Source organism: Rana temporaria, chromosome 7 (assembly GCF_905171775.1).
Source record: "Rana temporaria chromosome 7, aRanTem1.1, whole genome shotgun sequence".
Lineage (NCBI taxonomy): Eukaryota > Metazoa > Chordata > Amphibia > Anura > Ranidae > Rana > Rana temporaria.
Genome location: NC_053495.1, coordinates 197,243,922 through 197,388,100, shown reverse-complemented (window position 1 = coordinate 197,388,100; position 144,179 = coordinate 197,243,922). Strand labels below are relative to the sequence as shown.

The window sequence follows — 144,179 nt, the reverse complement described above, 5'->3', positions numbered from 1 at the left end:
TAAAGTCTGATTGCACCTCTTATAATTAAAGATAAGAAGAGCTCTTTTCTCCTTTCAGTGATATCTGGCTTTTAGCTTGCTTAGGATAAGTGCATTTCCCCTTGTTCACCCCCCACCAGCTAAACTTTCCTCCTCGCTCCCCAGATGCCCAATTACATCATCCTGTGGTCTCCTGCAATGCTTGCGGAAAACTTTCTCTGTGCTGGCCGCCAGGCCGCGCCTACCCAATAAATCCCCATAGATTTCTATGGGACCATCTCCTGAGTGTCTCCTGCCCTCAAGGGATGGCATCATACAATTCTAAAGTTGGCCATAAGGTGACCACATTTTTAAAATGAAATCCGGGGACATATTTTTTCTTTACTAGTAATGGCGGCAATCAGCGACTCTCTGCCCGTCGCCGCTCGCCTCACAGCCTCTCAAGTCTCACTCTCCGGGCTACTACTGGATGGGGAGCCGAGGAAGATCACTCCGCCAGGGAAGGCAAGGAGATAGGCAGGTGGCTGGCCAGGATTTGAGCCAAGGCAGAAGAACATGCGAGCGGAGCTGAATGGGCATGCGCCCGAAAAAGGGTTGCCACCTTTTCTTCAAGCCAAACCCGAACACTTGAGAGTCGCACAGCAATTTTTTTTCATAGTATGCATAAACTATGCATAGATGTTGCTATTAAATAAAATCTCTAATCATATGAAGTTAATCACACAAGCCATCTGAGTCCGCAGAGGTTCCCCCTTTACATCTGAGTCCGCAGAGGTTCCCCCTTTACATCTGAGTCCGCAGAGTTCCCCCCTTTACATCTGAGTCCGCAGAGTTCCCCCCTTTACATCTGAGTCCGCAGAGTTCCCCCCTTACATCTGAGTCCGCAGAGTTCCCCCTTTACATCTGAGTCCGCAGAGTTCATCTCTTTACATCTGAGTCCGCAGAGTTCCCCCTTTACATCTGAGTCCGCAGAGTTCCCCCTTTACATCTGAGTCCGCAGAGTTCCCCCTTTACATCTGAGTCCGCAGAGTTCCCCCTTTACATCTGAGTCCGCAGAGTTCCCCCTTTACATCTGAGTCCGCAGAGTTCCCCCTTTACATCCGAGTCCGCAGAGTTCCCCCTTTACATCTGAGTCCGCAGGGTTCCCTTTTATTGTAAGGGGGGACTCTGATGTAAGGGAGAACTCTGGGGACTCTGATGTAAGGGATGCTCAGGTGTATGACGAGGACTCTGATGTAAGTGGGAACACTGTGGCCTCTGGTGTAAAGGGGAGCTCTGATGTAATGAGTGCTCTGAGAACCCTGATTTACCTTAGCATACTTACTTAGAGGCAGGAGAGAGAAGGGGGAGGGGGGAGACTTAGTCCAGTCTGAATAATGTGTCCGGGTCTCAGACAGTCTGAAACCCGGACGCATGAGTCCAATCCCGAACTGTCCGGGTGAATCCCGAACAGGTGGCAACCCTAACCCGAAACTGAAGAGATATTCCCTCCGCTCCGACCAGCACATGATCATCAGAAAGGGGCACAGATATTAGGAAAAATACAACCCCCCTATGCTAGTAGGCACGGCGGAGCGGGGGGGTGTAATTCTAATTTTTTTATTTTAATTCTGTGCTGACTGTCTTTGAAATTGCCCCTGCCCCCTATTATATCCAATCTGGGGACAAAACCAGGGACAGACTTGGTCCGGGGACAGTGTCCTCAATCAGGGGACTGTCCCCTGAAACTAGGGATGTCTGGTCACCCTAACATACATTGAACAAATGTTACTTTGTTGGTGGTCCTGTCGGCGGCGTCCTGCCTATCATCCTTTAAAAAATCGAATGTCAGGCGAAAATTGTCTGCTGAATTTGAAGTAGAACTGAAGTTACAATCCTGCCCTGAAGAGGGCAGGATTGTGACTTCAGTTCTGCTTTAAGTTATAACAGACTAGAAGATCATGAGAACTATATATATATATATATAGGCAAACTTGAAGAAGGAAGCTTGTTCAGCAGGACCCACTAACACTCCAGTGATCTGGTGGTAGGAGAGAGGGGTGTGCTGTGCGTTTCGGCACATTAAACAGTTTCCATAATTGTTTTAATTAAAGTGCATAAAGTGACTCTTCATTGATGTCACAGCACAGCAGTGTGCGGTGCGTTTCGCTGCTGTGCGATGACATGAAGTGCCATTCTGTGTGCTGTGATAAAGTGTCTGCATTTAATCGCAACTCGCTGCACCAAACCCCCGGGCTGCACTGTAGTGTGAACAAGACACAAAAAGACACATAGAAGTAAAAATTTGTTCAATGTACAGTCATGTTCTCCAGTGCGGAAAAATTGCAGGCACCGTACTATGTATTTGACACCATCGGGAGTGTCGGATTCCAGAGTCCCAAGCTTGGGGGGGGGGGCATCTTTAATATTGATTGGACCCTAGGCAAACATTCCCCCCCCCCCAATCAATACCCAGGGCCCCTCCTCCATCATCCCATCATTGCACAAGAACCCCTCCCCCAACTACCCCCATCAATACCCAGGGCCCCTCCCCATACTACCCCCATCATCCCATCATTGCACAAGAACCCCTCCCCCAACTACCCCTATCATTACCCAGGGCCCATCCCCCATACTACCCCCATCATTGCACAAGAACCCCTCCCCCAACTACCCTTATCAATACCCAGGGCCCCTCCCCATACTACCCTCATCATCCCATCATTGCACAGGAACCCCTCTCCCAACTACCCCCATCAATACCCAGGGCCCCTCCCCATACTACCCCCATCATCCCATCATTGCACAAGAACCCCTCCCCCAACTACCCCCATCAATACCCAGGGCCCATCCCCCATACTACCCCCATCATCCCATCATCGCACAAGAACCCCTCCCCCAACTACCCCCATCATTACGCAGGACCCCTCCCCCAATACTACACCCCATTATTACACAGGACCCCCACCCCCATATTACTCCAATCATTACACAGGACCCCTCCCCCAATACTACACCCCATTATTACACAGGACCCCCACCCCCATATTACTCCCATCATTACACAGGACCCCTCCCCCCATACTACATACCATTATTACACAGGACCCCCACCCCCATATTACTCCCATCATTACACAGGACCCCTCCCCCCATACTACATACTATTATTACACAGGACCCCTCCCCCCATATTACTCCCATCATTACACAGGACCCCTCCCCCATACTACCCCCATCATTGCAAAGAAGGCCCTCCCCCATACTGTACCCATCATTGCAAACAATGCCATTCCCCCATACTACCCCCAGCATTACACAGGAGCCCTCCCCTATCCTATCCCCATCATTGCAAAGGACACCCTCCCCTGTACTACCCCCATCATTACACCCTTTGCTTGCCTTAATCGAGCCATAGGGGCCCTATCCCTCCAATTCATATAAGCCATTGGTTCTCAGGGCCCACTAACAGGCCAGGTTTGCAAGATGACTGAAATACATCACAGGTGATATAATTTATCAAGGTAATACATAAAATCTGGCCTGTTCGTGGGTCCTGAGGACAGGAGTTGAGAACCACTGATATAAGGACTTATTCCTCTCACCAACGCACTATTCCTCCCACTGATGCCCAATGATGGGGCACTATTCCTCCCACTGATGCAAATGATGGGGCACTATTCCTCCCAATGACGGGGCACTATTATTCCCACTGATACCAATGATGGGGCACTATTCTTCCCACTGATACCAATGATGGGGAACTATTCCTCCCACTGATGCCAATGATGTAGCACCATGGAACAGAGACATTTATGGATTGTTTTTAAATCCTGATTATCTGGTTACTAGACATTTTAATCTAAGTTACTGGACTATATAATCTCTGTGCGCCAGAATCCTTCCTTTTATTACCCCTGTATTGTAGTGTCATAGTTATATATCTGCAGTATGCAATCATGTAGGGAACTGCAGCCTCTGACTTCTAGTCTCACCATTCCTCCCAACATTTTGGGATGGGAATGAGGGGCACCTACTAGCAAAAGTATGTAGACATAAGACACACCTCTTGTCACGCCCCCTTTAACCAGTTGCTCACCGCCCTATAGACGAAATACGTCTACAAGGCGGTTGCGGTAAATCGCCGCTGATAGCGGCGGTTTACCACGTGATCGCTCCGTCCAATGACGGAGCGATCACTTGTAAACAAACCGGCGTCATGTGATGACGCCGGTTCCTCCCTCCCCTCTATGTACCGAACGGTACAGTGTGAGAGGAGAGGAGAGGGGAGGGAGAGAGCGGATGTGAGTGCTGTGGGCTGGATCTGTGACAAATGCAGTCACAGATCCAGCCATCCATCCCTGCCCCATACTAAGACTACTCTGCAATACCCCACAATACTCTGCAATACCCCACAATACTCTGCAATAACCCACAATACCCTGCAACGTCGCCTATGGGGATTTTTAAGTAACGAAGTTTGGCGCCATTCCACGAGCGTGTGCAATTTTGAAGGGTGACATGTTGGGTATCTATTTACTTTGCGTAACTTCATTTTTCACATTTATGCAAAAGAATGAAGAAAAAATACTAAATTTGCTAAATTTTATAACAGAAACAAAGAAAAACATTTTTTTTTTTACAGAATTTTCAGTCTTTTTTCTCTAATAGCGCAAAAAATAAAAAACCCAACGGTGATTAAATACCACCAAAAGAAAGCTCTATTTGTGTGAAAAAAAGGACGAAAATTTCATTTGGGTACAGTGTTGTATGACTGAGTAATTGTCATTCAAATTGTGAGAGCACCAAAAGCTGAAAGTTTGTCTGGTTATTAAGTGGGTTTACGTGCCTGGTGGTCAAATGGTTAAGGAGAATTAAGCAAAAAAAAAAAGATTAATTAAATCCACAAGGGCTTTTTTTTACCAAAACTATTTCTTTATATTGGCTTTTAATTTACAAATGCTGCAAATTTAGGATTTGGATGAAAGTTTTAGCTTTGGAAAACACCTTTTGAAAGATAAAAAGTGCATTTTATATACAAATATATAGATCAGACCAAAATGAGGGACAAATGAGGAAGATAGAGGGACAGAGGGACATTGCTCCAAATCGGGGACATTCCCTTGAAATCAGGGACAGTTGGGAGCTATGGTCTCAACAATGTGAGACTGGTGAGATTTAGTGATGTCACCACTGAGTTGCTCACTGTTCCCCTTGCTGGAGAGGAAGCTGTACTTAGGGACCTGTAGTGCAAGGATCTCTCTGCTTCTTCTTCATCCATTCTGTGGATTGGTGTTTCCTCCATCTCTCTGTCTGCATGATGATCATTATCTACATAGGCAATACTGGTAACTAGGCCTCTGATGACCTTTTTTTGGACACGGCTTTTACAGTACAGGCCCTCTTTAAAAAGAAAACATGCTTGAGGCCTCGTACACACGACAGAGATTCTCGGCAGAATTCGCCGAGAAACTCGGTCAAAACCCGGATTCTGCCGAGAATCTCTGTCGTCTGTACAGTTTTGGCTCGATGGAGCCGCCGAGGAGCTCGACGAGAAAATAGAGAACATGTTCTCTATTTTCTCGTTGGCCGCGTTGTTCTATAGGAGAAGGCGGCCCGCCGAGCTCTTCGGCGGCTTCATCCCAAAACGAGACGAGGAACTCGACGTGCCAAGCACGTCGAGTTTCTCTGTCGTGTGTACGAGGCCTGAGTCATGTGTTGACTGAACAGAGCCAGCTTGTACATAGGACTAACTCAAACACACCTAGAGCAGTTGTATGTAGTTGGTGTTGACATACGCATGATTAAACACATGTTACACGGGCAGGATGATGTGTTCCAGGAAGTTGTCGGTTGCCGTGTTGACTTCTCTCACAGACTTTCAGCGAGCAGAGACGGCAAATAAAAGAAAAAGAGAACAGAACTCATATTTACACCTATGAATTAGGATATTAGGAAAAGGCTTTTAAACACCTTACAAGATTTTCATAGAAATAACTTCAAAGGGTATAAACAAGTTAACCCCTTTACCTTTAATTGGAAATTAAACGTGGCCCCCAACCCAGTGGCGGCTGGTGCTCAAAATTTTTGGGGGGGCACAAACGAAAAAAAAGAAAAAGAAAAAAATTGCAGCCTCACTGTGCCCATCAAATGCAGCCACTGTGCCATCAATTGTCACCACTGTGCCATGCCATCAAACGCAGCCACTGTGCCATCAATTGTCACCACTGTGCCATGCCATCAAACGCAGCCACTGTGCCATCAATTGTCACCACTGTGCCATGCCATCAAACGCAGCCACTGTGCCATGCCATCAAACGCAGCCACTGTGCCATGCCATCAAACGCAGCCACTGTGCCATCAATTGTCACCACTGTGCATGCCATCAAACGCAGCCACTGTGCCATCAATTGTCACCACTGTGCCATGCCATCAAACACAGCCACTGTGCCATCAATTGTCACCACTGTGCCATGCCATCAAATGCAGTCACTATGCCATCAATTCGCACCACTGTGCCATGCCATCAAACGCAGCCACTGTGCCATGCCATCAAACGCAGCCGCTGTGCCATGCCTTAAAACGCAGCCGCTGTGCCATGCCTTAAAACGCAGCCACTGTGCCATGCCATCAAACGCAGCCACTGTGCCATCAATTGTCACCACTGTGCCATGCCATCAAACGCAGCCACTGTGCCCCTCAATTGTCACCACTGTGCCCTTTAATTGTCGCCACTGTGCCCATTGTTGCCACTGTGCATGTCACTGTGCCCTTTAATTATTGCCACTGTACCCATTGTCACCACTGTGCCTTTTGTCACCACTGTGCCCATTGATGCCAGTGTGCCCTTTGTCGCCACTGTGCCCATTGATGCCACTGTGCCCTTTGTCGCCTCTGTGCCCATTGTCGCCGCTGTGCCCTGTAAAATGCACTTACCTTACTCCTTCCACGTCACTCGATGTCCTCTTCTCCTGCCTTGGTGACGCTACAGCCAATCGGGTTACCGATAAGAATCGGGGAACCTGATTGGCTGGCTCTGATAGGCACTTCCACACAGCCAACCAGCTGCCATTATTCAGGTGGCCGGCACTCAATTTCCGGCCATCTGACTAGACCAGCGGCAGCTGGCAACAATAACATACATTCATGCAATGCATGAATGTATGTTATTAGACTCAGTGGCTGGCGAGAGCCAGAGTGGGCGGCGCTCCAGCGCCCTCTATGGACGAACCGCCACTGCCCCAACCTAAGCCAACCCTTAAAGGAGTTGTAAAGGTACTAAGACACCGCTCCTTTCTCTATCTGCAACGTAGAGAGCGTCCTGACTCTCCTGTAGTACAAGGGAGGGGGGCGAGCACGACACTCCACACCAGGGAGAAAGCCAAGTCCTATTTCGGCTATTTTCGGGAAGCGTGACGCGCCATAGCTGGCCGTCAATCATGTTCCCCTCTGCATAGGAATGCCTACTCCCCGCGGGGAGTCTCAAACTTAACTAAGGGATTAAACTGTGAGTATGGCGCAAAAAAATAAAATAAAGGCATACTGTAGCTCGCGCTAGTATGCTGGATGGCATGGTAGAAAAAAATATATTTTTTTTAGGGTGAACCCCCACTTTAAATACCACCAAAAGAAAGCTCTATTTGTGGGGAAAAAAGGAGGCAGATTTTGTTTGGGTACAGCATCGCACGACCGTGCAATTGTCAGTTAAAATGACCCAGTGACAAATTGTAAAAAGTACTCAGGAAGGGGGTAAAATCTTCCGGGGCTGAAGCGGTTAAAATTGTCCGCCAACAAATGTGTGTTGTCGGATTATCCGATGGTGTGTACACAAGTCCTTCAGTCAAAACTCCAAAGTACAAACACGCATGCTCGGAAGCAATGCTCACCATAACACAACATTAGCAGAAGTTGCCCAAAGGAAAGAGCTAAAGAGCTGAAAAAAAAACACGTAGTTTAGCGTTTGTTGGCCGACAATTCTTTGCCGTTTGTATGGAATACAAGTTCCTGGCCAACGCCCTTCGGACAAAAGTCCTGCGCTTTGTCCGATGAAAATCCGATTGTGTGTATGAGGCTTAACTGCCTCACCCAGGCCCCATTATTGACAATACATACAGTAGAAATAATAACTTGTTTACTTATGAATTTGGGACACATTTCTGCAAAAGGGCACTTCCGCTGCAGCTAAGCGAGCTGTATTTCTCTAAATAGGGCAGATTTCCATACAAATGTCATATGCCCTGAGGTAAACACATCTTTATATTTCCATCTATGGAATCTATTGAAATATACATGCTGAGGTGATATTTGGAACAGATCTCTATAGGATTGTCATGTGTAAGGGTGTAAAAAAATTCCCTCATATTTCTCTGTAACGGAGAGGTATACATTGACGTAAAAGATCTGAGGTAAAAATGACCTTAATCTTTCAATGTGGGTCAAATGTGTATGGAAGTATTGAATGCACTGAGGTGAAATTACATGTATTTCTCTTTATACAATGGATGTACATAGAAATCTAGGTAAATATGAGGTAAATAATTTTTGTTTGGTTATATGGGATAGGTATACATTGAAGTATCTTCATGGATGATTTATTTCTATCTTTCAGTATGGTACCAATATGCAAAAAAAGTATCATATTCTTCTTAACATTATTATAATACAGTACAGTGGAACCTCGGATTGCGAGTAACGCGGTTAACGAGCGTTTCACAATACGAGCACGGTATTTTTAAAAATCCTAACTCGGTTTGCGAGTGTTGTCTCACAAAACGAGCAGGATTCAAGCCAAAGCGGTGTGCAGTACCATGTTTGGCCTGAGGTGGGGGGTGCCGGAGCCGAGCAGAGCTGATCGACGCCGTTCAGAAATGCTCAGGTTTGCCAATGTCAGCCGAGCTGTCCACAGGCCTTTCTGTGTGTTTCTGAGGCTCTCCGACGCCCTCCCACCTCTGGCCACATGCGGTATTGCATGCCATTGCAGTCAAAGCGGAACAAATTATTTTAGTTTTCATTGACTTCAATGGGGAAACTCGCTTTGATATGCGAGCGCTTTGGATTACGAGCATTCTCCTGGAATGGATTATGCTCATAATCCGAGGTTCCACTGTATTTATATCACGCTACCCGTTTGCTCAGCTCTTTCGGAGTTGTCAATCTGGGAGAACAGTTATCATTGTGTGATAAGAAGCCCTTGGTGCAATGAATGGATGTTTATTTCTATAGATAACGTACAGATGCATTGGGAAAATACAGGCCTTGATGCGTTTTGCACTTCTGGAAGAATGGTCAAGGTTTAGGAGTGTGTCTATGGGAATGTTTGACCATTCTTCCAGAAGCGCATTTGTGAGGTCAGGCACTGATCCCAAAGGTGTTCTATTGGATTGCAGGCCAGTCAAGTTCCCCCACCCCAAACTCGCTCATTCATGTCTTTATGGACCTTGCTTTGTGCAATGGTCCAAATCCTTTGGTGGAGGGGGGATTATGGTGTAGGTTTTTTTTTCCAGGTGTTGGTGCTTGGCCCCTTAGTTCCAGTGAAGGGAACTCTTAAGGCGTCAGCATACCAAGACATTTTGGACAATTTCATGCTCCCAACTTTGTGGAAACAGTTTGGGGGTGGCCCCTTCCTGTTCCAGCATGACTGCACACCAGAGCACAAAGCAAGGTCCATAAAGACATGGATGAGCGAGTTTGGGGTGGAGAAACTTGACTGGCCTCCACAGAGTCCTGATCTCAACCCGATAGAACACCTTTGGGATGAATTAGAGAGGAGACTGTAAGCCAGGTCTTCTTGTCCACATCAGTGCCTGACCTCACACACACTCCTAAACCTTGTGGACGGCCTTCCCAGAAGAGTTGAAGCTGTTATAGCTGCAAAGGGTGGACCAACTCAATATTAAACCCTACAGACTAAGACTGGGATGTTATTAAAGTTCATGTGCGTATCAATCTTATCAAGATGATCCTGATGCCACGGTTGGTGTGTGTATTGCATAATACCTTGGTAGTCTTCCTTCTAAAAAAAGTTTCATATAATTAATTGTATTTTTAGATCCCTCACCTGGCACTCTAAGCCAGCAATAAAAAAATTGGAGCAGCTACAGCGACCGAAAGACGCTGGAGGGTTGGCACTCCCCAATCCATGGCTTTACTACCTGGCTTCACAACTACAGCATATAGCGAGGGCTATAAACCCACAACAAGAACGGGAGATGCATCTCTTAAGCCTCGTACACACATCAGACAATTGTTGTCAGATTTTCACCACATATAAGGGGTTTATAACGTAGCAGTTACGCGATGCTGCTGAACATCTTCCTACCTAAGACGTCTCTTAGAGCAGTGGCCCAATGGGAGGGGGATGTTGGAACTTTTGAGGTGGAACAATGGGAAAGAGTTATTGCAAGTGGTTACACAATGTACCCTAAACGTGGCTCAACGTCTCTCACAATTATATGTAGCACCTTTTACCATAGGTAGGTGCTAGGTAAGGGTTTTTGGTGATAGCTGCCAGGCAGGTAAATTTAGTCAGGCCTATGCTGCATCATGCTAGGCCCGCTTGTTTTGATCTGGGGGGCAGGGAGTGGTTAGTGTAGCAGTGGGTGTGACCACCTGTCTTTCAGTTCTTGGGTGCCTCCCTTGCTTCCAGGGAGAATGTTCTGGAAGAGGGGCAGGGCTGGGAATTGGAGTGACAGGGAGCTCATGTGAGGAGCCCTGACCAATCCCCAATTGAAATTGGCAGGGGGCAGGCCTCCTACTTAAGCTCAGGTCCAGCTCACTGGAGGGAAGCTGTCAGTTTGGTGAAGTTAAGAATGGAGTCTTAGACTGCAGCAGGAAGCCCACCCCCATCTGGAGGGTGCGCTTCTCGGCGGAGGAGCTCGGGAGCTGGGAGGGAGCCTCGTCCTTATACGGTCATGGAGAAGGTGTCCTGGAAGAGAGGAGCTGGAGAAACAGTCGGGACATAGAGCCGGGTAAATTCTTCATCAAGGACTCAGGGCAGGAGAAGTTCGGTGAGTGAGGCAAGGTGGATATCTGGAGTAGGCATGCCAGGGGAGCTGGGTGGAAGGCCAGATGAGAGACTGTGGGGTTTTGTGTCAAATCGCTGAGGCCTGAGAGCACAGGGTTTGAAAGAAGGACTGGTTGGGATCAGTAGTCCACCAACCATTTTGTGCTGCTAACTAAGTAGGCCATCAAGAAGGGGTACTGCAGGCCTTACGCTGATGTAAAAACCGGCTGCATGAGTCACGCGACGATCAAAATCACGCGAGATTTGCTCAATATGCAGTCTGAACTGTCTCCTGGGAAGCATGACGCTGAGCTCCCAGGAGACAATGCTAAATCGTCCCAAGAAGCACTGCGGCGCCAGTGTTGCCAACCGTCCATATTTTTACGGACAGTTCGTAAAAACTGACACTTTTCCCCCCATTCGTAAATGTCCGTGGTTGCTGGAATGTGCCAGTAAAAATAGCCGAAATCGGTTCGGCTTGCAACTGTGCATGGACATTGGAGGCAGGAGTAGATTGGAGGCAGGGGGTGTTAGTGGCACGGGGTGATTGAAGGCAGGAGGTGTTGGTGGCACGGCAGAGGGGGATGGTGGCACCGCAGAGGGTGAGGGATGGAGACAGGGGTTGTTGGTGGCACGGCAGAGGGGGATGGAGGCAGGGGGATGATTGGAGGCAGGGGGCCTGGGGGAGATTGGAGGCAGGGAGAGACTGTGGCACCGCAGAGGTGGGTGAAGGCAGGTGGTGTTGGTGGCAGAGGGGGGGTGGCGACAGGGGGTGATGTGACTAAATAATTTGCCCTCATTATATTGAAAATAACAAAAATATGTTTTTTTTTACCTTAATATCTACCTTAAATCACATTACTATTTGCCTAGTGTAATTGTTTGTAGCCTAAATACTGAACTTTGCTTTGCACCTAAAAATGTCATTTAGTAACTTTTGTGAAATGCCAGTAAAAACATGGCTGCGCCAGTAAATTTCGGGTGTCGTGCCAGTAAATTTCAATCTGGTAGGTTGGCAACACTGTGCGACGCAGGGAGATCGTGCGACGCAGTGAGATCAAGCAACACGCCCTCTCCCGCGGGAGGAGAACCAGGAAGTAAGAGCTAGACACTGCAGATATAAGGTATTGAATTTATATGGCAATGAATGGATAGAGATTTGTTGATATACACATGAAGATAGTCCGATTAATAGACATTAGATAAGATTTAGGGTGAACCTCCTCTTTAAAGCGGGAGTTCACCCGAAAAAATTTTTTTAACATTAGATTCATGCTCATTTTGTGAAGGGGGAAGCGGGTAGTTTTTTAAAAACGAAGCAGTACTTACCGTTTTAGAGAGTGATCTTCTCCGCCGCTTCCGGGTATGGTCTTCGGGACTGGGCGTTCCTATTTGATTGACAGGCTTCCGACAGGCTTCTGACGGTCGCATACATCGTGTCACGAGTAGCCGAAAGAAGCCGAACGTCGGTGCGGCTCTATACGGCGCCTGCGCACCGACGTTCGGCTACTTTCGGAAAATCGTGACGCGATGTATGCGACCGTCGGATGCCTGTCAATCAAGTAGGAACGCCCAGTCCCGCAGCCCATACCCGGAAGCGGTGGAGAAGATCGCTCTCTAAAACGGTAAGTACTGCTTCGATTGTAAAAAAAAACACCCGATTCCCCTTCACAAAACGAGCCTCAATCTAATGTTAAAAAAAAAGGTTTTTGGGTGAACCTCCACTTTGAGGTGAAACATTTTTTTTCATTTACAACTCCTTTAATCTCAAACCAAGGTTTTACTGTAATCTTTTTGTATGGACTATAAACGGAAAGACCTATGAATAAATGGTTGTGGGACGAATCATTTGAGTTTCCATTATTTCTTATGGTGACATTTGCTTTGATTTACAAGTGCTTTGGATTACAAGCATGTTTCTGGAACGAGATATGCTCACAATCCAAGGTTTTACTGTGTGTGTGTGTGTATATATATATATATATATATATATATATATATATATATATATGGAGAAGTACAGAAGTGATGTGAGGAAGCAAATGACTTTATTTCCTCATGTTAGGCCTCATTCACATGGGTGCTGCTGAGGCTTGTAGTCCATGAATGGAGTTTTCTCTCTCTCTATGGGATGTATAGAGGGTATTATACACATATAGTAATATGAGCCTCAGTTGTCTTCTTCTATTTATATTTCCTTCTGAAAAGTGACATATGAAGGGATTATTATGACTTTATTATGGAGTGAATGGTAGGAGTGTGTGGCCCTCACAGGACTCATGAAGCAGCTGCTGCTGTGTACATAGTGACATCACACAGGGGAGGAGTCTTGTCAGACCTCAGCTGAGGCGGGAAGCCGGCTGAGGGGGGAGGAGCCAGTTAGGGGATCCCAGGTGAGGGGGAGCCTGGTACATGGTGACAGAGAGGGGGAGGGAGGAGGAAAGATAGGGGAGGGCGACATGGGCGTGGCCTCCCTCTGCTCACACACACGCACCGCACTCACACCGAGCCAGCCGCAGCAAAATGGCGGCGCTGGTTACCGGGCTCCCCCTCCCCTCTCCCGGGGGGCTGGGGGACTATGGACCCCCCGGGGTTCCGGCCTTGGACCCCGGAGAGATGAGGAGGAGGTTGGAGGAGACGCGCTGGGAACTGGAGAACCGGAGGAAGATCCTCGTCAGGAACCTGCCGGCCGACTGCTGCAGCCAGGTGATTGGAGGAGAGAGGAGTGTGCGCCCGGGGGGGAGGGAATTATCCTATTACTGAGGGGGGCTGAGACAGGGGGACACACAGAGGAAAGTTCTGGAAGAGGGGCCAAAGACGGGTGACAGTGCCCTAAATGTGCCCCCGCCCCCCCAAATGGGGGGGGGGGTGTCCCCTAGTGGGGTCCCATTGAGGGGATGTGTGGGAGATATGGTGATTGTCCTTTAAGTGGGGGTCCCGTGGAGGTGATGGTGGTCCCGGGGGGGATATGGTGGGGGTCCCACTGAGGATATGTGGCTGTCCCCTAAGTGAGGGCCCTGGGGGGATGGTGGGGATACTTGGGGAGTGGTGGCTGGACGGGGGTCCTCCGAGTGGGGGTCCCTTGGAGGTGATGGCGGTATTCTGAGTGGCGGTCCCGTGGATGTGATATCAGTCCACTAAGTGGGAGTCCCGTGGAGGTGATGGCGGTGGCTGTCCCCTAAGTGAGGGCCCTGGGGGGGATGGTGGGTATACTGGGGGGGTAGCGGTTGGACGGGGGGTCCTCCGTGTGGAATTCCTGGGGGGTATATAATGGAGGTCCTGTGGAGGTGATGGCGGTCCTCTGTGTGGGGGTCCCATGGAGGTGATGGCCGTCCTCTGAGTGGCGGTCCCGTGGAGGTTCTCCAAATCGGGGTCTGGGGAAGGTGGAGGCTTTTCCCGAGTTAGGGGTTCCATTAAGGGTATGTGGCTGTCCCCTAAGAGGGGGAGTCCTGTGGAGGTGATGGTCTCCCAAGTGGGGATCCCAGGGTGGGGATGGTGGCTGTCCCCTAAGTGAGGGCCCTGGGGGGATGGTGGGGATACTTGGGGAGTGATGGCTGGACGGGGGATCCTCTGAGTGGGGGTCCCGTGGAGGTGATATCGATCCTCTAAGTGGGAGTCCCGTGGAGGTGATGGCGGTGGCTGTCCCCTAAGTGAGAGCCCTGTGGGGGATGGTGGGTATACTGGGGGGGTAGCGGTTGGACGGGGGGTCCTCCGTGTGGGATTCCTGTGGAGGTGATGGCGGTCCTGGGGGGGTATATAATGGAGGTGCCGTGGAGGTGATGGCGGTCCTCTGTGTGGGGGTCCCATTGAGGTGATGGCCGTCCTCTGAGTGGTGGTCCTGTGGAGGTTCTCCAAATCGGTGTCCGGGGAGGATGGAGGTTTTTCCCAAGTTAGGGGTCCCTTAAGGGTATGTGGCTGTCTCCTAAGAGGGGGGGTCCTGTGGAGGTGATGGTTTCCCAGGTGGGGATGGTGTCTGTCCCCTAAGTGGGGCCCTGGGGGGATGGTAGGGATACTTGGGGAGTGGTGGCTGGACGGGGGATCCTTCGAGTGGGGGCCCGTGGAGGTGATGGCGGTGACTGTCCCCTAAGTGAGGACCCTGGGAGGGATGGTGGGCATACTGGGGGAGTGGCGGTTGGACTGGGGGTCCTCCGAGTGGGAGTCCAGTGGTGGTGATGGCGGTCCTCTGTGTGGGTGTCCCATGAAGGTGGTGGCGGTCCTGGGGGGGGTATATGGTGGGGGTCCCGTGGAGGTGATGGCGGTCCTATAAGTGGGGGTCCGAGGAGGGTGGAGGCTTTTCCCAAGTGGGGGGTCCCATTAAGGGTATGTATCTGTCTCCTAAGGGGGGGGGGGGGGTCCTGTGGAGGTGATGGTCCCCCAAGTGGGGATGGTGGCTGTCCCCTAAGTGAGGGCCCTGGGGGGATGGTGGGAATTCTTGGGGAAGTGGCGGCTGGACGGGGGTCCTTTTGAGTGCTGGTCTCGTGTTGGTGATGACGGTCCTTTTGAGTGGGGGTCCCGTGTTGGTTATGACGGTCCTTTTGAGTGGGGGTCCCGTGTTGGTGATGACGGTCCTTTTGAGTGGGGGTCCCGTGTTGGTGATGACGGTCCTTTTGAGTGGGGGTCCCGTGTTGGTGATGGGGGTACTTTGCAGTGAGGGTCCCGTGGAGGTGATGGCTGTCTGAGTGGGGGTCCCGTGAGGGTGGAGGCTTTTCCCGAGTGGGGGTCCCATTGAGGGTATGTGGCTGTCCCCTAAGGGGGGGGGGGTGTCCTGTGGAGGTGATGGTCTCCTAAGTGGTGGCTGTCCCCTAAAGTGAGGGCCCTGGGGGCATGTTGGGTATACTGGGGGAGTGGCGGCTGGACGGGGATCCTAGACGATTGTCCCTTAAGTCAACATCTCAGGGTACCAAAGTGACAGGTTTCCCCAGTGTTGAGGTTTCGGCAGGACATCTGTCCTCTCACTGAGGGGTCCAAATGGGGTGACGGGGTGTCCCCTGAACAGGGATGTGAGAGTTGTAGATTTCCTTTGTGTCCCTAATACATCTCCCCGACTGAGGACCCCAGAGACTGGACTGTCCCCTCACCGGGGTGGTCCGATGACTGACTCTCTTAATGAAGGATATTCTGTTATGTGAATGAAGTTTCTAGAGAAATGTCTGTGTCCTGAATGAGAGTCCTCAGTGTGGGGGGGCCCACCAAAGAGGCGGTGGTCCTTTGAGGGTACATTTACATTACAGTAGGGTGTAGTATTCTAAGATTTTTTTTTTTTTTATATATTTGCACACATTTACAAAACTTGCAAAAAAACTGCGTATCGTTAAGGGAGGGGAAGGGTTTTGGTGAACTTCTGGAAGGGGGACGGGTTTTTGGTGGACTTGTGGAGGGGGACGGGTTTTTGGTGGACTTGTGGAGGGGGACGGGTTTTTGGTGGACATCTGGAAGGGGATGGGTTTTTGGTGGACATCTGGAAGGGGATGGGTTTTTGGTGGACATCTGGAAGGGGATGGGTTTTTGGTGGACATCTGGAAGGGGGATGGGATTTTGGTGGACATCTGGAAGGGGGATGGGTTTTTGGTGGACATCTGGAAGGGGGATGGGTTTTTGGTGGACATCTGGAAGGGGGAAGGGTGTTTGGTGGACATCTGGAAGGGGGAAGGGTGTTTGGTGGACATCTGGAAGGGGGAAGGGTGTTTGGTGGACATCTGGAAGGGGGAAGGGTGTTTGGGCATCTGGAAGGGGGAAGGGTGTTTGGTGGACATCTGGAAGGGTTTTTTGGTGGGCATCTGGAAGGGGGAAGGGTTTTTTGGTGGGCACCTGGAAGGGGGAAGGGTTTTTTGGTGGGCACCTGGAAGGGGGAAGGGTTTTTTGGTGGGCACCTGGAAGGGGGAAGGGTTTTTTGGTGGACACCTGGAAGGGAGAAGGGTTTTTTGGTGGACACCTTTTGAAGAGACATCCTGGAAAACTTCTTCTGATCTGTGTATTGTGACAAGAGTCTTGCTATCGGAGTGCAATGTCCTGGAGGGGGGATTCCTCCTCCAATCACCTCACTTGTGTGGATAGAGGAATGTGTTGTGTCTCTGGCCAGCCGTGGTCTCCTGTCTGTAATAATATTCACCAGATGTAGAGATCACGGCTGGAACAACTTCCCTGTTGTGCTCTTGCCTGTCGCTAATGTTCTTCCTAATATAACGGGAGGAGAAGTCCCTAATATAACGGGAGGAGAAGTCCCTAATATAACGGGAGGAGAAGTCCCTAATATAACGGGAGGAGAAGTCCCTAATATAACGGGAGGAGAAGTCCCTAATAGAACGGGGGGAGAAGTCCCTAATAGAACGGGGGGAGAAGTCCCTAATTGGATTTCACTCTTTGGGTTCTCCAGCCAATGCAGATAAATCTGGTGAGGAACATTTTGGCTGCTGACTTTCCTATCTCCAGGATCTGTGAGCCAGGCGGAGGAGTAGATGATTTCTGCTAGGACTGAGCTCTCTCATTGACATAGAAGGGAGTAAACACTGCAGTGGAAATTCCTCCGCTTTCCTGGCTCTGTTGCCTTTTATTTACCAGGACATTCAATAAATCTGGAGCTGTCGGAATCCTAGAAGTGTTTGATATTTGTAGAGTAGTTCTGGGAAGGTTGAAGAGAGGCCAATCCCATCGTTTTTCTTTATTCACTTTGTGTGAGAAAGTGTTTTGTATCGGCAGAATAAATACTTCCCATGAATGCTCTACGTCGATGACCGGTCTGCGGGACACTAATTCACCTATCCATTCATTTCCTTATTATTGTATATTCATTGGTCGGAGACAAGTGAGAAATAAACGCCAGGTAGTGATACTTATCTGAAAAAGTCATTTTTTTTTTTTATAACTGACAGGACTGGGAGCACCGTGTAGTTTAACCACTTAAGCCCCAGACCATTATGCAGCTTAAAGAGCAGGACACTTTTTGCTATTCGGCACTGTCGCTTTAACTGACAATTGCGCAGTCGTGCGACGTGGCTCCCAAACAAAATTGGCGTCATTTTCCCCCCCCACAAATGGAGCTTTCTTTTGGTGGTATTTGATCACCTCTGCGGTTTTTATTTTTTGCTCTATAAACAAAATTTTGGAAAAAAAAAAGCTAAAAAAATTTGAAAAAATTCAATATTTTTAACTTTTTGCTATAAATATCCCCCAAAAAATATATAAAATAAAATATTATTTTTTTCCCTCAGTTTAGGCCGATACGTATTCTTCTACATATTTTCTGTAAAAAAAAAAACGCAATAAGCTATTGATTTGCGCAAAATTTATAGCGCCTACTAAATAGGGGATACTTTTATTGCATTTTTATTGATACATTTTTTTTCTAGTAATGGCGGCTATCAGCGATTTTTAATGTGACTGCGACATTACGGCGGACACTTTTGACACTATTTTGGGACCATTGTAATTTTTACAGTGAACAGGGCTATACAAATGCACTGGTTACTGTAAAAATGACACTGGCAGTGAAGGGGTTAACCAGGAGGGGGCCCCGAAGGGGTTAAGTGTGCCCTAATGTTTGATTTTTACTGTGGGGGGGATGTGGCTTGGCTTGTGACGTCCCTATGACTGGGAACAGACGATCAGTGACAGTCTGACTAGGAAGCTCGGGCAAAGGTTTGTTTACACTTGCCTCTCCCCGTTCTTCAGCTCTGTGACCCGATCGCGGGACACCGGCGGCGATCGGGTCCGCTGTTCCCACGGTGACGGTCATGGAGAAGAGGACCGGGTCACGGGCACGCTTGCGACCCACGGCTGGGATCTTAAAGGGGACGTACATGTACGCCCTTGTGCCCAGCCCTGCCATTTTGACGACGTATATCGTAGTGCGGCGGTCCTCAATCGGTTAAAGTGGTTCTAAAGCCAAAATGTTTAGAAGGGGGGTGTACTTTGTAATGATGGGCAGTGCTGTCACGAAACTCAATCGCATCTCCTAAACAAATATATCTCTGCTATTCTTTCTATACGTGTTAAGAGCAACACATGTAGGAAGAATAGCAGAGATATTTGTTTGAGTTTCGTGACCGCAATGCCCATCATTACAAAGTACAGTACACCCCCTTCTGTTGCCATCCACCTCTCACACGCGCCCATCATGAACAAGTCCGCCCCCTGCAGACTTGTTCAAGCATCGGGAGCGCGTGGCACTATGTCGGGTATTGTGCGCAGGTGGCGTGTACAGCTTATTGTCAATTTGTATGTTTGGCGGCTTGGTACTGCGCAAGCGCTGGCCGTGCGCAACACCGATCGGGCATTATTCGATAGGGGGCATTTATCGACAAGACACCGGCGGCTGCGGGAGGAGGATGGAACCCCCTGCTGACGTCACAGGCTGCGACCCGGACTCACGTATGTGGGAAAGGTTATCCTAATCCCCCCCCCCCCCCGAATGGTGCCAATTGTGCCACCGGAGGGGGGGGGGAGGATTCCATAAATCAGTAGTTAAATTTTTGGGTGGAACTCCGCTTTAAGCACAGGTTCACACTGAGCTGCGGGAATGAAGCCGTGTGAGTTCAGCTGAACTTGCACAGAAACTACTTTTTGAAATCGGTGCGGTGTCACACCATTTAGGACGGTGCCGATTCGACATGTCAAAACGCACCATTGTGAATCGGGGCTAAGGGCACAAGCTTGGCACACCTAATTTTGGCTGGTTTCTACCATTTCTTTTTTGCAGAACCTCTCAAGCACCATCAGGTTGGATGGGGAGCGTCGGTGCTCAGCCATTTTCAGATCTCTCCAGAGATGTTTAAGTCTGGGCTTTGGCTGGGCCACTCGAGGACATTCACAGAGTTGTCCCGTAGCCACTCCTTTGTTATCTTGGCTGTGTGCTTGGAGTTGTTGTTTTGGAAGATGAACCTTCACCCCAGTCTGAGGTCCAGAGCGCTGTGGAGCAGGTTTTCATCAAGGATGTCTCTGTACATTGCTGCATTCATCTTTCCCTCGATCCTGACTTGTCTCCCAGTTCCTGCTGCTGAAAAATATCCTCACAGCATGATGCTGCCACCACCATGCTTCACAGTAGGGATGGTATTGGCCAGGTGATGAGCGGTGCCTGGTTTCCTCCAGATATGAAGCTTGCCATTCAGGCCAAAGAGTTCAATATTTGTTTCATCAGACCAGAGAATTTTGTTTCTCTGAGAGTCCTTCAGGTACCTTTTTGGCAAACTCCAGGCGACTGTCATGTGCCTTTTTTTTTTTTTTTTTTTTTTTACTGAGGAGTGGCTTCCGTCTGGCCACTCCCCCATACAAGCCTGATTGGTGGAGTGCTGTAGAGATGGTGGTTCTTCTGGAAGGTTCTCCTCTCTCCACAGAGACGCTGGAGCTCTGTCGGGTTCTCAGTCATCTCCCTGATTAAGGCCCCCAGTGGTCGGGAAGGGGTTAATGCGCTTTCTTTTTTTAGCTTATCCTTTTCAGACTAGGATTACTTTGCGGTAAAGCTCAGCTCGTTTTAGTGGCATTTTATCGCTGTTTAAAGTGGAGGTTCACCCAAAATATCAATTTTTAACATTAGATTTAGGCTAATTAAGGGGAGCAGAAACGGGTATTTTTTTAAAAATCGATGCAGTACTTACCGTTGTAGAGATAGATGTTCTCCCACCGCTTCCGGGTATGAGCTGCGGGACTGGGCGTTCCTATTTGATTGACAGGCTTCCGACGGTCGCATCCAGTGCGTCACGAGTTTCCGAAAGTAGCCGAACGTCGGTGCGCAGGCGCAGTATAGAGCTGCACCGACGTTCGGCACCTGGTGACGCGCTGTATGCGACCGTCAGCTGTCAATCAAATGGGAACGCCCAGTCCCGAAGATCATACCCGGAAGCGGCGGGAGAACATCGATCTCTAAAACGGTAAGTACGGCATTTATTTTAAAAAAAAATACCCGTTTCTGCTCCCCTTAATTAGCCTAAATCTAATTTAAAAAAAAAAATTCGGGTGCTAGCGGGCCTTGTTTTGTTTTTTTCAGACCCGTTTGCGGTGCTTTCATATCGCTGCCCATTTATTTTAATGGGGTGTTTTTGAAGCACTATTTTATAGCGCTCGAAATCTGCCCCAAAGATGCTGCTTGCAGGACTTTTTTTTTTTTCTACCGCAAGTTCACCGCCCCAGTGTGAAAACACATATTGAAGTGCATGGGAGGCAGTTTTCAGGCGCGATTTTCTAGTGGATTGCTCCGACTTTGATTATAACATTAAGGTTTTAGAGTCGCATTAGCCCACCTGATTTCCCCGCCTCCCACGCTGTTATTGTACACTGTAGTCCCAGATGGCGCTTGTTGAGGGATCCAGTGTCATTCTTGTTTGCCTAGCAGATGGACGGCTGAATTTGCATTTTAGTGATAAAATGCAAAGGAGCTTAAAGTAGTTCGTAAGATAAAAGCCTTCCCTTTTAGTTCTGTACTTCTACCCCATGTGTGTGTACTACTACCCCATGTGTGTGTACTACTACCCCATGTGTGTGTGTGTGTGTGTGTGTGTGTGTACTACTACCCCATGTGTGTGTGTGTGTGTGTACTACTACCCCATGTGTGTGTGTGTGTGTGTACTACTACCCTGTGTGTGTGTGTGTGTGTGTGTGTGTGTGTACTACTACCCCATGTGTGTGTGTACTTCTACCCCATGTGTGTGTGTGTACTTCTACCCCATGTGTGTGTGTGTACTACTACCCCATGTGTGTGTGTACTACTACCCCATGTGTGTGTGTACTACTACCCCGTGTGTGTGTGTACTACTACCCCGTGTGTGTGTGTGTACTACTACCCCGTGTGTGTGTGTGTGTACTACTACCCCATGTGTGTGTACTACTACCCCATGTGTGTGTGTGTGTGTGTGTGTGTGTGTACTACTACCCCGTGTGTGTGTGTGTGTGTGTGTGCTACTACCCCATGTGTGTGTGTGTGTGTGTGTACTACTACCCCATGTGTGTGTGTGTGTGTGTGTGTGTACTACTACCCCATGTGTGTGTGTGTGTGTGTACTACTACCCCATGTGTGTGTGTGTGTACTACTACCCCATGTGTGTGTGTGTGTGTGTGTGTGTACTACTACCCCGTGTGTGTGTGTACTTCTACCCCGTGTGTGTGTGTGTGTGTGTGTGTACTACTACCCCGTGTGTGTGTGTGTGTACTACTACCCCATGTGTGTGTGTGTGTGTGTACTACTACCCCGTGTGTGTGTGTACTACTACCCCGCGTGTGTGTGTGTGTGTGTGTGTGTACTACTACCCCGCGTGTGTGTGTGTGTGTACTACTACCCCGTGTGTGTGCGTGTGTGTACTTCTACCCCATGTGTGTGTGTACTACTACCCCATGTGTGTGTACTACTACCCCGTGTGTGTGTGTGTGTGTACTACTACCCCATGTGTGTGTGTGTGTGTACTACTACCCCGTGTGTGTGTGTGTGTGTGTGTGTGTGTGCTACTACCCCATGTGTGTGTGTGTGTACTACTACCCCATGTGTGTGTGTACTACTACCCCATGTGTGTGTGTGTACTACTACCCCATGTGTGTGTGTGTGTGTACTACTACCCCATGTGTGTGTGTGTGTGTGTACTACTACCCCGTGTGTGTGTGTACTTCTACCCCGTGTGTGTGTGTGTACTACTACCCCGTGTGTGTGTGTGTGTACTACTACCCCGTGTGTGTGTGTGTGTACTACTACCCCATGTGTGTGTGTACTACTACCCCGTGTGTGTGTGTACTACTACCCCGCGTGTGTGTGTGTGTACTACTACCCCGCGTGTGTGTGTGTGTACTACTACCCCGCGTGTGTGCGTGTGTGTACTACTACCCCGTGTGTGTGTGTACTTCTACCCCATGTGTGTGTACTACTACCCCGTGTGTGTGTGTGTACTACTACCCCGTGTGTGTGTGTGTGTACTACTACCCCGTGTGTGTGTGTGTACTACTACCCCGTGTGTGTGTACTACTACCCCGCGTGTGTGTGTGTGTGTACTACTACCCCGTGTGTGTACTACTACCCCGTGTGTGTACTACTACCCCGTGTGTGTGCGTGTGTGTACTACTACCCCGTGTGTGTACTACTACCCCGTGTGTGTACTACTACCCCGTGTGTGTGCGTGTGTGTACTACTACCCCGTGTGTGTGCGTGTGTGTACTACTACCCCATGTGTGTGTGTACTTCTACCCCATGTGTGTGTGTGTGTGTGTGTACTTCCACCCCATGTGTGTGTGTGTGTGTGTACTACTACCCCATGTGTGTGTGTTTTGGAATGACTGATCTGGAAAGCCACGCTGTGGCTGCAGGCCGCTCATCGAGTCTCTCGTACAGCATTCTTCTATCAGGAATAGTTAGGGCCCGGGCTTTGTTGGCTAGGAAATTGTTCGCTCTGCTGCATAGCGTTATATTTTATTTATGTAATGTCTGACAGTTCATTCTAGAGAAATAAGAGGAAACGTCAGACCTGGTAATGGAAAAAAATCCATCTCTTTGCTGAAGCTCGGCTTGCATATGTTGCGTCTCATACTCTTCAGGAAGATTTGTACGTCAAGCGTTTTGTTTAATTTTTACCCCTGACTGGCAATCTGAGGGTCGGGTCGCTGATTGTCGGATATAATAGTCGTGTCATAGGTTTTCAGAAGGCTTTAAGAATATCAAAACTGAATTTGTTCTTTGGTAGGTTATGATAGTAGCAAGAAATATACAGCTACATTTTTAAAAGTGTGAGTGTTTGTGTGTGTTTTTTTTTTTTTTTTTTCCCTTTTCTGCTTTCCTTTTTTCTTTCTTCTATTTTGGCACACTATCCCTTTTTAATATTAATAATAATAAAAAAAAATCCGAAGCTACCATTTACCACTAAATGAAATGATTTGTCCTGGGGGGGGGAGAAGTAGTTGTGATGTGTACAGTTTTACTAAGGCTGGCCATACATGGTCAAATTTTGAAACAAATACTGGAGCTGCTGACTTTGAATATCGGGACACTTGCCTGTCCTGGGTGCCCACTATGTCCTCACCCGAAGCAGATCTGGCACCTCCATCCAACCTTGCGGCTTCACAGCCTGGTTCCCTACTCCGCGAGTTGCGTTGCATGCCCCATGCCGGTCCCTGCTGTCTTCTGGCGCCCCATGCCGGTCCCTGCTGTCTTCTGGCGCCCCATGCCGGTCCCTGCTGTCTTCTGGCGCCTGTGTGTCTCCCAGAAGACAGCGGGGACGGAGGAGGTACCGGACTTGGCATAGATCACTGAGGAATCTGTGGGAGCAGATACCTGAATTATGAATTATACACCCTGAAAGGTGCCAAATGTGACACCGGAGGGGGGGGGGGGGGGGACAGGAAAAGTGGAAGTTCCATTTTTTGGGTGGAACTTCGCTTTAAGACCCCTTTCACATTGAGGGGGTTTTGCAGGCGCTATAGCGTTAAAAATAGCGCCTGCAAGCCACCCTTAAACTGCTGCTCTATTCACTCGGTGCGCTGGCAGGGCGTCAGAAAAGGTCCTGCCAGCAGCTTCTTTGGAGCGCATTAGCAGCGGTGAAATCACTGCTGCTAATGCGCTCCTGCCCATTGAAATCAATGGGCAGCGCCGGCAATACGCCGCTGTAGAGGCGCATTGCGGGCGATCTTAACAGTTTCTCGGCCGCTAGCGGGGGTTAAAAGTGCCCCGATAGCGGCCGAAATGCGCGGCAAATCTGACAGTTAAAATAGTGTCGGCAGTAAAATAGCGGCTATGTGCAGTACAGTGTGAAAGGGGTCTATGCATTAGGGCTGCAACTAACGATTATTTTCATAATCGATTAGTCTGCTGATTATTGTTTCGATTAATCGGATAATGGCCTTAAAAAAAAAAAACTATTTTTTTTTTTTTTTTGGGCCAACTTGTTGGGCAGATTACAAAACACAAATTGCCGCAAAAACACATTACACGCTTTTCTGCAGCTTCACAATTGAAGTATATTGAACCAAAAAAAAAAAGCACCGTTTTGCTTTCCAAATACGCAGCAGCTGAAAAAAAAATCATGGATGTGAACGTGTCCCATAGGAAAACATGTAAATGAACTGTAGTGTGTTTCTGCAAAAAGCACCAAAAAACGCAGAGGTGTGACCCCCGGCCTGAGATGTTTAGCAACATAATGGGGGTTAAAAAAACAAATATAAGTACAAAAAGAGCAAATAATCGCTACTGTAAGGGTTTAATTTTTTTACTGTGGGACAGTGAAAGTAACATTTACAGTAGAGATTTACTTTTTTGTACTATAAAAGGCTAATTTTAGTTTTTTTGTTTTTTTTTTAACCCCATTATGTTACTGCCGATTAATCGATTATGAAAATTTTAATCGATTATGAAATTAATCGATTAGTTGTTTCGGCCCTACTATGCATTATTTGTTTTACCCTTCGGTATGGAGGGGTTAAACATTGTCATCGTTCTGAGAGCGGTCCAGTGGCAATGAAGGCCATCAGCCAAAACGTTTGCCACTTTCAAGAAAAAAGAGAAGGGGATGATGATTCGGGGTCTGAGGGGAGACGCTGTGTCGGGGCAAAGGGGAAGAGAAATGGAAGAGAGGCGCCTAGAATCTTCAGTGAGCAGCAAAGGGGAAAGAGAAAAGAGGTACGAAAAGAAGAAATATGCCTGGGAGAGGGAATTGCGTCAGATAGGGTTTCCCGTGTTTTTAAATGAGAGAGAGAGGAAAAAAAAAAATGTTTATCATTCACCAAGGTGGAGCAACATAAATAGTTCAGGCTTCATGCACACTGAGTCAAAAACACAGCTAGTTGTGTGTTTTTTATTTTATTTTTTTCCTCTTTGCTTCTAGAAGCAGGAGGCAGGGAAAAAAAACAAACACTTGTGCGTTTAGAAGATTAGTATTTTTGAGTGGACAAACGCACATTAGCGCTAGATAAGTTTTGGTGCATTAATGCATTCTAATGGGCAGAATAAATTACTATTTTGACCAATAGAATGAACGCCAAATGTATAAATGCCGAAAACACGGCGCATAAATGCCGAAAACTCGGCGCATCTCTACAAGTGTCAAGCGGGGGTTAAAAGAAAAGTATGGACTTTTTTTTTTTTATTGAATTTTATACAATACTGCCAGCTCTAACACTTAAGCCTCGTACACACGATCAAATGATTTGAGGGCTGTTATCGGAAAATCCGACCGTTTTGTATGCTCCATTGGACAATTGTCGTATTTTCCGCCAACAAATCTGTGTTGTCGGATTATCCGATCGCTTGTACACAAGTGTTTTTCAGGCAAAACTCCAAAGTACAAACGCGCATGTTTAGAAGCAGTGCTAACCATAACACATTAGCAGAAGGTGCCCAAAGGGTGGCGCTAAAGACGTGAAAAACCACGTAGTACGTCACTACTTTTGTGTGCGTTGTCCGACAATTGTGTGCTGTTTGTACGCAAGACAAATTCCTGGCCACCGTCCTTTGGACAAAAGTCCTACGCTTTGTCAGTGGAAAATCCGATCGTGTGTACCAGGCTTTAGAATGATCTATGGTTTTGCATACAGTGCTGCATGACTGCGCAATTGCGAGTTAAAGCAGCTCAGTGCAATAGCAAAAAAAATCCTGGTCACAAAGGGGGGTAAAACATTCCAGAGGTCAAGTGGTTAATCCATGCACTAAAATTGGATTTCAGCTGTAACATTGGAAGCCACCTCCGTAAAAAATGCTAATTGCCTGACTCATGCTGATCCTCTGGCTTCGTTACTTAAAGTGATTGTAAAGTCTGTTTATTTTTAACTTAAAAAAAAGTTATACTGTACTTGCCTGCTCTTTTGCAGTGCATTTGCACAGAGCAGCCCAGATCCTCCTCTTCTCGGGTTCCTCTTCTGTGCTCCTGGCCCCTCCCTCCTGTTGAGTGCCCACACAGCAAGCAGATTGCTATGGGGGGCAGCCAAGCCACACCTCCCTGCGTCCATTCAGACAGAACCATGGCCTGACCCACCCCCTTTTCTCTCCTGATTGACTGACTTTGACAGCAGCGGGAGCCAATGGCGCCGCTGTCTCAGCCAATGAGGGGAGTTCCAGGCAGCTGAGACAATCCTACAACATCACTGGATCGAGATGGGGCTGCTGCACACAGAAGGCTTTTTATCTTGCTGCAAAAAAAAAAGAAACCTTTTGACTTTACAATCACTTTAATTTACAGACCTGGAATAAGCAATTGGCTCAGGAGTTCTGACTTTACTTGCTGCATGCTTGTTCTGGGACAGTAGATCAAAAAGTATTAAAGCCGGAGACCATGGGGAAACAAATCCATTTCAAAAGGTCAGCCATGGACAGGTTTATGATGGTCCAAGCTTACCCTCCTGAACTTTCCATTTCCTTTTATTGAGAAGCTCTTCCGATAGCCACATCCTTCTTGCATCGATATGCGTTATTAATAGCAGCATAAAGAGTAGGTAGTGTGGGGTGACCGTCTAATGGATTCTGCAGCTGAAGGCAGAACACCGGATCCTGCCAACATTTTTCGGGGGGTTTTGGGCGGGACTGCCCGTTGGGCACACGATTTAGCAGCTTTCCTGAAGATAAAAACACTTTTGCTTCATTAAGGAACAAAGCAAAATGTTTTATGTGTCTTTTTCCAGTATCTAGCTGAGAAGTATTTGCAGGAGCTGTCTCTGTATAAATACATGACGTTGCAGCAATTTCTTAAGTAAACACCAGCTCCATTCCATATGTTCCATCAGCAGTATCTGTTCTCTATCACAGATGGAGTGGGTTTTTTTTTATTTATTTTTTTATTATTTATTCTAAATGTACTGTTTTCTTTTTTTCCCTTCTCTCCTAGGATATCCAAGATCTATTAAAAGACTATGAGATCAAATATTGCTACGTGGATAAAAATAAAAAGACAGGTACGTTTTGCTTACACTGTTTTTAATATATATACAAGTGGTGCGAGGGTGACAGGACATTGTTTCCTGAAAGGGTTAACCTGTACATTACTGACACGTCTGTCTTTGATGGATCCTGGCAGGTTATTTCACATAAATGGTTATCTCCCTGGAGACTTCTGTAGAGGGCACTTCAGTCCTTAAAGCGGGAGTTCACCCATTTATTTAATTTGTGCCCTTTTCCCCTTAGCTTCCTGCTCGTTTTGTCTAGGGGAATCGGCTATTTGTTTTAAAACATGAGCAGTACTTACCCGTTTTCGAGATGCATCTTCTCCGCCGCTTCCGGGTATGGGTCTTCGGGAGCGGGCGTTCCTTCTTGATTGACAGTCTTCCGAGAGGCTTCCGACGGTCGCATCCATCGCGTCACTCGTAGCCGAAAGAAGCCGAATGTCGGTGCGGCTCTATACTGCGCCTGCGCACCGACGTTCGGCTTCTTTCGGAAAATCGTGACGTGATGGATGCGACCGTCGGAAGCCTCTCGGAAGACTGTCAATCAAGAAGGAACGCCCATTCCCGCAGCCCATACCCGGAAGCGACGGAAAGGATGCATCTCGTAAACGGTAAGTACGGATCATATTTTAAAACAACTAGCCGATTCCCCTAGACAAAACGAGCATTAATCTAAGGGGAAAATGTGCTCTCTAAGGGTGAACCTCCGCTTTAAAGCGGCACTAAAGCTTCATTTTTTTTTTTTTTTTATTATTATTATAACAAACATACTTGCAGTTCGTTTTGCACAGAGTGTCCCCCGATCATCCTCTTCTGGGGTCCCATGGCGGCTCTCGCGGCTCCTCCCCGCAAGAGCTAACCCCCTCTGGGAAGCTCACTCCCGAGGGGGTTGCCTTGCGGGGGCACTCCCGTGCCATACAATCGGCGTCCATAGACGACCGCATCATTGGATTTGATTGACAGTAGCAGGCGCCAATGGCTAGGCTGCTATAAATCAAAGGAAGAGCCGATCAGCCATGGGGAGAACGACATGAGATGTCGCCCTTGAAAATTCGGGGGCTCAGGTAAGTAAAACAGGGGCTTGGGGGGGGGGGGAGTGACTGCAAGGTGTTTTTCCACCTTAATGCATAGGATGTAAAGCCACTCTCATCCTTTCTAAACTACTGCCATAGTGCTTTTCTATGAGGATATAGATGCCTCCTGCATGTATCCTCACCTGTCAAATGTCTCCCCTCTGTCTGTTATAAGAACCGAAAAACTGCAGATTCTGTGGGTTGCTCTGTTGTCTGGAGCTCTGTGTGTGGAGTCGTGATGTCAGGAGACTCCCTGCCCTCCTCTACACTCCCCTTGTCAACATGCATTTTTTTCTATGTATTCCTTACACTAAATTCTGCTATGATCACCAACATCCAGTCAAAAACCAGAAAAGTAACCACATGACTTCAGAAAAGGAGTGGTGGTGGGAATTAAAAAATAAGGCCTGTCTCCAGGCTAGTGCATGAGATATGTAAATAACCTGTCACTCACAGCAAGGGGGTGGAACGGACAACGGTTTTTCTCTGTGAGTCCTTTTTATTTCACTGAACAATAAAAAAGATTGCTCAGAGCTGGATTAACTCTGTGTGGTAAGAATGGGCACAGATGATAGGAAATCTTATACTGTATATTGTGACATAAAAAGAAAAAACATTTTTGGGTTTACGTCCGTGAAAAAAACACGAGGGTTTACAAACCCCTTTAAGCTTGCATGCCATGACCATTATAAGGGGCGCTCTCTCGATATGTTTCAGGGGCCTGCTCACACCTGAGCATTTTTCAAAAACGCCCAACAAGCTAAATCCCATTAATTTCAATGGCCCCTGTTCACATTTGAGCGTTCTGTCGCCTGAAGCAAAACACCTGAAATTTTATAAAAGTACCAGAGCTTCTTTTTGGCAGATTACAGGTGTTTTTTTAGGCCCATAGACTTCAAAGGAAGTTCCTGACTTGAGCAGAAAAACGCTTGTAAAATGCTAAAATAGCAGATCTCCACCCCTAAATTTACTCCTCCTCCCCCTAGTGCTTTCTATTGGCTAAACAAAAAACGCCTTAAGCTGCAAAAACGGTTGTAATACACTACTAAAATGCTTTAGAAAATCTTAAAAAAAATAAATGCCTGAAAAACGCTAGTAAATAGATACTCGGGTGAGAATGGATCCTTAATAGTGGAACGCTGGCTTTCCTCACTCTCAAACTCCCTACTTGAAGCCCACATTGGATTGCTGTGTCTTGGGTATGAGTGCTGCACTTGGATCCATAACACATCTGTTGAGGTGCCTGATTATTATGACATAATCGCGCAACATAGAAAGGAAGTAAATAAATTACAAAAGGATGCAAGGGATTTTGCTAAGACATGGAGCCCATTTGGTGGAGGAGATTTTGGTTTAAAAGGAATCTTCTCTGGGTTAAAATATATTGTGATGATTATTATTATGATATTGATTTGCGCTTTTGTTGTATATCTGATTGCTAAAATAACCCTTTGCGCTATTGGAAAAATGACTAGACCCCATGTGGAAAGGGGTGAGAATGTCAGCATGGCAATGTTGACCATAGAGCAGAAATGGTATAATGAGTGATCCTGTAGGCTAGGGCCTACGCGATAAAAGGAGGGATTGAAAGGCTAGAGTTCCCCCATAATATCAATGCATTATAAGGCTTGCTAGAGTTCCCCCATAGTATTAATGCTTGTATGAAGATGTATCCTTGAGCTTCTAGGATAAGTTACACAAAAGCTAGGAACCTTGCCAGTGTTTGTGTCCTAGGTAAAGAACATAACATTAGATAAGCTGCAGTAGAAACCAGATTCAGACAGGCACCCAGAAGACAGATTGTTATATTTTACACACGATGTATAATTGTGACAAATATTTCTTGTATAACCTAATAACTTGGATATGATTGGCAAGGGCGTTCCTTTCTTGTATAATTTGATTATGAACAAGTACGCATTAGAAATAAAGTCTAGTTTGGACATACCATATCTGCGTGTGGATGTTTTCACTGGCCAATGCATTGGGGAGCCTCCATACATCCAGATTGTCCTTAAAGCCCGCGTCTAGTTGAACCACTTGCCTTACATTGGGTACTTCCTCAGCTTCAGTAGTGGGCATTCCTTTCTGGATCTCGGTGCCACTCATGTAAAAGATATGGTAGTGCTGATTACTGTAGGCCAGGGTTCCCCCAAAGGTTGCTAGGGGTTCCTTGAGTAGTAGGCAATTTCTGCCTCTCAGATAAGTTCTCACTGACACCATTGATCAGTTTAGATATCTGATTTTTTGTTTGTTTTTAAAGGGGAGGTTCACCCTAAAAATGACTTTCTAGTATTACATTGGCCCCCCACATTACAATACAATCATGCCTATTATGTTTTTTTTTTTATGCTGTACATACCTTGGTACAGCTAATTCACCCGTGGCTTCCTGGTTGCGAGTCCCGCGGGAGTGGGTGTTCCTAACATGCTGGTGATTGACGTGATGACAAAAAACGAGCTCCCCCCGTCGCGTAAGCTGCATCACGATTGGCGAAAAGGAGCCGAACGGCGAGTCGGCGCTATACGGTGCCTGCGCACCGCCGTTTGGCTCCTTTCGGCAATCGTGACGCAGCTTACGCGACGGGGGGAGCTAGTTTTTGGTCAATCGCCAGCATGTTAGGAACGCCCACTCCCGCGGGACTCGCAGCCTGGAAGCCACGGGTGAATTAGCTGTACCAAGGTATGTACAGCATAAAAAAAAACATATTAGGCATAATTGTATTGTAATGTGGGGGGCCAATGTAATAATAGTCGTTTTTAGGGTGAACCTCCCCTTTAACTGTTTTGTCTGAAGTTCAGTTTAAAAGAACTATAGTTTTGCCAAGGGTTATGCAGTTAGTTGCAATGTTTGTGGCTCCAGTGCTGCAATCTACACCAGGGTGGTCACGTCTTGATGAGGGACACGGGTGACTCACACAGGTTGTAGGCCCGGTTGACTCTGACCAGCTGATTTGCAGAAATCTTCATTCCATCTCAGATGTTGAAGAATGTGTCTGAAAGCGCCACACCTTAACCTGCACATAGTCAAATCATGTAAATAACCCCATGACGTGTATCTGTATGACACCTGTCGGGTTTTTATCTCTGTCTGGGTCCTTTATTCTTTGTCCTGGTCGCCACAATCACTGGGGCCAAGAGTGTGAGAAGAAAATACCAAATTTTTAGTGGGGACATTTTATGCTGCTGGGGCTTTTCTCCTCACTTTGAAAATATTTTTGCCTCCCTTTCTTGGGTCTACAGGATAGAAATTTTAAAGGAAATCTCCCCAGTTGGATATCGATAGCAAAGGATAGGGGTTGTAACCCCCTCCATTGTATTCAAAATGGGTGGGGGGGCTTTAGATATATTTTAAATGAATAAAACCTGCCATAAGGTCTCATTCACACAGGTTCTCAGCCCCGTTGCATCATGAAGAGAGGTTTATTTTTCTGTACTAGCGCTGAGCTGTGTGCAGGAAGGGGATCTAAGTGAAGTGAAGCAGGGACAGGTGCATTGCCCTGGATGCACAGGCTCTGCTGCAAGGTACCTGTCCTTGTATACTGGTCAGCCTTGGCTGTGCGGTTGAGTACCACAGCCGATACATGTCTATTTGCTTAAATAATCATGTTGCTGTTCCCTTCCTGTGCATCTATCTGATTACAATTCAGACTTAAATTGATATTAATGGCTTGGCTATAAAAGAAAAACAAACAAAAAAAACGTTCTACTTGTTTTTTGCACAGAGCAACCCAGATCCTCCTTCTCAATGCCTCCGCTGGCACTCCTGGCCCCTCCCTCCTGCTGCGTGCCCCTGGATCAAGCGGCTTGCACTGGGGGCACCTGAGCAGACTCGCTCCCGAGTTGCGGCTCTGTGTACATTCACAAAGAGCAGCGGCTCCCTCTCCCTCGGCTGTGATTGACAGCAGTGGGTGCCAATGGTGCCTGCTGCTGTCTCAGCCAATGAGTAGGAAGGGTCCCGGTGAGCTGCGCCTCAAATGCACAGCGTTGGATCGCAATGGGGCTTTTGCACACAGGTATTTTCTTTATCCTAATGCATTAAAGCGGAGTTCCACCCAAAAACGGAACGTCCACTTTAAGGGAAGGTGACCCCCCCCCCTTTTTTTTTATTTTTTTTTTTTATTTAGTGGGTTCCAGCTCCCACTTCCTCACAGGGGGCTCCGTGGCACCGGAAGGAAGTTCCCCTCTCCCCCCTCTCTCTCTCGGCAGTCATCTGGGAAAACGTCACAGGTTCCAGATGATTGCCCGGCCAGTCACAGTGTGCAACACGGCTTGCGCAGTGCATGCCCGGCTGCAAAGCCACAGTTGGGCGCCCACAGTAGTAGAGGAGCTGGGCTTTGTACGCCCGCATCACTGGACCCAGGGACAGGTGAGTGTCCGATTTTATAAGTCAACAGCTTCAGTATGTGTAGCTGCTGACTTTAAGAAGAAAAAGAGATATTAATTTGGAAATCCGCTTTAAGGCAAAAACCTTCTGCCTTTTAGAGCCACTTACAATTGAATGTGGAATAGTTTGCACGTTGCCTTAACAGCTCGGCACAAGGGACAATGCTTACAGTCATTTGTGATGTGTCCCTTCTCCTTCTGGCTGCTGGTTTTAGTTAAAATCTTAAGTCATATGATCTGCCCCCCTGCCTTATGGATAGAGGAGGTGGATCTCTCATTCCCCGGCCTGTCTTTCATTCATACAACACTTTTCATTCATCGACTCTATAGTGCAGCTGCTGTGTATGGAGGAGGGGGGTAATCTGCATTCTTGCTGAGTACACAGGTACAGGTCCTTCTGCTTATATTAACCCTCGTGGCACTGGAAGTTTACTGGTAAGGGGGATGTGTGTTAAGTATTAAAAACAAATAAAAATAAGAAATCTGCAGCACAAGAGTTTCTCTTGTGCTGCAGGTTTTTATTTATAAATACTTTGACACACAAGGGTGTTTACATTGATTTTTTAGACCCCTTTCACACTGGGACGTTTTTCAGGCGCTTTTGGCCTAAAAATAGCGGGCGGTGCGCTTGCAGGACATTAGAAAAAGTCCTGCAAGTAGCATCTTTGGGGGCGGTGGAGGAGTTGTGTATACACCGCTCCTTCACTGCTCATACCCATTAAAATCAATGGGCAGCAGCGTTTTACGGGTGCCTTTAATCCTTGCTTTCGGCCGATTAAAGGGTTAAAAAGTGCCTTGCTAGCAGCCAGATAGCGGCGCTTTACCGCTGACGCGGAGCCGCCTTTGTGTGAAAGGGGCCTTAAAGCGGAGTTATGCCTTGGGGGGGGATTAAGTCAGCCCGCGATGTCTGCACCCCAGCTGATCTTCAGATCGACTGTCTGGTGCAGCCGCTGCCATTCCAGGTAAGGGAACGTGGCAGTAAAGCCTTTCGGCTTCACACCTCATTCCCTACTGCGCATGCGTGAAGCACACTGTGCTTTCTGATTGGCCTGGCGAAGGAGGGAAGGAGGGGTTGAAACTTCCGGGAGATCGGGCCACAGCCCGGTCTCTCAGGAGTGAAGAGGAGGACCTGTCACAAGCAGGTCCCTCCCCCCGAAAGGTGCCAAATGTGACAGCGGAAGGGGGGCGGGGCTTTAAAGCAGGGTTCCACCCGCAATTGTTTTTATATTTGCAGCTACAAACACTGTAGCTGCTGAATTTTAATTGGAACACTTGCCTGTCCTCGGCACCCGCGATGTCCGCCCCCCGAGGCCGATCCCTCGATCGTGGCAGGTCCCAGCACGGCCATCCTCATGAAGGGAAACGGGCAATGGTGCCTTGAGGCTTCACTACCCGTTTCCTACTGCGCATGCATGAGTCTTGTGGCGCTGTATGAATGGGCGGCTGCTCTCAGGGAGATACACACAGTTCCCAGAAGGCAGCGCGCCCCATTCCCCAGAAGACAGCGTGAGGATGAAGATCAGCCGCGGACTAGGAGGAGGAAGATTGGGAAGATCTGCCTAGCAACCGTAATTTCTGGTAAGTAAACATTTTTTATTTATTTTTTTTCTATTTTTTTGCAGCATTTTGGTGTGTGTGTGTGTGTGTGTGTGTGTGTGTGTGTGTGTGTTTTTTTAGGGTGGGCCTCCGCTTTAAGTATGGTCCCTTGTGCTGATTTAAAAAAATAAACATGTTGTGACTAAACTTGGACTTCAAGGCAGGTGCTTGATTATTTTTTTTTCATGGACTGACCATACAAAACAAACAAACCCGCAGCATTTTTAACATGGTGCACCATAACGTGACTTATGTGGCGTGTTCCATTGCTGGTCTTTTGTCACCTTTTTACTCGTGTATCAGTCTGGGATACATGATGGTGAAACACCCTGCACAATGTTGGGAATGTTATTGCCTATTGCAATAACACATTTAAAACGTATTCTTTTTTTTTTTTTTTTTTACTTGTACGGCAATGCATACGTCTGCAGGTAACCAAAGCAACTGTACTGCTCCCATATGTATTTGGTGCATATGGCTGCCCTGTGTACAAATATAATTATCAGCTATACATAGAAACAAGGCATTTACAAAATTAACATAATCAATGAGATGATTTTGTTAAACAGGTGAAGGTGATCAGCATACAATATCTAAAACCCCATAGGTTTCCTTTTTTAAGCTTCCTGTGTGTTTTTAATTTTATTTTATTATCTAGCAATCGCATCATGGTCCCTGTGGATTATGTGCTTGTGGGATATTATTATCCAGGCAGCAGGTTTCTCAGTATTTACTCCTCAGTGGAAGGAAATGCAGGCATATTAAATCTGAGCTTAAAGATTGCTTCCAGTACGCTGTGTAATATAACGCCTCATTCTGCCTGACCCAGCAGTTATTGATCTCCTGCAGGACCCCGATTCTAAGAAATGTGGATTTTCCAGGCCACTGCCTTTGGGAAATTAAATATTTATTCAGTCCTGGTTGCCATATTGTGTCTATATACAGATGACAAAATAAAAGGATGCTGTCGGATTAAATTGGGTTATTTTATATCGCGATCACCATAGACCACTGAGCATAATGGAAAGGGAAAAAAATCCTTCCAGTTCAAATGGGTATATTTTGAAAGTATTTAAAGTGGATGTAAACCCGAATTTTTTTTTTTTTATGTCACAATGTACAGTATAAGATTTCCTATCATTTGTGCCCAGTCTTGCCACACAGAGTTAATCCAGCTCTGAGTAATCCTCTTTTTTTATTCTGTGAAATAAAACGGATTTACAGAGAAAAACCTTAGTCCGTTCCGCCCCCTTGCTGTGAGTGACAGGTTATTTACATATCTCGCACACTAGCCTGGAGACAGGCATTATGTTTTAATTCCCACCCCCACTCCTTTTCTGAAGTCATTTGGTTACTTTTCTGGATTTTTGACTGGATGTTAGTGATCATAGCAGAATTTAGTGTAAGTCAGGGTTTGACAAATTTGCTTGGAATCTAGGAGCAAGCTAAAAAAGTTAGGAGCCAGAAAACGCACCCCGTCCCGACGAGCTTGCGCGCAGAAGCGAACACATATGTGAGCAGCGCCCGCATATGTAAACGGTGTTCAAACCACACATGTGAGGCATCGCCGCTATTGGTAGAGCGAGAGCAATAATTCTAGCTCTAGTCCTCCTCTGTAACTCAAAACATGCAACCTGTAGATTTTTTTTAAATGTCGCCTATGAAGATTTTAAAGGGTAAAAGTTTGTCGGCATTCCACGAGCGGACGCAATTTTGAAGCGTGACATGTTGGGTATGAATTTACTCGGCGTAACATTACCTTTCATAATATAAAAAAAAAATGGGGATAACTTTACTGTTGTCTTATTTTTTTAATTAAAAAAAAAGTGTAATTTTTTCCCAAAAAAGTGCGCTTGTAAGACCGCTGCGCAAATACGGCGTGACAAAGTATTGCAACGATCGCCATTTTATTCTCTAGGGTGTTGGGATAAAAAAATATATATATAATGTTTGGGGGTTCTAATTAGAGGGAAGAAGATGGCAGTGAAAAATGACATTAGAATTGCTGTTTAACTTGTAATGCTTAACTTGTAATACCAACGGCCACCACCAGATGGCGCAGGCACACAGCTGGTGGTAATAACTTTTAATACCAACGGCTCACCACCAGATGGTGCCAGCTCACGGAAATATTTTTTTTTTTATTTTTGCCCACCTTCCAAGCCAAGTCGCCAGGACACCATTTGTAGTCGCCATGGTGCCCGGGATTTGTCGAGCCCTGGTGTAAGCAATACACAGGGGAAAAAAAAATGCATGTTGACAAGGGGAGTGTAGAGGAGGGTGGGGTGTCGACTGACATCACGACTCCACCCACCGAGCGCCAGACAACAGACCCACCCACAGGATCTGCAGTTTTTCAGTTCTTATAACAGACAGAGGGGAGACATTTGATAGGTGAGGATACATGCAGGAGACATCTATATCCTTATAGATCAGCACTATGGCAGTAGTTTAGAAAGGATGAGAAGTGGGTTTACATCCACTTTAAGTCAACTTTATTGCAGATCCTTACCGGCTTCTGTGCCAGAAATACTGTCAGATGAGCTGGAGATCTCAAATACAGAGATGGGGTTGTACCTTTTGTTGAAAGTGATTGCTAACTGGGAAGGGTGTGTCCTTGCCAAAATCGCATTATTCTTGTCGGTGTTGTGAACAAAAGGCAGAGGCATTGACTGAACATATTTTAATAAAGGTTAAATAGTTGTTGACTGTGTAATTTGGCCTTGAGCTGCCTGTTGATTTATAGTGAGCCTTTTAACATTTAGCAAGGTATTGGGAAGTCCTGTATATTGGCATGTATTGTTGCCCTGGTTGACGGCAAGTCACATTTTAGTGCAGCCCTAATTTTGGATTCCAGAGATCTGTACACAGACTCTTGAAGGTTGAATCGGTTGCTATGGGTGACACTTTGGGGGTGATTTATGCCCCGTACCCACAATCCGAAAAATACAGCTTTTGGTACAGAGCTTTCGAGAGCGATCGTGACATTTCGTCCGATATTTTATCGGACATGCTTGAAAAATTTTCTCGTACGATTTCGAGTTTAATCAGTACAGTTGTCACCGGAAAGTACAATACAAATACACTACAACACATCACTTTTTTTTTTTTTTTTTTCTCCTGTCGTACGAGAATTTTCATAACTTTAGTAAACTCTTCAGGTTCGATATACGACTAGCATGCAAAACAAAAAAATGGACTCTCTGTCTGATTTTCGGATCGTGTGTACGGAGCATAAGTCTCAGTTCACACTGGTGCGATGTGGGAACCGGCTACCTTTTTCAAGGTTGATTTTGGTGTGCGGCTGTCTATGCATTCCTTCCATTGATTTCTGCCAGACAACACAGACCCACAAACCAAAAAGAAAACGCAAAAGTATTGCTGAGCAAATACTGGCTCATATTGGGTGCTTCAACTACCATCTATGGGGCGCCAAGAGGCCTTGCAGTAGAATGTAATCAGAAAGCAACCATACAATAAATGCGTGACTGAATGAAATATGACGGAACTCCAAGCTTCCACAAAAGTTGAGGGCGAAAGGCTGTGAAATAAATGATCGGACACGGTCTCTCAAAGAGATGGTCAAGTGTATCGGGCTCAAATCGCGATGGGAAAGGACCGAGGGGGGGGGGGGGGGGGGGTTTGCAGTGCATGTCACACTCACGGGTCCGTAATAGTTTCTGGGTGCCTTAACGGCAGGTTCCAACCGTAACACTTGTATGACTTTGTTTGCCATCCCATTCCAAAGACTTGAGCGTTTATATGGAGTTTGTTCCTCCTTGCTACTAAAACGGCCTCCATTCTTCTGAAAAGGCTTTCCACAAGTGATGTCTGGGAATTTGCACCCATTCAGCCAAATAAGCATTTATGAAGTTGGGTACTGATGTTGAGCAAAAAGACCTGGCTTGCGGTTGGGATGCCAATTATCCCAAAGGTTGATCAGTAGAGTTGAGATCAGAGCTGAAACTGTGTCTTCATGGAGCTGGCTCTGTGCACAGGAGCGCCATCTTGCTGAAATAGGATAGGCTATCCTTCTGTAGACCTTTGCCTGAAGTTTGGAACCCCAAAGTTGAAACGTATTTGTAATGCTGTGGCAATAACACTTTCAATACTTTCCGTTTACTTAACCACTTAAGGACCGCCTAACGCCGATATATGTCGGCAGAATGGCACGGCTGGGCACATCAACGTATATGTACGTTGATCTTTAAGCCCAGCCGTGGGTCGCGGGCACGCTCCGGGACTCGCGGACCCTATCGCCACAGGAGTCCCGTGATCGGTCCCCGGAGCTGAAGAACGGGGAGAGCCGTGTGTAAACACGGCTTCCCCGTTCTTCACTGTGGCGGTGTCATCGATCGTGTGATCTCTTTTATAGGGGGACACAATCGATGACATCGCACCTACAGCCACACCCCCCTACAGTTGTAAACACACATTGGGTGACACATAACCCCTTCAGCGCCCCCTTGTGGTTAACTCCCAAACTGCAATTGTCATTTCCACAGTAAACCATGCATTTTAAATGCATTTTTTGCTGTGAAAATGACAATGGTCCCAAAAATGTGTCAGAAGTGTCCGCCATAATGTCGCAGTCACGAAAAAAATCGCTGATCGCCGCCATTAAAACATAATTAATAAAAATGCAATAAAACTATCCCCTTGAAAATGCAATAAAACTATCCCCTATTTTGTAAACGCTATAAATTTTGCGCAAACCAACCGATAAACGCTTATTGCGATTTTTTTTTTTTTTTTTTTATCGAAAATATGTAGAATACGTATCGGCCTAAACTGACGATTTTTTTTTTTTTTTTTTTATATGTTTTTGGGGGATATTTATTATAGCAAAAAGTAAAAAATATAGAATTTTTTTTCAAAATTGTCGCTTTGATTTATAGCACAACAAATTAAAACCGCAGAGGTGATCAAATACCACCAAAAGAAAGCTCTATTTATGGGAAAAAAAGGACGCCAATTTTGTTTGGGAGCCTCGTCGCACGACCGCGCAATTGTCAAAGCGACAGTGCCGAATCGCAAAAACTGGCCTGGTCCTTTTTAGCTGCATTTTGGTCCGGGTCTTAAGTGGTTAAACCACCTGAGATGAATTTCAAAATGAATTTCAATTTATAAAACTACACCACGCTGATTTAAAAAAAAAAAAAAAATGTGTGGGCTCTTTTTGAAAAAATAAAATAAAAAATCTGAAATTTTTACATATCCAGAGGGTGATACTTAGACAGCATCTCTCTTCAGGTCACATTGACATTGTGGTTCACAAGGGGCTTGTCACATTTGTTGACTTCAGCTAGAAATTTACAGCCACATATGGTGGGCCTGGGTTTAAGCCTCCCCCTCCCCGAGCACATAGAGGTGTGTGTGTGTGTGTGTATATAAAGGTATGTGGTGGCATCTTGAGCTCACTACCATCAGGGAAATTGCGAATGCATCATTTGACTTCATAGTCATAGTTCCCTTTCAACAGTCTCAGAACAGCTGTATGCAGTGAAATGCCTCTATATATCTTTAGCTATGTCTATGCTATAAACGCACAGTTAGCACAGCACAGGGGCATGATTCACGTGTCTTTCTGGGTACACAATTCAGCTCAGGGGCATCCTATGACATTTACATGTCCTTCCTTGCTCTCTTTAGAGGGAAGCTAGGACACTAATCTGTAAGAATAACTTTTACACTAATATGCTGGTTGAGTCCAGAAGAGGACCAGTGCTGGCTTGTAGTGGGGAGTGCTAGGGAATTAACTCTTAGTCCCCATTCACATCTAGGCGTTTTGTCGCCTGTAGTGCGACGCCGCTGCCGCCAGAGGGATGAAAAGACATTGCCCTCTATGGAGATGGTTCACATCTCCACGCCGAACACCTGCCGCCTGCTGCCTTTAAAAAGGTCCCGGACCTTTTTTTCAGGCGGCTTTCGGCGTTCGGGAACCATCTCCATAGAGGGGCACATCTAGGCGGACAATCGCAGTGTTTTGTCGCCGCAAATCGCGGTACAAAACGCCACTATTTGCCGCCGCAATTCGCGGGACAAAACGCAGCGAATTTGTCTGCCTAGATGTGAATGGAGCCTTAATAAGTAGTCACATTTTATAGTAGGTTCAAATGACTAGAGAATAGTTTGAGAAAAGTAAACAAGTAAAGTAACCATTTAAAATACTTTTTTTTTTTTTTTTTTTTTGTGCTTTTAGCTTTAGTCTTTTACATCTCTTTAACCACTTAAGCTCCGGAACCATATTGCTGCCACTTTTTGCGATTCAGCACTGCGTTGCTTTAAAGCGGATATGCCACTAAAAAAAAAATATTAAAAGCCAGCAGCTACAAATACTGCAGCTGCTGACTTTTAATATTAGGACACTTACCTGTCCTGGAGTCCAGCGCCGTCCGCAGCAGAGGAGGAGCGATCACGCGTCTCTCTGCTGCTCCCCCCACCATCCTCGGTGAGGGAACCAGCGCTCCGGCTTCACTACCCGGTTCCCTACGGCGCATGCGCGGGTTGCGCTGCGCCGCTGATTGGCTCCCGCTGTGCTCTGGGAGCCGAGTGTTCCCAGGGCACAACGGGAGGTGACGTCATGCCCGGAGAAACCCCGAAGCTCTGTGGCCGGAAGTGGGTGCAAATACCTGTCTTTAGACAGGTATCCGCACCCCCCTCCCCCCTGAAAGGTGTCAAATGTGACACCGGAGGGGGGGGGGAGGGTTCCGATCAGCTTGAGTTCCACTTCAGGGTGGAGCTCCGCTTTAACTGACAATTGCGCGGTCGTGCGACGTGGCTCCCAAACAAAATTGGCGTCCTTTTTTCCCCACAAATAGAGCTTTCTTTTGGTGGCATTTGATCACCTCTGCGGTTTTTTCGTTTTTGCGCTATAAACAAAAATAGAGCGACAATTTTGAAAAGAATGAATATTTTTAACTTTTTACTGTAATAAATATCCCCCAAAAATATATAAAAAAACTTTTTTTTTATTTTCCTCAGTTTAGGCCGATACGTATTCTTCTACATATTTATCGTAAAAAAAAAATCGCATTAAGCGTTTGGTTGGTTTGCGCAAAAGTTATAGCGTTTACAAAATAGGGGATAGTTTTATGGCATTTTTATTTTATTTTATTTTTTTATTTTTTTACGAGTAATGGCGGCAATCTTTTTTTTTTTTTTTTTTCCGGCACTGCGACATTATGGCGGACACATTTTTGGGACCATTGGCATTTTTATAGCGATCAGTGCTATAAAAATGTATTGATTACTATAAAAATGCCACTGGCAGGGAAGGGGTTAACACTAGGGGCCGGGGAAGGGGTTAAGTATGTTCCCTGGGTGTGTTCTAACTGTAGAGGTGGTGGCTTCACTAGGGGAAATGACTAATCGCTGTTCATACATTGTATGAACAGACGGTCAGGCATTTCTCCCCTGACAGGCCCGGACAGCTCCCGGTCCTCGCTCTGTAACGAGCAATTGCGGGTGCCCGGCGGCGATCGCGACCGCCGGACACGTGCTCGGGAGTCGGGAGCACACGCGCCGCCGGAGGCTCGTTACAGAGCGAGGACCGGGAGCGTGCCCCTATTGGCTGCTGGGCGAGGTGACGTATAGCTACGTGCTCTCGCCCAGCAGAGTCGACCTGCTGCCGTAAAACTGCGGCGGCTGGTCAGCAAGCAGTTAAAGTGATTGTAAACGATCACCTTGTAAAACAACCCATTCAGTTTAAAATAGAAATGAAATGCAAAACTTACTGACATACCATTCCATCAGGGAGGGGTTTGACTGGCCTCAAATGTATTCTGCAGCAGGACAACCACGAACATACAGCCAATGTCATTAGGAATTATCGTCTGTGTAAAAAAACAAAAACAAAGAGTTCTATAAGTGATCTGGTCACCACAGAGCCCTGATCTCAACATCATGGAGTCTGTCTGGGATTACATGAAGAGACGGAAGGGTTTGAGGCACCCGACATCCACAAACCCATCTGCTGCATTCCTTCAAAAACTGTTTACACGTCTACCTAGAAGAATTGATGCTGGTTTAAAGGCAAAGGGTGGTCACATCAAATATAAATGTTTCTTCTGTTCATTTTACTTTCTATTCTGTTAAAGCGGGGGTTCCGCGTTTTTTTTTTTTTTTTTTTTTAGATCCTTCTGTCGCTCTTACCTTTCTTAATCAGCAACTCGTGTGTCCCAATCTTATAGCCGCCAGCATTGGTTTTGTCCCGCAAACGATAGTTTATACAATTCATAGACGTTTCCATCTTGATTGTGGACATTCTGAAGCCCACCAGGATGTCCTTCCCGGGATACGGTGAATGCTGACGTCCCAACATTCACTGCTCTATCCCGCGCATGTGCAGTGTTGACTGCAAGCGTCGCTTCCTGAGTCAAGTGACCCGCGAGATCACAGTACAGCGCGTCTCCTGGGAGTCTCAAACATCACTCCCAGGAGACCCCCCCCCCCCCCAGTTAGAATAACTTCCTAGGACACACTTGACCCCTTCCTCGCCCCCTACCGGTTAACCCCTTCCCTGCCAGTGTCATTTACACAGTAATCGGTGCATTTTTATAGCACTAATCGCTGTCTTAATGACAATTGGTCGCAAAATGGTGTCAAATCTGTCCGCCATAATGACGTAGTCACGATGATAAAAATGGCTGATCACCGCCATTACTAATTTAAAAAATATATATATATGCTTACTGCAATATTTTTGGTAAAATTAAAATGTAGAAGAAATACATATTGGCCTAAACTGAGAAGAAAAAAAAATGTATGTATGTGATTATATATATATATATATATATATATATATATATATATATATATATATATATATATATATATATATATATATACATACATATACATACACACACACACACACACACACACACACACACACACACACACACACACACACACACACACACACACACACACACACACACACACACACACACACACACACACACACACACACACACACACACACACAATCACTCACATACATATAATTTTTATATATATATATATATATGTGAGTGATTATATGTGAGTGATTATATTTGTATGTGTGTGTGTATATATATATATATATATATATATATATATATATATATATTATACACATGTGTGTGTGTGTGTATGTATATATGTGTGTGTATATGTATGTATGTATATATATATATATATATATATATATATATATATATATATTATAGTGACCTGGAGAGGCCCGGACGTGATGTTATGATGTATCACTCGGCCTGGCAGTTGTAAATACTGCTGTGTACCCGGCAGGAAAGGCCGATAATGTGTGTATGGAGGTTTTGAGTAAATGGATAAGCATTTAAATCGATGCGTACGGAGATTATTAAGTACTATAGTTTGCGTGTGCAACTTTAAAGCGTGACATTTGGTATCGATTTACTTGGCATAACATCTATCACATTATACAAAGAAATTGGGGTAACTAGTGTTTGTTTTTTTGTATAATTTTGTATTTTATTTTTAAAATTCAAAACAGATACAAGGTACATTGACGGTGGAACAACATCACTTAACGTAATCCGGGCACATTCAGGCATTGCATCTGGGATGAGGCTCTGGAAAAGCAAGGGGAAGGCGGGCATCCCGCCCACTCCGGACATTCGGTCCAATTGAGCAGCCCCCCCCCCCAACAAGTGGGGAGCGGGATGGCCCCGAACCCCTGCCCCTAAAAAAAATGCTAATTGAGCTCCCAGAATAACATTAATACACTTTGGAACAGGGCGCCAGGCTATTTCACACATTATTTTTATTTTTTTCAGCTTGGGCAAATATGTACACACACACACACACACACTTTTGGGGTTGTTCTAACAAAAAGCTAAATATTGCTTTTTTTATTTTTTTTTTATTTTTTTCAAAATTGTCACTTCTTTCTTCTCTTCTCTCTTTTTTTTTTTTTTTTTTTTTAATGGCATAAAAACCGCAGAGGTGATCAAATACCACCAAAAAAGCTCCATTTGTGGTATAAAAAAAAAAAAAAAAAAGTGCCTAAATTTTGTTTGGGTGCAACGTCACACGACCGCGCAATTTGTCAGTTAAAGCGAAGCAGTGCCAAATCGCAAAAAGTACTGTGGTCAGGAAGGGGGGTAAAAAATGCTTTACACACTTGCCTAGAGTCCTTCAAAAAGCTAGAATTTTTATGGTGGTTTGAAGGTGAAGGATGATCGCACCAAATTTTGACCCGATTTTAAGTTTTTATAGCTTTTTTTTTTTTTTTTTTTTTTTTTTTTTTTTACATCCACCTACAACTTTTGTACTGTATTATATGTATATTTTACACCTAAAAGCTAGGATGTTAAAACTTGACTTGCATGTAATTTGTATATATTTTAAGCTTGCATTGAATTTTCTATCCGAAACTCTTTTTAAAGTTTTTTTTCTTTCAAAGTTGGAATAGGCTATTTATCTCTCCTGGTATTTCGTGAAGTAATTATGAGATTAAGTTTTTATTTTTAGCAGGCAATTTAGTATTAATGGGACAATGGATAGCCTGTGCCTTGTGATAATGACATTTTCTCGGAGACCTTTTTAATGACCACCTGTTTTCCCCTTTCTCATTCCAGCCTTCATCACTCTGTCAAACGGAGAGCAAGCACAAGATGCTATTAACAGATTCCACAGACACCACCTCCGGGACAAGGAGATTCTGGTCCAGCTGCAGCCAACGGACGCTTTGCTGTGCGTGACCAACCTTCCTCCGTTATTTAGCAAGCATGAGTTCGAAGAACTGGTTCGGGCGTACGGCAACATCGAACGATGTCTCCTTGTCTACAGCGAGCTCACTGGGCTCTCCAAGGGCTATGGCTTTGTGGAGTACATGAAGAAAGACTGCGCCTCAAAGGCCCGCCTGGAATTGCTGGGCAAGCAGCTGGAAGAATTTACCCTTTTTGCCCAGTGGGTGGACGTCAACCAGCTGACGGCGGATTTTATTCACTCAAAGTGCCTGTGTGTTGACAAGCTTCCCAAGGACTACAGCAATAGTGATGAGCTGACGCAAATATTTTCCTCTCTTCACGAGCCCTTGTTCTGCCAGGTAGAATTAAACATCTGCTTCATGCTCTCCTATTTAAACGATACCCTACTGTCATGAATAGCTGGAGTGTTGCCGATTATCTGCTTTCTCATAAATCACAATGGGGGAACAAACAAAAGGTGATATATGAGAAGGCCGACGATGGCTTTGGTGCAATTCAATCTGTTTAGCTTTTCAGATGTGGCTGCTTACCCAGTTAAATTGAACCTGTGCTGGAAATATGAAGTACAAAAGGTCAGCGTTTTAGTGGAAAGCAACATGATGTGCCTTAGTATATATTTTAAAGAAAATATATGGTACTACAAGCGCTACTACTTCTATAAATCTAAGAAAAAACTACTCAAACAAAATTACCAAATACAGCTGCAGACACAAAGGTGTACAAAACCAATAGTGACAATTATAGCATTAGGTGTAAGCGCAACACCTAATGCTATAATTATTAGTATATTTTTTCTTTTTTTCCTTCACAAAACCCAAACTTTTGGGTATTGCGAAAATGTGCATGCCACCTTCCACAAAGCGGTGCATGGAGAGTTAACCATAACTAGGCCTTAAAGCGGTTGTATACCCTTAAAAACAAACCTGCAAAGGCATATCAATTACTTACCTTAGATCGAAGCTCCCGCAGCGGTCTTTGGACACGTCGTCCGTCGCCGCCATGATATCGGAGTGACTTCCGGGTATCGCCGCCCTGGCGCTGTGACTGGCCGGAGCGGCGATGACGTCACTCCTGCCTATGCACACTTTTCCGGCAGGCTCACATTCAAAAGCCGCCGTGCTCGGTGCGCCTGCGTCGTTGTCTACTAGACAACGCCGCCCGCTTTTCTGCAAATATCTCCTTAACCATGTAGGTTAAGGAGATATTGCAAGCACCTACAGGTAAGCCTTAATGTAGGCTTACCTGTAGGTGCAAGTATGCCACTAGGGTAGGGGTGCCCAACCTTTTGAAGAGCGGGGGCCACTTAAGCGACTTGGTAACCGGTCGCGGGCCACAATGAGCAGAGCGGGTGGATGGCAGCCCACTGAACTTTTTTTTTTTTAAATGGACACAAGTCCATTTACATCTGCCACTCCTTAGAGGTGAATGGAGGGTCCGATTGGGTCGGACTGACCATGTGAAAGGGGCCTAAGGCTGCTTTCACACTGATGCACGGTTGTTTACCAGCACCTGAGGCTTTGCTGCACTTTGCCATAGACTTCTATCATCTCCTATAGGTGTGGTGCACTTTCAGAAAGCACACCAAACTCGCAGTGCAAGTAAACTGCAGGTGCACTACTCTGCACCTGTGGATCCGTTGAAAGCAGCCCAGTAACCACTGCAGAACAGATATGCCCGTATATACAATGTGATTTTAGTAATAAACTTGCCTTTAACAGTATTCTATTATATTCCAGAGCAGGAGGTCACGGGCCACATCAGAGAGCTCTGCGGGCCACTGGTTGGGCACCCCTGCACTAGGGTATACAACCGCTTTAAAGGGGTTGTAAAGGTTCGTGTTTTTTCACCTTATTGCATCCCATGCATTAAGGTGTAAAAACACCTGGCAATCATGCTCCCCCCCCCCCCCACCTGCTCGGCACGTCCTTTTCTCCACGGAGTCCTGGCGTTGATTGGATAGATTGATAGCCGCGCAGCCTTTGGCTCCCGCTGCTGTCCATTAAATCCAATCGATGCCAGGGGGTTTATAACAACACTTTTTTTACTATCTACAATAAAACAAAAATGCCTATAGTTCTACTTTTTAAATGCTTTTACATGGATCGTGCTGAAGCTTTGTAAACACCCACTTTCAGGAAAAAGAGGCTGCTGAAGCATCCCTTAGCAGGAAAAGACAGCGGGAGCAGTGATGACCAAATAAAGGGAAGCATAACGGCCCGACATCTATTTAACCTTGCTTTCATTTCTAGTTTGTTTCCCCAGTACAGTTTTACTTTACCCACTTGCCACCCACGTTGTAGCCAAATGACGGCTACATTATGGCCGGCCAGTTCTGGGAGGGCGTCGTCCTATGATCGCGCCCGCTGCGGCATGCGTGTGGTATGCTCTGATTGCTGCGTCCTCGGGACACAGCCGATCACAGATCAGGGTAAAGAGCCAATCACCGCTGATTACGTAAATCGCTGATCATGTAAACGCAAGCCGGTCATCAGCATTCCTTTTCTCGCGCTGACAGTATGAGGAGAGAGGAGACCCGATAACTGTCTTGTGTGAAAGGGACATCTACACTGATGAGGGCACTGCTTATCGGTGTCCTGTTGATCAGTGCTGCACAAATTTGCAAAATGTTATAACTGAATTATTTATTTTCCTCAATTTTTTTTTTTTTTTTTTTTTGACCCATGAGGCGGCTATACCAGGGCTCATAACAGGGAAAATACTGCGCTCCAGGTCAGCGGGACTGGGCGGGGTGAGGAGAGAGGGAGTCCTGTGTAAGTTCTCCTTACAGATTTTTATGTAAAGGTGAATTTGCACTTTAAAACAAGTAGACATGATGGGAAAGTATATCTACCTACTAATGCTAGCAGCTGAGGGTTAATAATAACCAATGTTGATTTGAGAGCGAAGGTTAACTGAATGTGTGTTTGTTTTTTTTCTTTTTAGTTGGCAGAGGATGAAGATGGTTATTCTGGTGGCTTTGCGGTGGTAGAATATGAATCTGCAAGGCAGGCAGAAGAGATGAAAGACTGCATGGACGGAATGCATGTGAGAGGAGGTAGAATCCAGGTGTCTTATTGTTCACCAGGTTCTCCAGGCCGGAGCATGCTGGCCACACTCATGGCAGCGCAGGGCATGGTAAGTAATTAACAAGAAAATACTTTTTTTTTTTTTTTTTTGGTGCCCCTTTTTATATCCTCTACTCTACTGTATGCTGTCTTGTTGTGTTTAGCTGCAGAACAATAGGAAAGGGTTGCTCCCAGAGCCCAACCCAATGCAAATCATGCAGAGCCTCAATAATCCAGCAATGCTACAGATGCTGTTTCAGCCACCGCATCGTGGAAGGTCAGGAAAGCATGGTGAGCTTACAAAAAAAAAAATACTTTGGGGTTTGAGCAAGTTAGATTAACATTCCTGAATCATTGTGGTTTTTCTTGCTCTGTTATAGGGTCTTCTGGACGGCCGCACTTCAATGCAACAGTCAACCAAGCCCTGTTACAGCTCCACAAACTTAATCCGGTGAGGCTTTGTGTTTTAAAGTAAATCTTGCAATGACATTCTAAGTCTGTATGAATAAATTCCTGAGGTGTCACGATATTGCAACAATGGCATCATTTAAAAAAAAAAAAAACAATGGTATCATTAAAAGTTGGGTTGTAAAGATTTTTTTTTTTTTTTTTTTTTTTTTTTTTTAAATAACAAACATGTTATACTTGCCTCCACTGTGCAGCTCGTTTTGCACAGAGTGGCCCCGATCCTCGACTTCTGGGGTACCTGGGTGGCTGTCTCTGGTCCTCCCCGCAAGGGCTCCACACAATGCGAGGGAGATCGCATGAATGTGTGGAGTTCTTGTGGGGAGGACCAGAGACAGCCACCCAGGGACCCCAGAAGTCGAGGATCAGGGCCACTCTGTGCAAAACAAGCTGCACAATGGAGGCAAGTATAACATGTTTGTTTTAAAAAAAAAATGTCTTTACAACCCCTTTTAATGATGCCATAGCCGCTCACTGTATCACTCAGCCCCGCCCCTCGGTGCGCCGCGTCATTGGACGTGATTGACGGCAGCGCCAGCCAATCAACGGCCAGGCTGAGTGGCGAAGAGGATGTCGGGGCCGAGCACGGGACTTTCGAGGGGCCAGGTAAGTATAACAGGGGGCCAAGTGTACCAGGTTACAAGGTGAGAGGCTATATGAAGCCATCGTTGACCTGGAGAAGGAATCCATCTTTGCCAGCAGTTTGCCATATAGATTTCCGGTGACCAGACGGTCCCCAGCAGTCGCTATGATCTTTGGAGGCCCGGGCGCGATGTTATGATGTATCACTCGGCCTGGCAGTGGTAAATACTGCCGTGTACTCGGCAGGAAAGGCCAATAACGTGTGTAAATGTGTGTATGGGGGTTCTGAGTAATTTGAGTAAGTGGATAAGCATTTAAATCGATGCCTACGGAGATTTTTAAGTACCATAGTTTGCGCGTGTGCAACTTTAAAGCGTGAAATGTTTGGTATTGATTTACTCGATGTAACATCTGTCACATTATACAAAGAAATTGGGGTAACGTGTGTGTGTGTGTGTGTGTGTGTGTGTGTGTTTTTTTTTTTTTTTTTTTTCAAAAGCGCTGCGCAAATACTATCGCCATTCATTCCTTAGAGTCTCTACTAATAAAAATGTATGTTTGGGGGGTTATAATTACGTTTTTAGCAAAAAAATACTGGTTTAAACTTGTAAACTAAACAAAAAAGGCCCGGCCTTTAAGTGGTAAAAACAAGGCAAATGCAAGCATTTTACTCTTAGGGGAAGACTGCATATACTGTGTTGTATCCAAGGGTCGCAATTATCTTACCCTTTATTGTACTGAAATTTAAGAGAAGAACATGGGCACTGAAAGGTGGCCTCTGAACTTACACTTCTTACTACAAGACGGCTTTGGCACACTGAATTTGCTTTGCACATTATATTGTCACTGGACCAAGGCTCTAGCCATTTCCAGTGTGGCTTTGTTGTACCTTGCCCCTGGCACTCCTCGGCCATAAATCGCAAAGGGTTCTCACCCAATGTTGCAGCCACTGTTATGGGAGGAGTCAGAATTCAGTCTTGTGCCTATTTTTTTAACACGTCTAAAAAAACAAAACAAAAAACAAAGGGGCTGTAAAGGTACAATCCCCCCCCTAAATAGCTTCCTTTACCTTAGTGCAGTCCTCCTTCACTTACCTCATCCTTCCATTTTGCTTTTAAATGTCCTTATTTCTTCTGAGAAATCCTCACTTCCTGTTCTTCTGTCTGTTGCTCCACACAGTAATGCAAGGCTTTCTCCCTGGTGTGGAGTGTCATGCTCGCCCCTACAGGAGAGTCAGGACGCTCTCTACATTGCAGATAAAGGAGCTGTGTGTTAGTGGGTGTCCTGACTCTCCTGTAGTCCAAGGGAGGGGGCGAGCGCAAAACTCCACACCAGGGAGAAAGCCTTGCATTACTGTGGTGAGTTAGACAGAAGAAATAAGGACATTTAAAAGCAAAATGAAAGAAGGATGAGGTAAGTGAAGGAGGACTGCACTAAGGTAAAGGAAGCTATTTAGGGAAAAAAATGGTTACTTTACAACCCCTTTAAGCAATTCTGCAGCATAGAGGGGTGTTTTTTGATTGCTGCGGTTAAAGCGGGTGTCCACTGAAAAAAAGATATTAAAATACTGCAGCTGCTGACTTTTAATATTAGGACACTTACCTGTTCTGGAGTCCAGCGCCGTCCACAGCAGAGGATCGCTCGTCACTCTTGCTTCACTGCCCGGTTCCCTACGGCGCATGCGCGAGTCGCGCTACGCCTGCCGATTGGCTCCCGCTGTGTACTGGGAGCTGAGTGTTCCCCCAGAACACAACGGGGGGGGGGGGGGGGGAGGTGACGTCATGCCCGCAGTCTGCTAGAGACTGTGTGGCCGGAAGTGGGTGCAAATACCTGTCTCTAGACAGGTATCTGCACCCCCCTCCCCCCTGAAAGGTGTCAAATGTGACACCGGAGGGGGGAGGGTTCCGATCAGCGGGAGTTCCACTTTAGGGTGGAGCTCCGCTTTAAAGCTGATCTCTGGGCAAAAATTTTTTATTTTCTGTTTCAATGTATTGAATTTTCAGAGTAAACATAAGCTTAACGTTTGCCCATACCGGGGTGGAGCTAAACAGTCACATTTAAGTAGAAGTACAAATAGGCAATGTATATTTAGCAATAAAATGAGCCAAAACTGAGGAACAGTAGGAAAGTCAAAGCAAACATTGCTGTTATTGCCAAGCTGTCCTCTAAGGGGTGACAATCCCCAATGACAAGTCTCATCTGGTGAAAGGAAGAGAGGAAAGCAAGAAGGGGGGAAAAAGGTATCAGACTCAGGACTTAGTTTTTATTTTAAACAGGGATGTTAATGTCTTTTCATAGACATTCACAGCTTTTTTTTTTTTTTTTTTTTTTCTAGTCCAATTGTCTTTTAGAGCAGAAGTTAACTTTTAAAACACAAATTCGTCAGCAGTTGTTTTTTTTTTTTTTTTTGGATAGAGAATGTATCCGTCTTTTCTGCCATATGTAATTTTCCATTTATCTAGTAGCCATATGTTAATTGCATACTAACTGTAGTGCATGTGTACAGTCCTGGCATCTGTAAGATGGCAGAAATGGGGCTGGGCGCTGAGATAATGTAACGCCAGCTTGCATGCGCGGGAGTTGCATCATCAGTTCCTGCCTAATGGAAGAAGTAAGATGATGTACCCAGAAGGAGAAAAAAAAAATGGCATGGCACCGGCAGGGATTGGAGTGGATGCCAAGAGCTTGGACCTTGCATCACTTGGCAGGAATGCATTCAGAGGGAACTGTCACATTGTGTAAGTGTACGCAGGCTGCCCCACCATGATTTAATTCTGCTTTAAAGGCTGTGTTTACAGTGTTTCAGTGATGTATATTCAGGGTGCCTATAAAAAGTATAAATATAGTGCAACTCCAAAATAATAATAAAAAAAAAATTATACTTGCCTGCTCGGTGAGGTGGTTTTGCATACAGCAGCTCTGATCCCCCCCCCCCCTCTTAAGTCCCCTGCCGGTGCTTGTGGCACCTTCCCAACAGCTTGGTTATGGGCGCACCCAAGCAGGTTTGCTCCCGAGCTGCTGCTCTGCATGTCCATTCACACACAGTCGTGGCTCGGCCCGGCCCCCTTCACTGGCTATAATTGACAGCCGCAGGGGCCAATGGCTCCTGCTGCTGTCTCAGCCAATGAGGAGGGAGAGCCGAGGCTCTCATGCGCATCGCTGTATCGCAATGGGGCTCAGATAAGTATTAAAGGGTCACTAAAGGAAAACATTTTTTTTAGCTAAATAGCTTCCTTTACCTTACTGCAGTCCTGGTTTCATGTCCTCATTGTTCGTTTTTGCTTTGATGTTGCTGTAAATCCTCTCTGTTCTGGACACTTCCTGGTTGTCTGTTTCCTGATAACCACAGTACTGGGAGATTTCTCTCTGTGGTGACTAATCAAGGAGGTGTGATTACTGTGTGTCAGCACCAATCCAGTTTCGTTTTACAAAGCTTCACTGCCCTCTATTGACTCTTTGTCTCTGTACATCAGAGAAGCAGGAAACAGCAAAAACGAAATTAAACTAGAGGTACATTATATGATTGTTTTGTTATCTATTTTTAAACATTTTTAAAAGGAATCCGTTAACTATTATGTCTCTATACCCTGTAAACGGTCATTTCAGCAAAAAAAAAAAAAATCCTTTAGTGACCCTTTTAAGGGGTACTGCTGCACACAGGTTTTTTTTACCTTCATGCATAGAATACATGAAGGCAAAAAAACTTGAGCCTTGTAGAACCACTTTAAGATAAAGTGGAGAAGTCCCAGTATGAGTCTAATCACCAACGTGTAATGGGTGAAATATCTTTGCTCTTCTGTGAATGAAAACTCCATGGTGACGTGTGTACTCCACCACCTGAGATGACTATACGCTCTCCTCCTTGTTTGACATCTTGAGATATGAAGTCACATGGCGCTTTTATTTTTGCCCATCTTTGGACTAGTGCAGGAAACTGGAAAACGGCTCTCCATTTCTCTAGGACCCGCAGGTTAAGTGCAGATTATATGACAGAAAAAATTATTAATATAGTGCTCTTCGTAAAGTTTTAATATTACTAGCAAAGAGTTAAAAACACAAGATAAAATGGCACAAAGTTCTAAAAACGGCCCTTCATGGAACTCCTCAGCAATATCTTTACACACCAGTCTCACCACTCAGCTGTTTAATAAAGATGGCTGCAGGATGATGTCACAAGCTAGGCTCCGCCCCTATACTCGTTACGTCCTGGGGCCTGGACTTCTTCAGCAGGGGGGACCTGTCATTTATTCTGTGCAGCAGGGGGGCCACTCTCCTGAACATCTTTTTATACAGATTAAAAATGGGCCAAAACCATCTTTGCAAATTGATTTGCTGGCACGTTTATTATAATTGGAGAGCTTTCAGCTCCCCCTGTGTCTGCTCGGGTCTTTCCACCATTGCACAGCCCCCCCGGAGCCTCTCTTCCGCACAGCGGCACATGCACATGCACAGATGGATTTCTTCCCACTTCTGTGGGCCCACGGCGGGCATCTGAGGGAAGAAATTATTCTATTGCATCACTCTGCAACATTTGTGGTTGAAGATGAGCTTGAAGCTAGGAATGAGATGCTATTAATGGAAATGAAAAAATATATGCAAATTCGCGTTTACATCTTTTTTTTTTTTTTTTTTTTTTTTTATTGCGCAGGAATCGTCCAAAAAAAAAAACCTACCTGGCACAATATAATTTCCATCAGGAAAATGAGAACTGGGGAGGGGAAAGAAACAGGGAAGTTGGGGGGGGGGGGGGGGGGGGGGGGGAGAGGGAACACAATGATATATTTTGTGTTTTTTTTTTGTAATTTCTCAGCATCGTTCCAGTAACATGTGAGAGGCATTACGTCCAGCTGCCCTTGTGCTGTCAGCGGGTTTCAGAAATGCCTGGCACAAAGTGTCTCTTCTGCTAATGGGTTGATCACAAGTAGTTCAGAGTATAAGAAGTTGAGAGGATAAAAAAAAAGAAAGATAAAACGTTTCATTATGTCTGCGTAAATGAGACCCTGTCAGAGTTCTTGTGTCACTTGGTTGGCGGATTATTTTGTTATCTTCACTGAATGGGACTGACCTGATTATTTGAAGTGCATCTAAAGCCAAAGGGGTTTTTTTGGTAATTTTTTTTTAGGATAGCATTGCAAAGGATTAGACACTTTCCCTATCTTATGTACTTTGTCTGAAAGCATCACACCTTAACAAATAGGACTTTTGTGAATAGAAATAAAGATTATAAAGGTAACCCATTAGAATACGGCAAATCTAAAGTCAGAACTTTTCTTTTTCTTCTTTGTTTGGGTAAAGAGGACAAGTCCCAACATCAATTTATCTGTGTGTCTGCTGAGAAGGTCTTCTATATGTATTGCCTGACGTTTATGACCAGGTTGTCTGGTGTTTTTTTTTTTTTGTATGTTTTTCTGTTTGTTGGTTTGTCTTAAACCTAATAAAAATATCTTTAAAAAAAAAAGAGAAGGTCTTCTATATTTGTCCTGGTAACAATTGTCACCGGGGCACAAAATAAGGCCTCTTTCAGAAAGACTGACTGCCGGTGGATCGATCTACCTGCTCAGCGGTATATCGCTCTGCCGATCCCCACTGAGCAGGCAGATGAAAGGCCCGTGCAATCCTAAACTGCTGTGTGTGTGCGCAGCTCAAGCTTGTTGAAGCGGGTTGTGATACCCAAACATCCGCCGCTGGGTGTGACAAGGGAGGGAGCTCGTCCCAGCTCCCATAATCGGTGGTAATTAAGAAAGGACTCCCTGGAGTCGCACATCCGTGCTGTCCCTATGGTGAGTGTATGAATGGCAACCTCAGCCTAGACTCCAAACTGGCCACGCCCCAACGGGTTTCATTCCCCCCCCCCTCAGAGCTTAGTCCTAGCTAAGCTCCGAGGGGCGCAGTAAAACACATTTAGGTGCATGGCCTGGTTGGAGTCTAGGCTGAGGTTGTCATTTGTACACCCATCATGGGGTCAGCACAGAAAACAGGTCTGTGTCTGCTCCGCTCATGCAGAGTGGACGTGGACACAGCCCGCTGGGATGAAAATGGACCGGGTTCTCCAGGGAGATGTACCCCATGATTCAGGTGGGAGTGCACCAGGGTATGTGATCATGTTTCATGTTACACCCCCAAATAAGGGTGGAATATAAAACCTGGACTTAAAGCAGACCTTTAGTCCATTTTTTTTATTATTTTTTTATTCATCTTTCCATCTATTAAATCTTTTGCCCTTGTTTTAACTTTGGATAGTAAAACATTTTTTTTTCTGCCAGTAAGGCTCCATGCACACTGGGCTTAAAAAAACGTCTGTTCTTTTTGCAATAAACAACTTCCATAAAGAGCATTTTTTGTACAAAGTCTAGATGAGTTTAGGAGAGTTATACATTTTTTCTGCCAGTGAGCTCCAATCGGAAACGCGAATAAGGTTTTTTTTTTCCTGCCTCTAAACGTTGTTCTCAAAAATATGCCTGTAAACGTCCTAATGTGTATGGTTTTTGATATCACATTATTATACCAGCGTAGTACCAAGACCTTTTTAATTTTTTCACCTAAACCTCATAGAAGGTTTATACAGCACTGCAGCAGGTCAATATAGTATTATTTAGAACTTATTTTTGCGCCGGTGACAATCACTTTTCCTAAACGTCCTAATGTGTATGGACACATAGGATAACATTGAGTTGCTTCTACAGGCAGAACACAAAACTCCTGTAGAAGCAACGTTTTTTTATTCCAGTGTGCATGGAGCCTAAATGCCTATACAGCCCACTTCCTCCTTGTCTGCTCATTAGCCTAGGCTTATCACATCATGCACAGCACTCTCTCACTCTTGTGAGAGTTTGCCAGGTAGGGAGGGGGGGTGAGTCACAAGAGGGCCAATGAGAGCTTCAGCGCTAGAGAGGTTTGTGTATGTATGTATCCAGGAAGTGAACAGGCAGCAGCTTCAGCTGCCCACAGTTAAAATGGATGCAGCCAGACTCAGTGGAGGGAGATTTCTACAGCATATTTTCTCAAGTACAGAATCCCAGTACATATAAAATAATCTGCAAAGTGGTTGGAGGGAAGCTTCAGAATGGCAAAGATGTTTTTATTACAAATTATGTGACCAGACTGCAGTTCCTCTTCAAGCTTTTACATGGTTGGATTCTTTGCGTGTACTCTGTGTACGCTGTAGTGTTTCCTTATAACTGTACCATATTTGTTGGGCACACATGGTATAGAGACATTTTCTGTATCTAGTGGGTCTAAAGAAATTTGGAGAGGGTGCGCGGGGAATAGAGATCCTGGTTTATAAATCCATTGTCTTCTCTGCCCACAGAAACCAAGTCTGGCAGGTAACCACCTTCTTCAGAACTACTCCCATTTACAGGCGGCCCATCAGCAGCTTCTCCAGCTCAAGGGTGGACAGTCTAATAACAGTGTAAGTAAATGCATGTGCATGCGCACGTATTTCTTTCCTTCCGGTCAGTAATCACCTGAATTATAACCTGTTCTCATTGGTTCTAGAAACCCGGCCTGCTGGGAGAAGCTCCGGGCTCCATCTTACAGTCTGCCATGGGGACAGCGCAGACGGGATCGGTGGAGGCCCCGCAAAAAAGTAATACTGGTTTTCATAGTTTTTTTTTTTTTAGCAGAGGTAGCTCTACAAGTGTTCAGTAATAATGTATAACTTGTAGTTGCCTGAAGAACTTGATGATTCACTGTGGTCTGTTCATACTTGTATTCTCACGTCCTGCTCTGTACAGATATGGGTTGGGTTTCCATTATGTGTACAGAGCATGAATTTAATATAAACCTAATAGACTGTTGTGACTATAAGCAATTTAAGAATAACTGTGCAGAGATCGCAGTAATTTTGTTATCTGATTGTAGGCACTATCTGTTGCTGTTAAAGGGGTTGTAAAGGTACAATTTTTATTTTTTTCCCCTAAATGGCTTCCTTTACCTTAGTGCAGTCCTCCTTCACTTACCTCATCCTTCCATTTTGCTTTTAAATGTCCTTATTTCTTCTGAGAAATCCTCACTTCCTGTTCTTCTGTCTGTAACTCCACACCGTAATGAATAAAAAATAGTGCTGCGCTGTAGGGATAGGAAATAATAATATAAATCTCATAAATACAGTGCTAGATCCAAAAATGAAATAAGTGCATCTAAACAGTTTAACGGTACATGACTTCAGTGATGCATATTAACAAATCCAAGGTGAACACAATAGTGCTAGGTGAATAAGACCGCAGGCGCTGCTAGAGCCAGAAGGCTACTAAACTATACACATGGTGATGGCAAACATATAAACAGTGAAAACAGCATAAGTGTTCATGCAGGAGCAGCAGGCTAAACACTACTGGAACGCATGTAATAAAGTTCTGGTGCCAAGTGTCCAAACATATAGTGCTTGCCCGGGAAGGGTTCCAATTTCCTTAAAAGTAGTGCAGATGTCCCCTTACCTTACTGCTGTAAGGTAACAGCATAAAACAACTCTATATGCATAAGTGCAGCAACGAAATTTCAGGCCGTTGGAGGTGGCAATGGTTTTCACACAGAAAGATAAAGGAAAGCACCAAGCGTAATAACGTAGGAGAAATGTAATGGTATAAAAACTTATACACTAGGTACTCACAAAGGTAGTTTTAAAATACAGCATATAAAAAACAAGTGGCGGACTCGCTGACATCACATCCGGTACCTCTTTGAACAGGACTCTTGCACGCATTCATCACTCAGAAGTGACTTCTTCAGGTCCTGAAGAAGTCACTTGTGAGTGACGAATGCGTGCAAGAGTCCTGGAGGGGAGGGGGCGAGCACGACACTCCACACCAGGGAGAAAGCCTTGCATTACTGTGTGGAGTTACAGACAGAAGAACAGGAAGTGAGGATTTCTCAGAAGAAATAAGGACATTTAAAAGCAAAATGGAAGGATGAGGTAAGTGAAGGAGGTCTGCACTAAGGTAAAGGAAGCTATTTAGGAGAAAAAAATTGTACCTTTACAACCTCTTTTAAGCTGCATTGGGTGTCTGGGTGAGGTCTCTACTGACCAGATCCAGACCCCCCCCACAAAAATGAAAGTGTTTGAACAAAAATAGATAAAATATACTGTGTGAATATGACATCTGATAATTTGGAATGCTATTTCCATGTACTGTGTAAGTGTCACATGCTTGCAAAAGTGAACGCAACGTCATTCAAAGTTCTAGTCATTGCAAATTTATAAAAAATAAATAAATCGCAGTGACTAAATTGTGCTAATTTTTGCTCTTTTAACCCAACTTAGACCCCTTTCACACTGGGGCATTTTTCTGGCGATTTTGGTGTTTAAAAAAAAAAAGCGCCTGAAAGACGCCTCATCTGCAATTCCAAGTGCTTTCAGAGCCCTTTCACACTGCCAGCGCCCGGAAAGTGCTGGTAAGGCTCCGCCAAGACCCCTTTCACGCTGGGCGTTTTTCAGGCGCTTTGGCAGTAAAAAAAAATCCCCTCAATTGGAAGCGGCGCTTTAAGAGCCGTGTATTTAACGCTCCTAAAGCGCTGCAAGAAGCTGCTTGCAGGACTTTTTTTTTTTTTTTTTTTTTACGCCCTGCAAGTGCAGTGAAAGTACTCAGGCTTTCACATTGGGATTGCAGATGCAGCTACTTTCAGGCCCTTTCTTTAATGCTAAAGCACCTGAAAACCCCCCCAAGTGTGAAAGGGGTCTTGGGGTACGTTGGGGAGAAATATTGCCAGAACCTGCGGCAGAAAAAATGCTCATGATGGCTCATATTAAACAAGAGTTTTCACAAGAATTAATGGGCATTTGCCTTTTTTAGAAGGTTTTTATTATTATTTTAAACATTGCCCTCTGCTCTTAAACGCCAAAAGCTCCTAAATGCCACATTTATGCAAATTAGTTTTTATTTTTTTTTCTCCGAAAGCTCCTTTTAATAAACAGGATTCTGAGGTTTTTTTCTGCTTAAGACTCCTCTGAAAATATGCCTGTAAATGAGCTGCTTCTACAAGCGTTAAAAAAAAAAAAAAAAAAAAAAAAAAGGCAAAATGCCTGTACAAACAGCTTTTTTTATGCCAAGTGTGAATGGACTCCGAATGTTATGCTATTTGCGCAAACTGTTTATTCTCCCCCTGTGTGTTGCAATGTAGCTTTGAAAGGGTAATAAAAGCTTGTATTAAAGTAAAATGCATTTGTTCACTTTCCGCTACAGTACATAAAAATCTTACTAATGTGGTGATGTATTTCTATCATTATTTATTAATGGGTTTCATCACATGCATAAAATGAACAAAGTCTCCTTACTTCTGGACAGATGGAGTCTCTATAATGAACACATGTCACAAGTTTAGTCTTGGACATAACTATGTAACTTGACAGTGTGCCATAATAACCAAAATATACATGTATCGTATAAGGGAGCTAAACCAGTTTTCTGTAGTGATAACCAGATATATTTTTCTAGAATTTGTCTTATAAATAATATGAACGGGGGTGTTAAAAAAAAAAAAAAAAAAAAAAAAAAAAAAAAATCCTGGCAAACCATTTGGAATCTAGGACTATTGGAGGGGGGGGGGGGGGGGGGGGGGGGGGTGGGGGGTGGGAAGCAGAGGTGAAACACGGCTTTCAATCTGGGGGAGTGAGAAGTAGGAAAGAGAAAGGGGGGGAGGAGGATGGGGTGGGCAGCAATTATTATTTTTTTTTCCTTTCTTTCTTTCTTTTTTCTTCCTTTCTTTTTTCTTCCTTTCTTTCTTTTTTTTCTTCCTTTCTTTCTCTTTTTTCTTCCTTTCTTTCTCTTTTTTCTTCCTTTCTTTCTTTTTTTTCTTCCTTTCTTTCTTTTTTTTCTTCCTTTCTTTCTTTTTTTTCTTCCTTTCTTTCTTTTTTTTCTTCCTTTCTTTCTTTTTTTTCTTCCTTTCTTTCTTCCTTTTTTTCTTTCTTTCTTTCTTTCTTTCTTTCCTTCTTCTTCTTTTTTTCTTTTTTTCTTTCTTTCCTTCTTTTTTTCTTTCTTTCTTTCTTTTTCCACTAATTATTCTCAATAATATGTATCTCACCAAATGAAGTCCTATCTGTTTGGGGTAGACTACAATTGCTACATTGTATAATGTGTGTAACCAAGTCACTGCTGAAATAGAGGGGTGTGGGGGGGATGCATTGGGTTAGGTAATTTTTAATTGTTCATAACTCCTTTTCTCTATTCTTGGTCTGGATCAGCGACTGTTCACTCATCTCTGCCCATTTTGCAGCCACGTCTGATGTTAAGTGGTTATAAAACCTAAACATCAAAATTGGTGGTATTTGATCCCCTGTGCATTTTTTTTTTTTTTGCACTCTAAACAAAGACAGACCATCTAAAAAAATATATAAAGTGTGTGTGTGTGTGTGTGTGTGTGTGTGTGTTTTTTGGTAAAAAAACAAAACTCCCAATAAGCCTCTACAAACTATGAGATAGTGTTTCTTTTTTTTTTTGGTTTTTGTTTGCCGCCATTACTAGTAAAAAGGATAATCGGCAATATTGCAGTAGACATTCTGACTCTAGCTGACACTTTTTGGGGACCAGTGACAGGAATATGGTGATCAGTGCTAAAAAAGGGTTTACTGTGTTCCTAGCCAGTGATTTAGTATAGTGTGGGAGATGCTTTCACTAGGGGAAGACATGGATCCATGTCCCTTCTTTGCAGCAACACAGGATCCATGCCTTGTTTACAGACCGCAGTTGCTTGTTTCCCAGTGTTAGGCTGCTTTCAAATTGGGAAGCGGAGGTGCGGTGATGGTATAGCTGCGCTATTTTTAGCGCTGCTATACCGACGTATTTACAGCGTTATTCGGGCGCTAGCGGTGAGGTTTTAACCCCCGCTAGCGGGTGGAAAAGGTTTAATACCGCCTGCATTGCGGGCGGTATTACCGTGGTTTCCCATTGATTTCAATGGGAAGGCGCGGTAAACACCCCGCTCCTATACCGCTCCAAAGATGCGACTAGCAGGACTTTTGGACCGGTCCTGCTACCGCACCGCTTCAGTGTGAAAGCCTTCAGGCTATGATTTTTTCATGCAGTATAGCAGCGCTATTTTTAGCGCTGTACCACATGAAAAACGCCTCAATGTGAAAGGGGCCTTAGAGGACAGATGCAGCATCCCCCTAGGTAAGTATTCATCTTAAACCCCCCCCCCCCCCCCCCCATCTTTTAAGAAAAAATTACAAGGAAAATGTTAATGTAATATCTGGTCATTTGTAATCCATGGTGCTTACTGTATTGTTGTAGTATGTTGGCAAGTAAGTTTATCATAGTTTTAGTTTTCAGACTGGCATTTTATTTGTGTTTGTATTGTATTACTCCCAGCAGACTTGTTGCCGTACCTGCATAATCAGCAATTAAGCGCGTCACTATCCCGGCTAGCCCAAGATAACCAGTCTGCACTGACTCTGAGCGATGGATCTCTTCTGGGTGGACAATCATATGCTGGTACCCTGGACACTTCAAACTTGGTGAGAACTGTGTTTTATGTGTTTTATGAAACTGCAAAATATTTGGCCACGCCTTCCAAAATCCATTTCTGCAAAAGTGTGCCTGAGGTAGAAGAATGGAGCTCATTCATTCCCTTGAATTCCTTTTCATATCCTGAAGGAAGGCCAATGCTAAAGTGTGTGGTATATGATGATTTATGAAACCAGGTACCCTCCATAATGTAATTGCTGAATACAATTTACAAATTTTTATTAATTTGTTTTCTCTTCCTATCGCGCGTTCTCTGGCTGATTTTACAAAACTTGTTGAAAATCAGTGTCTCACTCCCTCTTCTTTTTTTTTTTTTTCTTTTATCCCCCTCTTCCTCTTGCGCTCTTATCCATTTTTGTTCTTTTTCACCCTCCCGCTCTGGCTCCCCCTTGTGCTCCCTCGCCCTTTTCTCTTTGGCACTACCTGTCCCTTTCTCTCTGATGGCCCCCCCTGCTTTCTTTCATACTTGCTCTCTTTCTCGACTCCTTTCTCTCTAGTCCTCCCTTGCCCTATTTGGCACTCTGACACTGCTGCTTCTTCCCTTGTGCACTCTTGCTTTCTTGGTGCTCTTCCCATTGTGCCAGAGAGAGAGCATCATAGGGAGAGTGATTTTCTCTGGTGTGCTCCAGTGTTCATTTTAGTCGTATTTATTAGACTAAATCTCCAGTACATTTTAGTTGACGAAAACGAATTTTAGTAGTCTAAAATCTAATGGGTATAATTAATTTGTAATGCATTATTTAACATTTCTATACAATTTCCAAACTCACTATATACTGCTGGAGTGAAAAAATCTCATTTGTTATTATTTATGGCATTGAGGTATGAACATGCACTACAGACCAATGGTAATTTTGAAGTCAAATTTAAATTTAGTTTTAGTCTTATGCCGCATACACACGACCGTTTTTCGGTTTCTAAAAAATGACGTTTTTAAGGGTCTAGAAAAAACAACGTGTTTTTCAACCTGATCATTAAAACGGTCTTGCCTACACACGATTGTGGGGAAAAAAATGCTCTAGCAAAACGCGGTGACGTACAACGGCAATATAAAGGGGAAGTTCCATGCGGATGGTGCCACCCTTTGGGCTGCTTTCGTGTTAGTAAAAGATGATTTGCGCTTTTTTGTCTGTTACAGCGTGATGAATGTGCTTGCTCCATTACGAACGGTAGTTTTACCATAACGAGCGCTCCCGCCTCATAACCTGCTTTTGAGCATGCACGTTTTTTTCATGTCGTTAAAGCTCACACACGACCATTTTTTACAACCTTAAAAACGACAACGTTAAAAACGACGTGAAAAAATAGAGCATGTTCGAAAAAAAATTAGCCAGTTTTTTAGATCGTGAAAAATGCTCTGGAGCCCACACACAATCGTTTTTAATGACATAAAAAAAGTCATTTTTTAGAACCCGAAAAACGGCCGTATGTCTTTTGCCTAAAATGCCATTTTAGTTTTAGTCCCATTTTAGTCATCTCAATTGTTTTAGTCGACTAAAATAGTATTCATTTAGTCGACGAATGTTTTGCTTGTTTGTCGACTAAATTAACACTGTGCGCTCTCGCTCTTGTACTTACTGTTTTACAGGTGTCACTCTGTAGGGAGAGCATACAAAGCAATACATACTCCAAACACATTAGTATTTATTTTATATACCCCCGCTAGCGGCCGAAAAAGTGTTAAAAGCGATGCTTTGCCAGCGGTTCGGCAGCGCTGCTTATTGATTTCAATGGGCAGGGGCGTTTTTGGAGCGGAGTATACACCGCTCCTAAAGAGCTGCAAAGAAGCTGCTTGCACACTGGGATTGTAGCTAAGGGGTCTTAATTTTATTTTTTTTTAAAAAATATGTGGCTACAATACTACACTGTGTTTCCTCAGTTGTTGGGGTGTCAAGGGTTTGCTCATACTTGCAAAAGATTGTGTAAGGTTCTGTGTTTTTCTGAAGTTTGTCTCTTTTGCAGAACAAGATGAGTAACCAGACATCGCTGTTGGGAGAGCCACCGAGGGACTATCGGCTCAGCACTAATCCTTACTTGAATCTGGCAAGCGTGTTGCCTGGTAAGTTCTGTATTGCTGGTAAATCATAGAACTTGGGTCACGGGTAGGGAGTTCATCACTTGGGCACATAGGAGAAAGCTTGCTAATCGGTATAATATGGCTTGCTTAGATTTATAACATGGAATGGTTAATAAATCTAAACTTTTTTTTATTTTTTTTAATCTCCTAAAACACATTTTAAAAGTCTTTACCATTGCATAACTTTGATCACCTACCTTTTGTTGCACTTGGTGCCTTTTGTTGCTGCTTAGCATGTAGATTTGATGCAATGATTGTAAGCACATAATGATGGCTGTTGGATGGAGGAGCAGCAGCTGTGTGCAATTCAATTCTAAGGCTGGACATACATTGTACATTTTCCTTTTTAGATTTACCAAAATCATATAATATGAGGTAAAACCTAAACTCTTTCAACTATGTAGTTCAAGGGCCTGCCTGATTGCATACAACTTGAAAGTATATTGAATAAGAAAATTGTATAACATACGACCAGCTTAACCACTTGCAGACGACCACCCACCAGTGTTGCCAACCTACCAGATTGAAATTTACTGGCACGACACCCGAAATTTACTGGCGCAGCCACGTTTTTACTGGCATTTCACAAAAGTTGCTAAATTACATTTTTAGGTGCAAATTTCAGTTTTTAGGCTACAAACAAGTACGCTAGGCAAATAGCAATGTGATTTAAGGTAGATATTAAGGTAAAAAAAAAAATATTTGTTATTTTCAATATAATAAGGGCAAATTACATGCCGCCATCCCCCTCTGCCACCAACCCCCTCTGCCACCAACACCCCCTGCGGTGCCACAATCTCCCCATGCCTCCAATATCTCCCTGCCTCCATCGTCCCCTGCCTCCATCCCCCTTTGCGGTGCCACCAAAAACCCGTCTCCATCCCCCACCCTCTGCAGTGCCACCAACACCTCCTGTCTTCAATCACCCCCTGCCACTAACACCCCCTGCCTCCAATCTCCCCCTGCCTCCATCCCCCTCTGCGGTGCCACCGCAGCCACCATCACCCCCTGCCTCCAATCTCCATGCGCAGTTCCGAACCGAACCGATCTCGGCTATTTTTACTGGCACATTCCCGCAACCACAGACATTTACGGACGGGGAAAAAAGTGCCCGTTTTTACGAACTGTCCGTAAAAATACGGACGGTTGGCAACACTGCCACCGACAGTATATATACGTCATACTTTTCTGGCAGCAACTAGCCACACTTTTTCAACATTTTTTACAAATAAATATGTGAAAACATTTATAATTTTTAATTCACAATTATGTGTCACTTTGTGTTGGTCTATCACATAAAATACATTTATATTTTTGGTTGTAACATGACAAAATGTGGAAAATTCCAAGGGATATGGATACCTTTTTAAGGCACTGTATTTACTTGGGGTATTATTATTATTATACAGGATTTATATAGCGCCAACAGTTTGCGCAGCGCTTAGTAACGTCTTTCACATTATACACAAAATGTGGGCTAACTTTGGGGGTGTGTGTTTGTTTTTTTCCCATTAAAGTGTAATATTCCCAAAAAAGAGCCATAAAATATTGCAACGAACGCCATTTTATTCTCTAGGATCTCTGCTAAAAAGTGTGTGTGTGTGATTATTTATATATATATATATATATATATATATATATATGCGCGCGCACACACTTTTTTAGCAGAGATCCTAGAGAATAAAATGGCGTTCGTTGCAATATTTTATGGCACATACGCCTTTTTAAGTAATTTTCGAGCAAAAAATCCTAATTTAAACTTGTAAACAAAGGGCTCCAGGAAAAGTCTTGTCAGCAAGTGGTTAAGCGCTGTTGTAGGACACAGATGTAGTTCCATGGGCAATAATTGCTAGTATGTAACTGCTTATGTAAGGCCTTCTTTACACATGCTATGATGCCCTCTGAAGTGCGATCCGCAAACGGATTGCTCGTCAGACAGCATTTGACAGTTGGTGAGGCGATGTTCTATCTCCTTCTCACCACCTATTTTATACCCCTAAACCCTGCAGCAGTGTACTGCAAGCTGTGTGCATTGAATGGCGCGTTTGGTGAGCTGTAAAGCACCGCAGCGTATTTACATCCCCCCTTCCTCTGCCTTTAATGAGGGGGTGCGGTAAAAACACAACTCAACTGCACATTTTTTTTATGGCTCTCCAACCACAAGTGTAAATGAGGCATAAAAGCCTCTGTTCTACATGGTTTCTTATGGCACTCTGGGCCATCTGTGCTTTTAGGACTCTGGGTGCAATGTTTGTGTCCTTCATGAAATATTTCTAAGGGCCATGTCACACTATGGATTTTGTCACTGACGGCTACTAAAAACACTCTTCGGAGCAAATACTCGCCTGTTTCCAATCCTCGCTTCCTCACTGTCCAGATGAGTGAGCTGTCACTGACCGAAATGCAGTAACAACTCCATCTAGCTGGCAGGGAAGTGGTGCGCATGGTGACGGGTAACGGTTTGCTCTGGGGAGTCGCCTGCAGCTGGATTGCTAGTGTGACATGGCTCCTGAAAGGGTAGCGAGGTGGAGCTTTGTAACAGGTGTCTGAATTGTTTGTTCTATAAATGAAACTTATTTGTCTGTTTTATTTTATGTTCAGGAATGCCTCCTCGAGGTGTCCAGGCTCATGCAATGGATGGCTTATTATCTCAGGACTCCACAGGACAGCCGGGTTTAGAGAACTATTTCTCCTACAGCCAGCAATACGGGGATTACTCTCAGGTAGCTTATTCCACCTCACACTGGCTTTCTCTGTCTGTATCAGTGAGTACACAGAGGCTGATTAAATGTTCTGTTTGTTTCTGTTGCAGGAGGCTATTCAGCAGTGGTATGATCAATATTCAGGATACAGCAGTACCCAGGCAGATGTTCCTGGGGATAGCAGTCAGGTGAGGGGAAAACAGTTCATTATTTTTGTAATGGGACATGCTTTGTCTCTTCTGCAGTTATCCATACTTGCCTGCTTGCAGTTTTCTATTGAATGTACACGGAGCTGCGCATGTGCATAGGTGTATTTCCTCGACTAACCTGATTAAAGTGGTTGTATAGTCCTTTTTTTTGTAACTTTTACCTTCAGGTAAACCTATACTAAGGCTTACCTGTAGGAAAAAAAAAAAAATCGAAACCTTTACAGTTTAGGAGCTATTCCCCTCACAATGAGCCGCTGACTGCAGCGGCGCATACGCACAGGAGATTCTCGGCTGAAGGCCCCCTGCAGACGCCGGACCTTGCCGGAAAAAAGTCTCCTGCGCGGGAGTGACGACATCGTGGCTCCAGCCACTCACAGTGCTTGAGCCGCGATACCCGGAAGACAAACCGAGGCAACATGTTGGCTACCTCGGCGTGGACCAGGTGAGTTACCGACGCCTCTTTCTAAGTGAAGTATTTCCTAATGAGCTAGTATGCAGTGCATACTGGCTCATTTTGCCTTTTGCCTTACAGGTGAGTAAAAAATAAATACAAATTTGGGGCTATACAACCGCTTTAAAGCTGTGAAATGTTGTCGAATGACTGGTGTACAGATGGTAAAACGGCATTGTATGTAGAAGACAAATGATGTCATAGGTCCCGTCCTGCTTCATTTAGTGGCGATATGGAATGGTAATTTTTATACGTGTAACCACTTCCATACAGGGCATTTTCACCCCCTTCCTGCCCAGACCAACTTTTAGTTTTCATCACATTTGAATGACAATTGCGCAGTCGTGCGACGTGGCTCCCAAACAAAATTGTCACCCTTTTTTTCCCCCACAAATAGAGCTTTCTTTTGGTGGTATTTGATCACCTCTGCGGTTGTTATTTTTTGCGCTATAAACAAAAGAAGAGCGTCAATTTTGAAAAAAAAACACTATTTTTTACTTTTTGATTTAATAAATATATATTTTTAAAAGAAAAACATTTTTTTCCCTCAGTTTAGACCGATACTTATTCTACATATTTTTGGTAAAAAAAAAAAAAAAACGCAATAAGCGTATTTGATCGGTTTGCGCAAAAGTTCTAGCGTCTAAAAAATAGAAAATAGAATTATGGCTTTTTTTTTTTTTTTTTTTTGTGACCGTGACATTGCGGCGGACATTTCGGACACATTTTTGGGGCCATTCACATTTACACAGCAATTAGTGCTATAAAACTGCACTGATTACTGTGTAAATGTGACTGGCAGAAAATGGGTTAACACTAGGGGGCGCTGAAGGGGTTAAATATGTTCCCTAAAGTGTGTTCTAACTGTTAGGGGGGACTGACTGGGGGAGGAGATCGATGTGTGTTCCTCTGTACTGGGAACACACATCAGTCTCCTCACCGCTGACAGGACATGGATTTGTGTTTACACACACAGATCCATGGTCCTGCCGTGATTGCGGGTAATCGCGGGTGCCCGGCGGACATCGCGGGCACCGAGGAATGCGGCAGCGCGCGCGCCCCCCTAGCGGCCGGAGAAGACAGGACGTCATATGACTTCCAGTCTGAAGGACGAGAGGTCCCCGCCGACGTCCTTTTACAATGGCTCGGTGGGGAAGTGGTTAAAGTGCCGCATCCAATATTCAAAGAAAAACCCCTATGGTGGACTTTTAAGGCACATAAAGTTAGAGTATATAAAGAGTATTTTAGTAAAGAAAATGGTTTATTTAGCATGTTGAATAAATGTTTTATTCAATATGCTAAATACATTTTCTTTACTAAAATACTCTAACTTTATGTGCCTTAAAAGTCCACCATAGGGGTTTCTCTTTTTGACTGCTCCTGCAGTATGTCGAACTGGAACTACTAAACGAGGTCCTCCTTCTTCTTCTTTTTTTTTTTTTTTTTTTTTTTTTTTTTATAAAAGGACCCTTTCACATGGGCTTGTCCATTTGACGGACTCTACATTGCTCAGCTGGGGATCGATGCACTAAGTAGGTGACAGTTCCATGTCCGCTCACTGTGAAGAGATGGACCTGTCTGAGTCCCGTACTCCCTTGTATGGGGAGATCGAATGAAAACGGACCACCTGTCTGTTTTTCATCTTATCCGATAATAAAACCTCCATCCGTCAGTATTTGGCGGAGAGGATGGGATAGCAGGTGGTGTCAGCGGACATGTCGACATCCTTGGCGGCTGTTGGCTTGTAATTATCTATGAAGTACCACAGCGCTGTGGTAGTCCATTGAGTCTTCCTGTCAGCACCGACAAGCAGATACACTGACAAGTGTGCTGGAGATCTGCATGTAATCGGCAATCTGTTGATCGCTGGTGCAATGCTTTACAGGCTCCTACTACAAAAATTATGAATGCTATTTTTTTTACCTGCAAGTAAATTCTAGTTTAAATTCTACCTTTTATTACAGTAAGGGTCCTTTCACACTAGCGGACCGTTCGTCCGCTCATTACAAGTCCGTTAACGGACTTGTAATGAATCCCTATGGGAACGCGTCCGTTAGCGGATGGAGCATCCGCTAGCGTCCGCGTCAGTCGGGATCCGCTTTTCCGAACGGAAGAAACCCTATTTTTCTTCCGTTCAGCGGAGCGGAACTGTTGCAGACGGACAGACGGTCCGTCTGCATCAGGTTCCCCATAGGGGACAGCGGAGCAGAGACAGGGCGGTCCCTGCACTGTGTGCGGGGACCGCCCTATCCGCCGACAGCTGAGCGGGGATCCCCGCTGAGCCGACGGAGACACACGGAGCGGACCCGGAAACGGTCCGCTCCGTGTGAAAGAGCCCTAAGTGAACTTCTCCTTTAAACCTGGTCAGGTGGAAGTTTTTAGTACAGTGTCATTTCTGACCCCAAGACCAAAGATGTACTAATAGAAGGCCAACCAAAAGTGCATCCGTTTCGCACTTCATTCCTATTTAGCAGGAAGCTGTTTGTATGCTTTTTCGTTCCCTCAAATGTGTTTTGAGCGCTCAGCGTGTATAATTTCTGTGCGCGGTGTGGGTGGACATTTTTGACAATCTATATTTATCTTTACATCTGTTGCTATGTTGGGAGCAGGCAGGGGACTTATACCAGACGGCAGCAGAAAGAGAGATTTTTTTTTTTTATTATGGAGTATAACATCTCATTTCTTTGTCAGAAATGGCAAAGTAACCGTTTTCTAATTTTTCGCACTGTCCACAGCAGTCTTCCACGCTGGGTTACGGAGAATATAGCGCCTATGTACAGGCTCCACCCACATACTACACAAATGCACAAGCCTCGTACCAGGTTGGATCTGCACTGTCTGTAGATAAGGTAGGGTTATGGTACCAGTATAAAGTATACTTGTGTGTTAAAGTAAGATGTTTTCTAAAAAAGCTGGCTGCCTGGCAGTAATGCCAACTCTCTGGCCTCAGTACTTTGAGTCACAGACCCAGAACAAGCAGGCATATCGGGGAAAATTTGGACCTGCTTATCTGTATTCTGAATTGGTCACTTAGTGACTCTGTCACCACAGAATCACTTTTTTCCCCTCAAAAAGGGCTACCTGTAAAAGGAGCATTTACTTGCCTTTGGATGGCCCATGCAAGGAAAAGCCACTGCAAGCATTTGGTTTTGAATCAAATGTTTATTTGCTGGTTGCTGTGGTTCCTCCTGTTGCAAAGGGATGGACCACTTAGTCTTTTTCTGCTGTCACTTTCTATGTTTCTGCTGACTCGTACCTTCTGCAGTGATGTCAGATGTCTGCAGTGGTATGGGTGCAAGGAAGCAACGGCTTTTCTTTACATGGGCCACCAGAAAGGTAAGTAAATATATGAATATTCTCTTTATTATACAGGTGGCTTTTTGGGGGGGGGTGGGCCTGAGAGAAGCAGACCTATACATTCTTTGGCAGGCAGGACAAATCCCCCAATTCGGTATTTAGAAGAGTTGAGATTACATTTTTCACTATAAAATGCAGTTCTTTTGTCGCACACCTGCCTGATTCCGCCAGGAAGCCTACACTGCACACCACTACCTGCCTGATTCTGCCAGGAAGCCAACACTGCACACCACTACCTGCCTGATTCCGCCAGGAAGCCTACACTGCACACCACTACCTGCCTGATTCTGCCAGGAAGCCTACACTGCACACCACTACCTGCCTGATTCTGCCAGGAAGCCAACACTGCACACCACTACCTGCCTGATTCCGCCAGGAAGCCTACACTGCACACCACTACCTGCCTGATTCCGCCAGGAAGCCTACACTGCACACCACTACCTGCTTGATTCTGCCAGGAAGCCAACACTGCACACCACTAATCACAGGCAGTGAGACATTTCCTAGACCTGAAAATGTCTCGCTGCCTGTGATTAGTGGTGTGCAGTGTCAGCTTCCTGGTGGGTTGGGATTAGGATCCCGAACACACCTGAGCCCATTCCTATTTGCCAGTATAGCGTGTGTGTGTGTTTTTTTTTAAATCTTTTTCTTAAATAAAATGTGGAAAAAAAAAAAGCAAATTTATTAATCGTGTGAGAATATACAGATTGAGGGGAACAGCTGTCCTGCCACTTACCCTTGGAACCACCTAATAACAGTAACTGTCAGAATCAGTCCAGAGCCGTCTTTAGTCCAAATTAGTCACGATTATTTATTATACAGGATTTATATAGCACCAACGGTTTGTGCAGCGCTTTACATTGGGCAACGCCACTACTATTGATTTAAATTTATTTAATTTTTTCATTTCAAATTCCTTCATTAAATGTGTGTCTTTTTAGCCTCGTCCACACTATCAGATTTTCCGACAACAAATGCATGATGGATGGATTTTGTCGGAAAATCTGTCCGTCTGTATGCTCCACCAGACAGTTGTTGGATTTTTCCGATCGTGTGTTCATCGGAAAAAAAAATAATCTAAATTACAAACACACATGCTCAGAAGAAATGCTAACCATAGCACAATATTGGCAGAAATTGCCCAAAGGGTGGCGCTAAAGAGCAGAAACAACATAGTTTTGTGAATGTTGGCTGAAAAAGTTCTGCCATCTGTATGCAAAACACGTTCATGGCCAACGCCCTTCAGACGAAAATCCACAGATTTGTCCCATGGAAATCTGATCATGTGTACAAGGCTTAAGACCTTCCTTTGTATCCCACAGTAGCATCTCTTGGGGCTAGGCTGGAGGATCTACTTTGCGCCCCCCCCCCCCCCCCCCCAACTACCGGTCTATATTGCTGCCCAAAGACCAGAGCACCTTTTGCGATTCGGCACTGCATCGCTTTAAATGACAATTGCGTGGTCGTGTGATGTTGCTCCCAAACAAAATTGGCGTTTTTTTCCCCCCACAATTAGAGCTTTCTTTTGGTGGTATTTGATCACCTCTACGGTTCTTCGTTCTTGCGCTATAAACAAAAATAGAACGACAATTTTGAAAAATATGAATATTTTTTACTTTTTGTTGTAATAAATATCCCCCAAAAATATATAAAAAACATATTTTTTTCCCTCAGTTTAGGTCAATACGTATTCTACCTATTTTTCGTCAAAAAAAATCGCAATAAGCGTTTATTGATTGGTTTGCGCAAAAGTTATAGCGTTTACAAAATAGGGGGTATTTTTATGGCATTTTTTATTAATATTTTTTTTTTTTTTTACTACTAATGGCGGCGATCAGCCATTTTTTTTCGGTACTGCGACATTATGGCGGACACTTTTGACACATTTTTGGGACCATTGGCATTTTTATAGCGATCAGTGTTATAAAAATGCATTGGATTACTATAAAAATGGCAGTGAAGGGGTTAACACTAGGGGGCGAGGAAAGGGTTAAGTATGTCCCTGGGTGTGTTCTAACTGTAGGGGGGGGCCCTCACTAGGGGAAATGACCGATCTTCTGTTCATACATTGTATGAACAGAGGATCAGCATTCCCCCCCCCCCCCCCCCCCCCCTGACAGGACCGGGAGCTGTGTGTTTACACACACAGCTCCCGGTCCCCGCTCTGTAACAAGCAATCGCGGGTGCCCGGTGGCGATCACGCGCCCCTAGTGGCCTGCGAGAGAGCCGACGTAAAATGAGGGCGGCAGGTCGGCAAGCAGTTAATGGTGTTTGCTCAGATAGTCCCTTGAAAAATAAATATATTAATTTACGATGTGATATTTTGTCTTCATTTTTCCCAGACGATCAGCACTGAGAAAAGGCCGTACATTCTCTCCAGCCCAGAGGTCGGCACCATCGGATACACACAGCAATACACTCCGACGTCTGGGGACAGCTACGCTGACTCTTATATTAAGAGGAAAAAGGTTTATTAATATTTATCTTTGTTCCAAATCATCACACACACCCAAAGATGCACAACCTGGGTTCTCGTGTCTCTGCAAAGCCATCTTAGTCTGGCGCCGAGTCAGTTGTATTTGCCTAAAACAAAAATCTAAGGTCACTCAGGCTGAATTGATGTATGAAACGGTCACAATCTTCCTGAAGATTTTTAGATATTTTCTACCCTTAGCTGTGTCTTGGTTGAAAGAAATAATTGGTTTCATTTGTTATATTCTTGCTATGGCCTGCACACATTTCAGTTTATTTTGTAAATATCAAGCAATAATAAAAAAATAAATATAGAAGGTCTACTTTTAGAATTGGTCCATGTGGTCTCTGTTCATGTGCACATTTTTTTGTTTTGGCTTTGTACACGATCCTGTTGTGACCACATTTTGGGGGAAGAACCTTTACTGTTCCAAGTTTGGAAATGTATAGTTGCATGCTGTAGAATTCACAGTATCCTCCACTGGAAACAATTGAACCCAATCATTTTGGAGGGATGGGGTCTGGCCATATATTGTAGGTCAGTGGTTCTCAACCTCTCTAGTGCCGTGACCCCTTGAACGGTGAAATTATTTTCGTAGCGTGGGTTGTCAGCACCCAAGGCAAGACTAGTAATTTGCGCCCCTAACCCACGGACTAAAATTTATCCCTTCTTGAGTCACTTCCACTCGTTCAGTATTTAAACCCCTTATAGTACATTTTGGGATGTACCACTCAGTCTCTTCTTGTTCTCCTTTCTTTCCCTTTTATCTCGCTCTATGCTAATTTTATTACATTTTGTTTCCCTCCCATCCCTCTCTCTAGCCGCCTTTCTTGTTCTTTCTCTCCGCTTTTCTTTGTTCCTACCAATCTTTTCCTCTCCCTTACATGTATTCTCTATTTTCCTTCTCTTACTCCTTGGTGGGGGGAATGTGAAGAGTGGCAGTCTGTCCTGGCAGAGAAGGGGGAATGGCAGTCCGTCCTGGCGAGGGAAGGGGAAGTGGCAGGCCGTCCTGGCGGAGAGTGGGGGAAGGGAGAGCGGCCGTCCTGGCAGAGAGTGGGGGAAGGGAGAGCGGCCGTCCTGGCGGGGAAGGGGGAGCGGCAGTCCTGGCCTGCCAACTTGGGTGCACTTGATTAAGGTCATCTGCTGACCTGAGAACTGTAGTGGGGACTTTTAATGACAACTCTAATCAAAGGTAGTTACTCCAACTGTGTGGTTTCTCACAGCAGTGACACCTATGCCGAAATCAGGAGATGGGGTCTTCTCCAGCCCCTCCGACTTCATATTCCTCACCAGTCACCTGACCTCTAGTCTCTGTCCCCCAGCCATGCCGTGAACTGGATGGGCGGCAATGAAAAGGCTGAGTGGATGGCCGCGGGCTCCAGGAACAGCCACGAAAAGGCTGGGAGAGCAATGTGGGCTTCAGGAACAGCCCAGGATTTAGTGACCCCTGGCCAATCATCATATGACCCCCAGGTTGAAAACCACTGTTGTAGGTGCTCTACAAGCTTTTTGGCCTAAATGGTCACTCGAGCGTTATATAATAAAATGCGCTTTTGTGCATAGACAAATCTTTGGGGTGCTTCAACTTGGAGCTTATTGTAAAGCATTATGACCACAGCCAGGCAAAGCTAAATGGTGCCTGCTCAAAGGCAGTGGTATTGGTTTGTTAAAACACTGGAAATAGTAAACGAGGGAGGCTACTATGGCCTTTGTTTTGTAAAACGTTACATGGTCTTGTCTTCACTAGAAAATAACTGACCTAAAAAAAAAAAGCATGCAGATGGTGAGGGGTTGGAATGCCTATGCTGCATGTTTGCTCCACGTTGGTAATAAAAATCATGGCCCTCACTGATCTGAGCAGTGTTAATACTTATTACCTTGTGACCGCAAGTCACTCTGTGAACCTGTCATGAGAGAAACACGCAGGGTGTCACTGCAGACTTTCTTTTGAGGCTTGGCTCGCATCTATGCAGGAACCACAGACAAATTGTATGGCCAAAAGGACCTTGTGGGCCACATTTAAAAAAAGGCGCAAGCAACTTTTTCATGGCAGCCCACACAAATAAATAGCCCACACAGGTGTGAACCTGTCCTTAAAGCGGAGTTCCTCCCTCATTTGGCATATCATGTTTGGGGGAGGTGTATCTACTTTTGACACGATTAGATGTTCTCCTCTCCCCTGAAATCTTCTGGGACATATTACAGGTCCCAGAGTGCCTGGCCATTCGGGAGGCACAGTGTGACTATTTTGCTACCCATGTTTCCCTGAAAATAAGACCGGGTCTTATATTAATTTTTGCTACAATAAACACACCAGGGCTTATTTTCAGGGGCTGTCTTATTTTATTTACGATATATACAATGATGATCTTAAAGTGGTTGTTCCCCGCGCCGAATACTGCAGAGGGAGGGGCCGAGATCCCCACTGACTTCAGCACCGCTCCGAGCATTGCGGAGGAAGGGGTCGCTGACGTCACCCGGGAGGAGATAAGATCCCTGGCGGGTTATTATATAATCTTTTTACAGAACGGATTACATGTGTTTTTTTTTTTTACAAGGACTTATATTGCAGCCACCACCGAAAATCACGCTAGGTCTTATTTTTGGGGTAGGGCTTATTTTCAGGGAAACACGGTAGGTGCCCACGCTTGCAATGCTGGCGGAGAGAAGCGAGCGTTCGGGCTGCTGCCTCACTGGACAGGTGAGTGCATGTTTATTTATAAAAAAAAAAAGCTGACTTTTAATAAACAGAAATGGCAAACCGGTCTCTGAGCCTGTACAATAAATTCCACCACCCAGGTTCTTACCCCTAGACGTGAATGACTGTTACTGCATAAACATGAGTATAGCGTATGGGCATGGTTTTATGTTTTTAATATGCCCATACACTGTATTTGCATGGTCCAAGAAGCCCAACTCATTACGAATTTGCGATATATGCAGCTACCTTCAGGTGATTGGACAGTGGTGAATTAGGCTGCAGGATCCCTACATCCAGGGATAATGCATCCATAAATTATAATGGAGTGTGTCCCCGTTATGTCTATCTTGACACCACATCCAAGTAGGAATTTTAAAAGATAAATATATATATATTTCTACCGTTTCTGTCCCCTATGGGATAAAGTACATATACCCCCCCCCCCCCCCAACTGAGATACAAGGGTTAGGAAGGAGGTTGGCTGCTTCAGAAATACAGCTTGGAACTTTCCACAGATAAGCAGGGGTGAGAGGGAGTGCAAATGGCAGGAAGGGGCATGTCAGTTTCTGCATAAGGCCCCTTTCACATTGGAGCGGTATAGCGCCGCTAAAAATAGCGGCGCTATACCGCCGGGATTGCCGCGGGAATCGGCCAATAGCGGTGCGGTATTAACCCCTGCTAGCGGCTGATAAAGGGTTAATACCGCCCGCAATGCGCCTCTGCAGAGACGTATTGCCGCGGTTTCCCATTGTTTTAAATGGGAAGGAGCGGTATACATGCCGCTCCTCTCACCGCTCCAAAGATGCTGCTGACAGGAGATTTTTTTTCTCTCCCGCCAGCGCATCGCCTCAGTGTGAAAGCCCTTGAGTAGGCAGTGAAGGAGTTTTTCAGGTGGTATAGCAGCGCTATTTTTAGCGCTGTACCGCCTGAAAAACTCCCCAGTGTGAAAGGGGTCTTACTCTGTGTCCCCGCTCAGGCCTGAAGTCGCCCAGGACCCTTTATCAATCTGGACATGTGTGGAGTGGCTCTACTGAGAGCCGGTCACAATCTCCTGTCAGGTGGGGGAAATTCACATATGTGTGAGAACCCAGCCTTAAGGTGTCTGGGAAAAATCATCTGCTACACAGCTGTGCGATTGGCTCTTTTCTCCCACGCTGGGTAAAAGTAATTTCCACCTCGTAACAGAAGGGAGGAGACAGGCATGGTGTTAATTCTAATAACATTTATTTATAGAAATATAACAAAGTGCTTATGTTTACATTATTATAATATCACAAAAATGTAAATGCAAGAAAAAAAAAAAAAAAAAAAAAAAAAATTATCCTCCCGTCGCTCTCGCCATGCAACACCTCCCACCATCACATGTATAAATAACTGGCAGCCATATCCTGAGGAGAAAGTGGAGGCGATTACCCAGAACAACCAATTCTACTGAAGCCGTCATATTTGGAGCCGCTGAAGAAGAATTGAATTGGTCTTTATTGGTAAACCTCCAGTTTTCTTTTTGCTTTACTAAATTATAGAGAATAGTGATGGGATAATTAACTGCTACAAATAACATACAAAATTAGGAGTAAGAAGAATCTTTGGTATCTCTATGGATGCTAAATGATGACCACCCCAAATATTTGAGTTTAGCAGCTTGGAAGTGACCTACCTGTCTAGCTTCCCCCCCAGGGCAGTGATGGAGAACTTTGGCACCCCAGATGTTTTAGAACTAAATTTCCCATGATGCTCATGCACTCTGCAGTGTAGTTGAGCATCATGGGGAAATGTAGTTCCAAAACATCTGGGGTGCCAAGGTTCGCCATCACTGCCCTAGGGGGTCATTTAAAAAAGGAGAGCAGGCATAGTTCTTGCCGTATTAGACGGCCTATTCATGAAGATGTGGTTCTTTCCTTTTTGCAGCAGAGGACGCTGTGATGCGAGGAGAGATAGTCACATGATGCGTACACCTTACTAAGCACACCATAGTGCCCTTTATAAGGTTGGGTTCACATTATGGGGAGTCCGGCGTGTCCCTGGGTTCAGGTGTGAATCGGACTCACCCCCTAAGAGCAGCATTAACCACTTCAGCTCCAGAAGGTTTTACCCGCTTCCTGACCAGGCCATTTTTTTTTTACGCACGCTGTCGTGCGACGTTGTACCCAAATAAAATGTTAGGTCTCCCCCATAAATAGAGCATTCTTCTGGTGGTATTTGACCACCTCTGCTTTTTTTTTTTAATGATATAAACAAACAAAAAAAAAGCCGACAATTTTGAATTAAAAAACACTTTTTTTACTTTCTGCTATAAAACCTTCATAATTAATTTTTTTTTTTTTTTTTTTTCATCAGTTTAGGCCAATATGTATTCTGCTACATATTTTTGGTATTAAAAAAAATCACAATAAGTGTATATTTGCATAAAAGATCTAGCATCCAAAAACTATGGGATATATTTTTACGTTAATTTTTTTACTAGTAATGCCGGTGATTAGCGATTTATAGTGGGATTGCGACGGACAACTGACACTTTTTGGAGATCCTTTCTTTAAAAAAAAAAATACACTGGTGACTGTATAAATGGCACTGGCAGGGAAGGGGTTACGTGTGTGCCTGGGAGGTGCTTTCTAACTGGGGGACTTTTTACACTGGAGGGAAAAGAGAGATTGTGATTTAGCTTAGCTCAGGGGTGTCAAACTGGCGGCCCTCCAGCTGTTGCAAAACTACAAGTCCCATGAGGCATTGCAAGGCTAACAGTTACAAGCATGCCTCTCACAGGCAGAGGCATGATGGGACTTGTAGTTTTGGAACAGCTGGAGGGCCACCAGTTTGACACCCCTGGTGGCTGAAGCACAAAGATCTCTCCTTTGCTCCGACAGGTCAGCAGTTTGCCTTCTTTACATAGCCACACCGCTAATCCGTCTCTCCACAGATGGTGGTGGTGGCGGCGGCCAGACCCACGGATTGGCTACCGCTTTAACCAATCACAGCGGGAGCAGCGCATGTGCATGACAATCGCATACAGGTACGTGATTTACGCAGCCGGGCAGCAGTATATGTACGTGAGGCGGTCCGGAAGCAGTAAAAAAAAAAAAAAAGGGTCCAGTGTACATCAGGCCTCACCCTTCTGCCATGCAGCCAAACCCACAATAACTGGGTAAGAGATAATCATAAACTGCTTCAAGAAACAACTTAAAGCGGGGTTCCAACCACAATTAGCATTTTTAAATGTATGTCCTTTCATCCTGCGTTTTTATAATATAAATCCGGTCACTTACTATTTTACAATCCGACGCCGCTCCGCATAGTTATTCAAAAAAAAAGATAGTTTATAAAACTGTCTACACCGTTGTCATTTTGCTTGTGGGCATTGTGAAGCCCACAAGCACTTACTTCCTGGAAGTCTTGGATGGGGAGTGATAATTGGACAGCGCACTGCATCCTGGGAAATGATAACACACATTTCCCAGGAGCATTAGAGGGAGATGATGTCAGAATCCTAAGTGGTTTCAAAGGCAGATTTCGTGGGACCGCATAGCAACAGGCATTTCCAGATAAGTTTAAAAAAAAACAAAAACATTTTTTTACTTTTTTTTTTAGCACAATAATGAAAAAATAAAATTTGGGATGGAAACTCCACTTTAACTGAAAGCCAAAGAAAGCTGCAGTTTAAACATCTTAACCGTCTGTACATTTGAAAAATAATCATTAAAAAGCACCAGGAGATAAAAGGGGGAAGGTAAAAGCTACAAAGACATAAATGTAACACTCGGAATCCTCCTGGGAAAGTAAAAACATCTGACTGACTGTACAATTGTATACATTGGATGGCGCTGGACTTGATCCTTAAAACTTTCAAAATTTCCCTCTTAAGTGCTTCAAACAGTTTATTATGCAAAATTACTTGCTGTAAACTGCATATTTTTTTTTAGTCTGTTTTAAGAAATCCACAGTAAGATACAAGTCTTCCCAGAATGCTTTTTTGGCTATGAACCAGATCCGGGGGGGAGGGGTGCAGGCAGTAATGTCCTCTCACTGATCCCCGTTCCTTCAGTCATGTTATTACAGCAAGGAAGAACAGCGTTCAGTCTCCTTCCCCCTCCCCCATTGAAGATCCTCCCCAATCTTTGCACTGTGGTCCAGTTGCACTCAGGAAGACCAGTGCCCTGGCAGATGTGGAACATCTTCTAAGTATCTGGAAGCAGCAGAAGAAGAGTTCTGTCCTTTTTAGTTTTTTTTTTTGTTGCAGATTTCCTCTACCGTGTGGTTACATTTTACTGGCAAGATCTGTAAATCCGCGGATCAGTTCCTGGAAGGTCGCTCTGCTTGAAGGGTTCTGGTCCCAACATTTCAACAGCAGCAGATAGACCTGAAAAAAAAGGCACAAAGTCACAGGTCAAATAAAAAGGTATAGATTCACGTAGAATGGCGTATCTTTGTGCGGGCGCAACGTATCCTATTTACGTTACGCCTCCGCAACTTTTACAGGCAAGTGCCCTATTCTCAAAAGAAAGTTGCGGCGTAGCGTAAATAGGCCGGCGTAAGCCCGCCTAATTCAAATTGTGAAGAGGTGGGCGTGTGTTATGTAAATTAACCATGACCCGACGTGATTGACGGTTTTCACAAAAGCCGTCCGTGGAATATCCCAGTGTGCATTGCTCCAAAGTACGTCGCAAGGATGTCATTGGTTTCGACGCGAACGTAAATGACGTCCAGCCCCATTCACGGACGACTTACGCAAAATTTTCAAATTTCGACGCGGGGAACGACGGCCATACTTAACATTGGTACGCCGCATATAGCAGGGGTAACTTTACGCCGGGAAAAGCCTAACGTAAACGGCGTATCTGTACTGCGTCGGCCGGGCGTACGTTCGTGAATTCGCATATCTAGATGATTTACATATTTCTAGGCGTAAATCAGCGTACACGCCCCTAGCGGCCAGCGTAAATATGCGGTTACGATCCGACGGCGTAAGAGACTCACGCCGGTCGGATCTAATAGAAATCTATGTGTAACTGATTCTAAGAATTAGGCGCATAGAAACGACCGCCCAGACTCAGAGATACAACGGCGTATCTCCTCTGAGAATCTGGCCCAAAATAAATAAGAAATAAATATTTTTTTTAAACGCGCCCCGTCCCTGCGTATACGTGAGCAGCACCCACATATGAAAATAGTGTTCAAACCGCACATGTGAGGTATCGCCGCAATCGGTAGAGCGAGAGCAATAATCCTAGCCCTAGACCTCCTCTGTAACTCAAAACTGGCCACTTGTAGAATTTTTTTTAAATGTCGCCTATGGAGGTTTTTAAAAGGGTAGAAAGTTTGTTGCCATTCCACGAGCGGGCGCAATTTTGAAGCGTGACATGTTGGCCATCAATTTACTCGACGTAACATTATCTTTCAATTAGGCCAACTTTCCTTTTCTGCGACTTATTTTTTCATTTAAAAAAGTGATTTAAAAAAAAAAAAAAAGTGCGCTTGTAAGACCGCTGCGCAAATACGGTGTGACAAAAAGTATTGCAACGACCGCCATTTTATTCTCTAGGGTGTTAGAAAAAGAAAATGTATAATTTTTGGGGGCTCTAAGTAATGTTCTAGCAAAAATAAATAAAAAACTTTAACTTGTAAACAACAAATCTCAGATTTCTTTGTGAAGTGAGCAGTGCAGCAAAGCTCTGTACCTCGTTGGGGCAGTTTGTAGGGTTGGGCAGACGCTTTCCTTCCTCCAACACGCGCACAAGTCGGGTCACAGTCATCTGACCTTGTGTGGGTCCGATCATTTTTAGGAACATCTGGAGGGGGGGAAACAGAAATAAATAATTACAAAAAAAAAATGTTGTGGGTTTCTTTTTCCTGCTTTATTCATCACGCCACACAGGAATGTCTGACGGCTTCAAAAGAAAACATGAAATTTATACTAAAATGACAGAATCACAAAGCAATATTCTTATCTAGTAATCTCCTCCATATATCAGAGTCACAGCACTTCAACAACCTGTCCTACTGCAATAAAAACTGCCATTTGTCACCCCCTGAAAATACTAGTTGCCTGGCTAGCTGGCTTGATTGCAACATTTTGAGTCTCCAACTGAAAATCAGAACTTCTGATCTGCAAGCTTGTTCCGGGTCAGCAGCACCTGTCACAATAGAGGTACCGAGGGTGATCTATTAAAATAAAAATAAAAAAACCTAGAATTTATTTCTCGCCCACCAAGGGGCACAGGAGGTCTTTAACCCCTTCCTTACCGGGCCATTCTAAAATGACGCCGGCAGGAACCCTCCCTCCCGTTGGACGTCATAGGACATCTCTTCTTCCCGGCAATCTAGGGCGCGCACCCGCGGCACCGCTCATGACCCGGTGCGGAGGACACGACAGGAGTGTGGATCTGTGTGTGTAATGATGGGGTGTAAACACACACATCCATGTCCTGTCAGAGGTGAGGAGACGGATGTGTGTTCCCAGAACAAAGGAACACAGATCAGTCTCCTCCCCTTGCAAGTCCCCCTACAGTAAGGCCCCTTTCAGACTGGGGCGGGAGCCGCGGTGGCGGTATAACGCCACTAAAAATAGCGGCGCTATACCGCCAGGATTGCCGCAGCAATCGGCCGCTAGCGGTGCGGTATTAACCCCCGCTAGCGGCCGATAAAGGGTTAATACCGCCCGCAATGCGCCTCTATAGAGGCGCATTGCAGGCGGTATTGCCGCGGTTTCCCATTGTTTTCAATGGGAAGGAGCGGTATACATGCCGCTCCTCTCACCGCTCCAAAGATGCTGCTGACAGGAGATTTTTTTTGTCTCCCGCCAGCGCATTTGCCTCAGTGTGAAAGCCCTCGGGCTTTCACATTGAGTCTGCAGTGAAAGAGTTTTTCAGGCGCGATAGCAGCGCTATTTTTAGCGCTGTACCGCCTGAAAAACTCCTCAATGTGAAAGGGGCCTAAGAATCACTCCCAGGGAACATATTTAACCCCTTCAGCGTCCCCTAGTGTTAGCCCCTTACCTGCCAGTCACATTTACACTAATCGCTGTATAGATGTGAATGGTCCCAAAAACGTGCCGATGTGTCCGCCGCTATGTCACGGTCACAATAAAAAATTGCAGATCACCATTACTAGTAAAAAAATAAAAATGCCATAAATCTATCCCCTATTTTGTAGACGCTATAACTTCTGTCGCTCTTCTTTTGTTTATAGCGCAAGAGGTGATCAAATACCACTCAAAAGAAAGCTCGATTTCCTATGGGTGCAGTGTCGCACGACCGCGCAATTGTCATTCAACAGCGCTGAAAACTAAAAATTGGTCTGGGCAGGAGGGGGGGTGAAAATGCCCGGTATGGAAGTGGTTAACCTTCAGGGTATACTGCCACCTACTTGGCTGGTGGATCACTGCAGCGTTCTCGTAATCCAACGCCTGGGGATGCGTTGTGCTTGCAGTGATCGCCGCCTCCCACGTGAAAATATTTAGCACCAGCCACCACTGAGATATATTTATATATATATATTTTTTTTTCTTTCCAAATAAATGTTATACTTACCTACTCTGTGCAAAGGTATTGCACAGAGTGGACCCAAACCTCATTGGCAGCTCCTCCTCCTCCTCTTCTCGGTGTGCCCTCATAGGAAGCCACTTTTTATGGTGGTGCACCTATGGGCTCACTCTCGAGCCAGGCTGTGTGCATCTATTGACACACACAGTGTGGCACAGGCCTGTCTCCTCTTCAAGGCATTTGATTCCCAATTTACAAAGATTTAATTTGCAACAAGTTTAGCCTTAAATTACTGAGATGGTTAAATGATCATAAATAATACAGATTAACATTACCGCCATTGGGCTGTGATCCGAGTTGCAGTAGGTCAGAATTTCGTATAACGTCACTCCAAATGACCAGACGTCCGAGGCAATGTAGAATTTACAGTGCAGCAAACACTCTGGAGCATACCTGGAACACAAGACAACCATATCAATTGTATGTACCTGAAACTCCGCATATACTCACTATAGCCCAAGTGCCCAACCTACAATCCTTTGGCACTTTCTGTGCTGCCTGCAGACACTAATCTGTGTTGCCCTATTGCAATAATTTCCAGCAGTCTTATGTAATGTGTCCTGAGTCATGGAGACCAACAACAACTATAGTATGTCTGCATTTTAAGTTTGCAATGTAAATACAAAATAAAAAACTTCCTTTTCCTTCTCTGACTGAGCCAAATCCCCCTTTGTGTCTCACACGCTCCCCCTCCCAGACACTGCAGATCACAGTGGGAGGGTTTCAACTAGGGTTGTCCCGATACCACTTTTTTTTAGGACGGAGTACAAGTACCGATACTTTTTTTTCAAGTACTCGCCGATACCGAATACCGATACTTTTTTTTAAATGTGTCCCCAAATGCAGCCATGTCCCCCCCACAAATGCAGCCATGTCCCCCCCATATATGCAGCCATGTCCCCCCCCCATATATGCAGCCATGTCCCCCCCCCATATATGCAGCCATGTCCCCCCCATATATGCAGCCATGCCCCCCCCATATATGCAGCCATGTCCCCCCCCCCATATCCAGCCATGTCCCCCCCCATATGCAGCCATGTCCCCCCCCATATGCAGCCATGTCCTCCCCCATATCCAGCCATGTCCTCCCACATATGCAGCCATGTCCCCCCCCATATCCAGCCATGTCCCCCCCCATATGCAGCCATGTCCCCCCCCCATATGCAGCCATGTCCCCCCCCCCATATGCAGCCATGTCCTCCCCATATGCAGCCATGTCCTCCCCATATGCAGCCATGTCCCCCCCATATGCAGCCATGCCCCCCCCCCCCCAAAAAAAAGCAGCCATGTCCCCCTTACCGTACATGCTGCCGCGCCGCATCCCCGCTTGGTTAATACGCGTGGGGAACATTACAGCTTTGAATAGCTGTAGTCTTTCGCGCCGCGCTGCGTATAGACACTCCCCCTTGCTCGGGATTGGACAGTTCACCCGAGCAAGGGGGAGTGTCTATACGCGGCGCAGCGGGAAAGACTACAGCTATTCAAATGAATGCTGTAATGTTCCCCGCCCGTATTAACCAAGCGGGGATGCGGAGGCGGCGGGGGGGGGGGTTGTATTCTATTTTGGTATCGGGGGTATTTGCGGGAGTACGAGTACTCCTGCAAATACTCAGAATCGTTCCCGATACCGATACTAGTATCGGTATCGGGACAACCCTAGTTTCAACAACAGCTTGTAAATCAGCAGCGACAACTCCGATAGCCACACCCCCTCCCAATGTAGTGCAAGCAAGCACAGTCAACACGAGAGTGACAACTCTGCTATGAATTCAGGAGCAGTGCAGCATTGTTGCCACCCCATCAGAGAAAACTGCATTAGGTGGACTTCACTGACAGGAACAGCAGGTTATTTGTGGGACTTTTGCGGGGGGGGTACTAAGCCTTCATTCACACGGGGGGTACATAAGTAAACATGGCCCTTATGTACGTCCCATGTGACTGGGAACGTACATAAGGGCGAACTGTAAAGCTCAGACACACTAAGCGCTGCAGCACATATTTTTTTAATGGGAGGTCATACAAGTGAACATAATGGAACTCTTACCAGAACACTGGACTGTCCAGGTCATCTTTCACCGTGTAATACTCCTTGTCCGTCTCAATGGCTTTGGTTAAACCGAAGTCGCCTATTTTCACCCGGTGCTCATTTTCTACCAGGACATTTCTGGCAGCGAGATCTCGATGGACGTACTGACGTGATCCCAGGTAATCCATTCCCTGCACAGCCACAAGAGGAGAGAAATACTTGTGAAGACACACGCTGACAATACACATGGACCAGCTTCACTACAGAGGGGATCGGGGCGACGTGATTGGAGCTTCACTACAGAGGGGATCGGGGCGACGCGATTGGAGCTTCACTATAAAGAGTAATTAGAGGGGGGGGTAATATTTATGTGTGTGGACACCGCTCTATGTTAGTCTCCCAGCTCCACCAAATGCTGCCCCATTAATCACGGATTCCAATGAGCAAAAAAAAAAATTTCTGGTACTTCATTAACACTAGGTACAGAGTATATGGAAAGTATTAACAGAGCTTCACTTTTTCCACATATTGTTATGTTACGGCCTTTTTCCAAAATGGATTAAAATTCATTATTTTCCCCAAAATTCTACAAACCATCCCCCATAAAGACAAAGTGAAAGATGTTTGTTTGAAATCTTTGCAGATTTATCTAAAATGAAAAACGAAAAAAAAAATTCCATATACATAAGTATCACAGGCTCCTCCCATATACATACGTATCACAAGCTCCTCCCATATACATAAGTATCACAAGCTCCTCCCATATACATACGTATCACAGGCTCCTCCCATATACATACGTATCACAAGCTCCTCCCATATACATACGTATCACAGGCTCCTCCCATATACATACGTATCACAAGCTCCTCCCATATACATAAGTATCACAAGCTCCTCCCATATACATAAGTATCACAGGCTCCTCCCATATACATACGTATCACAAGCTCCTCCCATATACATACGTATCACAAGCTCCTCCCATATACATACGTATCACAAGCTCCTCCCATATACATACGTATCACAAGCTCCTCCCATATACATACGTATCACAAGCTCCTCCCATATACATACGTATCACAAGCTCCTCCCATATACATATGTATCACAAGCTCCTCCCATATACATACGTATCACAAGCTCCTCCCATATACATACGTATCACAAGCTCCTCCCATATACATACGTATCACAAGCTCCTCCCATATACATACGTATCACAAGCTCCTCCCATATACATATGTATCACAAGCTCCTCCCATATGCATAAGTATTCACAGTCTTTGCCATGACACTCAGAATTGGGCTCAGGTGCCTCCTGTTTCCACCGATCATCCTTAACCACTTGACCACCAGGCCTATTCTGGCACTTCTCTCCTTCATGTGAAAATCACAATTTCTCTTATCGTCCATGGACGGACACAGCTCCTTAAATCTTGACAAGTGGGTTATGTTCCCTGTTTACAGGAGAGGACTAGGCAGAAACATGTTAAATAGTTAAATACATGTTACATTAACAGAGTTGAACAGCCCCGCCCAGGGGGCGGTCCCTCCAGACATAACCCTCCTCACTGCAGCTTGCAGCCTCAGTTTCGTTCTGCCTAGCAAAGGAGAAGGACGTATGGCTCCCTTTGGGCCCAGCGCCCTGAGGAGAAGTTTTATTTTATTTTACTTTACTTTTTCTTGAAGAATCTTCTTTCAACTGTTGGCTGAGAGACAGGCTGGATATTATAGATCCTTGTAGTCTACTCAGTCCGACCAGCAAGCGTGGGCACACCTTTGCAAAGAGGCTTGGTCTGCCACGCCATACCTCATGACTCCTGGGGTGGCCGGTGAGCTTTGCTCCGAGGTCCACATATGACTGGGCTGTGGTGTTGTCTCACTCACAGTGGACCGGGCCGACAGCTACCTCCATTGCGGTTGTAGTTCTGTCAGGAATGCGTCAGCGAGTCCTCGCTTGGACGGGTAAGTACAGTCCCTCCTGCTTCGGTGGGTTGGTAAGGCTGGGCATTCCTGGGGTTCGGGGGTCCCTTCCCCTTACTTCCCTGCTCCTTTCCCTTGCTGCATTGCTAACATTGCCGCTGTCAGGGGGGGAGGGGGCCTTCCTGAGGGGACTGTGTTATCTGGCCTGTGTTTTTTCTTTTTTGTATTGGGCTTTCCTGTGAGGTAAAAAGCCCTGTGATGAGCACAGATGTTTATGATTATACTTCAGCAGACGCTGACTGATTGGTGACACCTGTAACGGTTTTGCTTTTTATGCTGTATCTGTGTCTTATCCTTAAATAAAACAGCCCTATGAGGCTTTTCCTGTTTAACCACAGGTCCCTGCAAAAGTTACCTCACGGTTCTTTTCCTCTCACAGACAGCACTGGGCAGTCTCCTCCTGAGGGAGTCCCCTGGTTACCCCTGGTCAGCGCAGCAAGTGGGTGAGAGGCCCTGAATAGGGCTCTAGGAGCTTTTGTCTATTTGTATGGACAGGTGTGCATATTATAATACACACTATATGTAAATATTGGAGTCAGTATCTGGGTCCTTCCCCACATGCTGGTGGTGGCAGCAGGTGTTAGCACCTGGGATTCCCACAGAGTTTTTATTGTTAGTCCTGGACACAGTTTGTGCCAGGGTGGGGGTGGACTGCGGGCGGGCGGTAAAAGAGTGCCCCCTTCCCCCGTTATCCCCTGGGGAATGCTCTGTTATGGAGCCATGGACTAGGTACCTAGTTAAAAAAAAAAAAAAAAAAAAGGCAGAATAAGGCATTTATGGGTGCGCTTTTTACTGCTGCAAGGGACTCTCCTAAGCTGCATAGTGCAGCTGGGTTTCCGCTGAGGGCTCGGTCTTTTTTGGATCACACAAATCAGACCGCTGTGTAGGTTTTTTCCTTCTGTGCCCTTCTTTGATAATTTCTGAGATGCGGAATGAGAAAAGCCACTGAGGGCTTTTGTAGTCCCTCACCGCCTGGCGGGAACCCCCGCTTGTATGGATCTGACTGATAGAAGATCCGAAGTACTGACCCGTTCCATGTTTACCATGCTGGGGTCTGGCTTGCGGCCTATTGTGGCCACTACACTGGGGTCTCAGTGGTCGCTGGCGCTATTTTTTGGGAGATTTTTCAATTACATTGAAAACTCCCATTGGCGCCCATTTTGTCGTAGCCACGCTATGGCGCAGCTTACATTGTGCTGGCCTTTTTCCTGTGGCCGCGTTCTGAACGCTCGGCGGCCATCTTGGAGTAGTCCTGACCCCTAGTGCTGTATACAACTCACAGAGTGAGCATTTTGCACCAGACAGTGGAGGAGCACCGACTCTCTCCTGAGGTTATTAGCCTAGCGGACCAGCTGGTCCAGGGCCTCATATAGGTCTGTGATGCTTCATTGAATGCTGCGCCCTTGTTATCCAGGGCGTCTGTTTCAGAATGGTTTTATGCACACGGTGGTGTAGTGCTTAACTCCATTACTTGGCAGCAAAAGAGTCATTGGTTCGAATCTGCACACTGACGCCAATCTGCACACTGACGCCAATCTGCCTGGAGCTTGCATTGTCGCTCCCTGTGTCTGTGTGGGTTTCCTCCGGGTACTCCGGTTTCCTCCAAAGACATGTGTGCATACACCTACATAATATACATACACACTATGTGTGGGTATTATTTAGGGGCAACCCTCCCAGGCCGTCAAAGGCCCAGCTGGGGGACTAATCTGTCCCTGGGTGCATAAGCCGATCACGCCGGCACCCAAATCCTGCCAATGTATATAGCCTTCCCTCCCTGTCTCTAGGTGGGAGGGGCGGCTTGCAGGTTCACAATTCAGTGAAACCTCCCTGCTCTCCGACTAGTGGGTCTGCGAGGTGGTCTCTTCGGAGTACTAGATAGGGTTTCCTCCTATCCACAGAACAAAGTTCTGTCCTTGTGTCTTCCCCTCCCGGCACGTCGGTCTGCCTTGGGCAGTGTGGGATTTGCTAAGCTGCAAGGTAATTTTACCTTTCCTGCAGGACGAGAGTTTTGGGGTTTTCTATGGGCCTCAGGCCCTAAATACCTTTGTGAACGTCGGGTAGTTCCGCATGGAATCCATTTGTTCGGTGGTAGCTGCGCTTCATCCGGGGGATGTCCTGACGTCCTCGGACATCAGGGACGCATACATGCATGTCCCGTTTTGCACATGTCACAGTGTTTTTTTCTGTGCTTCGTGATGAGAGAAGGGTCTCTGTCAGCCTGTGGCCCTCCCTTTTGATCTGGCGTCAGCACCATGGGTTTTCAGCTAGGAGCTCGCACTTATTTGAATTTTGTTGGGACAGCGAGGCTTTGCCTCATTGGCTACTTTGACGACTTTCTTCTGAGAGCAGCTTCTGTCTCCGACCTAGTGGATGGGTTATTCCCATTCAGACCCTCCGAAGATTCGGGTGGATGTTAAACGTTTAGGCCAGAAAGTGTAGCTCAGTGGCAGCAAGCCTGCCCTACATGTGTGCGACCCAGGGTTCAAATTATGGGCATGCTAGGTTCCGACTCAGCGTTGGAGTATCTAGTGTTGATCCAGACTCCTCAGTGGCAAGGTCCTTCTTCCCCTGGAGAAATTGCAGACTCTTCAGTCTGCGGAGAAGGTATTGGCATCACGCAATCGGTCTTCTCTCCGGGCGCCTGCTGGTTCAGGGTCTGTGGGTAGCCTCCTTCAAGGTGGTACTGTATGCCCAGTTCCACACCCTGGTTTTCCAGTGGAACTACTGTCCAGGTGGTAAAAATCTCTTGTCTCTGAAATCATTAGATTCCTGTGCGCCACCTAGTCAGAGTCTCTCTGAGTTGGTGACAGAGATTCCCGACTCTTCGGTCCGGGAAGTTGTTCCTTCCTTCCAGTGGTCGGTGTTTACGACGAATGCCAGCTCACGGGTTGTGAACCTGGAGGTTCACAAAACTGGGGGGTCCAGTCGGCCCTGAGTCGCTGGACTTGCGTGGACCTATGACCACACCTCCTTGAATGTGTCTGGTCTCGGTAGCTACCCAGGGTCGGGCCTGGCTAGTGCCTGGTGGAAGACCGCCTGGGAATACCAGGTGCTGTCTACTGTTCATTGTCCTACTATTTTAGGCGATCAGGCTATGCTTCTCCTTGTGGTCGACCAATCTGGTTTCAGCCGGACAACGCCACGGCCGTGGCTTCAGTCTACCATCAGGTATGCCGGCAGGCAGACTACTGGAGTCGCCAGATGCTGGACCAGGGCGACTGGTCTTTGTGCTTGGGGTGTTTCGGCTCCCTTGCAGGAGGTGAGCCTCACATGGCATGGATCTCCTGGCAGCTTGTCTCCGCCGCAAGGGTGTCAGTTAGTGGCCAGGTCTAGTGATCTTGTACAGACGCGTCAGTCGCGCTGGTGGCCCTGTGTTGTCTGTATCGGTGATTTTTTGCCATTCCTCCATGGTAGTTGCTTCCTCGGCCGCTCCACAGAGTGGATGCTGAGGAGATCCCGATGATTCTAATCGTTCCAGATTAATCTCGGCGTCCTTGGTACGCTGATATCGGGCGCCTGGTAGCGGAGGCACCCTGGCGATTGCCAGGGCAGGAGGTTCCTGTCTCAAGGTCCCATACTTCCTCCTGTTGTACAGTCACTGACTTGCTTAACATGGTTATTGGAAGCCAGACTTTAGGTGACCAGGGTCTGTCTGACTCGGTCATCTCAACAGGGCACCGTAGTCTTCTTCCGGAGGATCTACCGTCGCACCTCTCTTGGTGCGAAGGGATGGAGTGACGTCCACGGGCGTACTTTCAATGTCCAGGGTCCTGCTGTTTTTAAAGCTTGGATTGGATCTAAAAATTGCTTAAAGCACCGTTTGGGGGCAGATTTCAGCCTTGGCTGTGTTCTTTTAGTGGCCTTTTTGCGGCCCGTTCCCTGGTGGGTCCCCTTTTTTTGTGTGCAAGGGGTTTGTCATATACTTTCCCCTCTTGGCCCATCTCTTCCCCCATGAGTTTTGACTCTGGTGCTCTCGGTTCTTCAGGAACCTTCCTTTTGGAAACATCAGAGAGATTTTCTCTTGACACTATCTCAGAAGGTGGCCCCTTTAGTGGCCTTTACCTCTGTTAGAGGGGTTTCTGAGTTGGCGGTCTTGTCTTGCAAGCCGCCATGCTTGATCCCCCATAAGGATTAGGTGATGGTGCGCCCGCGACCTTCCCTTCTTCCGAAGGAGGTTTCGGCCTTTCATACTTTAGGCGTGGTACGCGCTTTGCGGGTATACCAGCCTACTACGGCTCCATTTCGGAGCTTCTGACTCTCTTTTGTGTCGGTGTCTGGTCCACAAAAGGGCCTGGCGGTCTCGTCGACCACCATTTCTCGGTGGATCGGGCAGGCCGTCATACAGGCCTATGCTCCTAAGGGCGGGCCCCCCTTTCCGGTCACGGCACTTTCGACCAGGGCAATTGGTGCTTCCTGGGTTTTTTTTTTTTCCCGACATCATGCGTCGGTCTCACAGGTGTGCGAGGCGGCGATTTGCTCGTCCGTTCACGCTTTTTCCAGAATTGACATGGTTGCTGTGAGTGCATCTTATGATGTTTTTTTCAGCCGCTAGTTTTTGCCGGCGGCTGTTTAAAGTTGCACCTCCTCCGTTGAGGAGCTCTGCTTGTTTTGGGGTGAAGTTAAAATTGTTTTTACTGATATATTTCCCACCCCTCGTTTTTTGACACTGCTTGGGGACGTCCCACTTGTCAAGATTTAAGGAGCTGTGTCCGTCCATGGACGATAAGAGAAAATAGGATTTTTTGTACTCACCGTAAAATCCTTTTCTCTGAAGTCCATGGACGGACACAGCTCCCACCCCTCCTTTTTAGGTTTGTACTGCTTGTTACGAACTGAGGCTGCAAGCTGCAGTGAGGAGGGTTATGTCTGGAGGGACCGCCCCCTGGGCGGGGCTGTTCAACTCTGTTAATGTAACATGTATTTAACTATTTAACATGTTTCTGCCTAGTCCTCTCCTGTAAACAGGGAACATAACCCACTTGTCAAGATTTAAGGAGCTGTGTCCGTCCATGGACTTCAGAGAAAAGGATTTTACGGTGAGTACAAAAAATCCTATTTTTTTTGCTAGAAAATTAATCAGAACCCCCAAACATTATATATTTTTTTTTAGCAGACATCCTAGGGAATAAAATGGCGGTCATTGCAATACTTTTTGTCACACCGTATTTGCGCAGCGGTCTTACAAGCGCACTTTTTTTGGATAAAAATCACTTTTTTGAATTAAAAAATAAGACAACAATAAATTTTGCCCATTTTTTATATATATTGTGAAAGATAATGTTACGCCAAGTAAAATGATACCCAACATGTCACGCTTAAAAATTGCGCCCGCTTGTGGCATGACGTCAAACTTTTACCCTTAAAAATCTCGATAGGCGACGTTTAAAAAATTCTACAGGTTGCATTTTTTGAGTTACAGAGTAGGTCTAGGGCTAGAATTATTGCTCTCGCTTTAACGATCGCGGCGATACCTCACTTGTGTGGTTTGAACACCGTTTTCATATGCGGGCGCTACTCGCGTATGCGCTCGCTTCTGTGCGCGAGCTCGTCGGGACGGGGCGCTTTAAAAAAAATTTTTTTTTGTTTTCTTATTTATTTTTATTTAGTTAATTTTTTACACTGAAATAAAATAAAAATAAAAAAAATTGATCACTTTTATTCCTATTACAAGGAATGTAAACATCCCTTGTAATAGAAAAAAGCATGACAGGTCCTCCTAAATATGAGATCTGGGATCAAAAAGACCTCACATCTCATATTTAGACTTAAATGCAAAAAAAGAAAAAAAAAATTTAAACTTTTAAAAAATTTTAATTTTTTCAAATGACAAAAAAAAAAATGTTGCTTTAAGACGCTGGGCGGGACTGACGTTTTGACGTCACTTCCGCCCAGCAGAGCTATGGGGACGGGTGAATCCGCCGGAGACCGCCGTTATCGTGTACACCACCGCCCACTGAAGAGATGGATACCTCGGTTGTGGCAGCAGCTGCTGCCATTACAGAGATATCCATCTTTAAAAACAGGATGTCTTTTGGACATGGGGCGGTGGTCAAGAGGTTAACAGAGCTTCACTTTTTCCACATTTTGTTATGTTATAGCCTTTTTCCAAAATGGATTAAAATTCATTATTTTCCCCAAAATTCTACAAACAATCCCCATAAAGACAAAGTGAAAGATGTTTTTTTTTTAAATCTTTTCAGATTTATCTAAAATGAAAAACGAAAAAAAAAAATTCATATACACAAGTATCACAAGCTCCTCCCATATACATAAGTATTCACAGTCTTTGCCATGACACTCAGAATTGAGCTCAGGTGCCTCCTGTTTCCACTGATCATCCTTGAGATGTTTCTACAACTTGATTGGAGTCCTCCTGTGGTAAATTCAGTGGATTGGACATGATTTGGAAAGGCACACACCTGTCTATAGAAGGTCCCACAGTTTACAGTGCATGTCAGAGCACAAACTAAGCTATGAAGTCCAAGGAATTGTCTGTAGACCTCCAAGACAGGATTGTATGGAGGCACAGATCTGGGGAGAGTACAGAAAAATGTCTTCAGTATTGAAGGTCCCAATGGGCACAGTGGCCTCCATCATCTGTACATGGAAGAAGTTTGGAACCACCAGGACTCTTCCTAGAGCGGGCCGCCCGGCCAAACTAAGCGATCGGGGGAGACCAAGAACCCGATGGTCACTCTGGACAGAGCTCCAGTGTTTCTCTGTGGAGAGAGGAGAACCTTCCAGAAGAACAACCATCTCTGCAGCACTCCACCAATCAGGCCTGTATGGGGGAGTGGCCAGACGGAAGCCACTCCTCAGTAAATGGCACATGACAGCCCTTCTGGAGTTTGCCAAAAGGCACCTGAAGGACTCTCAGGCCATGAGAAACCAAATTCTCTGGTCTGCTGAAACAAAGATTGAACTCTTTGGCCTGAATGGCAAGCGTCATGTCTGGAGGAAACCAGGCACAGCCCATCACCTCACCAATACCATCCCTACAGTGAAGCATGGTGGTGGCAGCTTGATGAAAACCTGCTCCAGAGCGCTCTGGACCTCAGACTGGGGTGAAGGTTCATCTTTCAACAGAACAACAACCCTAAGCACACAGCCAAGATAACAAAGGAGTGACTACGGGACAACTCTGTGAATGTCCTTGAGTGGCTCAGCCAGAGCCCAGACTTGAACATCTCTGGAGAGATCTGAAAATGTCTGAGCACCGACGCTCCCCATCCAACCTTATGAAGCTTGAGAGGTTCTGCAAAGAAGAATGGGAGAAACTGCCCAAACATAGGAGTGCCAAGCTTGTAGCATCATACTCAAACGCTTGAGGCTGTAATTGGTGCCAAAGGAGCTTCACCAAAGTATTGAGCAAAGGCTGCGATACTTATGTACATGGGATTTTATTTTAGTTTTTTTTTTTATTTCTAATAAATTTGCAAAGATTTCAAACAAACTTCTTTCACTTTGTCATTATGGGGAATTGTTTGTAGAATTTTGAGGAAAATAATGGATTTAATCCATTTTGGAAAAGGGCTATAACATAACAAAAGGTGGGCAAAGTGAAGCGCTGTGAATACTTTCCGGAATGCACTGTATTTGATCTATGCAATTATGTGCAACGTTTGCAAAATTCAGTATGTTGGCCATACTACCCGCAGGGTGAGGGATCGCCATCTTTAGGACATTACCAAGAAACATTCAACCAAAAGTAGCCAACTACGTCAATGACCGTCATGGAGGGGACCCCTCGGCTGAATCTATACAGGGTGTACACACACACACACATAGATATATATATATATATATATACCACAAAAAACTGGGAAAACGTATTGACTCGAGTATAAGCCTAGGGTGTCCATCTGCATGTCTCACTGTGTCCATGTGCCCATGCCTAGACTGACGTTTAACATTGGAGTCTATGGAAGGGGTTCCGGCTTTTAAAAATTGGTGCTCCCCAGCCGTAGGTCCCCCAGACAACAAACTTTGCACACTTGTAGAGAAGAAATGGGGCTACATGTGTGCCACGTTCCGGATCCAGGGGACCTACAACCGGCCGATACCGGGTCCCCAAAATCACCGGAGAAATGACTGTTTAACATGGGAGTCTATGGAAGGGGTGCCCGGCTTTGAAAAATCGGTGCTCCCTGGCCATAGGTCTCCCTACAACAAACTTTGCACACTTGTAGAGGAAGAGTGTGGCTACATGTGTGCCATGTTTGGGGTCCAGGGGACCTACGGCCGGGTGATCAGGTGCAAAAATGTGATTTGAGTATAAGCCGAGGGGGGCATTTTTAGCACACAAAAAATGTGCTGAAAATCTCGGCTTATACGCGAGTATATACGGTTTGTATATGTATGTGTATGTATGTATATATATCTGTAGTGAATATTTGTATATAAGCTATGACTAAGCAAGCATGAAACGCGTTAGCGGTGATACTGTTCCCCTCCATTTGTGTTTTTGGACATGTTTTTATGCACTTGCTGAAAAAAAAAGGTGATTTTACTGGACATGCGGCCAACCAGAATTGTTTTTTTGCTCATAGGAGGTAAGACGATTGGTTCCTATCATTTCTTCAGAACAGTGATAAATCCCCAATATCAGTTACTGTCCCACCCGATTCCTGATGGTGTGTCACCAATCACAAAAGCAAATATTTGTGTGTTCTGGGAACAGAGCAATGTGTAAAATGTTCCCAATTCAATGAACCTATTCAATTATCCCACATGTGGCAAGCAACACGACAGGCGCCTGCATGGCCATATCTGAAAGACTGCCCAATGATCAAATTATAAAGTGACTGCTGCTCAAGAGCAAGCTTGTGTATAACCATTATAATTTTTTTTTTCTTATAATTATGCGTTATATGCAACGCTCGCAGGGAGCGGAGCCCGAAACACAGAGTATCCGGGCGGATGATCTGGCGGGGGACACAGCAGGAGGACCATTGCAGGATCCTGGGGACAAGGCAAGTTACCTGGACCAGGATTCTGAACTGCAATCCCGAGTGTGGCTCGGGGGTTACCGCTAATGGTACTGAAATGTAACCCCGAGCCACACTCAGGAATACCACCAGGAGGGCTAATATAGGCAGGTGGAAAGAGGATTAGGTAAAGCAAACCTGTTTCCTTGCCCTATATGGAATTCAAAACCCATTAGGATCAAATATATGTGACCAGGGATGGACTGGCCATTGGCACTACAGGGAGTTTCCCGGTGGGCCGATGGCTTAGTGGGCCGGCTTCAGTGACAGCGGACCGCTGCCCCCTCCACTCCTCTGTCTCTCCCTTCCCACAGTGCTCACCTCCTCTCCCTCCCTGCAGCACTCACCTGGGGGGAACAGAGAAGCAGGGGGGATGACAGAGGAGCATGGGGGAGGGGACAGACAGCTGACTCAGCAGCTATGGCCTGGGAGTTCCTCACTTCTGCCTAATTTTGTCCCATTAGGGGGGGCACCGAACGGATTCCTTGCCCCGGGTGAAATAATGTCTAGCTTCCCCACTGGTACTGCCTATAAGAGTACCAGTACCAGCCGTTCTACTCTAATAAAGTAGAATGGCTAGTGGCTAGTGAAGGGGGAGAGGGGGCTTGTGTGGCCGGGGGGGGGTGCGGGAGTTGTCCGACCGCCATGGGAGAGACCTGTCAAAGTGGGCCAGTCTGGATGAAGTCCAGGGCCAAATTATTGTCCCAGTCCAGCCCTGTATGTGACTATAACCAGAAGAAAACCAAAGCATTTAGTTTTGATCTATGAAGGTTGGTGTGAATACATGGCAGCTACATATGAAATCATAAAACAATGAAATGAAGAGCAGAATACTGCGACGCAGGTTACTGTACCTGGGCAATCTGAACGGCGTACTGCAGCTGCTGCTTGAGATTTATCTTGCTAATGTTCCTCGGTAAATATTCCTTGAGACTCCCCGATGGCAGATACTCCATGATGAGTTTAATGCCGCTGCCTCCTGAGAACAGAACAATCCCAACGCATGAGCAAGCAGAGCAATAAATAGAGAGCTGCACCGCAAATACTACAATTCCTTTTATATTATTATTATCATTATACAGGATTTGAGCAGCGCTTAACAAAAAAGGCAGACATTACAATTACATTACAATTTGGTACAAGATGGGCGGACTGACAAATCATGTGACCCCCAGGCAATTGGAGATTATGAGGCCCCCCCGGGCAATAGGAGATTATGGGACACACACAGTATACATACACACAGAATACACATACACACACTGAAAGGGTACTGGAGAGGCGGGGCAGCTATAATCTTTGGATTTTTTTTTAAAACGCTGATTTTTTACACACTGTCCATGGTTTTATTGAGTTGCATGGGGCCCTCGGGCAGTGCCCGAATGGTCAGTCCGCCCCTGGTACAAGAGGAATCATAGGGCCCTACTCATTAGAGATTATATGGCTACAATACTCACAAATGGAAATGTTTCAGGTAAACTGCATGCAACAACTGGCCTCGGGTGCTCTACTTTATAGGATCCGTCTCCCATCCTAAAGTGGAACTTCCCCTCATCGGAACCCCCCCCCCTTTCGGTGTCACATTTGACAGGTATTTGCACCCACTTACGGGAGTCCTCTCTGCGGGGATTCTGCGGGTAGTGCGTCACCTTCCGCCCCCCACCCGTTGTGTTCTGGGAAACACACGGCTCCCAGAACACAGCGGGGACCACTGCGCCATAGGGAATTGGGCAGTAAAGCCGAAACGCTTCATTTCCTGATTCCCTCACCAAGGATGGCGGTGGGGGCAGAAGCTCGTCTTCTGCTGCCGACGTCGCTGGACTCCAGGACAGGTAAGTGTCCAATTATAAAAAGTCAGCAGCTGCAGGATTTTAATATTTTTTTTAACGGTGGAGCTCTGCTTATATATACCAGGAGTGCATTATGTACAGAATGCAGAGTTTGGGGGGTTGTTACACACAGAGTGCAGTGTTCAGGGGTGTGCTGCACTACACAGAGTGCATGGCTTAGCCTTCAACAGGTGCCTACCTCTGCATCCCCCGTTCACATCTCACCTTCACCCCTCTTCAGCTCTGACCTGTGCATGCAACCCCCCCTTCCACTGCCCCCATCTTCTTCCTCATTAAAGCTCCACCATCTTCCACTTGTCTTAATTGTGTTGCTGTATTAAAAGGGTTGTAAACCTTCATGTTTTTTTCACCTTAAAGGGGTTGTAAAGGAAATACATTTTTTCCCTAAATAGCTTCCTTTACCTTAGTGCAGTCCTCCTTCACTTACCTCATCCTTCCATTTTGCTTTTAAATGTCCTTATTTCTTCTGAGAAATCCTCACTTCCTGTTCTTCTGTCTGTAACTCCACACAGTAATGTGAGGCTTTCTCCCTGGTGTGGAGAAAGCCTCTTGAGGGGGCGAGCAGGAGTGTCAGGACACTCTCTACTTTGCAGATAGAGAATGGAGCTGTGTGTTAGTGGGCGTCCTGACACTCCTGCTCGCCCCCTCAAGAGGCTTTCTCCACACCAGGGAGAAAGCCTCGCATTACTGTGTGGAGTTACAGACAGAAGAACAGGAAGTGAGGATTTCTCAGAAGAAATAAGGACATTTAAAAGCAAAATGGAAGGATGAGGTAAGTGAAGAAGGACTGCACTAAGGTAAAGGAAGCTATTTAGGGAATTTTTTTTTTTTTTCCTTTACAACCCCTTTAATGCATTCTATGCATTAAGGTGAAAAAACACCTTGCAGTGCCCCCCCCCCCTTTTTTTTACTCACCTGAGCCCAGAATTTCCATGGGAGCGATCTCCACGGCTTCTTGGCTCTTCATTGGATAGATTGGCTCCCGCTGCTGTCAATCAAATCCAATGATGAGGCCGCGGGGGCGTGGCCGAGTCATACACATGGCTGTTATGAACGCCGAGTGTATGACACAGGAGTAAGGTAACCCCCTCGGGAGAGAGCTTCCTAAAGGAGGGTTATCTATTGCGGGGAGGAGCCGCCAGAGCCGCCGTGGGACCCCTGAAGAGGAGGACCGGGGCCACTCTACAAAACGAACTGCACAGTGCAGGCAAGTATGATATGTTTGTTATTTTATTTAAATAAAAAAAAAAAAAAAAAGGAGCCTTTACAACCACTTTAAGCTTAAGGACCCAGGGGGCTCTAGTACCTACCCCACACACTGTAGGTGTGCCTCTCTCACTTGCAGGAAAGTCATCTGGTGGAAGTGTCAGCACCTGGACCTCCCTTGTCTCCATCATACACTAAGTGGGGGAATGCTCAGGAGATCAGATCTGTGGGAGCTGTTGGGAGACAAGCGGTCACTTGTAAACACAGAAGCCGGACTTCTGTGTTTACAAGTGATAGTGTTGAGCAGGGAGCAGAGGGTCTGAGCCAGAGGTGGTGGAACCGAGTTCCACCTGAAAAAAAAAAGCCCTGGTTATAGGACACCTGAACATACTTGCAGCACCATCCACATTTTTGCGTTTATAGCTGATTCCCCGGGCTGTTCTGACAATTCTTGTTAGTGCTGAAGCCTGTCCACCTATTCCTGCCGCCTGCACATTCCTATTGATCCGTGAGGAAACTCATCATAATAGGAATGAGCAGGAAGGGATGGAGCGGAAAACTCCTGGGCCTAGCAGTGTGTGTGTGCAGGACTACTTCTTAAATAGGTCTGTGCCGTGTAACCTCCCTCTCAGGCTCCAGTCTGTGTAGGCAAGGCTGCAGTGAGCTCCAGGAAGTGTCAGAACAGGGAGCACCTATTTTGCATTTCTACACGTCTAGACCAGTGTTTCTCAACTCCAGCCCTCAAGGCGCCCCAACTGATCATGTTTTCAGGATTTCCCCCAGATGACCGTGGTCAGAGGCGTTGCTAGGGGGGTGCAGGGGGTGCGGTCCGCACCGGGTGACACCCGCTAGAGGGGTGACGCCATCCCGTTTAAAAAAAAAAATACATTTTTTTTTAGCGGACATGCCCAGCCTGCCATGTGCAATCCCAGCCTGCCCTGTACCACCCCAGCCTGCCCTGTGCCCCCCCAAACAGCCCTATACCACCCCAGCCTGCCCTGTACCCCCCCAAACAGCCCTGTACCACCCCAGCCTGCCCTGTACCACCCCAAACTTTCCCATGCCACCCCAACTTGCCCTGTGCCACCCTAACTTGCCCTGTACCACCCCAATCTGCCCTATGCCACCATAACTTGCCCTATACCACCCCAACTTGCCCAATGCCACCCAAACCTTTCCCATGCCATCCCAACTTGCCCTATGCCACCCTAACTTGCACTATACCACCCCAACCTGCCCTGTACCACCCTAACTTGCCCTATACCACCCCAACCTACCTACCCTATGCAACCCTAACTTGCCCTATACCACCCCAAACTACCCTATATCACCCCAACATGCCCTATACCACCTTAACCTGTCCTATACCACCCCACTACACCAACCTGCCACTATACCACTCTATACTATCATTTACAGGGGCTGGTTTGGGGTGCCCCCGTGCGCTGCCTGCTTGGTGCTGGGCAGCCTAGACAGGGGGGGGGGTGACACCATGTTTTACTGCACCGGGTGACACCAACCCTAGTGACGCCACTGCCCGTGGTAATTACCAAGGCAGTGAAACTGATCAAATCACCTGTGAAAAATAACGGAAAGCCTGAAAACATGACCCGTTAGGGCGCCTTGAGGACTGGAGTTGAGAAGATCCCTGCAAAAAAAATTTAAAAAATTAAAGCGGAGTTCCACCCAAAAGTGGAACTTCCGCTTAATCCACTCCTCGCCCCCTTACATGCCACATTTGGCATGTCATTTTTTTGGGGGGAAGTGGGGGCTTCAGGAGGAGTGGGACTTCCTGTCCCACTTCCTCCTTCCGCTGAGGGGCTGCTAAGGCGAATAGTCAGATCGCCTTTTGGCAGCCTCTCCCCGTAGGCGAACGCCTGGGACACGTGACAGGTCGCCTGTCCAATCGGATGGCGCATGCGCAGTGCCGCTCGTGCATTGCGCAGTGGGTGCCCGGCCGTGAGGCTGAAAGCCGTCATGGCCGGGTGCCCACACTTAGAATGAAGACGCTGGCCAGAGAGAGGGGGAGCGGAGCCCCGGCCGGCGCGTCGCTGGAGCCGTGGAGCAGGTGAGTGTCTGTTTATTAAAAGCCAGCAGATACACTTTTTGTAGCTGCTGACTTTTAATAAACATAAAAAATGAGTGGAACTCCCCTTTAAGAATATAGAAATCTAGTTGGATTTGGCAAACTGGCACAAAATCGATGGCAGGAAACAAAGTTGAGCCAGCGGGCAGCCAAGTTGTGAGTAAAGTCCGGTAGTGACAATGCCATCATTGTGGGTGAAGACGGAAACACACACTACAGCATGGATGTTTTACCATTGCCGTCCTACATACAGAAGCCGGGGGGGGGGGGGCGAATGAAGCCCCCCACCTTCCCATCTAGCCTCCCAAAAACTACAAAAGGACTTACCATCCTCGGCACAGATCCCCTTGTACTTCACAATATTGTCGTGGTAAAGATTGCGCAGAATTTGGATTTCTTTATTCAGGTCGGCTATATGAGTCCCTCCGGTTCCAGGCTTCAACGACTTGACCGCCACCAACTCCCCGGTGTTGTCACCTTCCGGGTCATATCTGCACAGCTCCACTTTGCCGAAGTGACCCTGCAGACAACAGAGAGGAGATGAGACTCCGAGAAACACAGATCAGGAAAACAGAGGTATAGGAGACATATAGCAATTCATGTTGCTTCACTGCTCATGTGTGAACATATCTAGCAGGGCGGCAGTTTGCAGTCACAATTATAGATCTTCATATACATGAAACAGCCTCATGGTGGGGCTGGAATAAAACACAGGGCCGATCCTAGGCAGGGTGCACCGGGCGCTTTGCACACAGGCGCCTGCAGAGGTGGGGGCGCTGAAGTGGCAGAGTTCTCCCCTCCCTCCTTGTTTGTGTCCGTCCAGAACTAGTGTTCTGAGCAGAGGTGTGTGTCCGTCCAGAACTGATGTGTCTCTGGCCATCTCCTGTACTATGTCTGCAGTCTCAGACCATCTCCTTTACTATGTCTTATGTCTGCAGTCTCTGACTGTCTCCTGTACTATGTCTGCAGTCTCTGACTGTCTCCTTTACTATGTCTGCAGTCTCTGACCGTCTCCTGCACAATGTCTGCAGTCTCTGACTGTCTCCTGCACAATGTCTGCAGTCTCTGACTGTCTCCTGCACAATGTCTGCAGTCTCTGACCATCTCCTTTACTACGTCTGCAGTCTCTGACCATCTCCTGTACCATGTCTGTAGTATGTCTAGGGGCTCTTTCTAACAGACTCTCTAACAGAAGCCCTCTCTGTGTCCATCAGAGAAAAAAAAAAAAATTATATATAAAAAAAAAAAAAAAAAATAATATATATATATATATGCCCGGATTCACATACATCGGCGCATATTAATGCAGGCGTAGCGTATCTAATATACGCTACACTACGCAGACGCAGCGCACAGTATTAACAAACCACTCGCTCCCACTCGCTCTCAAATCTACGCTGGGTTTCCTCGGCGTAAGCCAGCGTAGGTGGAAGTGGGCGTGAGCCATGCTAATGAGGCGTGACCCCATGCAAATGATGGGCCAAGCGCCATAGAAGTACTTAAAACAAACGGCGCATGCGCCGTCCTGTGGACGCATCCCAGTGCGCATGCGCAGAATCACGTTTGAACTACTCCCTAAGATACGACGGATCACTGCCTAAGACGTGAACGTAACCTACGCCCAGCCCTATTCACGTACTACGTAAACAACGTAAAATACGACGGCTGTGTTCCCTGGTCCATACCTTTGCATGAGTTGCGCCTCCTATATGTGGAATAACTTTACGCCGGACGTACGACTTACGCAAACCGCGTATATTATGCGCCAGGCGCAACCACATTGAATTGACAGTGAATTGGCGTATCTCCCTCATTTGCATATGTGCATAGAAAATCAATGGGAGCGGCAAATGCGTCCAGCGTAAATATGCGCCCACGATACGACGGCGTAGGCAAGTTACGTCGGTCGTAGGAAGCCTATTTTTAGGCGCATCTCAGATTGTGGGCACGGCGCACAGATACGACGGCGCAAAGTTAGACTTACGCGGCGTATCTCGAGATACGTCGCCGTAAGTGCTTTGTGAATCCGGGCCATAGTGTATCGATGTCTACTTCAGGGATTTCCAGGGACATAGGCCAGGTACGGTATGCACATATTTACATTGGGCCAAGATAGCCATGCAGAAAATATCACCTGTGTGAAGTTGGCACCCCATGTTTGTAAAATCGGAATAAAAATATACCATTCGTTTGTGCTGGTTTGTGCCGCTAAAACGAGCGTTTGTGTCGGTTTGGTTTCTGAGATATTAAACATTCAATTTAATGCAAGCCCCGCCCACTTTGCACACCATGTCGCTGAATTTAAAAAAAAAAACGCGCCATTCGTTTCTGCCGCAAAAATAAACGTTTGTGCCGCTTTAGTTCCGGAGATATTGAGCGTTATATATATACATATATATATATATATATATATATATATATATATATATATATATATATATATATATATATATATATATATATAGGTTCTTGCAAGGAAAAATCTAAACATGGGGTGTAAAGTGGAGGTGGCGGCACAAACGTTTATTTTCGCGGCACAAACGAATGGCACGTTTTTTTTAAAAATTCAGCAACATGGGGTGCAAAGTGGGCGGGGTTACAGCAAATATAACGCGCAATATCTCCGGAACCAAAGCGGCACAAACGTTTATTTTTGCGGCACAAACCAGCACAAACGCGGCACAAACGAATGGCGCTTTTTTTTTTATTCAGCAACATGTGGTGCAAAGTGGGCGGGGCTTGCATTAAATTGAATGTTTAATATCTCAGAAACCAAACCGGCACAAACGCTCGTTTTAGCGGCACAAACGAATGGTATATTTTTATTCAGATTTTACAAACATGGGGTGCCAACTTCACACAGGTGAAAATATCCATACCTGGAATTCAATATTTAAAACAGTTCCTTTCATTTAAAAAACACAGAGAAGAATAAAATAATCATACAAATATCAAAAAGCAGTGATTAACCCATTTTGCATCAATATGAGTAAAATAAAGTTTGTTCTGTGGTTCCTAGAATCTTTTTTTGCGATTGTCCACTAGGGGGCCACCTTGCACAAATCTGTTCTGCATTGAAGAACCATCCGGCCCTAACAGCGGATATTATAAATCACACACTCCTCTCCCCCCCCCCCCCCCACCCAGCACACAAAACGCGCCCCCGGGCACTGCTGCAATCTCTGCAATGAGGAAGCCAGAGTGGAATGAAGGCAAAGTGCAGAAGATTCAGCTTTACAGGAAAAAGCAATGTGACGAAGCCCGGCGTTGTCGGTTACAAGGTCAGAAGTGAGAAGCGCGCACATAGCAAATCTGCACGTCTCAGGAGAGTTTCAAAATCTCTTTCAACATAAATAGTCACTGATCATTTGTTTGCAAGTTTCAGTTTGACGTTTCTGTTCCATCATACAATTTATCAGATGCTGCCCTCCCCTGCCCGGGATTATTCCATAGAATATAGGGGCCAGATTCACGTAGCTCAGCGGATCTATAGATCCGCTCGATCTACGTGAATTAAGATCCGCTCCCGCAAGTTTAGGAGGCAAGTGGCTAATTCACAAACCACTTACCTCCAAACTTGCGACGGCGGATCCTAAATCCCCCGGCGGAATTCAAATTCCGCGGCTAGGGGAGTGTCATATTTAAATCAGGCGCGTTCCCGCGCCGATTTAAATGCGCATGCGTCGTCCGGGGAATTTCCCGGCGTGCATTGCTCCCACTGACGTCACTAGGACATCAGTGGTTGCGAAGTGAGCGGGACTTGCGACGCGCGTGTTCGTGAATCGGCGTACGTAAACGACGTAGGAAAATTCAAATTCGACGCGGGAACGCCGGCTATACTTAACATTGGCTGCGCCTGATAAAAGAAGGGGTAAGTATACGACGGAAAACCGCTACGGAAACGACGTAAGACGACTGCGACGGGTCCGCGTACGTTCGTGAGTTTGCGTATCTCGCCGATTTACATATTATTTATCGTAAATCAGCGGGAACGCCCCCGGCGCCATTTTTAAATTGAAAAAAAGATCCGACAGTGTAACACATTGTAACACTGTCGGATCTAGCCCTATCTATGCGTATCTGATTCTATGAATCAGGCACATAGATAGGACCAGTGTAAGTCAGAGATACGATGGGGGATCTGTAGATAATACACCGTCGTATCTCTTTGTGAATCTGGCCCTAGGTGTGGGTGTGTATGAGGCAATCAGGTTGCCAATCATCTGGTTGGGTGCCCGTCCACACTGTGTTGCACTAATGCATGTGCCACAATGTATTCATCCTGTGGCACTGCTGGGCCCAACGCAGTAGAAATTGCGCATGCATTACTGCAAGCGTGTTCTGATACCATTAAAAATGAATGGCTTTTGATTTGTATTACTGAAAGGAAAATCAATAAAAAATACTGAAGAAAAAAAAATGAATGGCAATGTCCATACACCTCTTTGCAGTGCAACACAGCTCATGTCACCTCAGCATACTGGGGCATATTCTTAAAGATCTGAGGCGGCGGAACGTATCTCCTTTACGTTACGCCGCCGCAAGTTTAAGTGGCAAGTGCCTGATTCCCAAACCACTTACCTGTAAACTTGCGGCGGCGTCGCGTAAAGTCCACCCGCGCAAGCCCTCCTAATTCAAATGATGGTAGGGGGCGTGGATCATTTAAATTAGGCACGCTCCCGCGCCGATCGTAATGCGCATGCTCCGTCGGGTAGATTACCCGACGTGCATTGCGCTAAATGACGTCTCACGGACGTCATTTGTTTTGACTGTAACGTAAATGGCGTCCAGCGCCATTCACGGACGACTTACGCAAACGACGTTAAATTTTCAAATTTCGACGCGGGATCGACGGCCATACTTAACATTGAGTACGCCACCTAGGGGGCATCTTTATCTTTACGCCGCGTATCGCTTACGGAAACGACGTTAAAACACTACGGCGGGCAAGCGTACGTTAGAGAATCGGCGTGACTAGTCATTTGCATATTCTACACTGACCGCCACCTAGCGGTCAGCGTAAATATTGCAGCCTAAGATGCAATGGCGCAGGCCGTCGTATCTTAGGCATGTTTAAGTGTATCTCAGTTTGGGAATACACTTAAACATAGGATCGGACTTACGTCGGCGTATCTGCTGATACGCCGGCGTAAATTATTTGAGAATATGGCCCATTAGGAGTAAGGCCCCTTTTACATGAGAGCTGTCCGTTCTTTAGCCAGATCCGTTCGGACCCTCCATTCTTCTCTACGGAGCGATGGATGTAAACAGACTTGTATCCGTTTACACCTGGGTCCGATCCGATAAAAAAAAAAATGGAAGGGGATCCATTCCCCTCCGGCTGGCCGGATCTGATCGGAGGGCAGCTGGGTGTAAACAAACAGCTGATCCGTTTACATCCGACTGCCCATAGAACAGAGTGGGCTGTGTCAGTGTCTGCTCTGCATAAGCGGAGCAGACACAGACTTCTCATCTGCTCACTCCACTCCAAAAACAGATCCGGCACCTTGTGAAAAGAGGAATGTTATGCTTCGAGGGTTTCTTCAGCTTTACCTCTCCCAAGTCCCGAACTCTCTTCAGGAACCTCTTCTCGAACAAACTTGGATCCACTTCTGTAGAAACTGATGTTTCTGTAACAATGTCTGGATCTAAAGAACAAGAGGAGAGAGGATCAATAAAAACCGAACAAGACATCCAGTGCCCAGAATTTAGTCTACTTTAATGCTTTCTATACATTAAAGGGGTTGTAAAGGTTTCGTGTTTTTTCACCTTAATGCATCCTACGCCGCCCCCCACCCTAGTGTGAAAGTAGCCCTAAAGGGTCACTAAAGGCAGATTTTTAAATAACAAACATGTTATACTTTCCTCCACTGTGCAGCTCGTTTTGCACAGAGTGTCCCCTAATCCTGTCTTCTGGGGTCCCTCGGCGGCTGTCTCGGCTCCTCCTCGCAAAAGCTTTCTACCTTCATGCGAGCTCGCATGGTGGAAAGCTTTTGCGAGCGCGCTCCCATGATACAGCGGCGGGCATATGCCCGCCGACTGTATAACTCGGCCCCACCCCCCGGCGCGCCGCGCCGCGCCATCCGCTGTGATTGACAGCAGCGTCAGCCAATGGGCTGCGCTGCTATGAATCCGTCCAGCCTAGCCAATCAACGGCCAGGCTGGGAACCGAAGACCAACACATGGACGCGCACGGTACTTTCGAGGGGTCAGGTAAGTAAAACGGGGGTTCGGGGGGGGGCGGTACCATCGGATGTTTTTTCACCTTAATGCATAGGATGCATTAAGGTGAAAAAACATTTACCTTTACAACCCCTTTAACCACTTGATCACTGGGCACTTAAACCCCCTTCCTAACCAGACCAATTTTCAGCTTTCGGTGCTCTCACAATTTAAATGACAATTACTCAGTCATACAACATTGTGCCCATCTGAAATTTTTGTCCTTTTTTTCCCACAAATAGAGCTTTCTTTTGGTGGTATTTGATCACCTCTGGGTTTTTTATTTTTTGCGCTATAAAAGAAAAAACACTGACAATTCTGTAAAAAAAAAACAAAAACAAAAACAATTCTCGTTTTTGTCATATTAGCAGGTATTGCAGAGTATTGGGTGGTATTGCAGAGTATGGGGGGTATTGCAGAGTGTGGGGGGTATTGCAGAGTGTGGGGGGCATTGCAGAGTATTGATGGTATTGCAGAGTGTGGGGGGTATTGCAGAGTGTGGGGGGTATTGCAGAGTGTGGGGGGTATTGCAGAGTGTGGGGGGTATTGCAGAGTGTGGGGGGTATTGCAGAGTGTGGGGGGTATTGCAGAGTGTGGGGGGTATTGCAGAGTGTGGGGGGCATTGCAGAGTATTGATGGTATTGCAGAGTATTGATGGTATTGCAGAGTATTGATGGTATTGCAGAGTATGGGAGTATTGCAGAGTGTAGGGGGTATTGCAGAGTATTGGTGTTATTGCAGAGTATTGCGCAGGGAGGGATGGCTGGATCTGTGACTGCATTTGTCACAGATCCAGCCCACAGCAGCTGCTGCTGCTTCCGCTCTCTCCCCCCCTCCTCTTACACTGTACCGATCGGTACAGAGAGGAGAGGGAGGAACCGGCGTCATCACATGACGCCGGTTTGTTTACAAGTGATCGCTCCGTCATTTGACGGAGCGATCACGTGGTAAACGGCCGCTATCAGCGGCAATTTACCGCGATCTGTGATGCGCCGGGTCTTCTAGACCCGGCGCTCACAGATGATTCCAGGAGCGCGCCCCCTGGACGTCCCAGGGACGTCCTCCCAGAATAACTCGACCGCGCTGTAGACGTCTTTTGTCTATGGCGCGGTGGTAAAGAGGTTAAAGTCAGGATCCCTTGAGAGCCTGGACCAGCTGAGTGACGTTAGACAGTGGACTTCACCCCGCTGTCAGCTGAATACAGGTCACAGGAGTAGTAGGAGCTTTGGCCCTACTTGTCCTTTAATGCAGAAGTGACAGTATGTTTCTTCTGTATTAAAAAGCCGGCATGTTCACATATTTCTATATTTTTTTTTTTACATAAAGTCACACTTTCAGCAATTATCTCTGATCAGAGCTCCAACTAAAAGGAGAACCCCCCCCCTCCAAGACTCACTCTGCTCCTCCAGCTGATTGATCTCTCTCATTATGGCTCTGAAGAACGGCCGTCTGTTGGAGACGTAGTTCATGCAGTTAATGATCAAGTTGGCCAACTCTTCACAAGACGGTTTGGTCAGCATGAAGCATCCTTCGTAAAACCTTTCTTTCTGCAAAACAGACACAAAACACCCGATTACACTCAAGTATAGACAGTGCTGGAGGGGAAAAACAATCATTTACACCAACAATGGAATAAAGTTGTATTTGGACCTCTTAGCAGTGATGAGACGCTTATATTTCAACCAGGGGCAGACTGACAACTCATGGGGCCCCCCCGGGCAATAGGAGATTATGGGGCCCCCGGGCAATAGGAGATTATGGGGCCCCCGGGCAATAGGAGATTATGGGGCCACACAGTATATATATATATATATATACATACACACATACATATACACACACACATACACACACACACATACAGTATACATACATACACACACAGTATACATACATACACACACACACACACACACACACAGTATACATGCACACACATACAGTATACATACATACACACACATACAGTATACACACACACACACACACAGTATACATACACACACACACACACATACAGTATACATACACACACATACAGTATACATACACATACAGTATACACACACGGTATACATACACACACAGTATACATACACACTGAAAAGGTACTGGAGAGGCGGGGCAGCTATGCATACATACACACACACACACACACACACACACACAGTATACATACACACACAGTATGCATACACACACAGTATGCATACACACACAGTATACATACACACACAGTATACATACACACACAGTATACATACACACACAGTATGCATACACACACAGTATACATACACACACAGTATACATACACACACAGTATACATACACACTGAAAAGGTACTGGAGAGGTGGGGCCGCTATGCATACATACACACACACACACACACAGTATACATACACACACAGTATACATACACACACAGTATACATACACACTGAAAAGGTACTGGAGAGGCGGGGCAGCTATGCATACATACACACACACAGTATACATACACACACAGTATGCATACACACACAGTATACATACACACACAGTATACACACAGTATACACACACACACACACAGTATACATACACACACAGTATACACACACACACACACACACACAGTATACACACACACACACATACAGTATACATACACACATACAGTATACACACATACATACACACACACACACACACACACACACACACACACAGTATAGATACACACACAGTATGCATACACACACAGTATACACACACACATACAGTATACATACACACATACAGTATACACATACAGTATACATACACACACACAGTATACATATACACACACACACACAGTATAGATACACACACAGTATACAGTCACACACAGTATACACACAATATGCATACACACACAGTCACACACAGTATACATACACACACAGTATGCATACACACACAGTATACAGTCACACACAGTATACACACAGTATGCATACACACACAGTATACACACAGTATACATACACACACAGTATACACACAGTCACACACAGTATACATACACACACAGTATACACACAGTATGCATACACACACAGTCACACACAGTATACATACACACACAGTATACACACAGTAAACATACACACACAGAATACACACACTGAAAAGGTACTGGAGAGGCGGGGCAGCTATAACCTTGAGATAAAAGAAGAAAAAAAAATAAAAAATTTTTTAGATACTGTCCCTGGTTTTACTGAGGCTGGCAACCCTGATGGGGCCCCCTAGTGGCATAGGGCTCTCGGGCAGTGCCCAAGGGCCCGAATGGTCAGTCCGCCCCTGATTTCAACCCTTCCTAGGCCTTTTGATGGCGGTGAAACTGTGAATTCTGGTTAAAGACCTCACCCCCAAGTGATTTAAGCAACCGGCATGTGATGTAACTTGTTGGAAACAACATATAACATGATCAGCTCTGTATTGGAGATCTTCTTTAACCCGTATGACATCAAGGAACATTGCACCGGGGGAAACAGTCGTCAATACCTCTGCCAGGGTCTTGTCCTTCAGGGGAACCTCTCCATTGAAGCAGATCTCCCACAAGGTGGTTCCAAAGCTCCATTTGTCAGCAGCTACACCCAAGACTCGAGAATCTTCCACACACTCTGGAGCAATCCAGGGGATCCTTTCCACGCGCTCTAGGGTAAAAGAAATAAAAAATTAGGACTGAGGCACCCATTTTTAACAAGCAGCAGATATAAAACTTTATCCTATATACAGTAAAACCTTGGATTGCGAGCAGAATTCACTCCAAAAACAGGCTTGTAATCCAAAGCACTTGTAAATCAAAGCAAATTTCCCCATGAGAAATAATGGAAACTCAAATGATTCGTTCCACAACCATTTATTCATAAATCCTTCCGTTTACAGTCCATATAAAAAGATTATAGCGATGTGATTGGTTGTGTAACCATAAAATGTCCGTCCACAAATGGAAGCCTCCACAAGGGGATTAGAAGCAAAATCCAGCAGGAGCTCCAGAGTATAAAAGAGAAGAGAGGCGCCTCTAAGTGTAGCAATATGTCTCTAAATGTTGTACTTTCATTAAATGTAACCGTATTGCTACACTTGGAGGCGCCTCTCTTCTCTTTTATACCCAGTTGTGACATGACGCTACTTGTATATCAAGACATCGCTTGTATATCAAGTCAAAATGTATTAAAAAATGTTGCTCGTCTTGCAAAACGCTCTCAAACCAAGTTACTCTCAAACCAAGGTTTTACTGTACTCTGCAGGTCACACTGCTGCCTACATTTTACAGCTCATTCATAAAACGCAGTCCATGGTGTGGATCCTGCACTCTGAGTTTTCTTTGCTTATCGCAGCAGACAAGACTCCCATTTTTTCTGGGACCCTGTGACGTGTCCCAGAATACTGCAGGGAGGAAGGGGGAAGAAGAGAACTTCTGCTCGGATCGCCTAGGTGATCCAAGTGAAGGTAGGAGCCAGGGGCGGACTGACCATTGAGTCACTCGGGCACTGCCCGAGGGCTCCATGCCACTAGGGGGCCCCATCAGGGTTGCCAGGCTCAGTACAACCAGGGACAGTATGTAAAAATACGTTTTTTTTTTACATCTGTCCCTGATATGTCCGAAACTGACATGCTTTTGATGTGAAAATCCAGAGATTTTAGCTGCCCCGCCTCTGCACTGCCTCCTGGCGTGGTGGCCCTCTGTAAGCCCGGGGGCCCCATAATCTTCTATTGCCCAGGGGCCCCATGTGTTGTCAGCCCGCCCCTGGTGGGAGCAGTTACCAGTCAAAAATAGGTACCCCCCCCAAAAAAGAAAATGGCTTGCCAAATGTGGCAGGGGAGGAGTGTAGAATTACTTCAAGTGGAACTTCTTTTGGGTGGAGCTTCACTTTAAGTACACCTGTGGTCTTAATGTTTTGTTTTTGTAACTAGTGGCATGGCCATGGTGAGACCACAGCGCTGTTTTTTAAATAGACTCCCTGGCCCGGATTCACAAAGCACTTACGAGATACGCCGCGTAAGTGTAAATATGCGCCGTTGTATCTATGCGCCGTGCCCACAAAACTAGATACGCCTGAAAATAGGCTTCCTAGGACCGACGTAACTTGCCTACGCGGTCGTATCGTGGGCGCATATTTACGCCGGGCGCATTTGCCGCTCCCATAGATTTTCTATGCACATATGCAAATGAGGGAGATACGCCGATTCACAAATGTAGTTGCACCCGGCACATAATATACGCGGTTTGCGTAAGTCCGGCGTAAAGTTATTCCCCATATATGAGGCGCAACTCATGCAAAGATATGGACCAGGGAACACAAGCCGTCGTATCTTTTGTCGTTTACGTTGCACGTGAATATGACTAGGTGTAGGTTCCGTTCACGTCGTAGGCAGTGATCCGGCGTATCTTAGGCAGTTGTTTCAACGTGATTCTGAGCATGCGCACTGGGATGCGGCCACGGGACGGCGCATGCGCCGTTCATTTTAAGTACTTCTATGGCGCTTGGCCCATCATTTGCATGGGGTCACGCCTCATTAGCATGGCTTACGCCCACTTCCACCTACGCTGGCTTACGCCAAGGAAACCCAGCGTATTTTGAAGAGCGAGTGGGAGCAAGTGCTTTGTGAATCCAGTGCTTGCCTCTGTGCGCTGCGCCGGCGTAGCGTAAAAGAGATACGCTACGGCGGCATAAATATGCGCCAATGTATGTGTATTCGGGCCCCTATGTGTGTTCAAGCTGGTCACTTTTGTCAGTCTTCATGTTATGTTTAGCCACTTGCCGACCAGCTTACGTACATTTACTGCGGCAGGTCGGCTCTCCTTGCGCGAGCCAACGTATCTGTAGGTCGGTCCGTGCACGTGAGATTGCGCACGCGCACCTGCTGCGGGCCACGGGTCCAGCGAACTCGATGTCTGCTGCCTGCCTGCGATCGTTATGCACAGAGGCAGAATGGGGACCTGCCTTTGTAAACAAGGCGATTCCCCATTCTGCCAGATGACATGACACATCTTCTGTTCCCAGTGATCGGGAATAGTGATCGCTGTCATGTTCCAGTAAGCCCACCCCCCCCCTACAGTTAGAACACACCCAGGGAACACAGTTTATTGCCCCCTAGTGTTAATCCCTTCCCTGCCAGTGTCAGTGCATTTTTTTTAGCACACATTCACATTCTTCAGCAAGCTTGGCACTTTAAACAAGCCAGGAATAGTGGAACAGAGGTGTGTGCTGCTTTTTATTTTGAAGGCCTGAATTTTTTGCAGTTGTGTCATGAGACGGACTTCTGTTCTTACCTTGGCGGGTGAGCACAGTTATAGGAATCCCAGGGTCACTGAGCTTGATGAAGGGGCCGCAGTCATTATCTATCCCTTCTCTGGCCAGCAGAATGTTCTTTGTGCAGACATTCCCGTGTACCAAGTCCTTATCTTCCTGCAGAAGAAAACATGACATCTCCGTTTTATTCTGACAGCCCCGAAGGCACAAATATAACCAGAGAGAGCATTGCAAATAGAACAATCAATCAAATGAGGTGTAACAGGGGGGGGTCTACAGTTTTGGACATTTTACCAGCAGCGCAGTGTTGTAGTGGTTGGCACTTTCACCTAGCAGCAAAAGGGTCGCTGGTTCAAATCCTGACCACGACACCATCTGCCTGGAGTTTGCATGTTCTCCCTGTGACTGTGTGGGTTTCCTTCGGGTACTCCGGTTTCCTTTCACACTCCAAAGACATGCCGGTAGGTTAATTGGATCCTGTCCAAATTGGCCCAGTATATGTATATGTGTGTCCCAAGCGTGTCGAGATCCTACGGGGTAAATGACCGCACCAGCCAGGAAGACAATGGCCCAGATTCAGGTACATTTGCGCTTTATTTGCGGAGGCACGAGGCAACGATTTTGCCCTGCGCCCCCGCAAATATTTTGCGCTGCCCTCGATTCACGGAGCAGTAGCTCCGTAAATTGCGAGGGCACGCCGGCAAAATTGCCCAGCGTAAGCGCGCGCAATGTAAATGATCCCGCCGGGGGCGGGAATCATTTAAATTAGGCGCGCTCCCGCGCAGAGTGTAGAGCGCATGCTATGTCGGGAAACTTTCCCGACGTGCATTGCGGCAAATGACGTCGCAAGGACGTCATTTTCTTCAAAGTGAACGTGAATGGCGTCCAGCGCCATTCACGATTCACTTACGCAAACGACGTAACATTTGAACGTCGCGACGCGGGGAACGTGGGTATCCTATAGCATTGGCTGCGCCTGCTATTAGGATGTGTAACCTTACGCGAAACCCGACGTACGCAAACTACGTAATTTGCGTACGCAGGGCTCGCGCAACGTTGTGAATCGGTGTTAGTATGCAATTTGCATACTATACACAGATCACAATGGGAGCGCCCCCTAGCGGCCAACGCAAGAATGCAGCCTAAAATCTGCGTGGCATAAGAGCCTTATGCCACGCAGATTTTAGGCTGCAGTCGGCGTAGCGATGTTCCTGAATCAGGAGCATTCGCTACGCCGGAGCAATTAAGCAATTGCGCTGTGTAACCTATGGTTACACAGGCGCAATTGCTTCTTGAATCTGGCCCACTGGCTGCAAAAAGCGCCTAGAGACGATTCAGTTTGCATGTGTAGTGCTATACAAGTCATTCATTCATCGAATTTCAACATTCAAGGAAATCTCCGCAATTTTATTATTTGCATTTTAAGCTGCAGTAATGACTGAAAAACGATTCCCAGGACAGGCGAGGGTGTGTATGTAGTGCACCTCATTTGTGAGTACAGTAGTACCTTGAATCACGAGCATAACCAGTTCCAGAAGAATGCTTGTAATCCAAAGCACTTACATATCAAAGCGAGTTTCCCCATAGAAGTCAATGGAAATTCAGATAATCTGTTCCATTGTCACTGCTAGTGTATGCAGTACCTAGCGTGTGGCAAGAGGTGGGGGAGCGCTGGAGACACACGGAAACACTCGGAGATGCTCAGAGACCACTAGGAGACACTCAGGTACAGATTTTTTTCAGAGTGTCTCCGGTCATCACCTGCGCCCCCCCCCCCCCCACCTCTGGCCACATGCGGTACTGCAAACCCCAGAGACTTGAATCCTGCTCGTGTTGCGAGACAACACTCGCAAACCGGGTCAGGATTAAAAAACAAAAACTGACTGGTGTTTTGAAGTTTTACAAGTTGATTGCAGTATTTAAAGAATTTGAGTATTATTATTCACCCTCTTGTCAAGATGTATGCCTAGATTCACATAGATTGCCGCAACTTTGCGGCGGCGTAGCTTAAGGCATTTAGGCTACGCTGCCGTAAGTTAGCGAGGCAAGTACATGATTCACAATGTACTTGCCTGCTAAGTTACGGCGGCGTAGCCTAAAGCGGGCAGGCGTAAGCACGCCTAATTCAAATGTGTGTAAGGCGGCGTGTGTTATGTTAATTGGGCTTGACCTTACGTTTTTGACGGGTTTTTTTTTAACTGCGCATGCGCCTACATTTCCCAGTGTGCATTGCGGCTAAGTACGCCGCACGGGCCTATTGATTTCAACGTGGACGTAAACAACGTAAATCCTGATTCACGGACGACTTACGCAAACAACGTAAAAAATTCGAATTTCGACGCGGGAACGGCGGCCATACTTAACATTACTATTCCAACTAGGGCCTAGCTCTAACTTTAGGCGGCCTATCTCTTACGTAAACGGCGTAAAAGTACTGCGTCGGCTGGGCGTACGTTCGTGAATCGGCGTATCTACCAATTTACATATTCTATGCCGACCGCAATGGTAGCGCCACCTAGCGGCCATCCGAAATATTGCAACCTAAGATAGGACGGCGCAAGCCTTCGTAAGCCAGGTCTATACTTGGAAGGGGGTCTGTACTGATCAAGGGTGGTCTATACTTCGTGGCGGGGGGTCTGTACTGAGGGAGAACTATAATTGGTGAAGGGGGGTCTGTACTGAGGGAGAAGTATAATTGGTGAAGGGGGGTCTGTACTGATGGAGTGGGGTCTATACTTAGTGGAGGGGGGTCTACTGAAGGAGGGGGGACAATACTAAAGGGGTGACTATAGTTGGTGTAGGGGGGTGACACCATGTTTTACCGCACCAGGTGACACCAACCCTAGTGACGCCACTGGCTCCCAGTAGACCCAGGGGGGCGCTACACAGATATTAGACTGCAAGAGATAACACACATCTGCCGGCCAGATCCCAGAATTTCATAATATTTTATCAGAGAAATGTTTTCTTCGTTGGGAATGTATCGCACTGCATAAAAAAAAAAAATGAACGTCCTAACTGTAAATCCTTGCCCACAGAGTAGACCCAGGCTGATGGGAAAAGCCATCTCCCCGTGCTGGGAATCGCATGTAAACACTCATCTAATGGATGACATCTCTCAGGAACGACGTCTGATTCAGCAGCCGCTGTCAGCCTGCCCGGCCGGAGATGAGAAGTAATTGATAGATGGGATTAGTAATGAACTGCCGCTAATTGAGGTTACCGCATTTCATCAGTGATTTAATACCGCCATTTAGCAATAAACTGCTATTATTATGGGAAGTCAACCCTGCACACTGAAAATTAATAGCGGTATTGATTTCTCTCGCTTACTAAAACCATTTATTTCCTGCACAATATATATATATACACACAGCCAGAATATGGACAGTAAAATGCCGACTTTGGGAGAGGGAGCTGTGGCCATCCCACTAAAAAAGTGTGCACCCCCCTCACCCCCAACCCCCCCACCCCTCCCTCACCCCCAACCCCCCTCATCCCCCATCTCCTCCCTCATCCCCAACCCCCCCATTCTCCTCCCTCCTCCCCAACCCCCTCACCCCTCATCTCCTCCCTCATCCCCAACCCCCCTCACCCCCCATCTCCTCCCTCATCCCCAACCCCCCTCACCCCCCCTCCCCTCCCCCATCCCCACCCCCCCTCACCCCTCATCTCCTCCCTCATCCCCAACCCCCTCACCCCCCCATCTCCTCCCTCATCCCCAACCCCCCTCACCCCCCATCTCCTCCCTCATCCCCAACCCCCCCATCTCCTCCCTCATCCCCAACCCCCCTCATCCCCATCTCCTCCCTCATCCCCAACCCCCCTCACCCCGCGCATCTCCCCCTCACCCCCCTCATCCCCAACCCCCCTCACCCCCCATCTCCTCCCTCATCCCCAACCCCCCCCCATCTCCTCCCTCATCCCCAACCCCCCCTCACCCCCCCATCTCCTCCCTCATCCCCAACCCCCCCTCACCCCCCCATCTCCTCCCTCATCCCCAACCCCCCCCATCTCCTCCCTCATCCCCAACCCCCCCCATCTCCTCCCTCATCCCCAACCCCCCTCATCCCCAACCCCCCTCACCCCGCGCATCTCCCCTCACCCCCCTCATCCCCAACCCCCCTCACCCCCCATCTCCTCCCTCATCCCCAACCCCCCCCCCATCTCCTCCCTCATCCCCAACCCCCCTCACCCCCCCCATCTCCTCCCTCATCCCCAACCCCCCTCACCCCCCATCCCCAAACCCCCTCACCCCCCATCTCCTCCCTCATCCCCAACCCCCCTCACCCCCCATCTCCTCCCTCATCCCCAACCCCCCCCATCTCCTCCCTCATCCCCAACCCCCCTCATCCCCCATCTCCTCCCTCATCCCCAACCCCCCTCACCCGCGCATCTCCCTCACCCCCCTCATCCCCACCCCCCCCTCACCCCCCCATCTCCTCCCTCATCCCCAACCCCCCCATCTCCTCCCTCATCCCCAACCCCCCCTCACCCCCCCCATCTCCTCCCTCATCCCCAACCCCCCCTCACCCCCCATCTCCCCAACCCCCCTCACCCCCCATCTACTCCCTCATCCCCAACCCCCCTCACCCCCCATCTCCTCCCTCATCCCCAACCCCCCCATCTCCCCCCAAACCCCCTCAACCCCCATCTCTTGCAATCCGCTCACAAACATTAGCGCCGTCTGGGATTATTTTCCTCTCTGGTAAAACAGATCTAAAGGCCAAACTTCGTTTTTTTTATTCTGAATAAAGTAAGGAGTGATTTTTTCATCCAATCATGTGCAAGATAAAATGCTATTTTTTATATTCCCCTTGCATGTCCCCCTCGGATCTACAGCGACTGCACTTCCAAGTAGTGCAAAGTGGATTTGCCTTTCGTAAATAACCCCCCACTGTCACATCTATTAGTAAAGGTAATAGCTGGGCCAAACTATCTAAAGCAGTGGAAGTGGCCCTTTGCTTTCCTTTATCTGGCCCTTGGGGCAATCTTTCTCTCATTGATCCGAGACAATATTTCCTCCCACTGACACCAATTATGAGGTGCCATTCTTTCCACCGGGGGGGGGGGGGGGGCAGAATTACTCTCATTGACAATAACAGTGGGTAATGACGCCTACCACTGACACCAAGGATGGGGCACTACACCTGCCAACGACACCAAGGATGGGGCACTACACCTGCCAACGACACCAAGGATGGGGCACTACACCTGCCAACGACACCAAGGATGGGGCACTACACCTGCCAACGACACCAAGGATGGGGCACTACATCTGCCAACGACACCAAGGATGGGGCACTACACCTGCCAACGACACCAAGGATGGGGCACTACACCTGCCAACGACACCAAGGATGGGGCACTACACCTGCCAACGACACCAAGGATGGGGCACTACACCTGCCAACGACACCAAGGATGGGGCACTACACCTGCCAACGACACCAAGGATGGGGCACTACATTTCTGTGTGTCATGATATGCGGTATTGTTCCAACTACTGTGCCATTCCTTTTTGGATCAATGTACCTGTACTTGTAAAAAACTAATAAAAAAAAAAGATAAAAAAAAAAAAAAAAGGATGGGGCACTACACCTGCCAACGACACCAAGGATGGGGTACTACACCTGCCAACGACACCAAGGATTGGGCACTACACCTGCCAACGACACCAAGGATTGGGCACTACACCTGCCAACGATACCAACGATGGGGCACTACTCCTGCCAACGACACCAACGATGGGTAACTACTCCAGCAAACAACACCAACGATGGAGCACTACTCCTGCCAACGACACCACCGACTCCTGCTACTGACGATGGGAAACTACTCCTGTCACTGACACCAACGATAGGGCACTATTCCTGCCATTGACCTCAACGATGGGGCACAACTCCTGCCACTGACACCAACCATGGGGCACAACTCCTGCCACTGACACCAACCATGGGGCACAACTCCTGCCACCGACACCAACCATGGGGCACAACTCCTGCCACTGACACCAACCATGGGGCACAACTCCTGCCACTGACACCAACACTGGGGTACTATTCCTGCCACGGACACCAACACTGGGGCACTACTCCTGCCACGGACACCAACGATGGGGCACTGTTCCTGCCACTGACCTCAATGATGGGAAACTACTCCTGCCACTGACACCAGCGATAGGGCACTACTCTTTACACCGACACCAACAATGGGGCACTATTCCTCCTACTGATCACACGCACTATGTTTTTTTTTTTTTACTCCCACTGGCCACCAAGCCCAAGGCATTTTCTACTCCCATTGGCCCTTCTAAAAGTCTGAAGGACTGTAAACTGGCCCCTTTTTTGTTTAAAATGTTTGAAGGCCCCTGGATTTAAAGTAAAAGTAAATAGGGACTTAGGCCCAGATTCTCAAAGGCGTTACGACGGCGCAAAACCATTTGCGCCGTCGTAACTCCTCATCTGGCCCCGGGTATCTATGCGAATGATTCTTAGAATCAGTACGCATAGATTCCCATTAGATCTGACAGGCGTAAGGCTCTTACGCTGTCAGATCTAAAATGCAATTTTGTTTCCCGCCGCTAGGTGTCGCGGACGTCGTTTTCCCCGTGCTTATGTAAATTAGCAAATTACGGCGATTCCCGAACGTACGCGCGCTCGACGCAGAGAATTTACGTAGTTTCCGTAGCCATTCTGACGCGGTAAAGTTGCCCCTTGCTATTATGAGGGGCAACCAATGTTAAGTATGGCCGTCATTCCCGCGTCGAAATTTTAAAAAATTACGTCGTTTGCGTAAGACGTCGTGATGGCGCTGGACGCCATTTACGTTAACGTCTAAGCAAATGACGTTGGTGCGACGTCATTTAGCGCAATGCACGTCGGGTAATTTACCCGACGGAGCATGCGCAGTACGCTCGGCGCGGGAGCACGCTAATTTAAATGGATGCCCGCCCCATTTGAATTGGGCGGGTTTGCGCCGAGCGATTTAACGATACACCGCCGCAAGTTTACAGGTAAGTGTTCTGAGAATCAGGCTGTAAACCTGTAAAACCTGCGGCCCCCTGGGGGGGGAACGTAAATCACATTCGTTACGCTGCCCAGGAGCAACGTAATTGTATGTGAATCTGGGCCTTAGGCTTTAAAGATGGGAGACAACGTATAGACTGGAATGAGGATACAAGAGCAGCAACAAAATAAAAAACCCGAGAGGGGCTCCGACCGTTCCATGTGTTATCCAGAAGAAAAAAAAAAGTATTGTTTTATACACCAAGATCGAGAACCGTAACAACGTCGCCATCGTTTTACTCACCAAGTAGCTCAGCGCGCTCGCCAGCTGTTTGGCCACCTGAAACTTCCATGGCGTTGTGAGACAGTCGCTCCTGCGATGCATAAAAAGATCCAGAGGACCAAAGTCCACGTATTCTTCCACCATGATGTCTGAAATGAAATAAATCATTGTCCGTTTATTGATGTGGAATAGTCAATTATACACACTGGCCCAGATTCAAGAAGCACTTGCGCCCGCGCAATCATAGTTGCGCGGCGCAAGTGCTTACTTGCTCCGGTTTTGTAACGAGTGCTCCTGATTCAGGAACATCGCTACGCGGACTGCAGCCTAGGATATGACAGACATAAGCCTCCTTATGCCTTCACATCCCAGGCTGCATTCTTGCGTTGGCCGCTAGGGGGCGCTGTCTTTGTGATCGGCGTGTAGTATGCAAATTGCATACTACCACCGATTCACAAAAGTTGCGCGGGGCCCTGCGTACGCAAGGTACGGAGTTTCCGTACGGCGCCTTTAGCATAAGGTTGCTCCTGCTAATAGCAGGCGCAGCCAATGCTAAAGTATAGCTGCGCCTCCCGCTCGCGACGTTCAAATTTCACGTCGTTTACGTAAGTGAACCGTGAATGGCGCTGGACGCCATTCACGTTCACTTACAAGCAAATGACGTCCTTGCGACGTCATTTGCCGCAATGCACGTCGGGAAAGTTTCCCGACGGAGCATGCGCTGTTCGCTCGGCGCGGCGAGCGCGCCTAATTTAAATGATTCCCGCCCCCGGCGGGATCATTTACATTAGGCAGCCTTGCGCCCGGCTGCTTAGCATATTGCCCGCGCAATTTACGGAGCAACTGCTCCGTGAATCGCGGGCAAAACGCAATATTTGCGTGGGCGCAGAGAAAAAAATTTGCTCTTTGCCCACGCAAATATTGCGCGATTCTACTTGAATCTGGGCCATTGTTGCTGCATCTCCCATTAACAGGAAAGCAAAGTCAGATACAATTCTAACAGCGACTTATAAATCAGATGAAGAGAATGTCTAGATACAGCTATCCAGAAATGAGATGTGGATACAGTACAGGTCTTCCGTAAGCAATTTCCTTTCTAATGAACAAAGCAAAACCTCCGACATTAATGAGACGCCAGACCCTTCATGTCAACAACAGTCTTCCCATAAGATTACATTTAACCACTTCAGCCCCGGACCATTTTGCTGGTCAATGACCGGGGCCACTTTTTGCGATTCGGCACTGCGTCGCTTTAACTGACAATTGCGCGGTCGTGCGACGTGGCTCCCAAACAAAATTGGCGCCCTTTTTTCCCCACAATAGATCTTTCTTTTGGTGGTATTTGATCACCTCTGCGGTTTTTATTTTTTGTGCTATAAACAAAAATAGAGTGACAATTTTGAAAAAAAATGAATATTTTTTACTTTGTGTAATAAATATCCCCCAAAACAAAAAAATATTTTTCCTTAGTTTAGGCCGATACGTATGCTTTACATATTTTTCGTAAAAAAAAAGCGTTTGATTGGTTTGCGCAAAAGTTATAGGCCCAGATTCTCGTAGAATGGCGTAAAACTCGGCGGGCGTAACGTATCTGATTTACGTTACGCCGCCGGCAAGTTTTACAGGCAAGTGCTTTATTCACAAAGAACTTGCCTGTAAAGTTGCGGCGGCGTAGCGTAAATCACCCGGCGCAAGCCCGCCTAATTCAAATTAGCCGGGGTAGGGGGCGTGGAGCATTTAAATTAAGCGCGTTCCCGCGCCCGAACGTACTGCGCATGCGCCGTCCGGAAAATTTCCCAGGGTGCATTGCTCCAAATGACGTCGCAAGGACGTCATTGGTTTCGACGTGAACGTAAATGGCGCCCAGCCATACTTAACATTGGTTGCCCCTCATATAGCAGGGGCAACTTTACGCCACGCAAACCTAACGTAAACGTCATAACTTCACTGCGTCGACCGCACGTACGTTCGGGAATTTGCGTATCTAGCTAATTTGCATACTCGACGGGGGAAAACGACGGAGGCGACACCTAGCGGGGAAAAAAAAATGCATTTAAGATCCGACAGCGTAAGAGCCTTACGCCTGTCGGATCAAATGGATATCTATGCGTAACTGATTCTAAGAATCAGTCGCATAGATACGACGGCCCAGATTAGGACTTACGACGGCGTACATGGCGTTGCGCCGTCGTAAGCCCTTTGAGAATCTGGGCCATAGCGTCTACAAAATAGGGGATAGTTTTATGGCATTTTTATTAATATTTTTTTACTAGTAATGGCGCCCGCCGATCTGCGATTTTTTTCGGTACTGCGACCTTATGGAGGACCCTTCGGACACTTTTGACACATTTTTGAGACCAATTGGCATTTTTATAGTGATCAGTGCTATAAAATGCACTGATTACTATAAAAAAAATCACTGGCAGGGAAGGGGTTAGCACTAGGGGGCGAGGAAGGGGTTAAGTATGTTCCCTGAGTGTGTTCTACTGAAGGGGGCTGAAATGCGAAATCACGTTATATTACGCGATTTCGCGCAGCCGAGCCGACCTGCCGCCGTAAAACTGCGGCGGCTGGTGGGCAAGTGGTTAAAGCGGAGGTCCAGCTGGGAATTTTTTTTTTCTTTTTTTTTCAAGTCAGCAGCTACAAACACTGTAGCTGCTGACTTTTAATAAGCACATTTACCTGTCCAGCGTGCCTGCGATGTCAGCCGCCCCGAGGCGATTCATTCTCCGTATTGTGTGCAGGCTTTACTGCCCGTTTCCTACTGCGCATGTGCGAGTCGTGCGGCGCTTTGTGAATGGGCGGCTGTCCTCTTGGGGGACACAGAGTTCCCAGAAGACAGCGCGCCCCATTTCTCAGGAGGCAACGCGAGGAGGAGGAGGAGGAGAAGAGAGAAGATCACTACCGCGGAAAAAGAAGTGGCAGATTAGGACGATCTGCCTAGCAACAGCCATTTCTGGTAAGTATGATTATTTTTTTTAGCCTTTTTGTTGTTTTTTTTTTTTAGGGTGGACCTCCGCTCTAAATAAAAAAATAAATAAAAACAAATTAAAAAGGTATTTATAATGGCCCAGATTCAAGAAGCAATTGCGCCTGTGTAACCATAGGTTACACAGCGCAATTGCTTACTTGCCCCGGCGTTACGAATGCTCCTGATTCAGGAACAACGCCGACTGCAGCCTAAAATCTGCGTGGCATGACCGCTAGGGGGCGCTCCCATTGTGCTCAGTGTATAGTATGCAAATTGCATACTAACACTGATTCACAACGTTGCGCGAGCCCTGCGTACGCAATTTACGTAGTTTGCGTACGTCTGGTTTCGCATAAGGTTGCACATCCTAATAGCACGCGCAGCCAATGCTAAAGGATACCCGTCGTTCCCGCGTCGCGATATTTGAAATCTACGTCGTTTGCGTAAGTGATTTGTGAATGGCGCTGGACGCCATTCACGTTCACTTTGAAGCAAATGACGTCCTTGCGACGTCATTTTTCGCAATGCACGTCGGGAAAGTTTCCCGACGGAGCATGCGCTCTACGCTCGGCGCGGGAGCGCGCCTAATTTAAATGATTCCCGCCCCCTACGGGATCATTTACATTAGGCGCCCTTACGCAGGGCAAGTTTACACAGCGCACACGCAATTTACGGAGCTACTGCTCCGTGAATCGCGGGTAGCGCAGTAAATTTGCGGGGGCGCAGGGCAAAAAACGCTGCCATGCGCCTCCGTAAAATAAGGGGAAAATCTACCTGAATCCGGGCCAATGTTTTTTTTAGATCTATACAAAAACGTTTTGCTTTTCATTTCTAATTTTAAACCGCATGGGTTGTTTTACAAGGTGATCTTTTACAATCACTTTAACTAATCTTCAGGCCTAAAATTATTTTGTAAAACACGTGCAAGAAAATGGCCTGGCAACAGAACAAAACATAAAATAAATAAATAAAAGAACATGCACCTTGTTTGGCAATGCAGAACACCACAATGCACATTAGTGTCTTTTAGTGTGCTGCAAAACATGTGTTGGGACCGTTTCACCTGTACAGTAAAACCTTGGTTTGAGAGTAACTTGGTTTGAGAGCGTTTTGCAAGAAAAGCAAAATGTTTTAATAAATGTTGCCTTGATATACAAGCGATGTCTTGATATAAGAGTAGCGTCATGTCACATCTGAGTATAAAAGAGAAGAGAGGAGCCTCTAAGTGTAGCAATACGGTTACATTTTAATGAAGGTACAACATTTAGCAAACATATTGCTACACTTAGAGGCGCCTCTCTTCTCTTTTATACTCTGTAAAAAAAAAAAATGCTTTGATATACAAGTGCTTTGGTTTACAAGCATGTTTCTGGAACGAATTATACTCGCAGTCCAAGGTTTTACTGTACATGTTCCTAACTGATGGCACCACAGCGTGTCTAATGGTGCATTAAGGTAATGTGTGTTATCGTCATGAACTGCACTGGAAAGGCGTCTTGTTTTCACGCATGCATTGTCCTGTAAGGTTATTAACAGTCAAGAGCCACAATAGGGAAAAAAGGCTATAAAAGCTCTTTTCCACCCCACCAATATTCACCAACGAGGATATGGATTCAGAATAGCATTGTCACTACAGTCTGCCATGCAAAGCGGTGTATATATAACTGCAATTGCTGTTTTAAAATCAAATCAAGCAGTAAAAAAAAAAAGAAGAAGTGTCACTCCACACACTGGGCCGGATTCAGAAAGAGATACGATGGCGTTTCTCCTGATACGCCGTCATATCTCTGAGTTCCGTTGGTCATATCTATGCGACTGATTCAGAGAATCAGGTTACGCATAGATATCCCTAAGATCCGCCAGGTGTAAGTGTCTTACACCGTCGGATCTTAGGCTGCAATTTCAGGCTGGCCGCTAGATGGCGCTTCCGTATGTTTTACGCAAGGAATATGCAAATTAGGATTTACGCCGATTCAGAAACGAACGACCGCCGCTTTTTTTTACGTCGTTTGCGTTCGGCTTTTTCCGGCATATAGTTACCCCTGCTATATGAGGGGTAGCTAATGTTAAGTATGGCCGTCGTTCCCGCGCCGAGTTTTGGATTTTTTACGTTGTTTGCTTAAGTCGTTCGCGAATACGGCTGGACGTAATTTACGTTCACGTCGAAACCAATGACGTCCTTGCGACGTCATTTAGAGCTATGCACACTGGGATATTTTACGGACGGCGCATGCGCCGTTCAACTAAACGTAAAAAACGCAGGGTCAACACAAATTTGAATAAAACATGCCCCCTACATCGCCATTTGAATTACGCGGCATTACGCCGCAACACATACGTTACGCCGCCGTAACTAAGGGCACAAGTTCTTTCTGAATAAAGAACTCGCGTCCAAAGTTAGAGCGGCGTAACGTATCGGAGATACGTTACGCGGGCCGGACAGATACGCTCAGGTATCTGAATCCGGCCCAGTAATGCAAGGCTTTCTCCCTGGTGTGGAGTGTCGTGCTCGCCCCCTCCCCTGGACTACAGGAGAGTCAGGACGCCCACTATCACACAGCTCCTTTCTCTATCTGCAACGTAGAGAGCATCCTGACTCTCCTGTAATCCAAGGGAGGGGGCGAGCACGACACTCCACACCAGGGAGAAAGCCTCGCATTACTGTGTGTAGTTACAGACAGAAGAACAGGAAGTGAGGATTTCTCAGAAGAAATAAGGACGTTTAAAAGCAAAATGTAAGGATGAGGTAAGTGAAGGAGGACTGCACTAAGGTAAAGGAAGCTATTTAGGGGGGGGGGGAGGGAATTGTACCTTCACAACCCCTTTAGGTTTTAATACTCAGATATCTACATTATCTAGATCTACATTATCTTGAACTTGTGATACACTCGACTTTTTCTACTCATCGGCTAAGTGATTGTAAACAATTACCTTGTAAAATAACCCATTCAGTTTTAAAATAGAAAACATTTGTGTATAGATAAGAAAAAAAAAACATTATAAACACCTTCTTTATAAGTGATCACATTCCCTCTGTTCTCAGCTTCATAAGAGCTGGGGGAGGAGGAAAAGCAGCAGTACTTTGAGCTTCCCAGTGAATGGCTGCGCAGGGAGGAATGGAGTGTCAGGGCAAGTCTGATCATTGGAAGAGAGCAGGCCGAGTTCCCAGCACAGCTAGAGAACTGGCCATGGCGTGCTCTCCCACTTAGTGTGGTCAGTTTTTAATAGGAAAGCAGAGGGACTGGCGGGAACACCGGGGATTTCACATAAAGGAAACAATACAAAAAAAGAGACTTTCTCATACAAGTACATGGCACAGCAGACACATATCAGGAATATGAAAAGTTGGGGTTTAAAACGCTTTAAGGCAGCGCTGACGGTTCCCTGTAAGAAACAAATAATCATTTAGCAAAGGTTTCACTTACTTTCTACATCCCGCACACATACGCCATGGAGCAGTACAATATGCTTGTGTGACACTTGCCTCATCATACTGGCTGTCTCAAAAAATGCCTGTTAGAGGGATAAAGGGAAAAGTAATGAGATACAGAGGAAAACACCATGTCTTGCCAGACCAACACGGCGGAGTACATTTTTTTTTTTGGGGGGGGAGGGGGGGTGTGTTGTGGTTTATTTAACCACTTAAGCCCCGGACCAATATGCTGCCTAAAGACCCAAGGGGTTTTTACAGTTCGGGACTGCGTCGCTTTAACAGACAATTGCGCGGTCGTACGACGTGGCTCCCAAACAAAATTGGCGTCCTTTTTTCCCCACAAATAGAGCTTTCTTTTGGTGGTATTTGATCACCTCTGCGGTTTTTATTTTTTGCGCTATAAACAAAAATAGAGCGACAATTTTGAAAAAAATGCAATATTTTTAACTTTTTGCTATAATAAATATCCCCCAAAAACATATATACAATTTTTTTTTCCTCAGTTTAGGCCGATACGTATTCTTCTACTTATTTTTGGTAAAATAAACGCAATAAGCGTTTATCGATTGGTTTGCGCAAAATTTATAGCGTTTACAAAATAGGGATAGTTTTATTTTTTTTTACTACTAATGGCGGCGATCAGCGATTTTTTTCGTGACTGCGACATTATGGCGGACACTTCGGACAATTTTGACACATTTTTGGGACCATTGTAATTTTCACAGCAAAAAATGCATTTAAATTGCATTCTTTATTGTGAAAATGACAGTTGCAGTTTGGGAGTTAACCACAGGGGGTGCTGTAACATTTAGTGTTCACTTAGTAGTGTGTGTTTACAACTGTAGGGGGGGTGTGGCTGTAGGACTGACATCATCGATCGAGTCATCCCTTTTATAAGGGACACTCGATCGATACACCGCCACAGTGAAGCACGGGGAAGCCATGTTTACACACGGCTCTCCCCGTTCTTCAGCTCCGGGGAGCGATCGCGACGGAGCGGCTATAAACGAATAGCCGCGCCGTCGTCCCGGATTGCTCCCCGAGCGGACCCGACCTCCGCATGTACCGGGGGGGGGGTCCCGATCGGACCCCCCACCCACGTCAAGCAGAGGACGTACAGGTACGTACATGTGCCTGTCCGTGCATTCTGCCGACGTATATCTACATGAGGAGGTCGGCAAGTGGTTAAAGTGTATCTACAACCCCCTTGGCTGCCTGTGTCCCCTCACGATTTGCTGTCCTGGTAACCAGAGGGGACAGTGATGGAAAAATCCAAAATTTGGAGTTGTCCCAGGTACAGGGAAAAAAAATCTTCCAAAAGGGGACACTTGTTCCAGTGACAGTTGTACTATAGATTCCAAGAATGATAAAAAGATGATAAAAAGATCTATGAGTGGAAGAGTGGCCCTTTTATTCATCCAAACAGCCTCCATTCACAGAGTGCTATTCATTCATGGAAGCTTGAAGTGCATATGACAGGTCATGAGGTCACCAAGACCCCTTTTCACAGTGAGGCGTTTTTCATGCGGTACAGCGCTAAAAATAGCGCTGCTATACCGCATGAAAAATTAATGCCCTGCAGGCTTCAATCTGAAAGCCCAAAGGCTTTCAAACTGAAGCGGTGCGGTAGCAGGAGCGCTCCAAAAGTCCTGCTAGCCGCATCTTTGGAGCGGTATAGGAGCGGGGTGTTCACCGCTCCTATACCGTGCCTTCCCATTGAAATCAATGGAAAACCGTGGTAATACCATGCAATGCGGGCGGTATTAACCCCTTTTTCGGCCGCTAGCGGGGGTTAAAACCTCACCGCTAGCGCCCGAATATCGCGGTAAATAGGACGGTATAGCGGCGCTAAAATAGCGCGGCTATGCCGTCCACCGCACCTCCGCTACCCAATGTGAAAGCAGCCTTAGTTTGTATTAAAAGGGGTTGTAAAATAGAAACAACAAAAACGTGCCTATAATACTTGCCTGCTCTGTGCAATGGTTTTGCCCCGATCCTCCTCTTCTGGGGTGCCCCAACAGCACTCATGGCTCCTCCTCTTAATTGGGTGCCCCCACGGAAATCTTTCCCTGGGGTCACCCTTGCAGGTTTGGTTTCCAAGTCCCGCTGCTGTGTCAATTGGATCACTGGATCAAATCACTGGATTTGATTGACAGCAGCAATAGCCAATTGGTCGTCTTGTGAGATACGGTGTGTGTGTGTATGTATATGTATATGTGTGCATATATATATATATATATATACACACACACATTATATATATATATATATATATATATATATATATATATATATATATATATATATATACACACACACACACACACACACACACACACACACACATTATATATATATATATATATATTGTGTGTGTATGTGTATATATATAAAAATGTGTGTGTGTGTAATTATATATATAAACACACACACACACACATACAAATATGTGACTGTGCTGGAGAAACCAGACAATAGTTCCAACAGGACAGCTATTGTAATTACTAATCCAGCTCACATTATCTGAAGTCTGGCTGACAAATATTACAGGTTAAAGGGGTGGTAAATCCTCCTGTTTTTTCACCTTAATGCATCCTATGCATTAAGGTGAAAAAACTTGTGTCAGTCACCGGCCCCCCAGCCCCCCCTCCCGTTTTACTTACCTGAGCTCTGGAATGTCCCACGCCGAGGACGGGCAGTCTCTCTGCCCAGGGTTCCCAGCTCTTCATTGGATAGATTGATAGCAGCGCAGCCATTGGCTCCTGCTGCCGTCAATCAAATCCAATGACGCCGCCACCGGGGGGGGCGGGGCCAAGCCCTGCAGTGGGCGGCTATGGAGGGCGAATGCTGGACTCGGGAGTGCGCCTGCAAGGTAAGAGCGCTTCTCTAGGGGGTTATCTAATGCGAAGAGGTGCCGCGAGAGCCGCCGAGGGACCACAGAAGAAGACGATCGGGGCCACTCTGTGCAAAACGAGCTGCACCAGTAGAGGTAGTATGACATGCTTGTTATATAAAACAAACAAAATAATTAAACCTGTAGTGTCACTTTAAGCACACGGCTTTGTATTAACATTTGTAGAACTCTTTGTGACACTCCCACTGCTTGCAACACAACTTTGCAAACAGAGACATAGGAGAGGGAGGCTCAGCACACCCTTCTATCATATCATCTATATTTACTTAAAAAGACAAGTGCACAAAAAAAAAGGATAAAATGCACTTTTAATCCCCTTCCCAGACCCAACCCCTCCCTTCCTTGTTGTATCAGGATAAGTGTGCATGAGCAATGCAAGGTTCAAGTTAGGCAAGTGCACTTGTCTTTTAAAGAGGAGCCCCTTCAGGAAAAAAATAAAAGTCAAATATTTTACCTGCTGACTTTTAATATTAGAACACTTACCTGTCCAGGAAACCAGCGGTGTCCTCAACTGATCCGTTTTTTTTTTTATTCGGCTATTGGGTGCTGCAGCCGCCATCTCCACTATGGGAAACCGGCAGTGAAGCCTTGCAGCTTTACAGCCGATTCCCCTGCTGCGCATGCGCAAAGCATGCTGTGAATAGGCAGGCTGCAGGGGGGGGGCCCCTAACTTCCGGCAGAGCTTCCATTTTTGGGTGGAGCTCCGCTTTAAGCCTATAAAGGGGTTGTAAAGGATTTCCCCCCCCTAAATAGCTTCCTTTACCCTAGTGGTTGTAAACCCACTTTAATTTTTTTTTTTAAAACGAACACCTGCAGGACAAAGGCATAATGAGCTTGTATGCATAGCACACTTGCTCATTATGTAATACCTGGGACAGAAGCCCCCGCTGCAGTGCCCGACACAGCACTGGCCAGCGCCATGTCGTCCCGGAGTTACTTCCGGTTATCGCGGCTTTGCCGCTGTGATTGGCTGGAGCCGCGATGATGTCACTCCTGTGCATGCGCGCGGGAGCCGCCAGTCACGGCATGTCCTCCTTTAGAAATGGTATGATCGCCGTTTCTAAAGTGCGCATGCGCCGTAGACATCGGCGCAAGTCTCTATTGTAAATATCTCCTAAGCCGTGTAGGTTTAGGAGATATTTCCAGCACCTACAGGTAAACCTTAATCTAGGCTCACCTGTAGGTAAAAGTGGTTGTACAGGGTGTACAAACGCCTTAAAGTGATACTAAAGGTTTGTTTTTTATTTTCTAAATAGGTTTCTTTAAGCTAGTGCATTGTTGGTTCACTTACCTTTTTTCTTTAATTTCCGTTCTAATTGTTTTTTTTCTTTGTCTGAATTTCTCACTTCCTGTTTCTCCTCAGTAAGCTTGCCCACATCATCTGGCTGGGGGTTAGTCAGCCAGAACAGCTTACTGAGGAGGAACAGGAAGTGAGAAATTCAGACAAAGAAAAAAAAAATTAGAAGGGGAATGGAAGGAAAAGGTAAGTGAACCAACAATGCACTAGCTTAACCACTTAACGACCGCTGCATGTACATATACATCCACAGATGGCACGTACAGGCAGATGGGCGTACATTTACGTCCCTGCCTTTCCGCGGGTCGGGGGTTCATCGGGACCCCCTCCCCCCCCCCGTACATGCAGTGGTCGGAAATCATCTGGGAGCGATCCAGGATGAGGGATCGGCTATTCGTTTCTAGCCGCCCCCTCGCAATCGCTCCCCGGAGCTGAAGAACGGGGAGAGCCGTATGTAAACACGGCTTCCCCGTGCTTCACTGTGGCGGCTGCATCGATCGAGTGATCCCTTTTATAGGGAGACACAATCGATGGCGTCAGACCTACAGCCACACCCCCCTACAGTTGTAAACACACACTAGGTGAAACATAACTCCTTCAGCGCCCCCCTGTGGTTAACTCCCAAACTGCAATTGTCATTTCACAATAAACAATGCAATTTAAAATAATTTTTTGCTGTGAAAATGACAATGGTCCCAAAAATGTGTCAAAATTGTGCGAAGTGTCCGCCATAATGTCGCAGTCAAAAAAAAAAATCGCTGATCGCCGCCATTAGTAGAAAAATGTTTTTTTTATAAAAATGCAATAAAACTATCCCCCTATTTTGTAAACGCTATAAATTTTGCGCAACCAACCGATAAACGCTTATTGCGATTTTTTTTTACCAAAAATATGTAGAAGAATACGTATCGGCTTAAACTGAGGGAAAAAAAAATGTTTTTTTATATATTTTTGGGGGATATTTATTATAGAAAAAAGTAAAAAATATTGCATTTTTTTCAAAACTGTCGCTCTATTTTTGTTTATAGCGCAAAAAAATAAAAACCGCAGAGGTGATCAAATACCACCAAAAGAAAGCTCTATTTGTAGGAAAAAAATGATAAAAATATAATTTGGGTACAGTGTTGTATGACCGCGCAATCGTCATTCAAAATGAGTCAGCGCTGAAAGCTGAAAATTGGTCTGGGCAGGAAGGGGGCTTTAAGTTCCCAGTAATGAAGTAGTTAAAGGAACCGATTTAGAAAATTAAAAACAAACCTTTACAATCCCTTTAAGCTTTAACAAAAAATAAATAAATGGCTGCCGATTGGTTTCTGTAAAGAGCTGCACCAGATTTTGCACCCTTCAGCTTTAGTAAATCAACCCCAATGTGACAACACAGGAGCACAACAGAGAGAGGAGAGAGAGAGAGAGAAAGCATTGTCAAGCTAGAAAAGGAAGTGCCTGATTAATAACCTTCATGGCAGGATCACCAGGTATTGCATAAAAAAAAAAAAAAGCAGATTTATAAATATTGGAAATGACTTATGATTAACAGATTAAATCTTAAAACGGAATTTCAGAGAATAGACTGACATCTATGATTTGGAATATTACCAGAGTAGAAGGTACGCAATAGTCTTTTTGGAAAGGACATACCAGTGAAATATCCCTGTGGCTGGGGTCCAACACTTTCAGAATGACTTTAATCTCCTTCTCTGAAGTGCTAATTTCACTGTCATTGTCGTCCTTGTAGTCGAGTCTTCCCTCATAGATCTGGGTTCTGGTCCTCGGCCCATGTGCTCCATCTGAAGGTAAACAAACAAGCATTTCAGTGCCTGACACATTCATTCCATGATATACCTGAAATATTTAGAAGTGAAATACATACAGGGGAGGGGGGCAGTACAGTTACAGTAATGCTCCACTGCAGCTAGGGCACCCAGAATCTACCATAGTTGGCGCTGGGAACACACAGGCCATGGATACAACGCTGACCACCCCGATTATTTTTGGAAAAGTAACCACCATTGATACAGTCATATGGCTGCATGGAAAAGAAAGAAAATATTACCAGCCCCACTCCACCCCTCACTGCACCTGCCAAAGGGAGGCTACACAGTCTTAAAGCAGTAGTAGAAGGCTGAAAAAAAATGCAAGGACTATGGCATAATGTGCTAGTATGCATGGCATCTGAAGCCTGTGTGCATACTAGCACATTATGAAATACTTACCTTAGAACAAAGTCCTTCCAGTGGTGTCCGCACACCGCTGAGAGGGAGAACATGTTCCCTCAGCCTTTCTTCCGGGTTTGTGGGCTCCGGCGCTGTGAGTGGCTGGATCCGCGATGATGTCACTCCCACGCATGTGCGTGCGAGCCCTCGGTTCTGGTAAGAAGTTCTGAAGGCCTGGTATGGCCTAGCTGCACACCGCTACTTCCAGGAAGCTCAAAACCAATGTTATTGGTTATTTGGTCCAGCACAAGTGAGGAGACTCCGGCCCGGATTCAGATACGAGTTACGACAGCGTATCTCCAGATACGCCGTCGTAACTCTGAGTGTGCGGGGTCGTATCTATGCGACTGATTCATAGAATCAGTTACGCATAGATTTCCCTAAGATCCGACCGGCGTAAGTGTCTTACACCGTCGTATCTTAGGCTGCATATTTACGTCTGGCCACTAGGTGGCGCTTCCGTATATTTACGCAAGGAATCTGCAAATTAGGTAGATACACCGATTCCGAAACGTACGTCCGCCCGGCGCATTTTTTTACGTCATTTACGTTAGGCTTTTTCCGGCGTAAAGTTACCCTGCTATATGAGGCGTATCCTATGTTAAGTATGGACGTCGTCCCGCGTCGAATTTTGAAAATTTTACGTCGTTTGCGTAAGTCGTTCGCGAATAGGGCTGTACATAAGTTACGTTCGCCTCTGAAGCATTGACGATTTGCGGCGTAATTTCGAGCATGCGCACTGGGATTCTTTCACGAACGGCGCATGCGGCGTTCGTAAAAAACGTCAAATACGTGGGGTCACACTAAATTTCAATAAAACACGCCCACATCATCCACATTTGAATTAGGCGGGCTTACGCCGGACCACATACGTTACGCCGCCGTAACATAGGGCGCAAGTTCTTTCTGAATACGGAACTTGCGCCCTAATTACAGCGGCGTAACGTATCCGAGATACGTTACGCCCGCCGCAAAGATACACAATGTATCTGAATCCGGGCCTCCACCTGGCACCTCTCTGAAGCTTTCTTGGCTTTAGCTTGCGAGGAAGTAGACTTCCTTTCCCCCCGTAAAAAATTTTTATGTGTGTTTATACATTGCCTGTAGATGCATGACAGTGGTTCTCAACCTGTCTAGTGCCGTGACCCCTTGATAAAATTTCCCAAGCTGTGGGGACCCCCCCCCCAACGGTAAAATATTTTCTTATCGTGGGTTGTTGGCACCCAAGGCAAGACAAGTAATTTGTGCCCCTAACCCCCTAACCCACATTTAGCGCTCACTGAGTCCCTTCCACTCATACAATATTAAAACCCCTTATAGTGCATTTTAGGATGTACCACTCTTTCTCATAGTTCTTCTTTCTTTCCCTTTTATCTCTCTCTATCCTAATTTCTTGTTTGTTCCCCATCCCTCTCTAGATGTCTTTTTTGTTCTTTCTCTTATTCTCTTCTCTTCCTTTTTCTTTGTTCCTCCTCCTCTTTTTCTCTCCCTTCCATGTATTCTCTATTTTTATTCCTTCTCTTACACCCTGGTGGGGAGTTGGGATCAGTGGCAGTGCTGGCGGGGCGTTGGGATCAGTGGCAGTGGCTGGCGGGGAGTTGGGCTCAGTTGCAGTGCTGGCGGGGAGTTGGGATCAGTGGCAGTGCTGGCGGGGAGTGGGATCAGTGGCAGTGCTGGCGGGGAGTTGGGATCAGTGGCAGTGCTGGCGGGGAGTTGGGACAGTGGCAGTGCTGGCGGGGAGTTGGGATCAGTGGCAGTGCTGGCGGGGAGTTGGGATCAGTGGCAGTGCTGGCAGGGAGTGGGATCATCCAACTTAGGTGCTCTTGATCAAGGTCATCTGCTGATCTGTGAACTGTAGTGGGGACTTTTAAAGGCAACTATAATCACAGGTAGTGTTACTCACTGTGTCTCCGACTTTGTGATTTCTTGTAACAGTGACAACCTATGCTGAATTCAGCAGATAGGGTCTCCTCCCGCCCCTCCCACTTCACATTCCTCATCAGTCAGCTGACCTTAGTCCCAGCCCCCAGCTATGCCATGAACTAAATGGGGCGGCTGTGAAGAGGCTGAGTGGGCGGCTGCAGGCTTCAGGAACAGCCCAGGCTTTGGTGACCCTGGCAAATCTCATTTGACCCCCAAGGGGGTCCGACCCCCAGGTTGAGAACCACTGGCATAGACAGTGCAGGGTCCACTACTAGACCACTCATCTATTAGATGCAGAGATCAGAGGCGGGATATTGCAACTCAAAACGGTGAGCTCTCTTCAACCGGCTGCCCAATGGCTGAAGATATAAGATGTGGCAGTGGTGGTTGCAGTGTGGACCCCGAGGTGGGCAGGAGGGCAAACTGAGGTTAAGTCGCCCCTTTCTGTTGCTATGCAGGAACCAGAGAAGTTTCAATGAAGTAATATAACATTGCTCATTGTAAACTCCTCTCAACACTACTGCCCAGTGTCCATTCACACAGAAGTAATCTGCTCCTAAAGCCTAGATTACACACGGGCCGAATGTCGACGGTTTCTATCTAACTGGCAGACAACCAGCCTGTGGGTACAGCAGACGGTCTGACAGAAGCGCTTCTGTCGAAAGGGTTATGACCAAAAACGGTCTGCCAACCTGCTCATGGTCAGCGCTCTCAGCCAATGGCCAAGAGCGCTGGCTGAAGTGTTTCTAGCGTGGGGAGGGGGGCACGCCCCCCTGTCAGAACACACTAGCACAGCAGGGGAAATCGGTTGTACTAACATCGGATTGTTTGTACAGCGAGTCTGACTTGAGCTTGTGGTGTTTATTTTCAATCCACTGGGTTGAACGAAAAAAATAAAACTAGTAGTGTGTACGTGACTGGAGATTAGCAGGGAGGAGGGGGGCTGGGCCCACATCAAAGGTGTATAAATTAAGTCCATAACTGGTTGGAGTCCATTCTGTAGACTTCATCCAATTTCTTTCAGGTTACTGCACGCTGCAGCTCCTTTATTGTATAGGTCTAAAACAGACGCACCTTTCAAGTCAAATAAATATGTGATGTATGTATGTATGTATGTATGTATGTATGTATGTATGTATGTAATATATATATTTATTATATATATATAGCACACACACACACACACACACACACATACATATATACACACACACACAACGAAATCTCATTGTGTAATCATTTCCAAGTAACCAAAACACTCTACTCACTTGTATAATCTCCTCCTTCCAGTATTCTATGGAAACTCAGCTGGCTGATATGGTAGACGGGTTGCCAGTCCAGGGCCTTCTTGTTGCAATTAGGAGATTTGAAATTTCTGCAGAAGGACAAAATCGTTATGTGCAATGTTAATTTTAATTACTAGTAACCGCAAACTGGGAGCTCCTTTTCATGCCTTTTAATTACTGACAGAAGCACCAATACATAGACCTCAGAATATACCTATATGGCTAAAAGTCTGAACAATGGACCATCAACCCATATCGACCTTGATGAAAACGCTATTCCAAAACCATAGTCATTCATATGAAGATGAAGGCTCTCCCCTTCCTGGTTATACCAGCCCCCCACTCTTCTATGAAGGCTTTCCATTAAACTTTGGAAAGCGTCTATAGCAGGGGCCTTCAAACGTTCTAAACAAAGGGCCAATTTACTGTGCTTTAAACTTAGGGAAGCCAGATCATAGTCAGTGGAAGGAACCGCGTCCTGTCGTCGGAATCAGTGGAAGGAACGTGCCCGTCGTCAGGCACAGGGCCGTTTGAAGGAATTTGGGGGCCCCAAGCAAAAAGGGGGGCCACCCAAGCACCCCCCCCTCCCGCACGCAAGCCTACGTTAGCGCTTCACAAATTTTTTAACCCATGTTCTTACTCCCCCCCCAGTCCCTATGTTTCTCTATTCTCACCTCCCCTTCTTCCCTGTAGGCTGCCGCTATAGCGTGGCCGAGCTCCTCTTCCTCCTGTCAGTCCGGTGTTCTGTCATTACGGGTCCCCTATCAGATAGTGCCCGGGCCGGGTACCGTGCGGAACAGGAGATTCAGTTTCCTGTGTTCCCGGCTGGACTGAAAGGAAGTGAGCACTCAGTGTGCACTTCCTGTTAGTCTGTCCGGGAACAGGAAACTGAATCACCTGTACCATGCGTGGTACCTGGCCGGAATGACAGGACTCCAGGTGGAGGAGCTCGGCCAAGCTACAGCCTGGGAAGGGGAAGTTGGGGGCCCCAGGCAATTGTTTGTTTTGCCTGTCCTGTAGCGACACGCCTGGTCAGGCATCAGTGGAAGGAACCGTTCCCCATCGTCAGGCATCAGTGGAAGCAATAGTGCCTCAAATACCAGACTATAGCAGGGGTCTTCAAACTTTCTAAACAAAGGGCCAGTTTACTGTGCTTCTGACATTAGGGAAGCCAGACTATTGTCAGTGGATGGAACCATGCCCCGTTGTTGGGCGTCAGTGAAAATAAACGTGCCCTACCGCCGGGCGTCAGTGGAAGGAACCGCGCCCTGCCGCCGGGCGTCAGTGGAAGGAACCGCGCCCTGCCGCCGGGCGTCAGTGGAAGGAACCGCGCCCTGCCGCCGGCGCGTCAGTGGAAGGAACCGCGCCCTGCCGCCGGGCGTCAGTGGAAGGAACCGCGCCCTGCCGCCGGGCGTCAGTGGAAGGAACCGCGCCCTGCCGCCGGGCGTCAGTGGAAGGAACCGCGCCCTGCCGGGCGTCAGTGGAAGGAACCGCGCCCTGCCGCCGGGCGTCAGTGGAAGGAACCGCGCCCTGCCGTCGGGCGTCAGTGGAAGGAACCGCGCCCTGCCGTCGGGCGTCAGTGGAAGGAACCGCGCCCTGTCGTCGGCGTCAGTGGAAGGAACCGCGCCCTGTCGTCGGCGTCAGTGGAAGGAACCACGCCCCGTCAGTGAAAGGGACCACGCCCTGTCGTCTGGCGTCAGTGGAAGGGGCCACGCCCTGTCGACGGGCGGCAGTGAAAGGGACCACGCCCTGCCGTCGGGCGGCAGTGGCAGGGACCACGCCCTGTCGTCGGGCGGCAGTGGAAGGGGACCACGCCCTGTCGTCGGGCGGCAGTGGGAGGGACCACACCCTGCCGTCGGGCGGCAGTGGGAGGGACCACACCCTGTCGTTGGGCGGCAGTGGGAGGGCCACACCCTGTCGTTGGGCGGCAGTGGGAGGGACCACACCCTGTCGTTGGGCGTCAGTGGAAGGAACCACGCCCTGTCAGTGGAAGGAACCACGCCCTGTCAGTGGAAGGGACCACGCCATGTCAGTGGAAGGGACCACGCCATGTCAGTGGAAGGGACCACGCCATGTCAGTGGAAGGGACCACGCCCTGTCAGTGGAAGGGACCACGCCCTGTCGTCTGGCGTCAGTGGAAGGGGCCACGCCCTGTCGACGGGCGGCAGTGGAAGGGACCACACCCTGTCGACGGGCGGCAGTGGAAGGGACCACACCCTGTCGTCGCGTGTCAGTGGAAGGAATTGTATTAATGCCCCATCGTTTGTGTCAGTGGAAGAAATAGTGCCCCAAGGAGCAGATAAAGGTCCACAGTTCTGAGATTGCTAGTCTTCAGTAATTTGTGTCAATGAATTCAAAAGAGCATTCCCCGAAATGTTGACACAAATTTGGACACGCACATTCTTCCAAAAATGTCTTTGTATGCTGTTGCATTACCAGCACCTTTCACCGGAAACACCTGGAATCAATCATTTGGAGGAGTATTCACAAACGTTTGGACATATAGGGCTGGATTCAGATACATTGGAGTATCTTTCGGCGCGGCGTAACGTATCTCAGATACGGTACGCCGCCGTAACTTAGGGCGCAAGTTCCGTATGCAGAAAGAACTTGCGCCCTTAGTTACGGCGGCGTAACGTCTGTGGTCCGGCGTAAGCCCGCCTAATTCAAATGGGGATGATGTGGGCGTGGTTTATTCAAATGAATGGTGACCCCGCGTATTTTACGTTTCTTACGAACGGCGCATGCGAATCCCAGTGCGCATGCTTGAAATTACGCCGCAAATCGTCATTGCTTTAGACGTGAACGTAACTTACGTACAGCTCTATTCGCGAACGACTTACGCAAAGGACGTAACATTTTCAAAACTCGACGCTGGAACGACGTCCATACTTAACATTGGCTACGCCTCATATAGCAGGGGTAACTTTACGCCGGAAAAAGCCTAACGTAAACGACGTAAAAAAATGCGCCGGCCGGACCTACGTTTCTGAATCGGCGTATCTACCTAATTAGCATATTCCTTGCGTAAATATACAGAAGCGCCACCTAGCGGCCAGCGTAAATATGCAGCCTAAGATATGACGGTCTAAGACACTTACGCCGGTCGGATCTCAGGGAAATTCTGGCGTATCTAGCTTTCTGAATACAGAAAGAAGATAAGCCGGCGCTTCGTAGCACTTACGCGGCGTATCAACAGATACGCCGGCGTAAAGGCTATCTAAATCTGGCCCATATAGTATAGTGTTTGGATGAATCTTCTAGAATGCCCAAATTTACATTTCTCCTCTATGGCAACAATAACCCTGAACAGAAAGTTTCAATAAATCTCAACCCCCCTGCTCATGTATCTGGCTCACTACCGCTGCCAAATGTATGCAGAGGGCTTAAGATAAGGATGCACACATCTCCAGAAATCATTACAACATTGGTGATATAGTGCACATCTAAAGGGTTACCGGGGTTTTGAAATGCTTCTTAAAGCGACGCTGGGACTGGGGTGACTACTGAAGGCAGATTCTCTTACTTCACGCTCACTCTAAGCAAATGCACTGGAATGGCCTTCATCATTATCAACAAACCAGAAGCAGGGATGAATCTGCCATCAATTTTGCTAAACCTTTGTCACGCATACAGCAGAGAAGAGGATGTATTCCAGTTTGTACTATGAGATTCTTCATAAGTGCCCTTAGATAGCATTATGTCTGCCTGAAATACTAATGCCTGTGTGGCAATAACAAATAGGTCATTTGAGAAGGAGGAAAGAAGTTAGTTTATTCTTTGGGTTGCTCAATTGACACTTGCCACCCTCCCTGTGCAAATAAACATGCTTCTCATGCATTATCGTGCATTGCTAAATTTACTTCTTCCATAAAACTCTGTATTCTGAAGGCGGCGCTATTATTTTTTCCCTTAACCACTTCAGCTCCGGAAGATTTATTCACATTACATTGCACATTCACATTATGGCATAAAGCTGCAAGGGGCACATTTTTTTTGCAAATTTTTAAAATTGGGAACAAATAAGGCTGCATTCACACTAGGGGTGCAACGGATCGTGCCCGATCCGCGATCCGAACGGGCCGACCTGTACGGATCGGCACAGAATGCAATCCGCGGAACGCACCGCCGCCACGGCCTTAGGAAAGGCCGCGGCTTCGGCCTAGCTCCGTAGCGGACGGCCATCTTGGTACACGTGGCGGCGGTGCACGCTGATGTCATCACCCTTCCTTCTGCTCGTGGATCTTCTATTCTGCAAGAGCGCGCTGTCTGCATGCAACCCGAACGGAGTACAGTGAGACTGAGTAGTACAGTGAGTTCATTCATGTTGGCTATATTACAGTGGCTATACATATACAGTGTACTGTGTTACTGAGTGTTTACTAGTGTGGGGGCCGGGGCAATGTTGGCTATTATTACAGTGTGGGAAAAATGGCTATTACAGTGTTACTGTTTACTAGTGTGGGGGCAATGTTGGCTATTATTACAGTGTTACTTTTTTTTTTTTTACTGACATGAAAATGATCCGATCCGTGACTCCTGATCCGAGGATCGATCTGATCCATAAGCATCCCTAATTCACACAGATGTTTAGCCACACTGCAAGTCTCAGCGGCAAGAATCTACCGATTGCTGTGACTTGATCCGAAAGCTGCGGCTGCCGTGCAACGTACAGTGGAGCAAAAAATGGCATGAACTAGAATCCGGTGTGAACGCGCCCTTATTGCTTACCTCTGGGCTTGGGAAGACAGCATCTCTTTAGACTAAAGCTGACATCATCCGTTCTCAACACCTGGCCCTTTAAGTGCTCCATGAGTTGTTTAAGGGTCTCAAAAGTGCGGTCTGAGCCCAGCAAACAGTATGACTTTTCCTTCACTTCAATCTGAAAGTTTTTGTACTGCTTCAGAGTCTTGGATTCATACTAGGAAGAAAGAAAAACTTTCAGGAACGCAAGACTGCAATAAACTTCTCTTATTTGCTCACTTTTAAGCTGTTAAATATACAATTAAAAGTACTTGGTTGTATCTGTTTGATAAGTGCAAAAAAAGCCTGTTTATCCACTGACCATAAATGAAGGGGGGGGGGGGTGTGTGTGTGTGTGTGGGGGGGGGGGGGTTAATCATTACTACCATTGACCACCAATGAAAGGAGGGGTGTGGTGGGAGTGAGTTGGGTACTGATTAAGGGGAGTGCAGCTTTTATTTGAATCATGCAGCAATACTAATGCCCCGTACACAGGATCCAAAAATCAGGGGAAAAATAAACAAACATGACAGGTCCTCTTAAATATCAGATTTGGGGGTCAAAAAGACCTCAGATCACATACCGTATGTACTCAAGTATAAGCCGAGATTTTCAGCCCTTTTTTTAGGCTGAAAATGCCCCCTCGGCTTATACTCGAGTCTATACTCCTGACTGTGTACCCGATTATGGTGCAGAGTCAGACGGCAGGCGGCCATTGTGGAAAAGTCGCGCTTCCTCCTCGTTCTGTTTATCTTATTATGGTGCAGTGCAGAGTCAGACGGCGGGCTGCCATTGTGGAAAAGTCGCGCCTCCTCCTCCTCGTTCTGTTCCGTGATAGGCAGAACATGCAGTTTCCCAGCAGACACTGGGCCAGATTCTCAGTGGAGATACAACGGCGTATCTCCAGATATGCCGTCGTATCTATGCGCCTGACTCTTAGAATCGGTTACGCATAGATATCTGTTAGATCCGACAGGCGTAAGTCTCTTACGCCGTCGGATCGTAACTGCATTTTTACGCTGGCCGCTAGGTGTCGCTTCCGTCGAATTCCGCGTTGAGTATGCAAAATTAGCTAGATACGCGAATTCCCGAACGTACGCCCAGCCGACGCAGTAAAGTTACGCCGTTTACGTTGGGCTATTCCCGGCGTATAGTTGCCCCTGCTATATGGTGGCATAAGTGCGGCGTAACAATGTTAAGTATGGCCATCTTTCCTGCGTCGAAATTTTAAAAAGTTACGTCGTTTGCGTAAGTCGTCCGTGAATGGGGCTGGACGTCATTTTCGTTCACGACGAAACCAATGACGTCCTTGCGGCGTACTTTGGAGCAATGCACACTGGGAAATTCCACAGACGGCGCATGCCGTTCGGGAAAAACGTCAATCACGTCGGGTCACAGTACATTCACATAAAACAACCCCCCTGATCCAAATTTGAATTAGGTGGGCTTACGCTGGCCGATTTACGCTATGCCACCGCAAGTTATGGAGCAAGTGCTTTAAGAATACAGCACTTGCCCGTCTAAGTTGCGGAGGCGTAACGTAAATCGGATATGTTACGCTGCCGCAAAAATACGCGGTTCTATGTGAATCTAGCCCACTGTGTTTAGTGTTCCGCCTATCACGGACATTTTTTCATCCTCTTGTCTGAGGATGAAAGAATGTCTGTGATAGGCGGAACACTAAACACAGAGTATGCTGGGAAACTGCGTGTTCCACAGAACAGAACGAGGAGGAGGCAAGACTTTTCCACAATGGCCGCCCGCCGTCTGACTCTGCACCATATCAGG

At 46.4% G+C, this 144,179-nt stretch overlaps 2 protein-coding genes across 4 annotated transcripts; one reads left to right on the top strand and one right to left on the bottom strand.

Moving 5' to 3' along the window:
* The first annotated feature begins 13,405 nt into the window (after positions 1-13,405).
* RAVER2 (ribonucleoprotein, PTB binding 2) lies at positions 13,406-73,756 on the top strand. 3 transcript variants are annotated; one of them, XM_040360770.1, is made up of 14 exons: positions 13,406-13,666; positions 27,739-27,805; positions 45,455-45,924; positions 48,530-48,721; positions 48,816-48,942; positions 49,032-49,102; positions 57,008-57,109; positions 57,196-57,286; positions 62,004-62,149; positions 64,122-64,218; positions 66,838-66,959; positions 67,049-67,126; positions 70,337-70,447; positions 73,298-73,756. In XM_040360770.1, the coding sequence occupies exons 1-14, from the start codon at positions 13,484-13,486 to the stop codon at positions 73,430-73,432; spliced, it is 1,992 nt and encodes a 663-aa protein (XP_040216704.1). In that variant the 5' UTR covers positions 13,406-13,483; the 3' UTR covers positions 73,433-73,756. The 3 variants fall into 3 exon arrangements, with proteins under 3 accessions (XP_040216704.1, XP_040216703.1, XP_040216702.1); XM_040360769.1 differs by having other exon boundaries at positions 13,407-13,666; positions 62,007-62,149; positions 70,334-70,447; XM_040360768.1 differs by having other exon boundaries at positions 13,408-13,666; positions 70,334-70,447.
* A 5,946-nt stretch (positions 73,757-79,702) lies between these two features.
* JAK1 (Janus kinase 1) lies at positions 79,703-143,107 on the bottom strand. Its single transcript, XM_040361077.1, is given in 17 exon segments — positions 79,703-80,483; positions 81,802-81,912; positions 83,940-84,057; positions 85,709-85,881; positions 97,524-97,648; positions 102,139-102,331; positions 107,365-107,459; positions 109,430-109,580; positions 111,566-111,717; positions 114,342-114,477; positions 121,633-121,760; positions 128,008-128,095; positions 133,865-134,013; positions 137,631-137,714; positions 137,717-137,737; positions 142,380-142,569; positions 143,072-143,107. Coding segments are annotated over 17 exon segments (2,052 nt in total). The 3' UTR covers positions 79,703-80,381.
* Positions 143,108-144,179: the final 1,072 nt, after the last annotated feature.

Bases quoted from the DNA above. Each gene is read 5' to 3' on its own strand.
- RAVER2 (XM_040360768.1), top strand. From the start codon at position 13,484: ATGGCGGCGCTGGTTACCGGGCTCCCCCTCCCCTCTCCCGGGGGGCTG. The intron at 48,722-48,815 runs GTAAGTAATTAA...TGTTGTGTTTAG, and splicing joins TCATGGCAGCGCAGGGCATG to CTGCAGAACAATAGGAAAGG. The intron at 57,110-57,195 runs GTAAGTAAATGC...CATTGGTTCTAG, and splicing joins GTGGACAGTCTAATAACAGT to AAACCCGGCCTGCTGGGAGA.